This window comes from Mercenaria mercenaria, chromosome 3 (assembly GCF_021730395.1).
Source record: "Mercenaria mercenaria strain notata chromosome 3, MADL_Memer_1, whole genome shotgun sequence".
NCBI lineage: Eukaryota > Metazoa > Mollusca > Bivalvia > Venerida > Veneridae > Mercenaria > Mercenaria mercenaria.
In genome coordinates this window covers 388,300-532,417 of record NC_069363.1, presented here as the reverse complement: position 1 = coordinate 532,417, position 144,118 = coordinate 388,300, and the positions used below count along the sequence as shown (strand labels likewise).

General features: G+C 34.6%; 3 protein-coding genes and 2 long non-coding RNA genes across 8 annotated transcripts; 4 read left to right on the top strand and 1 right to left on the bottom strand.

Annotated features, from left to right (window-relative positions):
- The first annotated feature begins 25,975 nt into the window (after positions 1-25,975).
- LOC123545275 (uncharacterized) lies at positions 25,976-34,153 on the top strand. The gene is made up of 6 exons (XR_006685301.2): positions 25,976-26,075; positions 27,111-27,269; positions 27,532-27,638; positions 28,024-28,090; positions 29,636-30,596; positions 34,075-34,153. It is a non-coding gene; the product is annotated as an uncharacterized LOC123545275 (long non-coding RNA).
- Positions 34,154-77,488: 43,335 nt separating this feature from the next.
- Positions 77,489-122,973, top strand: LOC123545575 (uncharacterized). The gene is made up of 7 exons (XR_008370058.1): positions 77,489-77,792; positions 79,078-79,160; positions 106,868-106,994; positions 108,889-108,985; positions 113,265-113,354; positions 114,242-114,410; positions 122,672-122,973. It is a non-coding gene; the product is annotated as an uncharacterized LOC123545575 (long non-coding RNA).
- LOC123525052 (putative nuclease HARBI1) lies at positions 87,438-89,889 on the top strand. Its single transcript, XM_045303747.2, has 4 exons — positions 87,438-87,648; positions 87,953-88,064; positions 88,256-88,352; positions 88,773-89,889. Exons 1-4 carry the CDS (start codon positions 87,484-87,486, stop codon positions 89,050-89,052), a joined length of 654 nt encoding a protein of 217 aa, XP_045159682.1. The 5' UTR covers positions 87,438-87,483; the 3' UTR covers positions 89,053-89,889.
- LOC123525042 (uncharacterized) lies at positions 91,228-105,657 on the bottom strand. 2 transcript variants are annotated; one of them, XM_045303725.2, is made up of 7 exons: positions 105,451-105,657; positions 103,318-103,388; positions 101,085-101,231; positions 100,293-100,413; positions 96,728-96,801; positions 92,186-95,607; positions 91,228-92,040 (listed from the first exon to the last, which is right to left on the bottom strand). In XM_045303725.2, the coding sequence occupies exons 1-6, from the start codon at positions 105,621-105,623 to the stop codon at positions 95,390-95,392; spliced, it is 804 nt and encodes a 267-aa protein (XP_045159660.2). In that variant the 5' UTR covers positions 105,624-105,657; the 3' UTR covers positions 91,228-92,040; positions 92,186-95,389. The 2 variants fall into 2 exon arrangements, with proteins under 2 accessions (XP_045159660.2, XP_045159670.2); XM_045303735.2 differs by lacking the exons at positions 91,228-92,040; positions 105,451-105,657 and adding an exon at positions 103,888-103,931 and having other exon boundaries at positions 94,312-95,607.
- Positions 122,974-125,453: 2,480 nt separating the features above from the next.
- On the top strand, positions 125,454-135,548 carry LOC123525057 (uncharacterized). Of its 3 annotated transcripts, XM_053537744.1 has the most exons (10): positions 125,457-125,909; positions 128,052-128,272; positions 128,894-128,984; positions 129,742-129,813; positions 130,491-130,553; positions 132,192-132,248; positions 132,991-133,071; positions 133,877-133,942; positions 134,630-134,711; positions 135,281-135,521. In XM_053537744.1, exons 2-10 carry the CDS (start codon positions 128,166-128,168, stop codon positions 135,352-135,354), a joined length of 693 nt encoding a protein of 230 aa, XP_053393719.1. In that variant the 5' UTR covers positions 125,457-125,909; positions 128,052-128,165; the 3' UTR covers positions 135,355-135,521. The 3 variants fall into 3 exon arrangements, with proteins under 3 accessions (XP_053393720.1, XP_053393719.1, XP_053393721.1); XM_053537745.1 differs by lacking the exon at positions 133,877-133,942 and having other exon boundaries at positions 125,454-125,909; positions 135,281-135,540; XM_053537746.1 differs by lacking the exons at positions 132,192-132,248; positions 132,991-133,071 and having other exon boundaries at positions 125,777-125,909; positions 135,281-135,548.
- The last annotated feature ends 8,570 nt before the right edge of the window (positions 135,549-144,118 follow it).

Here is a 144,118-nt window from a genome sequence, read left to right as displayed (position 1 = left end):
AAGCGTCAAAAAGGTCAGTTTAATTTTGTAATCTTAATATAAAAAAAAAATAAATTCAGAATAGCCGTTAAATAGTTCATTCATTCATTCATTCATTCGATTGATCATTTTTTTTCACAACTCATCATTTAACTATTATTTCATTCATTCTTTCATCCAATAGTCTACAAGGATGTCAGTCACTAAAATTTGATGTTGCAAGTGTTTGAAATAAAAAAGATATCGTGCAAAAATCATTTGATGAATACCTTTGGGGTTAAACGAGATTAAAGTTGCAAGGACAAAAGCAACTCCTGATAGAAGTTTATTTCGTAGAAGCTAGGTAGCTGAATAAAGCGACACGCACATTCATTCATTCGATCAAAACTGGAATCTCGGAAAAGCATTAATGAAGATTACAATCTTTATATCTAGAAAATAGGTACCGGTAATCTGAAAAAATAACGCTTTTTTCTAGATGGCACTTTTGAAAAAAATTACAACATCTCTTGCCTCTGTCTAGAGAGAAAATGTTTTCTGCGAAAATATCAGTGTCAGTATGAAGAAATTAATACTATTACTGATTATTTGATCTCTACAGACTTTGTAAGTCTATGTAAGCGGTTGTGATGCGTATTATTTTTTTTCAAGTATTATATCAAAAAAGGTAGGTAATAATAAAAATTCATATTATGTAGAATTTGATTATTAATCTGAAAGTTCTAAGAATATTTCCGATTGACTGGTATTTATTCATTTCTCTGTCTTACTGCATTTTGCAGCTGTAAAATTTTCAAATATGACCACAAACGTATTTTTTTCAGCAGGGCGCAAGATGATGTACTTAACAGTTTTTCTAAGTAGCGTTTCTATATACAACAAAAATACGGCAAAAATTGGTTGTGTTAAAATTATCTCTCCGATGATATATAATTTGTCAAGTTTAATTAGACATCATATTGGAGGCAAACGATTTTGAACGCAAAACACTGACGTCGAGTTTCACCCAAAATTTTGCGTAAAGACGCCTGTATTTATTGAAACTGCCCAATTGTTTTTTTAACAATTTTGAAAAAGCGTACATGATTTCATTCACTATCGATTCCAAAAATAAAAAAGGAGAAAAATGGAGGGGGGATCACCATTTAAGAATTCGATCTATTTACCATTGCGCTTCCCCTACCCCAGTAAAAATAATGATACCTTTAGTGTTTTCGTGAAATTTGGGCCATGATCTTTACTGTTCGATATTAACTCAGTATATGCAACTCTATTAACATGTCCATTACGATATCTTATTACTGTTAATTCTAAGGCTGGGTAATAGTTTGTACTGATTCCTCCGTCTGTCATAAGATTTCTGACATGGGTGCAAAATTGATCAAAGCTAAATCCCCGAGAGAAAGAAAAAAGACGATATAAAGACAGAAGAAAGAAAGTGATATGTATATTACAATGCAAAAAGCATTAAACCATAATTATATATAAAAAGTACCTATCACTTATAGTAAGTGGGTTAACCTATTTTTATGACCCAGCTTGAAACAACACTGACCGGATATTTCTTATCCCCAGGCAATATTGTAATACACAATGAAATTTAAAGGGTGATTAAACATTTGAATCAATTAAATTATTTTATTTTTAATGTAACTATATGCAATCTTGGGGCTAAAATAAAATTAAGAAATAACGCAATTTTTAAACGAATACTTAAAAAAGGCACTGGCCTCCAGATCGTTCGACAAGAACAAAAAAATATATAATTGAGCCGTGCCATGAGAAAACCTACATAGTGTGGGTTTTCGACTAACATGGATCGAGACCAACCTGCACATCCGCACAGTCTGCTTAGGATCCATGCTGTTCGCTAACAGTTTCTCTAATTCCAATAGGCTTTGAAAGCGAACAGCATGGATCCTGATGCGCAGGTTGGTCTCGATCCATGCTGGTCGCAAACCCATTACGTTGGTTTTCTCATGGCACGGCATTATATTTTTTTAAGATATATGGAAATTAATAGTGTATATGCTACGTATACTGACAGATTATAATGTTGCGGAAACACATGAGAATTAGATGTTTTAACTAATTTTTACGATAAAATTTGTATATTTAACGCGCATTAAACACTAAACCCTTCATTGCTGGTAACGACAGCGGAAAACTTTTTTAATGCCGCTGCGGTCAGGGTTCGATTCCCGGCGCGACCATCTTTTTTCTATATATGACATTTTAAAATAGTTTATATAGAAACGAAAATTCCTATTTTAAGTTTCATAATGTGACAACTTCAGCTTATCCTTGATGAACTGATAATTCTGCTTTTCAATCGAACCTCCTTTCAATATTTTACTCCGTAGATGTCATTTGTAGAATTTTATCGTAAAGTATATCCTGTGCATTTAAGGAGTATTGATTAAGGAATATTAAAGCCGGTTTGCCTAGGGTATATATATTTCGAAAAAAAAACTGTGAGAACAATAAACATCTCGCGGGAAGTTCTATCTTTACATGTCTACCGTTTTTTTCTGTTACTCTAGTCAGGCCTGTTCACGTGCACGAATAGACATGCGCTCGTGCAAAACCAATCATTCTGAAAACAAAGTGGTCATTTGTTAGGAATGAAATCGAGTATGTCTGTAAATTCGATCTTCAAACATTCAGTCAAACTAGTACCATTTCTTTCATTTTACCACAGATTAGACATGTATACACTGTTACATAATTATTATCGAATATTCGGCAACTCTAATATGAAATAATGTAAATTATATTGACACTCTGATATTATTTATTATATCTTAGTTAGGTTAATCCATGAGATTTGGATATTTTTAATCCAGATTTACAGTTAGTTTTCTATTTTGATAATTTAATACAGGATTGCTGAATTAAAAACCGAGATGTATTTACATTTATTTGAGCATAAAGTGATGAGACGTTTATGATGAATATTTTACTTGTCTAAGAATATTATACTGACCGCGAAATTGGAAATTCTGGAAACTCTTCAGATTGTTTAACTAAATATTAAAACGTTTAGAGGCAAATATATCGTTCAGAACTTGTTCAGTCACAAAGTTTAAAGAGATGTTTGAAAAATTAAATTAAAAAAGCTTAACAACGCGACTGTTATGTCACTCTGATATATTTTATAAAAACTGTACAAAAGATTTATTGTGCATTTTGAATAAGTTCTAACACGGAGGATTGCGCAATGGCGGACAGGTTAAGGGACACTAATTTAGCATAGTTTACGTTAACGCTAGCGTTGGTTTAAATTATACCGTGGCTGTATTTTTGATATTTTGGTAGGAATAAAATGGGGAGGTGTTATTTAGATCCCATTACCGCACTTTAATTATGTGCTTTTGAAGTTTTGTGACAGGTAAAATCTCTCTTGAAGAAAGTCTCTCCTGTACTTATGTTATTACTGTATGTCAGTTTGAAGACAATGAGGTGAGGATTGGCCGGACAACACTCCCGGACAACGTGTGACGGCACTATGAACACCATACATTTTATATTAAATATAATTTGGGAGAAAGATTTTAACGTATTATAACCATAAAATACAAATAAATCACTGTAGATAACTTGTATGAAATATCAACAGGCACATTTAATGATATCTAATTTCTTTTCGCGACGAAATGTGTATGGTGCGTTCTGCCACTTAAATGATGTCGTCTTCCCTGCCCACATGTCATTTTATTCGTCATAATTTTCACATCATTTAATAGATATAATTATCAGTATCTATGAATTGCAAGAGTCCATTTTTATAACTTTTAATGCGTGCATTTTTTTTTATTCCAGGTGTCATGACACAAGAGTTGTTTACTGGAATCAGAAAACGGGACGACTATTTATTTTCACGATAGAGAATATACTTATGTGTGAAGTTTCACTACTAGTTTGATCAACAGATGCAGACAGACAACCCGGATGAGCCATTCGTTCTCAGTGACATTCGCAACAACAGATAAAAGCTTGTACTTATTGAGATCAGAAAACTGAATATTTCCATGGGGTTCATCATTTGTAACTTGCTTACATATCGTGTTCCAGCATAGAACCAACATGCGTCTTTTAAAGCGCTCGTTTTGTATACATCTTCAGACATTAGAAGGGATGTACTGCTCTTCTTAGCAGACGGCAAATCGAAAAACCTATAACGGTAATCAACATTCATGGGAATAACGAAAACATGTAAAGACAGTAGTAAATGAAGTGATACTCAACTGGTTTGTTGAGTCAAAGGCGCAGAAATAAATGTGCGAATTGCTAGTTTTTCAATTAGAAATGAACATAATTGAGCCGTGCCATGAGATAACCAACATAGTGGGTTTGCGACCAGCATGGATTCAGACCAGCCTGCGCATCCGCGCAGTCTGGTCAGGATCCATGTTGTTTGCTTTCAAAGTCAATTGCAATTACAGAAACTTTTAGCGAACAGCATGGATCCTGATCAGATTGCGCGAATGCAAACCCACTATGTTGGTTTTCTCATGGCGCGGCATGGACAAGAAATAAAAATGATTCATAATCGTTTGCAAAACTGATTTAAAAAGCACTTAAGTTGAATAAAATGTTAATTTAATCTGACATGTCTCCAATGATTATAACAATATGAATTTTTTCTCATACCCTGTCTTTGTCTTGCTTGTTTCTAACATACCGTATTCTGCTGTAGGTATGACTGACATTCATTTTGTCACCTTTAGTGTGTGCCCATATACGAAATCAGTTCACATAAAAGAAAAATACGGGATTTGTATACTACACATAGTGCATATACGGGAAAAGTCTGGTAAATGTATCTTTTAGAAATACTGGTCCGTGAATTCCCCGAATACGAAAACCAAATTCAGTGAAAATGTGACACAGATATGGAATCTGTATATTCTGCATATCTTGCATCAATGAGGAAAAAACTGACCCGTATATCAAAAGCTACAGGTTCGTATATCCCCGTATATCAGATGCAAATCATTCCGTATATGACACAAATACGGGATCCGTATATTGCGTATACCATGCATATACGGGACTAGGCCGTAGCCCATATAGTACAAAATGCTGTTTCGTATATTCCCCGTATATGATACAAGTACGGGATCCGTATATTGCGTATACCATGCATATACGGGACTAGTCCGTAGCCCGTATATCAAAAAGTACAGTTTCGTATATGCCCCGTATATGACAAAAGTACGGGATCCGTATACTTAGTATATCATGCGTATACGGAAAAAATCCAAAGCCCGTATATTAGAAAATACAAGTCCGTATATGCCCCGTATATTAGATGCAATCACAGACAGTATATGACAAAAATACGGGATCCGTGTACTACGTATATTCGGAATATACAGGCTCGTATACGTGTTCCGTATATTCTAAAATACGGAAAGTATACAGGAAAAAAGTCTCAAGACCCTTCGAATACATGAAAATGAAACTTATGTTAAAGCAGGACACGAATAAACACCATTTCTAGGGATTTTTTTTAAAGTTCGTATATTGCCTATATACGGGAAATATACATTTATGTATATTCGGCGTATACGGGATCCCGTATATGCATGACAAATATACGGACTTCCCGTATACTAAATGTTCCGAATACGGGATCGTATATTAGCTCCGTATATTTGTAATATACATCCCGTATACTCCCGTATTTTCGAAATATACGGGACCGTACACTCCCATATATTGACCCTTTTTTTCGCAGTGACAGTTGTCACAAGCCAACAAGGAAATCAAACACTACTCTAAACCAGGTAGGTTAGTGTTTTCTTGTGAGTTTGTTTAGAACCACGGATAAATTGGCGTATAGCCATTAGGAAGCATTTGTGCCATATTTTTGTGAGAATTTGGGGCGCAGTCAATATTTCCCTTGTTCCTACGGGTCTGTATAATAATCCTGTACCAAATAACACTCATCGAAGGGAGACAAAACTACTCTAGGGCTTAGCGCCCATTACGCACATTTTTAACAGAAACATTTCGAGCTAAAACGCATCAAAATTGCGTTAATTTGAGTTTAAAATTTGCCACCTGAAAGAGGGAGTATACCCTTCCAGAACCATTCCATTAAGGCTAAGTCCGTGTTACTGTATGCTAAGTATATTGTTCAATTACCACATTTTATTGAATTTATTTTTGGAGTGAAGCGGTAGCGGAATGCCGCAATATTAAAGTGCTACAAAATATGATGTGACCAATAAGTACCTGTTTATAAAGGTCACGTACGCTGTGTCATGTCAGTATACATGTACCTCAGGAAGTTGTTTCCATCAAAACTATTTCATAAGACATATATATATTTCAAATGTTGAAAAATCAGTCCTGACTGGATAGCAAATGTTGTCTGTTTATGCTGATAGCGAGTCTGTGCGTCTAGTTTTTAATATATCTTAGCCCTCGCTGTTAAGTTTAGATAATAAATCTACCTACGAATAGTTAAATGAAATAATTAGATCTAGCAATATTATTACCCATGTCATTTGATCTGTAGTTTTTCAAGAATGACGCTACATTGTTTCACTTTTATTTTCGTAGGCCCAAGATGTATGGTAACCTATTTTGTGACGTACTTGAATTCTCTTGGAGACGGAGATATCTACAGAAGACCTTTAACAAGCAATATGGGAACCAGCCTGTTGATGTCAATACACTTGGCAAATTTATGAAGGAAATCGCTAAAACGGGTGAATTAAAAGGTAACTACTAAAATCACAGCAGCTAGCAAACTTGTGCGACTAGTCTATATGAATCCAGGATCGATAAACAGGAAATTATGAGTCGGACTTGTCATAGGTCCACGACAGCAGTAAGATAGTACAAACAGACTTCTAATAGAATTCGTAAAATGGTATGTAGCGTTCTTGATCCAAATAAAACTGAAAATGACGTCAGTTGGTCTAATTGCCCAAAACTGGACAAGGAATAGAACATTACCCAAAATAAATGCAATAGTACGCCACATCGCGCTCGGGTGTGATTAATTTTAGTGGCTGTACATTTAACTTTTAATGTTCAGCGTAAAGACTTTTCTGAAAAGGTCTATGACTCAAACTTAACAAGTACTGGATTTAACATTTTAAAACAGATCCATATAAATTAGATTGGCATTAGTTACTACAGAAAAATTGATGTTTTATTCTCTTCAAACAAAGAACATTTTCATTTCAGCTTGTTGATATTTGATTAAAACTGAACAGTGCGGTAAGTAATTGTGCGGGTATCAGATACCCAATCTGTTAGTTACCGCACTCCACTGTGTTGAAAAATGGCTCTTCCCCTTCACTTAACCATAATGGAATGGAATGCCCTTGGTGTATACGATTTGCTTGCACCAATTTTGTTAAGAAAAAACACCGAGCTATGATACAAGTAATATCATAGACTGAAACGTACCTCAAACGTATCCATGTCAAATGTTAAATTGTAAACTTGTCAAAACATGGGCGTCGCCATATTGAAATCGCACCTGCAACTTGTGACGTCAATTCTCGAGTTCGTCGTAATGTACATGAAGACATATTTCTGTTTCTTCAAGTAATAACAAAACAATGACACATACGGTTGATGAGTAAATTACTTGTTAATTCTTACGTTACACAACTTTCAGTATAAATCTTACTACTAATACATATGAAACATCATAAAGATTCTTCTTTCGACATAAATACATTGCACAAGTCAGAAAAAAAATTAACATGACAGATCTAAACTAGATAATAGTTGGTCGAAAAGTAACTACAAAAGTTTGCAGAATGCAAAATTTACTAAATAAAATACTAATTCAGAAGTTATAGAAATAAATCTAACTTCTTACCTCGATCTAGCAAATTTTAATTTCTACTAAGAAAAGAGTAATATAGTGTCATCAGCCGGTAATGTCCTTTGCGCTAAGCATATTAATTTTTATGGTGATGTCCCCGCCAAATATTGAATTTTGCACTGGAATCACGACATAACCATGAACTCGGACTACTTTAGCGGAAGATTGTATAGGACAATTTAATGCCCGTTATATTGGTTTTGGAGATAGAAACACAAATTGTTGAAGTTTAAAAATTATTAACTTCTTTATTACTGAACAGATCTTAATTAAAATTACATGGAAATCTAAGTTATCAAATACAGAAAAAAAACATGGGAGGTATTTTATGCGTAAAATCTGACATTTCCCTCAATAACTCAAAAATTTACAAAAGATGATGCAATACCAGTCTTTAAACTTGTCTACATATACTTAACGTCCGTATGTCACTTTATGACAGAAACAGATTTATAGTCTGTGATATAGGTCGTTGGAGCGGACCTATGGTCTGGAGGTTAAATCACTAGCCTTTAGGTCCAGGGGTCTATGTTTGATCCCCTGTTACTCTCTATAATTACTTAAGACCTAAGGATGAGACTTTAATATCCCGAGGTATTGTGTTTCTGTGTTTTACAACGGGCACAAATATTTGGGGATGCCTCAAATCTTCGAATGAGAAAAGTTTATACAGTCATATTTGAGGGTGGTCTTTGCACTATGAATAGATGTTTCCTTTCATATGGTCTTTATTGACTGAAACTGGGATAGACTAATCAAATGGTTTTGAACTTGTAAGCTGCACATACTTATATCCTCAAGTCCTTCTGTTTCTGTACTCCGGCTATACAAAGAAATTAAAGGCGTACATTTTTAGACACTCTTTGGTCTGAAAGAATGATTTTAAAAGCATAAATATCTGATTATCCTGCAATTATGACATCTTCAAACATGTCACGAAGTGGGCAAGTTATTGACGCTGTTGATGATTTCAGCTGTACAGTATGTGTAAAAATGTATGATGTTTGGATGCTTATCAAGATACAGGCCTTAATATTCTTGTGAAAATACGTTACACTGCATTTTTTCTGCCAGCGGAATGTTATATCAAAATCACAGAAACTAATTTGCGCTTAAAAGTTCAGTTAATTAAAAAAAATGTTATTATACCAATGACCATACAAAAAACTTGTTACATTATGTAAATAGCCATAAATAAAGTTAAAGAAACAAAAACATTTATAACTTTATCATTTGTGGGTTAGCTTGTCAAAATTTGTTATGGTCCAGTGAATTTGCTGTTATTTTTAGCTTACCTGAGGGCGAGCTTTGAGGATCGTTTATTGTCGATCGTCCGTCCGTCAATCCGTCCACTCTTTCGGACGCATTAGAAAATGCAATGCAACTTAAACATAACACAGTGCACATCGAATCCTAGGTCACATGGATAAATAATAAGAAATCCTTGTATACACTCAAGAGGCTACAAATGTTACACAATGTCATTATAATTTCAAATTTAGTATAAAAATATATTTAAAATGATCATTGCACAATGTCTCCACTATTCAACAACAAATGTCTTTATTTCCCCGAAACAAAGCGAGAAGTTCAACTGTAGACTAAAAGCTTTTGCGAAGTGTGCTATGCTAACGAAGAAAAAGAACGCAACAAATAACCTTCATACACAGGAGTATTTCCCAGGGGAAAACATAATTCAACAGATATTCATAATTCATGCAAAGATATATTTATTAACAGTACATCTAGATATGTTTTAATGAAAGCTTTTGTGTAACAGTTGGTAATTTTAATGTCGTATTAGAGCAAGAAAACTAGACTTCTGTGGTCCTAATAATGTAGTGTTTTGGAACTGCATGGTAACTTGAGCTTAGCAGACGTATTGTTGTTGCATTACCTTTGTCCTAATTTCGAACAATCAGCTATGGTATGTAGGTTATAATGTATTATTGCCATGTTATTGGTGTACTGGAGACGAAACTGATTCCATCATCTTAAAAACACTTTTGATAACAGAGGCCTTATTAATATCTTTTTAGGGTTGCGTTTCATTTTATTCCACAACTAAATTTGCTAATGTATTAACTTTTCTTTCATTTTCTATGTTTATTTTTTTGTGCTTTAAAGAATGGCTGGTGGAAATATTGATGCACTGCCCACCAAAAATAAGACTTGAGTTGCACAATTTTATTTGGCTTACATATAATTACGTGTTATCAGGCAATCACAATGTACCTTTTTTCCTTATTTCTAAATATATTTTCAAATCAATTCATCATACCCTCCTTTATAAATTTTTTACGAGCTTCTGGAAATGAAATTGCTAAATGTACCAAAAGGACATAGAAGTAAAGATGAAGATGCTTTGAAACAAAATCACCATGAGACCTAAGAGGATGAATTATTCCATCTTTTTTATGATTAAATTGCCTTTCAAACCTTGACAATGACTTTTTTTTTATTTTGCACATAGGATACCTATCAATACATAGTTGTATAGTCTTGCAACTGAAAAAAAAAAAAAAAAAAAAAAAAAAAAAAAAAAAAAAAAAAACCATTAGATATATTACTTGTTACTTGTCTTTACAAAAAGTGTTGCTTTACAGTTCCTGAAAAGCTGTTAAACATGCAAGTAAATGGGGGAAATAACCTTTGTATACTTATTTTTGGTAGGCGGTGTACTTTCTTCAAGAAAATAACATGTATGAGACTCAAAGCCTAAGCTCCTCGTGTTTTGAGAATAACTTCCGGGCTTCTTCAGAGGTGCGTTTACAAAGACTGACTGTTGCAAGTTGCGTTTGTAGAAAATATTTGTTCACCGGAAATGACATTTTAAACTGTTAAACAGCTTCAGCAATATTTCTAGCTTATCCTTAGATCCTTTTAACTCTTTTTTAAAAGATGGTTAATAACATTTTGAGATAATAATTGGTTTGGTCGAACGTTTAACAGATGATCATTTACATTTATTTATATGGTGGATTTCCTCTGGAGGTATTTTTCAGATGCCAAATATATTTAAGGATATGTATAAATTTAATAAACCTACTTTCCGTAAGAAGTCATACAAATTTTAGAGCTAGTGTATTTGTCACATATTAGCATTGTGAAATCATACTTAGTCAAAACTCAAAAGAAATGCAGGTTTGTAAGAATATTCTTACTTCCCTTACCTATCGTGGTTGCGTAACAAGGATAGATTGAAAATAAGTGACAAAGCTGCATTTGCCTTTTGGTTTAAATCGTTAAAACATCCAAATATCTATCGAATGCTAAATTGTAAAATAAGAAATATATTGAAGATAAATGTGGTAGTTCACCTTTTTAACACTGTTTACAGAAGGGGACAATTTAAATATTTTCATTTAAAATAATTGAAAATAGATTTCTAATTGGGATATAACTCAGAGTCTATGAAAGTGGTCCCACTGTTCCTTAAATAAAAAAATCGCTAATGCTGTTCAGATGTGATTGACCACCTGTAACTAGAGAAAATAAAAGAAAATACAAAATGCAATATTTTCCTTTTTTAATTGTATTCGACATTTTTACTCGCAAATTTTCAAGTTATGATATTCAGTTGTGTTAGAATCTGCGATAAACAACGGTTGACGCGCGGACCGGAAAGACAGCATTATGAAGTCCATTTTGACATCAAATGGGTGACATGACGTCCGGTTTATTACTACTTGGATAAATGAAGCCCAGAAAATTTTAGCATGAAATTTCAATGACCATGTAAGAATAAAAATAAAGAAGGCCATCGAGTCGTTTTTCACCTGATTTATCACAGTTCAGAGCTCAGATGCGCAAGAATTGAACCAAAATGATTTTGATATATCTAATTAAAATGCGATATTTTTAAGAGCGTGTTTTATATAAAGACATGGGTGTGATATTTTAAGTGAAATGTTTCTATAAATCTAACAAAGCTGTTTTACTCTTTGTAACGGCATGATTTGTGTATCATTCTTTATATTTTTGCAAACTAACGTAGATAGACGCAAGTGAACAGTACTAAGTCGCGATTTATTTCTTATGTTAACCAAACTATATTTATATCTGACAAATGAATGTTTTAGATTGAAAGAAAATTGACATTAAAACATAATTTATTCACACAAAGCATGAAAAAATCTAACAGAGTTGTTATTGACCTATCATCCTAAATGTCTATGGCCATAGTGTAAAATAAAAATCAGCTAAATATATTCGTGTTTTAAATGTTAAGGGGTGTGTATTTCGAACGCATCAATGTAGTACATACCAAAATGGAAACTGCTAATTTGCTATTTATATCATATAAGCACATTTGTTATTTGTCTTTCTTTAACATTGTTTACATTTATTCAGTTTTGCATTACTTTAACTGTTTTATAGATAAACTTTTCAACTTACAGCATATATTTATACTAGCATGCATCATCATGAAAGTGTCTTATGACTAAAGTCTAGCGTAAACACAAAAGAATGAAGACGCGACGTCTGTAAGCAATCGTACATCCAAACGTTCTGATATTTGTAGCCCCGTTTTGGAAAGCCAATTAACTTCTGTAAAACAATTTATTTCATTTCATTTCATCAAATGCAATCGTTTAAGAGTACTAAGTTGTGTAAAAAAGCTTATGTTCATCTTACCATGCTTACACTCCCTTTCATTAAGAAATAGACTGTGGTTTAGTGGTTCACATTTGGGTATGAAACATATAGACGTGTTAAGCTTACACGAGGCGGTAGCCTTCACACGCGCTTTAAATAAAAATCATGTATTTCATACCAAAATATAAATTTGTAAACCACGTTAGTGATGTGTATCTTATAACTACTACTTGAAATATTCAGTCTAATTTTACATATTTTGGGAGTTATACTTCTCTGGAACCCTACAGTAAATGTATTAATGCGGTGTCACAATGCAGTTTTCCCCATTGGTCACATCCGGTAACGTACACATTTACCATACCGCAGTTGTTCTACCTTTACGTAAAATCAAAGTAATAGTACATAGGTTTATCGTTTATGATGCAGAAGCAATTTTAACATATACTAATGAGGTAACCTGTCCAAATTGTAATGTACTTTGTTGACTTAGAAACATATGTAAAAGTACATTTATAAATATTTTGTCTACAGTCATACGACATACTAGCACAGTGTATCATCTCACTGGTAAAATGCAGTTTGATATTAATATGTTAGATCAAAGTCGCCACACTATAAGGCAATCATACATTTTTTTCTCATTAATTTATATAATAGACTAATGTATCTCTGACAGGTAAAAACAACCCAAAAATGAAATTTAGTAAGGAAATTGTTTCAAACATGCGCAAATGTTCAGTTTTATTCATCAGTTAAAAAGTATATTCGGATGAGAACCCCCCACCCCCCCCCCCACCCCCCACCCCGCCACACACACACACACAACCTACCTTCTTTCCGGATATTTTACCCTATCGGGATCAACTTGCATTAGTTCGTGTCAAAACATTATCTCACATGCCACTTTTAAACATGAAATTCTAAACAAATGTTTAAAATGACTACAATAAACAGTAAAATATGAGCTAGATACTTAAATATATTAAGTTCTTTATTGAGCCGCTTTTAAATGGGTTGCAAAATTGAGGCATTGATGTGAATAAAAGTATTTGATATTGCATGTTTCAGTTAGCTGTGATTTTGAAATTTTACTAACAATATACTTTTCTAAATGAGTTGAAATATGTGCATGTAGTCATTTAAAAGGTATTTGAAAAAGTCTAAGTATGAGGCTAGGGGATTTGGTACGTGCATGTTGTCATACAGTTTACAGCTGTATGCAACATCGCGGTACAAATACAGTCTCTCTGACCTATCCCTACAAATATTTTTTAAGGGAATATTTCTCCTTTCAGTTTTATATACGTTTCTTGCTTTTTAACAATTAGAAAGGGTCTGCTTTTCTTAGTATTTTATATGGTATCCCTTAGCCTATCTCTATTGCGAAATAGTTATGAAATTAACCACTCTACATTGTTCTTCATTATGTTATATCAAGTAATATATCGCTGCAAAAGTATAGAAAAGTATTTAATTCAAATTAAGATTTACGTATGAATTGATTATTACATAAATACGAGGTTTAGTTCGTATCCACAAGAAAGAAATATACAACATTTAGAATGAGCAAAATATGAGGCATCTCTCCCGTATGTGTGGACAAGTTTAAAATGACCCGAAAAGGCATTTATAGTCGGAAGAATTCTAAAGCGATATAATTTAATTATGAACATGTTTCCTCTTTTCTATAACACAATGTTTTAAAAAATTTGTCATTGTTTGAAAACAGGATGTAAAGTTTAAGAAATGTGATACGTCGTTTTAGATAACTTATCCCTGTTCATGCAAATTATTCCAAAAGTAACCTTTCTTTGATAATTCTTAAAATAATGTTACTTTGAGAAGCTCTACATAGCCCAATTGTTTTGTCAGCAGATTATTAGAAATTTCGAAAAGGGCGATACAATTTTAAACGTTGCTGAACATGATCAAATTATTTTTACGAATTCAATAGTTCTAAAGATGACGTCATGAAACAGTTTGCCCAGGCTGTCATGGTTGACTGATTCGAGTGTTCCATATCCAGAATTTATCTTCAGGTATTGTTCTTTAAGAAATGTATTATCTTAAGTCTCTACTAAAATGTGCAAGGTTCGGCCATATTTTAGAATTTATAAGCCGGGCTAGTAGTCAACAACTCGTGTTGTACTAATAACAAGACAGCTCGACTTCAATTTTCTCAAGGGGCGGAACTACTGGCAAATAACCGATCGTAGCATAGTCTGCATTTGGTTCCCGTCATCTGCATGATCAGTAAATGCCGAAGGGCCACTTCAGTGAAAAAATTTAGTGTGAACCTGGGTCCACAAAGAAAGCAGAAATGGTCTGTTTTGCTATTGTCAGGGAGTCACAGGATTCCCCGAAAGTGTGTCTTAATCGCTAATTTTTCAGAAAAAAATGGTACATTTTACCTCTTACCGGGTGAAAGGTTTGGTTTTCTTTTTATTTTCGTACTGGGGAGAACTGGTATGTCCCTAGATTAGGTGCAGTAAACCCCCTCCCCGCCCTACTCCGGAAGTAAATGTGAGGACAGGAAGTGGAAGGAAAGAAACTGGTGAAATTTCTTCATCGCAGATCGACTGTACTGTAATCTGTCCGTTCTCACAGTTACTGATAATGCGGACGCCGGTGTAACGTTGTAAAGTGACCCCCATAGAATAATGACCCCTTTTCTATAAAATACCGACACCCCTTATAAAATAATGACCCCCTTCCCCCCCCCCCCCCCCCCAACCAATATTATCTGTAAAATATTGACCCCCATCTAATTGTTACTAACATACTGTATAATATATCAATGCAAATCACAGTTGCTAATTATTTCTGCGCTCCGACGAAGCTGCAGGGGAGCCTGTAGATAGGTGATCTTCGCCGGTTGTCCGTCCGTCTGTCTGTCCTGTCCTGCCCCCTAACTCCTCCTATACCGTTTAAATCTTGAAACTTGGCTTAGGGAAAGTGTATTTTACTCTTTTATTAGTCATCTTAAATGATTCTTCTCATGTTTCTTGATAGACGGAGGTACTCCTTTAGAAAAAGAGCGCTAACGAAAGTAAAAACATTCAGAAATATAATTATGTTATTGTTATTATATTTATACTATTCATGAATCCCACAAGGTCGCTGCTTCATCGACTTCCGATAATATACAGGATCCATATAAATAACCATGCCCAAGTAAAGAAGAGACCTATTCTGCTGTATCAGCACATCAAGTTCCTGTTTATCTTAACGCTTTGAGGAGGCGCTACAAACTTCACAACATTACAGTAACACGAACACTTCATTATTATTGACGATCCACGAGCTCTGTTATTACTTTGAGCACTAAAGACTTAGTGTGTTGAAAGATAAAAAAACTTAGATTATAACTGGGATTGGTATTTTGAAGAATACAATGTTGTTGTTCCTCAATGTGCTTTTGGAGTCATAATGAGTCATGATATTATTTGGACCGGGAGTCATAATATTATGACCCCCCCCCCCCCCCCCACCTCCCCGTCTTGATATGACATCCGATCATAATTTTATGAGCCCAGTCATAATATTACGGTTATGTTATTAACCTGTTAACTGCATAATTGATTTACCTAGTTTAGACCCCAACATAACCCTGTTTCAAACGTGACCTAGATAATTAGAGCCCTGCTATGAGAAAACCAACACAGTGGGTTTAAATCCAGGTTGGAGCCCGATCAGCCTGCACAGAACTTTGACAAACGCACTCACGCACAGACCGATGCCATTACCACATTTTTTTCCGATGCCTATCGGCGGCGAATAATTCTATTGAAAGTGTACCTTAAGCGAGCTCCGGTGAGGGTTTTTATTCGGGGTCATTATTCTAAAGGGGGTCATAATTCTATACGAGGGTCATTTTTCTACGTGTTGGGAGTCATAATATTACGACCCGCCGGTCATAATATTATGACCGGGGAGTCACTATTCTATATAATGACCGGGGGTCATTATTTTATGGAGGTTAGTTTACAACGTTACACCGGCATCCAGATTCTAACTGTGCTACGGCCGATTATAAGCCCGTACATCAATTGTTTCCAAAAAAAATGAAGAGGAGAGCTATCTTGTTACTATTAATAGTGAAAAACATCTCGAAGTGAGAGACCAAATGCATATGGCCCATCCTGGTAATATTACACATATGACACATAAACAAGACAACTGTTTGCTGACAGAGGCACGATGTGGAGAGCAAAATGAATTTGTAGCAGATCTTAACTGTTCAACTGGCTTGTTTTAAATCTTATTCAACTAGCAGAAAGATACTGACACTTCCAATTTAACAATGTTACAATGGCATCGGTCTTGCGTTGTAAACTATGTACTAGTATGGGAAACAAAATGAACTTCATATTTTGATTATTTTATTATTGTTTGTTTATATAACTTTAGTTTTAAAATGTAAGCATCTCAGAACAACCTGCAAGTCGCTACATGGAAACACACATCGATTCGTAAATTAACTGGGAATCTCCCTACTTTGAAATACGACACACACACACGAAAATCACTACTTCTAGGGACAAACAGTGAGTTATTTTAACAAAAAACATCTCCGCTCTTTTAATGCGTTCGGTTGGATTTTGAGTTTCATTTTATATGCCAAGGCTTTAACTCTTACCCAAGCATTTCAGGTTTAAGCTGACCTGAATAAAAACTAAGGGGCTATATAAGTAGGTGAATATAGCTTAATATGCTATAGACCGAGAGTCCTAACTGGTGCACATTTTGGATGACATTAGTTAAGTTATATATGTAACGTTCTTTTGCTTTTTAACGCTGACGAGGACCGTCGTGTTTCTATTCTGATGTACTTAAGGTCGTTTTGGGGTCTTTAGATGTCGTACCACAGTTTATTGTTTCTGAAGATGTAGTTATATAACTAGTCTTTTACCTTATCACATGTCTGATGTCGCGGGGTGTAATAAAGTCATAAAGCAGTGTAAAAAATTTGACGTCGGCGTCATTTACAAAATAGAAGACGTTTGTCAAATTGGCTTATTTATAAGAAAATAAAAGAATTTTCAATGTTTCGACGGGAAAACCTAACATGTGATAAAAGGAATGTTACATTTATGACCTTCCACATTGAATATATGAAACTCGTTGAATAAAACTGATAAAATGCTCGACAGAGCCTTGCATTTTACTTTTTTCAATTAACTCGTTTAATAAAATCAATATGAAAAGACAGTAATATCCTCTATAAAGATCAGATTAATGATTAATTACACACACGAAAATGACAACAGGCAGAACATAAATGATTAATTACACACACAATAATGACTACAGGCAGAACACATATTACAAAAACTACTTTCACTTCTACACGCATGACATTCACTACATGAAATCATGACTTTCAGTAATGAAAACAGTAATTTATTTTCTTCCAATTTTTGATGGAAGTTTAGCAAATTACATGGCTAAACACGCAGTTAATATGTCAATGTTCTTGATGCTGTATATAAAATTATGTATGTAAATTAATGTGTTGCGATATGTAACATGTTTAATTGTAAAGTGCCTTTGAACGTATGTTGTATATATCACACGTTTCCTGTGCAAGAGAGCGAACGCAACGACGTAGCAATTCGGCAAGTCCGTATAGGCGCGACAGAAATCGGTTTTCACCGTCAGCTAAAAATAGTTCACACGTGACAAGTGGCGATATTAGGTTTTCCCCTAGAGCTAAAAATAACCCTCACGTGGGCGAAGCGCGGGGGAGTGAGATCCGGAGTTAGGACGTTGAGGGGAAGGTCACACTTCGATGTGCATACATGAACTTAAATGGTTAATGTACCAGGAGAACAAACAAACTTCAGTCTGATTTTAGTATAGACGTATTTGATAGTAATGATATAATTATGTTTACGGAGACATGGACTGATTCTTTTTCAAATTTACATGTAGACGGATTCGAACATTATGTTTTAAATAGGGAAAATATAAAACCTACAGCTAATAGCAAATCAGGCGGAATTATCATATATGTCAGAAATAAATATGTATGTGATGATTGTCTGGTTTTTCAATCGCAATATTAATAAGTCTGAAGGTCCTGATTTGTTGGTTAATGAATTCTTTGTTGCGGGTAAAGATACATTATTACCCATTTTACATAAGTAATTTAATAAGGTTTTTCAGATTGATCATTTTTCGTCGCGCTGGTCAGAAGGTTATGTCATCCCATTACACAAATAAGGAAGCTTAAATAATGTAGAAAATTATCGTGGAATTACACTTCTAAGTTGTTTAGGTAAGCTTTTTATATGTGTTATAAATAATTGGTTAAAATGCTGGGCCGAAAGTTATCACGTTTATATTGAAGCACAAGCAGGTTTTAGATCAAACATGAGCACTGTTGATAATGATTTTGTATTAAATGGTCTTATTTCGCATGTTTTTAAACCAAGGTAGGATGTTATTTACTTTGTTCGTTGACTACACTAAAGCATTTGATTATGTTGTACGTGATATTTTATGGTATAAGTTAATAAAACTTGGTCTTCGAGGAAATATTTTAGATACTGTTAAATCGATGTATGGGTCAGTAAAATTAAGGGTGAAGTATTATAATCAATTAAGTGAAGAATATACATGTACACTTGGAGTAAGACAAGGGGAATGTTTATCTCCTTTTTTATTTTCTATGTTCATAAATGACTTAGAAGACATGTTTATACATAGCAATTTAGATGGAATAGATGTTAACATGTTCAAATTATTTATGTTATTATATGCAGATGATATTGTTATTTTTGCTCATACAGCTGAGGAATTACAACAAAGTATGCATTTATTGTATAATTATTGTAGTAGATGGAAGCTTAAAGCTAATGTTACAAAAACCAAGGTTATGATATTTAAAAAGGGCGGCTCCATTCCTAGAAATACTGTGTTTTATTATTATGGTCAAGTAGTTGAAATAGTAAATAAATTTAGTTATTTGGGTATTGTATTTACGACTGGGGGATCTCTAAGTACAGCAAAGGATACATTATCAAGTCAAGCTCTTAAAGCAATGTTTAAATATTGAATTATTGCGCTGAGGTTACGTGTTTTGCCAATAGTACATCAACTGAAAAAGTTCATATGCAGTTTTGTAAGAAGCTACTGGGAGTGAAGAAAACAACACAGAATGATTTTATTCATGGTGAATTTGGGCGGACTTCATACAAAGTAATCCAACTATTTCAAGCTATTAAGTATTGGTTAAAAATTTTACAGACCAAACATGAAAAGTATGTGTACATTTTTTACCAGCTCCTAAAAAACGACATGGTAATGTATCCAAACAAAGTTAATTGGTGTACGTTATTAAAAGATTTATGTTGACTTGGAGTAGTAGACGCTTGGATATATCAAGGGGTAGGTAACGATAAACCTTTTCTTTCTTTAGTAAAGCAAAGGTTAAATGACCAATTGGTCCAAAGTTGGAATGAACGATTGAACAATTCTAGTAGAGCTTTATTTTATAGAAACATCGCGTCTTTCAAATTTCAACCATATCTAGAATGTTTAAATGTTAGTAAATTGTGCCAAGCTCTTGCTCGTTTAAGAGTATCATCTCATAGGTTAATGATTGAATCTGGTAGACACGGGTGGTAAACGCGCAATCCAATTCCCGCTGGGAAAACGCTTCAAATGGGTTGCGCAACGTCCGGTGCTGGTGTTGCGCGTAAAAATAGACGAATTGAGGTATGTGAAGTTATGATTTTGCTTAGTATGAGACAAGAATAAATTTTCTCGAAGAAAGCAAAATACTATTCGACACAAATATGATAATACATCATATGTGTAAAATATCTGGTTTGCAATTTATGATTCGGCTCTATTATCACAAAATCTCAGGCAACACGAAGCTTGAAAAAAGTATGAAATCAACAAAAATGGAAGTTTCTGACCTCATATGCCTAATCTGAGAACATCAGATGCTTTTAATGATAACTCAACTGTTATAAAGTAACGAATATCAAAATTATGTGCTTCAAATCCTGCTTATGGGGACATAATTGACAAAAAATCATCGGGAATGGGGTTGCGCACCGGGAATGGTGTTGCTCGTATGCATCATAATGTATATAATGTATACGCGCAACTCCATTCCCGGGGTGCAACCCCATTCCCGATTATTTTTTTGCCAATGTTTCCCCCAAAGCAACATTTCATTCAAGTGTATGTAATATTCATGACAGTTTTACACGTGTTTGATCATTAGAAGCATCACATTTCCAGAAAGAAGGCATAAGAGTTAGAAAATTTGCATTTTTCATGATTCCATGCATTTTCGACAGTTCGAGCCAGCAGAGTTTTCGTGATAACAGACTTAAATTAATAAGTTGGTATTTAACGCATATGATCTTTATTCATTTTTGCGTTGAATAGCATTTTGCTTTTTTCGGAAACACTCGTAAATCTGTCATTATTTACAAAAACAAAAACCCACCTACCTTGATTTTGTATATATTGATGCGCAACACCAGCACCGGAAGTCGCGCAACCCATTTTAGCGTATTCCCAGTGGGAATTGGATTGCGCGTTTACCACCCATGGTAGATGGACTAAGCCGCAAAGTACACCAATTAATGATAGAAAATGTCAAATCTGTAATAAATTAGAAGACGAATACCATCTTATAGTTGAATGTACATTATATAACGATATAAGAAGAAAATATATACCCAAATGATACTTTGTAAGGCCAAATATGTTCAAATTCGTAGAACTTATATCAACTGAAAATAAAGATCTTTTGAAGAAATTAGGTATGTTTGTCTTTAATGCATTTAGAATAAGAAATACGACATAGTGTAACATTTAGTATAACGATTATTTCTTAAACTTTTTATATTTACTGTTTATATTAGCAATGTAATAATAAGTATGTTTTCTGTTATCTGTTTAGACCTTATGTTTCGATTAGTTGTCGTATAAGGTCAGTCAGAGATCTTTAATAAATTGTTAAAAGTCTTACATTACTATATTATAGTAAAGTACATTATTATAACGGTTTGAACTATGTATTTGGACCTTTCGTTTCGTTTTGCAAATCATACATCAACTGATGAAAAGGGTTGTTAATATACAATGATAATGATAATAGTAATACATTATAATTTTAATTTCGTATATTGTCAATACCTGTCAATATTTTATAGTATAGTAAAAGTAGGGTTTTGTATGGTCGTTTTCATTGTATTGTCTAGATATAACTATTTAGGTATGAAATTTGGTTGAAATATATAATTATGTTAAAATGTTACAAATAATAGTAATGTTAAGGACCTTCTCCTGTCTTTAGTAAAGTTAAGTGATTTATATTAGCATGATATTATTCTGCTGTATTCACACTCTCTGCATTTGTTAATTTGTTTATGGATTGGCGTCCTAACCTACCAAGGACATAACGTAGTATATCGTTGAATACCATGTCCAGTAACAAACCATAACTTTTTAAAACTAAATTATTGAAAATCAATAAAGATTATTTTTTCTCAGGAACTCACATCATATCCGGTCATTGTTTGAGACAACAACTTATCATGAATTAGGTCCCACGTTTAGTTAGTGGTAACATTTTATTTTGCCTGGTTTGTGGGATTATTGTATTTGGACGTAATATCAACAGTTGAATACATTACAATTTATATGATATGAATCATAAAACAAATATAGTTACATATTACAAAAACTGAATATAAGTACTATTTCATCATTACTATACTAAATGGAATCTTGATGAAACCAACTTACAAAACAAAACTGTAATAGGATAGTTTACATTTCACTACACAGTTGACAAATAATATTACTAACTTCGACAGGATATCACGATGTTCAAACGTTATTTCAACACTTTAATACGATAACGCCTTTATATGAATTTCAGGACTCACATTCACTTTGCTTCGTATTTGCTGTATCAGAAGTTCCAGTTAGAATTATTATCCTTTGCTGCAGGTTTATCTTCTGTTACGTCAGAGTGTAAGAATTCCTTGTTATAATAAATACAAGTAACAGAAAGACAAACCAGCAACTAACAATAACAAAATTTTACTCATGAAGCTAAGTGAAAATACAAATATAATTGAAAATGAAAAAGAGCCGTAAATCTAATCTTATAATTATGTAAAAATATGCCAATCCTGTCAATGTCAAATTTAAATCAAGTCAGAATAAATACCACAAAGTTTCACAAAGTTCAAAAGTAATATATAAAATTTATAATTCCTCTCTTCAAAGGTAACATTTTAAATCCAGATTTTTCGGCGACGCCGTCTAAATTCGTTTTCGTTACCTATGCCACGTGACTTCAGTTTGCAAATCAAACTACTTGATAACGCATTATAGATAATTTATCAAAATGGAAGATTTATGCAACACTCTGCCTGATTGGACGAGAGTGTCAATTTCTTTTACTCTGTTGACTGTGCTACGCTGAGTGAAATGTAGACAAAGCGTTTATCCTAAACGACGCTGTTTCACAGTTTTAAAGCTAACTTTGGCTCAGTATATTTAGCAAGAATATTGATATATCTCAAAATGATAAGCAAGTTTAATAAATATGATAAAAACCTGTTCAAATACCAACATATATCAAATTAAAGAAAGAGCTGAAAACGGTCTGTCTATCACATGAAAAAGGGTGTGATAAGAGTCTTTTATGTAGAGAAGTGTTTTTTAAAAGATTTTCCTTGTTACAATTGCCGTCTATATATGAAAAGGTTTCTTGCTTTTGTGACTTATTCAGATTGCATATTGAAATGGGTACTTGTTTGCTTTGATATATTTGTTATAAATTATTTAACTGATTTATTATATATGAATAATTTTCTTTAGTATGGTATGCAAATATTGAACTGAGTTGAAATCTGTTTTATTATATATATGCTATATAATGACTGATTCTCATTACACTGAAATGTAGGTACGCTACATACAGTTTTTCTATGTGATATGACTACGGTTAAACTTTGCTTATGAAACAGAAATATTGAAATAATTATAATTGTTTGTTTTGCTTGACCATCATTTTTTTTAATAGATGTGACGTCATTGTCCAAAGATTCATGAATAGCGAATATGCTTTTGTTAAAGCGGGATCGGTTGGCCTATTTTAGAAATAAATAAAAAATAATAAATAAAAAAATCCTTTAATTGATTTTTTCTCATGTATTCTAATCAAACTTAATTTGTAGCATCTTTATTAGGCCCGCAGCCAACTTTGTTCAGCTGGGACATTTAACCCCTTTTATGGGCTGCTAGAGCTAAAACTAGAAATGCCTTTATACAGCGTCTCATGAACAGCTTGGTGGATCTTTGTCATACTTGGTCTGAAGCATCATTATAAGGTCCTCTTCCAAATTTATTTATATAGGAACTTGGGCCCTATTAGGGACCACTATAGCTAAAAGTAGATATGCCTTTCTTCGCATTAACCACTAAAATGTAATGGATTTTTATCAAACTCGATGTGTAACAATATCGTAAGGTCTCCTGCTATTTTGTTACAAATGGGGATAGGGACCAATTTAGCTAAAAAAATAAACACGTTTAATGACCTCTTCTCATGAATCGCTTCATGAATCTTCATCAAACTACCGCTGTAATTATTCGTCTTAGGATAAACGAAACAAAATTGCAACCCTACGAAACATTTGTGAAAAATTAAAAGAGAACCATTTAAATTGTTAAAGTGCGGTGTTTAGTTTTGCAATTTGAAAAATGTTAGATGAAAAATTCATAAACTTCTTTCCTTATTACAATTCGCCGACCATCATTTTTAAAGATATTTCTCGTTTTTATATAAATCCTTCAAATAATCCTTCAAAATATTAAATTTCAAAACCAGTAATAATTTTGTTTTTAAGAAATACAGGGAAGTTTCACCAACATCAACAGTCTGGCTTCTTAGGTTCTTAAGTTCTGTTTAAATCTAAAACATTTGACTACATATTATATCATGGAAGATTCCAGAATTTTCATGCAACACTGTGAAGAAAAAGAACATTCTGGAAAATGAAGAACAATATTTTTCTAAAAAGAACTGACATACACCGTTTATCAATGATTATTACAGAACACAATACCTGTAGGACATTCTGGAATAAAGTAGAATTTTATAGTAAAAACAGAACGATATCTTAAAGCAAGGTCAGTAAACAATGTTTTGTCACGGGGAAAAGACATTTACATAAAACCTCCCCACCTTAAGCAAAATCATTTTTGATAAAACTTTGTTTAAATTTTACAACATATAACACAAATGAAACATACAGTGGCGCCCGCGTGTTGGTTCCCGTGCACCCGATTAAACCCTTGCGTGGCACCATTCATACACGTTTCACGTTACACGCTTCGTTAATCGTGCAGCCAATCAAATTAGTTTTAAACCGTGTAAGCGTGCGAAAGCGGGGGACGAGTTTTTTGCATTATACGCATGCGCAGCGTGTAGAATGGCGTCTCCATTCTAGTAAAGCGCATGCGCAGCTCGCGTCGTCTGCATGATGCCTGTGTATGATCACAAGTTGAAATTTTTAACTTTTGTTGCTTCCATTTCAAAGTTTAAATGGAATCAAAACATATTTACTAATTGGTCTTCATTGACTACCGATTAAAGCTTTGTCTTTAAGAACAAATATAAAAGTTTTTTATGTCATATCGTTTCGTTCTAAACAAGTGTTAAAGTACATTTTTAATTCCATTCCAGTGGACTTCTCTATTATTTCAAATACACGCTGCTTTACATACTTAAGTCATTAAATGAAAAGGTGAAATTAGTTTAAGCAGTATTTTTATACAAGTATGCATAACATGATACAACAGTTCTAAAAATAAAATGAGGATTAGGAAACAAAGTTAGTGTAACTTAATGTGTCCTTCTGCTATAGTTACTATACATGTTAAACTACTTGTTATTGACAGAGTGAACATACAAGCGCACAACAAAAATGAAATCAAAAGAAACATACCGTATGAACAGATAATAGAAAAAAGTATAAGGTGAAATTATCCATATATTTCCAAATGCGTCGGTGATGATCTTATACAATTTTAATGGATTTTGCTGCTTTTTTTTTATCCACTGTTATAAGGATGAGTTTATACCAAGTTATCATAATTATTCTTGTATGAAATGTTTTAAATAACTTTTGAAGATGAATGGGCCCGTCTTATCAAGATACTTACGAGAATAGTTCTCGTATCTTTCTTGTAAGTCTCTCGCAACGTTCTCGTAAGTCTGACAGGTGTCTTATGAAAATTATCGTAGCTACGATATCGTAAGTTTCTACATAAAATCCTCGTAAAGCTACGAGAGGGTCAGGGGTCTCGTAAATATTTACGATATCGTAAATAAAATGGCGGCATCCGTGTGAACAACCACGACGAAACTTTCTGTCGAAAATACTGCAGATTGTTCAGGAGTAAAACTTGATTTTCCGTGTACATGTTGCACAACAATGGATGAACTACGTCATTGATCATACAAAAGCATGCGCTTTGAGTCAGTGAGACACGAAGCGGAAGCGAGTGTAAAGGAAATATTGAGCACATAAATCCTGTTTATCTTCGCTGTTTCCTGTGTTGACAGATCAATTGGAGGGACATGCTGGTAATAATTATTGTAGAAATATTCGGTTATTTAGGTATAATTTTATTAGTGTCGATATTGCAGACATTCATCATCAACGGTTATTTGGGGTCGATTCGTACCATATTAACTTCGTATCAGTGTTTTTTATAATAAAAGAAACTGAATGTGCATGAGACTTGATTTTAATATAAAAATAAATCAACAAGGCATCAGTGATCTATATTCGATACGGACAAATGCCTGCAATCGAAGGGTATGTTTGACAACTGTAACAGTCTCAGGAAAAATGTGCAGCCTCAACCGGGTTTCAAACCTCGGACCTTCTGCTTACCATGCCCGAGCTCTACCAATTGAGCTACCGAGGCCACCCGATACGAGAACCGCTACACACCTTCCCTCTTATTGCGAGACATTAGCACTCCTGGCCAATGTCTGCCGCAGACTGTTAACCGAATTCAGATTCTAACCCCAGCCAAACTGCTTTGCCCTGCATGGGCTCGAAGGGTGAGCATCCTGGACGAGCCCCCACATGTAAAGCCTCAGGATAAATGTGCAGCCTGGACGGGGATTCAAACCTCGGACTTTCGGCTTACCGTGCCAACGCTCTACCAATTGAGCTGCCGAGGCCACCCGATACGAGAACCGCTACACCACTAATATGACCTATCTTTATTGAACATATGTTTACTGGATAATAAAGTCAAGGAATTCTCTTGCCCTCCAATAAATTAACTGAATGCCGCCTAGCCTGCATGATAGTCATCAGGTAACCCAATGCCTAGTCGAGAAACCTATCTTTATTGAACATATGTTTACTGGATAACAAAGTCAAGGAATTCTCTTGCCCTCCAATAAATTAACTGAATGCCGCCTAGCCTGCATGATAGTCATCAGGTAACCCAATGCCTAGTCGAGAGTCCTCTAGGGGTTTTGTATCTGGCTTGAAGTCTTGCTTTGACATATCTGTGATATTACATATGTCATGCAATGTAAGTTACAAATGAAACATTCTTATCACACAAGCTTGGTATCACAGTTTATTATATGTTGCAGAATGCCAGAAGAAATTACAGACAACAATAATGCTCAGTGCAGTAACCAGACCTGAAAAAAGACACTGCTCAAGGCAAACTTTTGGGACATAGTGCTGCATACATGGGCTTATGCACAAACTGAGATTTTGCAAGTCAACTGTCAAAGTCATAAAGAGAGGTAATAAAAGGAATGGAATCCATAATACCTTTTAAACTGTTAAGCAGATATTTAAACCTATGACAAATAAAAAAATAGGAAATAGCAAGAAATTGATATTTTTTTTATGTTTATGATAAAAAAGATTGGCTGCCAAATTATAACCAAAGTCATTATAACCCTTCAAAGGTAGTTTGTTGCATTAATTTTAACCAACTCTTTCTGTTTTCTTAATATTGTATTATAAATAAAGTTCTAAACAGTGACATTTTTTTTGTAAGAGATTGTGGACAATTGTTGAACAGAGTTGAAGTCCTGGAATCTCGGTCAACTGCAGATAGCAGCATGGCGTAAAGCAGACGTCTTGTTTCCTAGTCCAATTTTAGTCAGGTATTCTTGGTTGTATGTGACAAAAAAAGCCATTGAGTTTATTTCTTTCTTCCTCTTGAATTCATACAGTCATATAGAACCATGAAAATGTCATTTAAGTTTATAAAATGTTCAAAATGAAGTATTATAAAATTCCTTCATTCTAAAGATATATGTCTTTGTCTGAATTATAGTAGCAAATATATATGTTCATTCTTATCTTAGAGTGATAGAGATAAATGTATTGCACATTATAAATAATTTAATAATTCTTCATATTAAAGCAGATTTTTTTGTTTGTTTCTGAAAAAAAAACAGTTGACAGACCATATTACTAATATTACATTTTGTCATAACTAGCTTTAATAAACCAGGATAAGTTTGAACATTAGCTTTACTTTTTCAGGTATGAAACTGCAGTCAACACAGGTTTTAGAGGTCTGCAAGTACAGAGTTTTAAATTGTGAAACAAAGTAAGTTATTTTTGTCTTTTCTAAGACCTGTAGGGCATATTTAAGACTTATACATGCTATACATATTCACTTTTACTTCTCAGAATTCATCATATAATATGACATACCAGATAACACACAGTACTGTTTGTCAATATAGTGTACACCTTTTATTTGCTTGAAAATATTTTGACTTTTCACAACTGATGTGGTATATGTTGCCCTTTGTTGCTGTGCATTTGAAACCCACACTAGGGGTATAGCACTCTTTCATGCAGGAAAGTTATCCAGCTAATTTACATACTGTTGGTTGTTAAAACAAGTGCCTGCTCTATCTTGTCTGAAATAATACATGGGGTCTTCTGTCACCATTAAAAGCTTGAAAGTCATACTAAAAAATAGTTTTGTCCCTTTTAAGTTCCTTACATTTTGATGTTAACAAGAAAGCAGTAACAGTACACACCACAATGAACTGAAAATATGCTTATATAGCTTGATGAACTAAATAAGATTTTAGCTGGAATTTCTACAATTTAAAAATTAATCAATCTTGTTTAATACTGTGCCAGGAGTTTTACATATCAGCAGGTCTCTCAGTGCTTTCAAAGGTCAGTCACACATGTCTTCTTCATCATTAGTTGATCTCACAGACAGGTCACATAGAGCTCTCTAGCTTTTATTTTGTCAGAATTATGCCTCTTTTTTAAACTAGAAATTTTGGTAACAGTTTTGCCTGTGTCTCAAAAACTACTAGGCCTTCATAAATTATTTTGCTGTCATAACTCTAGCTTTAGTCTTGTCGAAATTGTGCCTCTTTTAATTTAGAAAATTTTATTAAAGATTAATTCATGTCAGCTGGTTTGTCATAAACAACTTCCCATATGATGATAACATTTTCAGCTTTAGAATAGTAAAGTACACATAAAGTTTGTTTAAAACATGGATGTATATGGGACAGCCCTGATTATAAGGGTTTGGATAGTAATATTTTAAAATCAAGAGTTATCTCCCTTTGTTAGTTTTATTGTGTTTTGTGTGCATTCATGTGCATTGACCCTAGGTCAAAATTTTCCCTCTGAAATGCTTTAATTTCATTGGATTAGTCTTTCATAAGATACCTGGTCATTGTCTGTATAGTCATGTAACTGAATACTAGGAATATAAACTAGCTATTTTTATTTAGGGACCCTGAGACTGTCAAAAATAAATGTTTAACATTAGGTATATGGGGATTTTCTCCAACAATTTAGGGGTCCAGCCCAAAATCTAGGGGCCATGGGCTACAGGGCCCCTGCTAATTTATATCCTTGAATACACGATTGTATTGAGCTTTTTATTTTAAAACAGATGAATTAATATTGGATTAAATACAAGTTTTTTATTTCACTCACTACAGTTTGTAATTATCAACTCAATGGTCTCATAAAGTGCTTAGTAATGATTTTATCTTTTATGCTATTGACTCATTCTGTTTAGACAGTTAATATTTTGTTTCATAAATGGCAGTCTTTCTTATATCACTGTCTCATTCTCTATTTGCACTATAAACCATTTAATCATTTACAGACCTCTAACCAGATCACAGAGTGTGTGTGTGTGTTATGCTGTGCTGAGATATTGCTGTGACATATGGTGGATTAAGGTCCACAACCTGATATGCATAACTTGTATTTGTAACCTTTAATTAATTACATACCAATGTACATTTGAGTTTACACACTTCCTGAAGTATATGTATTTTAGCTGTAATATGCCACTACACACACATGTATATGTTTGAGCCTGAGATGAACTGTACGGTATTTTGTGTAACAACTTTGTGTCTTACATGATTGTAAGTACTTATAGTAAGTATTGTTCATATGTATTTTCAGGATGCGTTATACTAAATACTTTGGAGATACTAATATTAAAATAGTAAAACTACAATTGGTTAATTGCTTGTTGACCTTAACAAAGGAATGAAAAGAACCCATCCCCATAAACACAGTTAGTTTTTACAGCCAATCGTTATGGCATCCTATAGAAACTAACAGAGTGGCATATACATATTATATATTACTGTAGGTTGAAATTATTGTTTTGCCCATACCAAAGTTTTAGATATGAGTAGATCATCAGTTTTTTTTTCTTCATATTTTTTTTTCACAATACAGTGTTTAAACTAGAATTGCAGACAGAGCAAATTGTAAACAATTCTTACATTTAACTAAACTTCTTTCAGAAAATTGCACTAAAGTAACACAGTGATTATGACTGAATGATAATAATAGGATATTTGTTTTCATCTAGAGAAATTAAAATGATGGTTGGAACAATCATTGGTCAGTTAGTTGAAGTAGTTGAGGGTGGTTCTTTACATTATTTGATGGAAAAACATGTATATATGTTTTGATTTTTTTTCAGGTATTATAAGAGTTGACAACTGTACAAGACATCCTATTGAAGATAGTTCTGAGTGAGCAACAGCCCAAGACACCTTGTTAATGCTGCCCTGTTATCTACTGAGTTTCTACATACAAGTCAAGTAACTACTTGCTAAACTGAATTCATTTGAAGCTTTTTCAGCTTGACTGTATGAAGTATATGGTGAGCAGTCCTACTTGCCCCGGCATCAGCATCCATGTCAGTCTACACCTGTTAGTACAAGGCGGATTTTCTTCAAACTTAAAACCACATCATATGACACAAGGGACAAAACTCTGGCACCAGTTTTCCATGAATTATTCCCCTTTTGTACTAAATATTTCAGTTTAATTTTCAGTGCACTTGTCATTCTATTAATTATTAATTGATTAAAACTTAAAATACATCGCAGTTGTTCCACGTCATGTCCCACGTCATAATGACACAAGGTCCCAAAAAAATAGACACATTTTTAATGAATTATGCCAAATTGTACTTACTTAAAGTATGAATCTGGGTCATGTTGAGTCAAAAACAAGGTCACTCGGTCGAATCAAAGGAAAGCTTGTAAACACTAGAGGTCACAGTTGACTCAGTCTTTATGAATTTTGGTCAGAATGTTTATCTTGAGCAACCTTAGGCCAACTTGTTACTTAAATGTTAGGTAAAAGTTTTATTTTGATGAACATTCACTCTACCTCTGTTATTATTAAATGGTTTTAATTCAAACTTAAAATAGTTGTTTGGCACCATCACCCACATCACATGACACAAGGTCCACAACTGGCACCAGTATTTCATGAATGGTGCCACCATTTTAGCTCACCTGAACTTTGTTCAGGTTGAGCTGTTAGTGTAGGTGGATGGTTCGTTGTACATCGTCCGATTTTCTGTGTTAGTAATTTCATTTAAACATCTTCTTCGCTGAAACTACCGGTCAGAATTACACAAAACTTGGTCAGATTCTTCTTGATTTTTAAGGGCCATCAAAAGCTAAAGGAAGAAAAACTTTTAAATGACTTCTTCTTATGAACTGCTTGATGGATCTTCATTAAATTTGGTTTGTAGCATTAATTAAAGGTCCTCACCAAAGTTTGTTCAAAGTGAGGGCACTTGGGTCCCCTTTTAGGGGCAGCTAGAGGCTGAGCTAAAAATAGAAATACCTTTAACCTACACTTGTCATGAACAGCTGAATGTATCTTCTTCAAAGTCGGTATATCCAGAGCTAAAAATAAAAAAGAAGTAGATAACTCCTTGTCTTGAAGCTAGTTCAGATGTGATCAGTACAAACCCTAGTTGTGCATTGTGCATGTTAGGGTCTTACCCTTATCCTGTTAAATTTCTATAATGAATTAGTCACAGTACCATTAACTGTAAAAAGGGGTACTTATGAAAAATAAACTTACTGAATGGTAAACAGTGCAGATCATGATCAGACTGCATGGATGTGCAGGTTAATCATGATTTACACTGGTCGCAAAGACAGAATCAGTCGTGTCCAGCATGATAAGAGTTAACATATATTCTGCTGAGTTATGGAACTTTGTTTTAGTTAGCTCACCAGAGCACAAAGTGCTCAAGGTGAGCTATTGTGACCAGTCATTGTCCGGCGTTTGGCGTGCATCAACATTTGCCTTGTGAACACTCTAGATGCCACATTTGTGACCCAATCTTTATGATTCTTGGTCAGAATGTTAGTCTCGATGAGCTCTAGGTCAGGTTTGAAACTGGGTCATGCGGGTCAAAAACTAGGTCAGTTGGCCAGATCAAAGGAAAAGCTTGTGAACACTCTAGAGGCCACAGTTATTACCCGATATTTATGCAACTTAGCCAGAATGTTGTTTGCCTTGATGATTTCTAGGTCAAGTTTGAAGCTGGGTCATGTGGGGTCAAAAGTTAGATCACCCAGACAAATCAAAGGAAATACTTGTGAACACTTTAGAGGCCACAGAATGTTTGTCTTGATTACGTCTAGGTAAAGTTTGAAACTGGGTTATGTGGGGTCATGGTTTCCGAAAGATAACTCATGAAAGGCTTGACCGATTTTAATAATTTTTGGTACACAAGTGTAACATTAGAAAATACATGTCAAGTTTGAAATTAGGGTCAGTAGGTCGAAGGTCAATGTCGTATTAACCCTGAACAGTTAAACGGTTTCCGGATGATAACTTGAGAACGCTTGCACCTAGGATCATTAATTTTGGTATACAGGTGTAACATCATAAAATGAAGGTTAAGTTTGACTTTGATGTCTGTAGGACAAAGATCAAGGTCACAGTGACTCGGAACAGTTAAATGGTTTCCGGATGATAACTTGAGAACACGTTTGGGCCTAGAATCATGAATTTTGATACACAGGTGTAACATCATGAAATACATGTCTAGTTCTACTTTGAGTTCAGTAGGTCAAAGGTAAAGGTCACAGTAACTCGGAACATTTAAATGCTTTCCGAATGATAACTTGAGAATGCTTGGGTCTAGATAAAAAAATTTTGGTACACAGGTGTAACATCATGAAATACAGGTCAAGTTCTACTTTGAGGTCAGTAGGTCATAGGTCAAGGTCACAGTGACTCGGAACATTTAAACGGTTTCCGGATAACAACATGAGAACGCTTGGGTCTAAGATCATAAATTTTGGTACACATGTGTAACATGATTAAATACAGGTCAAGTTTGACTTTGACGCTAGTAGGTCAAAGGTCAAGGTCACAATAACGCAAACAGTTAAACGGTTTCCAGATGATAACTTGAGAACACTTGGGTCTAGGTTAATGAAAATTATAGGGAGATTGGTTATGACCAGCAGATGACCCCTACTGATGTTGAGGTCAGTAGGTCACAGGTCAAGGTCACAGTGACCCGGAACATTTAAACGGTTTTCAGACAATAACTTCAGAAGGCTTGGGACTAGGATCACGAAACCGAATAGGGTGGTTGGTCATTACCAGCAGATGATTTGTATTGATTTTGAGTTCCAAAGGTCAGAGTGACCCGGAACATTTAAACCTTTTCCAGACAATAACTTGAGAACGCTTGGGCCGAGGATCATGAAACTTCATAGGGAGGTTGATCATGACCAGCAAATTTCCTCTATTGATTTTGAGGTCAGTAGGTCAAAGGTCAAGCATGTTCACTGTCGACATTGGCTTAGTTCTGTGACAAGGACATATTGTGGGGGTATAATTCGTCACTCCTGTGACAACTCTAGTTTTCATTAAAATTGATCTATAGCATCATTGTAAGGTCATCTCTCAAATTTGTTCAAATGAGGGCACATGATCTGTTTTATGCTTTTATACTGATCACAAATATTATTATTCATGATTCTGTGTGTAATAAATACATTCACTGTCATATGCTGAAGGTCTTGGACCTTCTTAATTCATCCGTTACATTAGCTGGTGTACTCAATTGCTCTTACAGTTACCATACATGGTATGATTAGGCTTAAGAAGTAGATGAACCAAAATGTTTTGGGGATTAGTAGGTCAAGGTCATACAGATCAGATGAACAACCCATCATGGGGGCATACCCGTTCTTTGAACAGCTCTTATGAATATGTGTATCTTGACTGATTTTTTTTTTTTATTTTTAGGTATCCATCAAAGATTGGCCATGGTGTTTACAGACTTTTGAAAATTTATTATAAAGTTCTAAATGGAAATACAATCTGAAAAGCACAAACAACTTCTTGTATTTTTAAGCTACCACTTAACTATAGTGTTAATTGATTGATTACAGACATAAATGTATGCCGTGAAGTTCAGTTTAAATTACTAAATATAAACGCTGTAACAGGAGGATTGGTCAATAGCTGAAAGGTCAAGCTCTAAGGCCATTATTCATAAGCCAAATGCTTTTGTGTCTCTGAATCTCGTATAGGGAGAAGATGTCAAAATGTCATATTTATGCCCAACTTTGAAGAATATGTGGTGAATTGTTTCGCTCATTGTTGGTCTTTTGGCATCGTTTTAATAGGAATGGTCTCTGTCCTGACGTTCGTTCATAACATTTCTGTCGCTAACTATATATCCTAAACCCCTCCAAGGATTTTCATGAAACTTGGGTCAAATGATCACCTCATTAAAACAATGTGCAGAACTTATGAGTCAACCGTGTCTGCTCTGTATCTCCTTAACCCCTTGAAGGACTTTCATGAAACTTAGGTCAAATGATCATCTCATCAAGAAAAAATGCAGACCTCGCGAGTCAGCCATGTTGACTCAATGTCAAAGGTTTGAGCTCTGTATCTCCCAAACCCCTTGAATTATTTTCATGAAAATTAGGTCAATTGATCACCACATCAATTTTAAGAACATATGAGTCAGCCATGTTGGCTCAAGGTCAAGGTCACAACTCAAGGTCAAAGGTTTGAGCCTTCATTTTGGGTCTGCGCTGTATCTTCTAAACCACTTGAAGAATTTTCAAATTCATAGATGTTTTCATATAATTAACAACGTCAGTGCTTCCACCCATTACCATCAGCCCTTTCACTATCTATAACAGCGGCGGCGGACAGCTGTCTTTCAGATTGACTTGTCTGATCAATAACTAGATAATAATTGTGCCTAGAGTAGTCAAACTTCATGGGACTATTACCTGTAAACAGCAGATGACCCTTACTGTTGGATCAGTGGAATAACTTTCATAGTAATTTTGAGACTGTAAACAGTTTCCGACCAATATTTCAAGAGTACGTTGGCCTACTGACGCTAAGCTTTATACAATTGTCTGTGGTAAGTAGACTTCTATTGTCACAAGGACGTTGAGACTGAAAACTTTGTTGTATAATTGAAGAGTGCTGTAGCTGACCGATTTAGAACTACAATATGATTTCATGTCGTCATCAAATGATCATTATGGGTCAGTTTTTTGAAGGTCATGTTGACCTCTAGACTGAAAATGTTCTCCGGCCGATATCTGAAGAACCCTTTAGCCTACAGCCTTTAAACGTCCTAGGGAGATTGAATGTAAATGACCTATACTTTTTACGTGTCAGTATGTCGGAGGTCAGGGTCATTGACCCTTATACTGAAAAGTTTCTGCTTAATAACTATAGAACACTTGCTCCTACTCTAACTTCACAGGGGGCCTCCGTGGCCGAGGGGTTAAGGTCGCTGACTTCAAATCACTTACCCCTAACCGACGTGGGTTCGAGCCTCACTCGGGGTGTTGAATTCTTCATGTAAGGAAGCTATCCAGCTGGCTTACGGAAGGTCGGTGCCCGCTTATAATGAAATAATGCACAGAGGGTCACCTGGGGCCTTCATTCACCATCAAAGCTGGAAAAATCGCCCTATGACCTATAACTGTCGGTGTGAATTTAACAACAAAAAAACTTCACAGACTTATTTTCTATTTTTAACATATTTTTTTATGACACTTGAGGTTTTTGCTGTTGATAAGTCAAAGTCAAAGTGAAAAAGATGCTCATTCATATGATTTACATACCAAGCCGGGGGTTGAACCTGTATTGAAGTATGGGAAGTTTTTTGTTATCACTAGGTTAGGAAAGAAACAGCCATAAGTGTCATTTCGTCATGATCTGTACGAAACAAGACCGGAATGTTTATTTTCGTAAAATCGCGACCAAGTCTGAAATTTGGATCAAAAACTAGATCAAATCGCAAAATTACACGTTTACAACTAACGTCACATTTTCTACTTTATGTTTTTGTTTTGATGAATTCAAGTTACAAACTGTTCATCTGCGAGCAAAATATACGTCACTAGTTGAAATCATAGAAACTATCACACTGTTTCTGTACACCTGTCCTGTCAACTTCCAAGTATTTCGACAGAGTAAGATACATATGTCTGTCAGTTAGAAAAATTCTGAATAGTACATTCAATAATTAATCACAGGTGCCCGTCCGGGCATTCTTTTAAGAACGAGTATACACTTTAATAAATACTGACCTCCCGTAAGCCATACTGACAACATCCTCACGTGATGTTTCGAACCCACAGCGAGGCGTGATTCGAAGTCAGCGGCCTTTACCACTCGAAGACACCATTCATTAATCTTACCAAGCAACTGGTGCAACGCAATGCATGGAAACATGGTACCGTACATTGTCTTGTGTATATTTCTACACATTCATAGTTATTTTAAGCATATATGAGCCGCGCCATGAGAAAACCAACATAGTGGCTTTGCGACCAGCATGCATCCGCGCAGTCTGGTCAGGATCCATGCTGTTCGCTAACAGTTTCTCTAATTCCAATAGGCTTTGAAAGCGAACAGCATGGATCCTGACTAGACTGCGCGTACTTGAAAATCTTGCAAATTGGGCCGTGATAGATCGGATCTTTTTCAGTGATGTATCCTCTGTAGTTTATAGGGCATTTAACAGGGCCAAAATCATTTCAGGTTATGTAAAAAAAAATCGTACTGTTTTTAAGTTTGTACGTCAGATCCATTGCCTGTCCTATGGTTTTCCCAAATGTCCGAAAATTGCCTCAAGTTATGTTCAGGGTATGTTCCTGACCTCCTATACACATCAATAGTTTCTTTATTTCTTACACAATCCTTCAAATTAAAAAAATTCGTCTGCGTGACACTTATCAATATCCAGAATACTATACTCAGACCGTAACAAGGAACCATACTTTTATACATTCTTTCATATATAAACATATATAAATTTTATATAAAGTCTTCATTGATACATGCATAGGTCTCAGTTCAGCAGTCAGTTTTAAATGTCTTGTTTTGTATCATTTTCACATAACAGTTCTGTCTGAAATAAACATTATTTCTTGGAAATGAAAGTTCATTTTCACAAAAGGCGCTTTTCCGGATTTAGACCGTTGAAAAATTGAGATTTAGTTAGGGAATACACGTATGTAAAGGAAGTATAAGACGGGTGGTAGTAATGATGGCTCCAAGATTTTGAGTGAGAGTAGTGAGTTTTCTAGACAGATCTGGAGGTATCATTCCCGTGAAAAATTAAGAAAGAAATTTGGTGATGATTTTAAATTTTCATAATACATGGCCGTTTTCCAAATTCACAATACAAACATTAGCATTTTCCTCTAGCTCGGAGTAAACCGAAAATAACGTAATTGGTGACATATCTTTATTTCAACATTAACTTGTTGTATTTTAAAAGAGGATTTTATATCGAGATTCCTCTTTTTCAGCCAAAACCTTAAAAAAAAGCGCGCTTTTTTTCCAAATTCTGTTTGTCTCTCTTCGTAATTTTTTAGCGAAGAAAAAATCAACACGCTTTTCTTCACACATTTAACCTCATCACCTAAAAATTTACGTGTTTTTTTCCCAATTTACAACATACTTTCTTCGTAAATTTTTCAACGGAAATAAAAATCAACACAGAAAATGACATGTCATGATACATTTATTTCATATATATATAATACATATAATACATAACAAAAATGTTATTTGGAAACTTTCAAATATGATAAAGTTCGTAAATTTAAGAAACAAAAACATACTTAAGTTTTAGCGCTAAGATATTATTAATTAAGACAAGTTCGTAAATTTACGAATGGAATAAGTCGTAAAAATTTCATACAAACTAATACATCAATTGATTTTAAAAGCCTTCAAAAGAACACTGCGAAAAAAGGGTCAATATACGGGAGTGTACGGTCCCGTATATTTCGAAAATACGGGAGTATACGGGGTGTATATTATAAATATACGGACCTAGTATACAATCCCGTATTCGGAACATCTAGTATACGGGAAGTCCGTATATTTGTCATGCATATACGGGATCCCGTATACGCCGAATATACATACATGTATATTTCCCGTATATATTAAATATACGAGTTTTCAAAAAAAAAATCAATTAGAAATGGTGTTTATTAGTGTTCTGCTTTAACATAGATTTTATTTCCATGTATTCGAAGGGTCTTTGAAATTTATCCCGTATACTTGTCGTATTTTAGAATATACGGAACACGTATACGAGCCTGTATATTCCGGATATACGTAGTATACGGAGCCCGTATTTTTGACATATACGGACTGCAACTGCATCTAATATACGGGACATATACGGACCTGTATTTTCTAATATACGGGCATCGGATTTTTTCCGTATACGCATGATATACTAAGTATACGGATCCCGTACTTTTGACATATACGGGGCATATACGGAACTGTATTTTTTGATATACGGGCTACGGACTTGTCCCTTATATGCAAGGTATACGTAATATTACGGATCCCGTACATGTGGCATATACGAAATTTATTTGCATCTGATATAAGGAGATATACGGAAACTGTATTTTGTTGATTAACGGGCAGGGTTTTTCCCGTATATGCAAGATATACGTAGGATACAGATCCCGTATTTATGTCACATACAGACTGAATTTGTTTTTTCGTATGCGGGAAATACACGGAACAGTATTGTTGAAATATACGTTGGCCAGATTTTTCCCGTATATGCACTATCCCGTATTTTTATTTTATTAGAACTAATCTGGTATATGGGGCACACACTGAAAGATGACATAGAATGAAGGTTAAACAAACCTTTAGCAGAATACGGTATGTTAGGAAAAATCAAGACAAAGACAGGGTATGAGAAAAAACATTATCATCAATGGAGACAAGTCAGATTAAATTAACATTATATATAACATAAATACTTTAAAAAAAAAAAAAAAAAAAAAACAGTTGTTTTTTTTCTCGTACGATTATGCGTTATTTTTATTTTTTGTCCAAATGAAATAAGCAGAAAATGTAATTCTTGCATACCAGACGGGGATTTCCGGTATTTTTACCGGTGCTGGAAAAATCCATCCGGGGTGTAAGATGACTCTCGTGCTTTAAATGACGTATTACGAACTACATATATGGAGATGATTCATGTAGTTATATTTTCTTTCAAAAAACGAAATAAAAATCTTGACAGTTCCTCTTGGTTCCTGATAATATATTTCTCGATTCAAAGGACGTTATTTTATCAAAAATTCATAACGTTACGCTGCAACTGATAAAACAAAATCGGAACTAAACATTGTTATTTGTCTATGAAACGTCATGACATCTTTCCTGTTTACGGACGTTGCTTTCCCGCGCTTTGTTTAATTACGCTGCTATAAGAAATAGTTCTATAAAGAAGCCATTCGACTGATTTTATTATTATTATTATTATTATTATTTCATGTCGGTATGCAAGAAAAAGATTCTGTCACTGGTTATAGGTGCAGATGGGAATATCCGGCTCTCGGCTAAACAGTTACCCTCGAAGCCGGAAATTCTCATCTGCACCTACAACCAGTGAAAGAATCTTAGAGCAATCAATAACATTATGCATTTTTAGATGTTCGTTTCTAATTGAAAAAAGTCACCGTTAACGCAACAAATCAGTATAGTAACACTTCTTTATTACTGTTTATAATTGTTTCGTTATTCCAGTGAATGTTGATTCCCAGTATAGGCTTTTCGATTTGCCGTCTGCTAAAAGAGCAGTACATCCTTTCTAATGTCTGAAGATGTATTCCAATTTAGCGCTTTGAAAAGATGCATGATGCATTCTGTGTTGGAATTCAATATGTAAGCAGGTTACAAATGATGCACCTCATGGAAATCTTCAGTTTCATGATCTCAATAAATGTAAGCTTTTGTCTGTTGAGGTACGAATGTCACTGAGTACGATGGCTCATCCGGGCTGTCTGTCAGCATCTACTGACCAAACTTCTCACATAAGCGTATTCTCTATCTTGAAAACAAATCGTCGTCCAGTTGGAGTTAATTGAAAAATCTCTTGTGTCAACCTGAAATAGAATTTGCACGCATTAAAGGTTATATAAATGGACTCTTGTAGTTAACAGATATAGAGAATGGTATATTTTAACGTTATAAATGATGTGAAAAATATGAAAAATGAAATGACGTGTGGGCAGGGATGACATCATTTAAGTGCTCATTTCGCGCAAAGAAACTAGATATACAGTCAATTTATTTAAAGTGTTTCATTTGCGTTTAATAGTTATATTACGTTAAAATCTATCTCCAACATTATATTTTATATATAATGCATGGTGTTCATAGTGCCGACACACGCAGCCACCTCATTTTGAAGAATTGTCTTCAAACTGACAACGTCACGACAAAAGTAGGGAAGAGATTCTACAAAAGCATATTAAGTGCAGCGATGTGATCTAAATAACACTTTCCCATTGTATTTCTACTAAAATGTAAAAAATACATCCACTATTTAAACGAAAGCTAGCTTAAACACAAACATTCGTAGCCATTTATTGTAGCAAAAAAATAGAGTCACATAACCTGTTCGTCGTTATTATGCTATATTCTATGTGTTCTATAACCTGTCCGCCATTACGCGATTCATTTTATTTCAAACATTTCTTAAAAACGTGGTAAATTAGCAAATTCTGTACGATATATTTGCCACTATTTTTTTTTATTAAATGATCTGGAGAGTTTTCAAGAATTTCCAGTCTTGCGCTCAGTATAATATTCTCACTAAGATTTTATTTTAGACAAGTAAAATGATTCACCAAAAACGTCTTATCTCTTCATGTTAAAATGCTTTTATTCAGCAGTCCTGTATTCAAGTATGAAATAGAAAACAAGTATAATTGTTAGACACATGTATCCAATCTTACAGATTAACCTAAATGAAATATTAAAAGATATCAATCAATATAATTTACATTATTTCGTATAAGTGTTACCGAATACTAGTATTCGATACTATCAGATCATAAAGGCTATCTTTCAAATTGAAGTTTGGTCATATTACGAACAACAGAATAGGAATTTTTGTTTCTCAACTATTTAAAAATACCATATCAAGAGAAAATAAAAGATGACAGCGTCAGGAATCGAACCCGGACTGCCGCGGCAATAAAGAAGTTTTCTGCTGTCGTTACCATTAACGCTGAGGAGGGTTTGATGTTCAATGCGCGTTAAATTTACAAACGCTTTTCAATTTTCATCATAAAAAGTAGTTAAAACAATTAATTCTCATTTTCTGTAACATATAGTCTGTCAGAAATTAAGAAATATAGCATTAATTTCCAGAGATTTAAAAAAATGTCGAACTTTGCCTTTAATGCCTGTATTTGGTATTCTTTTAATTTTTAGTTTGAAAATTGCGTTATCATTTTTTCCCTCCAATTAACATAAAATAATCTAACTGTGCCAAATATTTAATCACACTTTAAATTTCATTGTGTATTACAACATTGCCTAGGGATAAGCATTACCCGACTAGTGTTGTTTCAAGGTGGGTCATAAAATATGTTAATACACTTATATGTATTTTTATGGTTTTTACGTTGTATTTATGCATCACCTTATTCTGTCTTTGTATCGTCTTTTTTCTCGGGGATTTAGTTTTTATGATTTTTACAGTTATTTCACTTGACAAATTTTATATCATTGGAGAGAAAATTTTAACACAAGCTAGAAAATAAAAGATTTTTTGCTGTATTTTTGTTGTATATAAAAACGCTGCTTAGAAAACTTTTAAAGTACGTCATTTTGCACTCCGCTAAAAAAATACGTTTGTGGTCATGGCTGCAAAATAGGTAATAACAGAAAACTGAAAATATACCAATCTTTCGGAAAAACATATGTAAATTATGAAAATTTCGTAATAGTCCGTTGAAAATCGGTAGGTGGTGTACATTTGAAATAAAAGACTTAGCTACGCAATTACTTATATTGTGTACATATATATAATAATATGAGCGGGGCCATGGGAAAACCAACATAGTGCGTTTGCTGCCAGCCTGGATCCAGACCAGCCCGCGCATTCAGGATCTTTGTTGTTCGCCTTCAAACCTTATTGCAATTAGAGAAACTGTTAGCGAACAACATGGATCCTGACCAGCCTGCGCATTCGGATTCATGCAGGTCGCAAAGCCGCTATGTTGGTTTTCTCATGGCGCGGCTCATATGTTTAATATCATGTTTCATATATTTACAAAAATGTAAACTTAAGTGTCAGATGTATAATATCTAACGATTTCTAAATATTTCATGATATGTTTTAAGATCGAAATTACAGACATACTCGATTTTTTCTAACAAATGACTTTTTTGTTTTCAGAATGGTTGAATATGCACGCGCGCAGGTCTATCTGTGCACGTGAACAGGTCTGGTTAGAGTAAAAACACGTTTACATGCACAAATCGACCTTCCGGCGAGATTTTTAATGTTCTTACAGTTGTTTCAAAATATATAAACCCTAGGCAAACAAAAGATCTAGAGTAGGTGTGTATTTTTTCCATATTGAAAGATAATAAAACTTTCAAAAATTCTGAAATTTTATTATAACCAACCTTTTTTGATATGATACTATGAAACAATAATATGCATCACAACCGCTTAGATTTTAGTCTAGAAAAGCATTATTTTGTCAGTTAGATTACCCATTTTCTAAAGATGAAAGATCATTAATACTAACTTCATGAATGCTTTCATGAGATTCCAGTTTTGATCGAATGAATGAATGTACGTGCCGCCTAATTCGTAAAGAAGTTAGCCGTGGCTACTTTGCTTCTGCGAAATATATTTTTTTCTTTACAACTTTTTTTCTCGTTTAACCACAATGGTATTTATGAACTATTTTTGCACGATATTTTCTTTTATTTCAAACACTTGCAACATTAGCTTTTGGTGACTGGAATTTTTGTCTACTAATGAATGAAAGAATGAATGAAATAATTGTTGAATTAATTGTGCTTGAATGACTGAATGAATGAAAGATTTCACGAATGAATGAAACTACTTAACGGCTATTCTGAATTTCCTTTTTCATCTTATAATTATATAATTTAATAATTTAGTAAAATGACAATTTTTACTGACGCTAGCAATTAAAAGAGTATTTCGTTTGAAGTGTATTATTTCGTCTACATAATTGTACATTAAATATTTTCCTTTAAATCGCAGCAACTCGTATTCCCGATTGATTAAAAAAAACAACAACAGAGAACAGGAGAATTACAAGGCTAACTCCATTTCCATACAACCTTTCGACTATTTATTAAGTCTTCATCAGGAAGTCAACAAATATGATTATGAAATAAACAACGTCATGAATTTAAGTATTTCATGATCTGCCTTGTTACAAAAAGAATTCATATTGAGAAAAAACCCTGTCTAATTCAGTTAATCAAAAATTAAATCAAATAAATACTTACCCGAACCTTCGTCTTCCTCTGCAGAATAACGCTATTGACAAGACATTTTTGCAATATACAGATTAGTGCGTGCGGTCACTTCTACCAGATGTTATCGCCTCGGGCTATAGATGAATGCGCGCTGATTGGCCGATTCCATTAAACGGCAGAGGGTTAAATTAGGCCATGCCGATATTCCCATAAAATTAATTAATATGCATACAATTAGTATCAATTGATGTTGCAGTAAAACTGTGCCGCAGAACCTATATATACAATTTATTTACGAAGAGATCGATGAATGAGTGCAAACTTATATAGCATTTTGATGAAGTCTATGTTAGACGATTGTATTTATTTTCTTAATATGTCCGTAAGTATTCACCTGGCACTCATTAATCTTTGCAAATATTTTCGGGCGTTTTCATTAATTTACCTAATATCTGTATCCTGAAAATAACCATATTTTACAGCTAACCAATGTCACGGTGGGTTTGATTTCCAGGCACGTTACCACGGGTATCATTTTTTAAAAATATAATATAATGTTAACGATACCTGTTTTATTTTTACATAAATTTATGTATCATGTTTTTTTTAAAAAAATAGTGTTTTCTCTTGTAGTATTTATATTCTAGTACGCTTATGACGGGTAACATGCCTTTTTCATCTAAAATACTGTAAACAAATTATTCTACTTTGTTACAACGAGTGAATATGATAACTTTTAGTAAATAGACCATAAATATCACGATACGTTTGATCAAATAAGTGGTATTGGTAAGTTTGCATATAAAATTTGGGGGAAAAGGTATGGTCAGAGGTAGGATTCGAACCCACGACCCTGATATTGGCAGCAACACCGCTTGTCCACTCAGTTACCTGCACGTGCAACAGTATATCAATTAAGAGTTATATATGTAATATTTATATTGCTATTTGTGATCGAACACTGAAAATCAATTTACGGAAATATACGAAATATTCATGAGTGCCAGGTCACTACCAACGGAAACTACAAACACGAGAAATAACTTGAAACAGTGTATACTACGGTAGCATAGAGGGGACATGTTCGCACTTGTTAGCTATCACGTTCGCTTGTGTTAGCTAACACGTTCGCACGTGGTAGCTAACACGTGCGCACGTGATAAATAAAATGTTTCCTATGTCCCCGCTATGCAACCGTAGTATACATAGAAGCATCCGCGGAATTATTTTTAAAATACGAACACTTATTTCACTTAATTGTTCATAAGTAACAGCTAAAATTAAACAAAGAAGTATAAAATACATTTTATAGCTCTCTGAATTGAACTAAACTAAATGACTGCGGTTAATTATGTGCTTTCTTAATAATCAAAATGCCATGTTATCTACACGTTGGTTTAAGGGTCCGACCTAGCTGAATGGGGCCTCAGTGGCCGAGTGGTTTAGATCGCTGACTTCAAACAACTTGCCCCTCACCGATATGGGTCTGAGCCTCATTCGGGGTGTTGAATTCTCCATGTGAGGAAGCCATCAAGCTGGCTTACGGAAGGTCGGTGGGGCTACCCAGGTGCCAGCTCGTGATAAAATATTGCACGGAGGAATCAATTTCATAAGTAAAGTATCAACACACGTCTTTGGTGTTATAGTCTACGTAAGGTCTTATATTATTACTGAATAAAACAGGGATGGATTAGTTGATTATTTTTTTCTATACTAGTAATTATTTGCATTGTGCAGCAGAAAGAGTAATTGATGCATGCATTTAATTTTTACAACGGCGATGATACACGAATGTGTTTATCACTACAAATAAATAAGGATGAATTAATTTTTTTCTCAATCGGATATTTAGATTGAATGTAATTCGGAAACGCGCAAGAAGAAATGATGGATTTATTCATGTCTTAGATTTTATACCTGTTTTTAGCCCGCGAATGTTTTTATCAGTTCGTGAGATATTAGTGCTATACATCTATTCATTCATTCATTCATTCATTCAAAAACATGCAAAACGTTTGGCCTTTGAAATTGCCGGATAATATAATCACTAGATATATTGATTGCATGGCTTATCATTCATAAAGATTTTTCATTAGTATCGACGAATAAAGAAATTGATAGTTTAATCAATCCTAATTGCTTGTATTGATAAAGAAGAAGAAGAAATACATGCAAGATACAAGAAAGGATGAATTATTTGAGGTCTTTGATTTTATATTTGCGATGGTCCGCGAATGTTTATTTTTCAATTTTGGACGCACAAGAACAAAAATGAATTATTCCATGCCTTGATTTTCCATTTGAATGAGTTTACTACAAGAAATCCATCTTCTTCTATCAATATTAAAGGGCCTTGACACCAGATTTTAGCTAATATGATCTTTCTTTAAAAATGAAAATTGGCCATATTATGAACATTAGACCAAGCTATTCTTTGCACACTTTTTTATTAAAAGAATGTTAAACAAAGCAAAATATATTTATGAGTTGGGAATCGAACCCGGATTGCCTAGGCAATATAAAGCCGCTAAACATCTTCACCAGCACACCACGGAGGAATTTGTACGACCCGTTTAAATAAAGCTTTATAATTAACGCAGTTTACCTTCGGTACCCCGTGACAAACGTTTTCAGTCTAATAAAGATTATGAATGAAAAGTTTAGTGAATATCGGGACTGGATTCTTTGTCTGTATACACTGAATGTAGAAATTATGAAAACACGAAGGAATATATATTGTACATTGTAGAAAGTTCGAAACATGGAAGGAAGGATGAATTAATCAATAGAGAGTTTGAGATTTCAACCTTCGCCTTCCCCTTCAACGTCTCTTGCGAGGTTAACGTATGAAGTTGAAGTTCGATTAAAATTTCTTGAGATTTCAAACATTAGAATGAACCTTACTTCTTTTAATCCGCCCATTCAATTTATCCGTAATTATGATCGTTTTTTTCGTGCATTTGATACCAGTTGTCCGAAAGGGCAGGAATTTTACAAGATGTTTTAAAAAAGAAAAAATGAAAATTAAATAAAAAAAACATTTCAATTAATATAATCATCGCATGGATATTAGAGCGATTACCAACCCCCCCCCCCCCCCCCCCCCCTCCCAAAAAAAAAAAAAAAAACCGATAAAACAATGTGAACAATGTAAAAACTCGTTAGTGTTGCTCCAAACATTTAGGTTTTATATAAAATTATGTCAGTATAGTCAGTATACAATGCACGATTGTAAATCATACATGAGAGGAAATAAAAATGATTATTACATACCTAAAATTATTTTCCATTGGGTTTCAATGGACCGCGATCGTGCAATATTTTTCCATATCATGACGTTGAACGCTTTCATATCGGACTAGTCCAAATCCGTGACTCTAGTTACCTCCCCTGACGGTCTGTCCATTGCGGATCTCGTTTCTTTAGATTTTTGTTGCTATTGTGTGTTTGTTTAATTTGTAATTTATGCAACATTTTGTTTACTTTTACACTTTGATTAATTTGACCTATTAGATACTGGCACGTAGTAATTTATCAGACTGAAACGAAATGAAAGTTATAATTACGTCATGAGTTGGACTAATATAGGACGTGGAATGTTTTCTTAACGTTGTGATGGAAAGAATCGCGTGACGTCCATGGCGTCCACGCGCACGTTGCGACAACAAGTTGACGTCATTTTCGCGGAAAATATTAATGCGCGTCAGTTTGATTTGTTTACTGCGTTTTCGGAGAATATTTTTCCGTATTTTTTCCTGTCTTTCCTGACAGAACGATAATTTATATATAAATTAATCATTTGATAGTGGATATGTAATAAAAAGGTTATCAACTTTGTATGTGGATAGATGCACTCGTTCTTTCGCGGACAATATTGCGCTCCTAAAGTTGCGCAATATTACCGCTGCAGAACTCGTGCATATATCCACATACAAAGTTAATAACCTATAATGATCATATCAACGTGATAATGACACTGTGTATGACTCTGTTTAATGCCAAACTCTCAGACAGCACAATATGATTTTAATATACTACTTTATAAGTAAAGCATCTGCGGATCCAGGAATTTTGGTTAGAGGGACACCAACATTAAAGGGGGTCACCCATTTCAGGGGGGGGGGGGGGGGGGGGGGGGGGGGGGGGTAGGGGAGGGTCACGCCCGACTTTCTTTGTAAAATGTAAGAATCAAAGGGGGAATTAATCCACAATGTCCCTCTGCCAGGCTTTGATCTGAAATTGTCTGATACTTCAGAAGAATTTTCCGTCTTACTAGTACCATTTTATGTTTATAATTAAAACGCAATTGTCGTATTAAGTGTCCGACAGAAACAGATTGATTTTATTTGGATGTGAAAATAAAATGTTCCACCAAATGATAATCGCGTTTAATTATTTATTTTTCAAGTAAAATGACTGTCATGCCATGTGCCTCCATCCAGATTTCAGTCTTTGATGCCGAGTATGTGGACAGAGTAGATGTAAAAAGAACGAAGTTTCGACTTTCGTGATATCACATCTTCGGACGTTCAAAACTTCACTTCATACGACAAAAAGGCCCATCTAGTATAATCGATACCGCCTGGGGACACAAATATGCCGTAGAAGTTAAAGTTTGAACAAAATCTCAAAGTTTCTCAAACTCAGTTGATAACTTCATACTTCCAGGTTCAATTCAATGTATTTAGTTAAAATCATTAGCCATACAAAACTTCATTATTCTTATACCTTTTGATAGTGTTTCGCATCAAATTTAGTCTAATTATATATATGGATAATCAAATAACTTAATAAGCAGAAATCCTGAAACTAAGCTTTTTATTTCGAATAGTAATAAAGAGAAGTTTTAGGCTTACGTGATATTACATGGAAAACTTTTGTAGCAACGTGTGATATAAATAAAATACACGCATATCAGTGACGTTTTACCCAAAATATATATGAGAGACGTTGAAGGGGAAGGCGAAGTTTGAAATCTCAAACTCTCTAATGTCGTTGATTTTCATACGGCAAAGTAAAAGTTCGAAAACATGCAAAACGTTTGACCTTTGAAATGGCCGGAGAATATAATTTTCACTACACATAGTGATTGCATCCCGTATTTTTTTAAATATATAAACTATTTAAATCCCGTATTTCCGGCATATACGGGACATATACGGAGTTGTATACCAAGCATATACGGGACATATACGTCCCGTATTTTCGAAATATACAAATTATTTAAATCCCGTATTTCCGGCATATACAGAAAATATACGGAATTGTATACGAAGAATATACGGGAAATTTAATCCCTGTATTTTCGAAATATACAAACTATACATATCCCGTATATCCAGAATATACGGGAAATATACGGAGTTGTATACAAAGAATATACGGGAAATATAAGTCCCGTATTTTCAAAATATACAAATTATTAAAATCCCGTATTTCTGGCATATACGGGAATAATACGGAGTTGTATACCAAGCATATACGGGACATATACGTCCCGTATTTTCGAAATATACAAATTATTTAAATCCCGTATTTCCGGCATATACGGGAAATATACGGAGTTGTATACGAAGAATATACGGGAAATTTAATCCCTGTATTTTCGAAATATACAAACTATACATATCCCGTATATCCAGAGTATACGGGAAATATACGGGGTTGTATATGAAACATATACGGGAAATATACGTCCCGTATTTTCGTAATATACGGATTTATATATTCCCGTACACCAGACATATACGGGAATATACGGTGTTGTGTACGATCAGAATAACCCTTTTTAGAATTTCCCGTATTTCAATAATATACGGGGTATCGTATACTAAGAATTCCGTTTTTTATAGTATACGGAATCCGTTTTTTATAGTATACGGCTTTAAAATACAGCCCCGTACACGCCCGTATTTTGTTTTCCCGTATTTTTTCCCCCTATAGGGTTTTATAGGGGGATCCCGTACATCCCGTAATTTTTTTTTTCGAGGGAAGTGTTCGTAAATTTACGAAGTTTGCCAAAAAGCGATTTATTGGGAAATTTTCAAAATAAAAAAGTTCGAAAAATTTAGAAAACCATTTTTAATGGATTTCCCAAAAAAAGTAAAAACATATTTAAGTTTAGCGCAAGATATTTTTAAATTTAAAAGCATGTTCGAAAATTTACGAATGAATAATTTTGAAAAAAATTTCATAAAAACTAATACTTAACTGGATTTTAAAAGCTTCAAAAGGTAGTTTTAAATTTACGAAGTTTCCCAAGGTTGGCAAAAAAAGGGTAACAAAAAAAAAATGGCCCCAACAGCTTTGAATGTACGTATAAAAAAGGAAGGCATTGAAAAAAATACAAATGGAAGAAATGTAAATGACATAATTTTTTAATTTTAGTAAAAGATCCTTCTAAATTTGGGAAGTAGCTTAAAGAATCAATTTTCTTTTTTTTTGCAAACCTGAACCTTCCACTTCGAAATTTACAAACCAAATGAAAACTGTGAAAAATTTACAAATGGAAGAAATGTAAATCTGACATAACATTTTTTTTATGTACAAGTAACAGCTTCGAAAAATTTTACGAAGTAGCTGGAAATGACAAAATTTCTATTTCCCCAATTTGAGAATTTTTAAAAAAGTTCCACTTCGTAAAATTTACGAACAAAGGAAAATTTGAAAAAATTTAAAAGAAAAAAAATGTAAAGAAAAATTTCTTAATTTGTAAAAGTAACGTTCGTAATTTAATAGTTGCTGAAGTATTAAATTTTTTTTTGCAAATACTGAGAAACTTAAAAGTTCCACTTTGAAAATTTCCCAAAGGAGATGAAAATTGTGAAAAATTTACAAAGCAAAAATTTGTAATCTGACATAATTCAAATTTTTACAAGTAGCTAAAAAAGGACTTATTTTTACTTTTAAAAAAATTTGAGAAAATATATTTTTACAAAAAAGATAAAAGGTAAAAAAATTAACAAATTTTGTAAGAAAGTAAAACTAACAAAGCAAAAAAATGTTACTTGTCCATAAAATTCATATACAAGAGAAAATGTGAAAATTAACAAAAGGGGAAAAAATGCATTTGGCCCCCAAATTCGTAAAATTTTTGAACAAGTAATAATTGGTTTTAAATTTTGAAGTACTTAAATGACATTAAAATTGTCCATTATTCATAACTCTGAAGAACTTAAATGTCAACTTCTAACTTTCAAATTTTTAAAAAATGTAAATTTTCAAACAATTTAAAATAACAACTAAAAATTTTCAAAGTAGCTTAAACTGATTACAATTAAAAAAAAAATGGCTTTGTGTATTTGGTTATGAATTTTAAATTTACGAAAGTTACAATGTACAAACTTAATATTTCAATTATAAAAAATTTACCCGAAACAAAATTAAGTTTTTAAACCAATCAATGGTAGACAAAAAACAAGTATATCAAAATTTTTCGTTCTTCCACGACAAAAAGTTCATTATTGACAACCCTATTAAAGTACAAAAAAGTAAAGGTATGAAAAAAAGAAATTTTAAAGAAAGGGATATACAATCACTTGATGTTAGGATAGTCTTTATTTGGTTTAATTGATGCAGAATTAAGAAAAATGTCTCAAAATTTATATTTGAATTGATGTTCCTTTGTTAACATTTTTAGCTTCAATGTTCAGAAAAAATGGGGGATATTCTACTGGTCACAGTGTTGGCGTGACCTATGTTTTTCTGTCATATCTGTGTTACTGTTGCTTATAATTATCTTACTGTAACTTCACATAAACATTGTCTAGTATACAAACAAATTATGTGTAGAGGCTGAGTCCAATATACTCAAGGTAAAGGTCACTGTGGTGTTATACTTTGGTTGAGGTTAACGTTTTTCGGCATACTTTGTTTTTATGTCATAGCTTTGTTACTATTGCTTATATCTAAATGTAACTATACGTAAACATTGTCCAGCATAGAAACAAAATTTGTACAGGGGCTGGGCCTATTAACAGGTCAAGGTCACCAAGGTGTTATACTTTATTTTTTTTTAAGATTAAAGTTTTTCAGCAACCTTTGTTTTTCTGGCATATCTTTGTTACTATTGCTTAACCTTACTGTTAGTACACATAAATATTGTTCAGCATACATGGGTTCCAGAGTGATGCCCCCTGAAAGGGCCAGAATTAGCTTTTTCGACCGTGTCTGCACAATAGCAGCTTCATTTATGATTTAAGTTTAATCAAACTTGCACAAAACTTTTGTCAACATAATATTTCGGTTCCTTTCTTGAACAGGCCAGATCCCTTAATGGGTTCCAGAGTTATGGCCCCTGAAAGGGCCAAAATTTGCTATTTTGACCTTGTCTGCACAATAGCAGCTTCATTTATGATTTGATTTTAACCAGACCTGCACACAACTTGTATCAACACAAGATCCTGCTTCTTTTCTTCAACAGGCCAGATTCCATCATGGGTTCCAGAGTTATGGCCCCTTAAATGTCCAAAATTGGCTATTTTGGCTTTTGCAGCCATATAGAGACTTCAGTTATGGTTTTATTTGATACAAACTTCCAAAATGTCTTCAACAACAATAAATCTTGGATTCCATGACAAATCAGATCCAGTCATAGGTTCCAGAGTTATTTTATATCTGATTACCTCCCCTGATTGTAATCAAAATGGATTTATTTCAGTAAGAACTTACTGGACTTATTGAAATTTCATTTTGTTTTATTTTGGCTGAGACAACCCGGGGTCACAATAACTATGGTTTGGATTTTATGCCCAAATTCCCAAAACCCTTTTTAAATTTAAAATTAAAATGGGTATACCCCCAAACTAATGAAATACGATCTAAAATTTTTTCATTTATGTCAACGTTTTTTGGCAGATTTTTTTTCCCCTTTTAACGGGGAATTATCTGAACCCGGAAAAATTGGTTTTTAAAAAGAAAACGGGGGGTTTTCTATATGGGCCTTTTTTTTCTGGATCATGTAAAATTTTTTTCAAAGCTTTTTCAAAAAAAAGGAAAAATCCCCCTACCCTGTTTTTTTTTTCCTTTTTCCCTTCGGGGAATTCTCACAAGTATTTCTCATTTGTTTTTCTCAAAAAGGTACATGAGAGCCACCCTGCATGACCACTTTCATAGATGGGGGCCATCCCCTGCATTCCCAAATTTTTGGAGATGACCCCATCCCTGCATGACTCACTTTAAAAGGGGCCCTATTTAAGAAAAATCCAGGGAAAGACTCTTTTCAAACAAACTACTAGAGAATGAGACATCCATGGGCCCAATTTTCATAGTTGATCCATCCAGGTTTCTCACCGCATTCATCGAAAATTTAAAAACTGAGTCATCCAGGGATGCCCCTTCAAACCCCAACAATTTGACTAAAGGCCCATCCCGGATGACCCATTTCCGGGTCGACTTTCACAAAAAACCCCAATCAAAAGGGCGAAAAAACCTGTACCCCTTTTGTTGAATGGTATTTTTATCTCACTTTATGATATTTGAAACTTTCAACGCCACCAATTGACCCCTTCCTTATTTTTACAATATATTGTATAAAAATTTTGAAATTTTACCCCAATTTTTGATTTTTAAAAAATCCTTCAAATTTTGGCCAAAGGGTAAACACCCCAAAAATTTGATTTCCCCCCCTTTGACAGCAAAAAGGAGTAAATTTGGCCCTAAATCTCAATCAGTTTTCCCTCCCTTTAAAGGGATTTTCCCTGTTTAAATCTCTCAGCAAAATCATGGGCCACAGGGTTTTTAATTGTGCGTTGGCGTGTCCCTTTTAATTTTAAATTTAATCTCAAAAAAAAACTTAAAATAATCCCTAGAGGTTTTAAAAGGGTTTTGCCCTTTAATATTGAATTTTTTAAAACCCAAAGTTGAAAAAAAAATAAAATGCGGGGCCCCCCGAGCTTTTTAATAAATTTCTTTTAAAAGATTTTTAATAAACCCAAGGGGGAAAACCCTAAATTAAATACAAAGTATTTTTTTTATCCTTTTTAAAATTTTTTCCCACAGGAAAACCCCTAAAAATTTTCTTCAAATTTTTAACCAAAAACCCAAAAATACTTTTTCCCCAAACCCCTCCCCAAAGAAATAAAATGACTCAACGTCATGTCGTCCCTTTACTACATTTGTGTATTTCGAACTTGGTTTTACATACATTTTTTCTATTTTCAGACGGGGAAGCGGGTTCTTATTAAAAAGAAATTTTTCCAATGAAATAAATATAAATATATTTCAACTCTTTTTGAGTTTTTTTTCTTTAAAAATTCCCTTTTTTCCATCGCATCCAAAGTTTGGAATCCCAGTTTTAAAAACATTTGCAAAATTTGTTTATTTTCTTTTGAATAAACTTAAATCAAAACAGGCAACTATAAAGTTTTTTTAATTTTTAAACACAATTCAATCAAAAACTTAATTAAAATCAAATGGCCCTTTAAAAAACCTTCGAATATTTAAAGGGGCCGAAAAAAAAAAGAACCGCGTATCCATCAAATCCCCTGTTACTTTTTGAATTTTTTCCCCAATTCAAAAAAATTTAAATGCAAAACAAAAATTATAGATCATGTGAAAACGTTTTTAAATCCTTTTTTTTTTTTCCCATATTTTTTTTACGTAATTCCGGCCGAAAAAATTTCACGGGAAAAACAAAGTGTTCATCTCAAATGCGGGGAAAAGATTGCGTTAGAAATGAATCCAACGAGACAACCCAAACAAGCATTTTTTTTAGAAATTACAACAACCTGCCCGGGTCCTTTTTAATAAAATATTCTTTTTCCCATGCCATGAAAATTTTACTCTTAAAGACATTTTAAAAAAAGCACCTTGAATTCCCGACGTTTTATTTTTTTAAACCGTTTACCCCCCTTGGTTTTCTTGGCATCATTTTAATTTGGGGGGCTGTATAGTATTACCACAGTTTTTTTAAATTTCATCCTTAAAACTGGCCCTTTGAAAAAGACCAAAGGCCACTTTTTCCCCAAAAAAAAATAAAAAAAATTTTTAATTTCCTTTTTGGGAAAGAGAAAAAAGTTAAAAATGTACCAAGAATCAGCGAATCATTTAACCCCTTTATTTTTTTAAATTCACCTTTCCCTTTTTAAAAGCACATAAGCACCGAATATAATCTTTGGGCCAAAACCTTTGGGCCGGGCTTTTAGGCCCCCATAAAAAACCCTGCGGAGTAGTTTTTTTTTGCATAGAAACAAAACGGGGCCAGCATTTTCTGCAAATTTCTCCTTTTTCCTTTTTCAATTTAAAACCCAAAAAAAAGGGGACCTCCGCTTCCCCCAAAGTACTTTAGCGTAAAAATTTTAAATAAATGTTTCTTTTCATCCCAACCCCAAAAAAACCGGCCTTTAATTTTTGTGTTGTTTTTTTTTCACGAGAAAAAATATTTTACTACCCTTCCCCGTTTGACGCACTGCCCAACTTAAAAAAAAATATACTAATTATAAAACCCCCTTTATTACTCATAGGCTGTCACCAGCGGTGGGTTTACTCTTAAAGACAAGTTTTGTGGCCAAAAAAAATTTAAAAACTGTGGGTGATTTAAAATAATTTTAAAAAAATTTAATAACACAAATTTCCTCATATTTTTTTGTTTTCCCCCCTATTATTTTAAATTTTTTCTATTAAAGGGCCTTTACTATTTTGTAAGAAATTGTGGACCGACCCTTTGCTTATTTTTTTGGGCTGTACTTTTACATTTTTTCTGTTTCAATTTTTTATTAAAAGGGAAATAGTGATAAGCAATAAATTTTATTAAAAGCCGGGTTTTCCCGGCCCTTTATTTACTTTATGACGGGGGTAACCCAACCGTTTTTTTTTTCCCCAAAATAGTGCCCATTTCTTCTTCAACGAATTTTTTTTGGTCATTTTTTTAGGGTATTTTTATTTTTCTCTAGTTGTTTTTTTTGGGAAATAAAAGTTTCCCTTTAATCTTTCCCGCCATTTTGTTCTGGGCATTGTTCGGGGTTCCTCCCTTTCCCAATTTTGGGGGTAAAATTTTGAATCGGAACATGCCCTTCAGACGACCCTATCGGGGGCCCAAAACCACAAAAAAAACAAGAAAAACAAGCGCCCAAGGACCCCCATTATGCATTTAAAAGCAGCCCTCCCCCTTGCCGCATCATAAAACACGTGCAACTTTCCCCCCCCAAAATAGGGTTTTTCCCGAAAAAATTGTGTAGATCTTAATTTAACAAGGGGGAGTGGGGTTATTGTTGATAAAAATATTTTCCGGGATTAAACAAAAACAATTTGGAAGTATTTTTTTCCTAAAGGGCCTAACTTTTAAAAAAAAATACATGTATGCCAAAAAACCCGCCGGACCGACTGGGGGGGCCGGGGGGGGGGGAAAATATCTCGATTTCGTAAAAAGGGAAAGGGGAAAATTGTGGGGTGCTTTAAAAGGGAAAAACCCTTTTTAAAACTTTTTTCAAAAAACACTTTTTCACGGGTTCCGCCCATGTTTAACGGAGAAGTATAGTTGCAAACAGGGCAATTTCTGCGGGTTTAATACCCTTTTTTTTAAAATTTCCCCCTGGGGACAAATTTTATTCGCGCAGATTGACATCGGGTTTCTGCGTCTTTTTTCTAAAAAACATCTTCTTGTAAAATAAAAAAAGATCAATCAAAAATCAAAAAATTTTTTCGGGTACAGTTCCCCAAGGGTCGCTTTTTCCCCTTTTTTTCCTTTTTAAATTTCAGCGTCGTTTCATTTTTTTAACACCCGGGAATTTTTTAAGAATCGCGTTAACTTGTGCGATTGTTTTGTTTTTGGGAAATTTCTTTTATATTTTGGAACCCAAAAACCCCGCAATGTTTTAAAATTTTCTAATTTCGGGGACGAATATATACAGGGATAAACACCCTTGAAATTTTGCACAACGTTCGTACCCCATCCGTACTCCGAAGGGTTTTAAACCTGTAACCAAAAACCCCGAACGAAATTTTTTATTTTTTTTAAAACTGTGCCCTGTTTACCAATGTTAAAGTTAATAAAACTTTTTTGGGAATATCATTTTTGGTAATAAGGGAAAATTAAAAAATGGGTTTAAAAAATCTTCATTATGTTTTTTAGTAATATTTTTTATTTCGGGGCCCGGGGTTGTGGTTTTAATACATGTTTCCCCGGTTTTCCAAAAACAATAGAATGTAATTAAAAATGTACCGAATCGTAATTTTCACAAAATAAACCCAAAAGTGGGGAAAAAAAACCCCGGGTTTTTACATCAAGGAGGGGGAGCAAAATTTAAAAATTGACTTTTTAAACCCAAAAAGGGCCCAGGAACAAAAAAGGGAAAAATTCAAAAAAAAAATTTCCCAATCCAAAAAAGGGACTGCATTCAAAAAACGCTTAAATCCCCCCCCTTTGGCACCCTTTATCGTAAAAACGACCTAACCCAAAAACGAGGTCAATGTTAAACGAGGTCGGGTGATTTTTGAAGAGACGAATGGTACGGGGTTCATCTGTATTAGTCCCTTTCCTTTTTGGGTAAGGGGGATTGTGCTAAAAACGAAAGGGTTCCCTTTTGGTTTAAACCAAAGGCCCTCCCTTTAAAGCAACCAAGGCCCCAAAATGGGGGCCGGGTAAAGGTAAACTGATGGTCGGGGTGATGTCTGAAGATGGGGAATTTCCCACAGGTTCCCTTGTATGGGTATCAATTTTTTCTTTTTGCGGTATTGGTGCTAGACAAACGGTCCCTTTTTGGTTTAAACCAAAGGGAGAGGCCCAAAAAAAAGAAAACCAAGCCCAAAAAAGGGGGCCCAAGGCCCGGTCAAACTGGGGTCAGGTGATGTCCTGAAGTGGGGAAGGTCACTTTCATCTGCATTAGTAACGCTCTTTCCCAATTAAGGGGTATTGATGCAGCAAACGGTCCCATTTGGTTCCTCGTAGGGGACGGGGGGGAGGGGGAAACAACCGAACAGAAGAAGGGACGGACAGGACAATCACAATTGCCTCCCGCATCAGTAATCCCGGGGGCATAAAAACCCTTTCCCCGGAAAAGGTGTCAAAATACACCAAATATCAGAGGTACCACCCCTTTTTTACCACAAAAAAGTTTCCGGTTTTTTCCCAGGGCCCCCCAAAAATAAAAAAAAAAATAAGCCATTTATAGTATTACAACAAAAAGGGGAAAGTTATTCTTTTTTTTATCGTAATGAACAAAAAAGGGATCTCCCCAAAAAAACAAGAGAAAGGCAATAAACACAAACAAAGTCATATAAACCCTTTTGGCCCCAAAAGTGGACCTTTCCCCTTAAATGATTCCCCCAAAAACGTGCGCTCTGCACTCGTTTGGGAAAGGGTAAATATTTTTCCCAATTTTCTTTAAAATCCTTTAAGCGGGGTTTTCAAAAGTTAAAGGACACGAAACAAACTGATTCCCCTTTGAACCCTGTAAACCTTTGAAGTGAGACACCAAAAAATATGCGCTCTGCACATCGCCCCGGGGTGGGGTAAACCATTTGTGCCAATTTTTTTTTAAACCCCTTCAAGCATTTAAAAGAGTTAAGCGGAAAAGGGAAACCAATTTTTTATGCTTCCCCTTTTGGGGGTAGAGAATTCGATTTGCCCAGGCCCGGGTTTAAAATTTTTAATCAAGTTTTGTTTTTGCAATTGGGTTTTCTTAAAAACTATTAAAACCCCTAGCACTTTCGGGACATCAAAACGGTCTTCGGTATAAATTACAGGGGTCAATTTTATCTTAATTTAAAATTCAGTTTCCAAAATTTTTTCTAAATATTTCTAAACCCTGAGTGTCTGAATATTTATAAAAAAAAAAGTTTTTCGTACTAAATTTGTCCCCATTTACAGCAAGTATTCACAAACGACCAAAAAAGGGGATTCCCCAGACAAACGAACAAGAGTTTTTTACGGGAGTGCCCAAATTTAAACCCCCCCAAAATATGGCCTTGTCACTTTTGTTTTCTTTTTAAACCCCTTTTTAATTCACATTTTTTCAGCCCTTTTAAACGGGGCATTTTAACCTAACCGGGGTTCCCCTGTTTTCGTACCATATCCCCCTTTTTTCCCCGAAAGAAACTGCCAACTTTCCCACATAAACGAGGGGGAAAGGACAAAGGGTTTAAAAACACCAGCAATTTTCGTTTTTTTAAAACCCGCCCAAACGGAGAACATACACCCCGCCCAGGATCGAACTCCGGTGATTTTTTGTTTTTTTTGGGAAGGGCGGGAACCCCGGATAAAGGGGGGAAAAAATGCGATTTTTTTTTCCCTCAGTTTGGGGAAATTTTTTTATATTTAAATTTTACTAACTTCTTTTAGAATGCTTTTTCCCTTTTAATTGCATAAAAATTTCATAAAACCAAATTTTTTAAATTTTTAAATCATGTGGAATGTCAACGTAACAAATTTTTTCCTTCTGCAACCCTTCAAAAGGGCAAACTTAATTTGGCCCTTTTTGGGGAATTTTTTTGGATGAAAATTGGGGGAAAAAAGATTGCATTTTTAATTTGGGGAAAGCCCTTTTTAGGGGTACTTTTTTAAAAAAGGGAAAAAAAAATGCTGAACCACGCCCCGGCCGGCGTCCCGTAACCGACGCTCAAACCTCCCCCCGGAGCTAAGCGGGCGGCCTTTGCCCACAGAACAAACCCAATATCAAAGCTAAACTTGCTTGACCTTTGACCTACGCCCTTTAAAAATCAATAGGGGTCATCTCGGTCATGACCCAACCCCATAGGGAGTTTTCAAAACCCGGCCCAAGCTTTTCTCTTTTTCGGGGGAAAAGGGTTTAAAAATGCCCTTTCCCCGGTTTAAACCCAAAATAATTACGGGGTCATGCCCAAACCCCTCCCTTTTAAAAATTTCGTGTTCCTAGCCCAAGCGTTTTGAAGGGGGGGGGGGGAAAACCTTTTAAAGTTTTCCTGGTCACTGACCTTGCCTTTTAAAATTGCTGCCCTAAAAAATCATTGGGGTCCCTGCGGGTTCAAAACCAAAAACCCCCCCTGGAAAATAAATTTTTTTTCCAAATTTTATCCTAGCCCCCAAAAACTTCTAAAAGTTTGTCCCCCCCCCCGGCCAACCCCCGGGTTTAACTTTTCGTTTATTGTGCCCTTTGGGACCTTTGCCCTTCAAACTCCAAATCAATAAATGCCCGTTTTTAAAAAATTTGTTTTTTTAAAAACCCCAGGTAAAAAATTTTAAGACCCTAAACACCCAACCCGTTCTCAAGTTATCATCGGGGAAACCGTTTAAAAAAACCTTTTCCGAGCCTGTGACCGACCTTTGCCCCTAAGCCCCCCAAACCCTTTTTTGCCCCTGTATTTTTAAAAAAAAATTTTAAAACCCTAACCAAAAAAAAAAAAAAAAATTTTGATCTTTGGGCCCCCAAAGCTTTCTCAAGTTACTTTCCGGAAATTTTTAACTGAGGCAAATCGAAACATTTTTGAAAAAAACCCAAACCCTTGCCCTTTTAACACTATCTATACACCGGGCGGAAAAATACTCGTACAAATAATTTCACTCGGGCTGCGCCCTCGAAAGTTATAAACGCCCGCGTAAAACCCGCCCAATGCAAAAATTTAGGGTTAAAACACTCTTTTGCTGAAAAATTATTTTTTTAAAAAATTACATCTAAAAAAAAAAAATCCCGAAATTTTTTTATTGCACTTTTATAATAAAATACACATTCAGAATGCTTTTTTTTTTCCCGAAAAACGCGTCCCCGATTATATTCAAAGTCTTAAATAGCCCATTATATACCCAAATTCCCGGGTAATCCACGAAAATTAAACGTGGGGAAAAAAAAGTCTGCCCTTTTAAAAAATTATCCTGTTCCGGTTTTGGATTTATATTAATAAGATAATAAAATTTAAATTTAATTATCTTTATTCCTGTTCACCCAAAAATTTTTCCCAACATTCAACCCTCAGGGGGAAACAAGTAACATTAATTCAAAAAAACCCCTTTTTTGAAAACAATTAAAAAAATTGAAAAAAAACTATTGAAAGCAAGAAAAAATTCTTTAAAAAAACCTTTTAAAAACGTAGCCCCATTTTTGAAGCTTATGTAAAAAACAAGTTAATTCCATATATTGCGCAGTTTATAACAAAAAATGTTTTTTTTCGGGTTATTTCTTTTTGGGTTTTAAATAGAAAGACCTTGTGTTTCGTTTAACGCAACACTTTAAGATCATTATGAGAAAAGGGTAAAAATCTGAAATGAAATATGGGGACAACCCCCTTTTTTACATTTGTACACTAGTAAAAAAAATATGATATTTGACCCTTTTTTAAAAAATTTTTGAATTTTTTAAAAAGGTGACTAAAATTTCACCCAACCCCCTAGAAACCCATAAAATAGATAACACACTGCAGTACATGTAAATATTAAGATCGGAGCCTGAAATGACACTTGGAAATTTTTCCCTCCGTGTATGGGTAAATTTATTTTAAAACCGGACGAAAAATCGACAGTCGACGTTTTTTGGACGGTCATTTTTCACGAAAATATCGCTAGGCCCCAAAAAAAGCTTTTCAAGGGCCCGGAAAATAAACATCCCCTTATTTTAGATTTGGCCATTTTTTGAAACCCGTGACGCACTACCACTCTCAAAGCAAACGTAAGCAGATAAACGGGGGATTTTTAAAAATAAATTCGGGAAAAAAATCAAGTTTCTTTTTTTTTAAAAACCCCTTGCGTTTTTGTCCCAAAAGAAGTAAAAAAAAACCCAAATTAACAGAAAATCGTTTCCTTTAATAAAAATGGTAAATAAATTCTTCTTTTACCCTTTTTTGGGTTTTTTCAAAACGTTTGTTGGCGTTTAAATTGAAAGCAAATCAAATCGATTTAGACCAAAATTTGATATACACGGACAGTGTCCGACTCATTATCAACATCGTACGAAAATTTAAAATCTTTTTTTGTAGTTTTTCTTTTTAAATTTACTTTCGTTTTTTAAAAACTTTTTTTTCCCTAATTTCCCAACTTTATAAAACAAAGCGTCTGTAAGACAGTTTTTGCTCGACTATTCGAAATTTGCCCCCAGAACGGGAAAAATGTTCCCCAAATTTTAAAATATCTATAATTTTTAAATCCAGTATCTCCCTTAGTTTGATACCCGGGGGCATCCCAAAACTTTAACCAAAATTTTTAAGTTAAAAGGGGGGACAAAACCGATTTTTCCCTTTGGCGTTTAATGTTTTTTCTTTCCGAAAGACAAAATGTTGGGAAATTCAAAAATTTTCCCGCCCAATGTAGGGGGTTTTGGGTTTTTTTTAAAAAAAAAAAATTTAAAGTTGTCTGTTTTTTTTTTAACCCCCCCAAGGGGGAAAATTTTTAGTTTAAATTTTTAACCTTTGTCGGCCAGCTAAAAAAAAAAAAAAAAAAAAAATCATGCTTTTGGGATTTAAAAAATTTAATGTATTTATTTTAACCTTTAACCCCTTTTTCATTCAGCAATTGAGCTTCTTTCCCTTTTTCCATTTTTAAAGGGAAGGGGAAGCTTTTTTTTTTTGGGGTTCAGGGTAAACTTTGGTATTTAATTTCAACAATGAAACAAAAAAAATTTTGATTTTTTTTTGTTTGTTCAAAAAAAAGTTTTTGAGTACGAAATTTTAATTCAAAAAATTTTTTTTTAATTTGTAAAAACCCGGGCCCAATTTAATTCTTATTGTGAACACGCGCAATAGGTTTTCCCCGAGACTTATCACGGGAGACAGAAAGCATTTAAAAAACTTTTTTTACACTAGGGAAATCGAAAAAACTAACTCGAATGACTGGAGTACCGGTGTTTAATCTATACCCGACAGCTGCCGCAGTGGGGGTTTTTTAATTAGTTAAACCCTTGGGACCGGGGGCAAAAAGTCGATCCTGCCCCTTGTCCCCTTTAAATTTTTTCAGTGTAAACCCAAAAACAGAAAAAAGTAGAAACCCAAGAATCTATATTTTTTTCCTTTTTTGTATGTCCCTTTTCTTTTAAAAATGGGTTTTTACAAATTTTAGCATTTTTCTTAAACGTTTCCAAACAAACTATTCACGGCGATCAACGCATGTTCGACTCACGAGCAAATTTCCGTTTTTCTCAAGGGCAAAATCCCACAGAACAGATTTGAACTACTTTTTTTTAAAATTTTAAAAAAGGGGATATGTTTTTTTCACAGGTCGTAGGGTTTTTAAAACTATAAACTGCATCGTCATTAAGTCAAACTTTTACTTTTAAAACCACGCATGGCCCCCCCAAAATTTTTAAAAGTTCATTTGATCGTCGGGGTAAGTTTTGTCGGGAAAATACTAGATTTGCCTTTTAAAATTTGCCGTTTCCCCCAATTTCACTAAGGGTCAAAGGCCCCGTTGGAAAACCCACCAAAAAACGAAAACGTGGGAAAAACTCAGGCACATAAAACTGTACTTTCTTTGGGGGGGAAAACTAAAGGGTTAAAATTTTACCATGGTTCTTTGGGCCATAATGACCGCGTGGGTTGGGGGCGTGTAGGGTGAAATTGAGTTTTAAAAACGGGAATTTTTTCAACTTTTAGTAAAAATGGTTTTAGAAATTTTAACCGAATGAAAAAAAATCAAGGAAATTTTGGTTTTTTTTTTAAACCCTGACGGGGACTACCAGTAGCTTTCCCGGAATTTTTAAAACTTTTATGACCTTTTTTCCCTTTTTTTATTTCTTTTTTGGTATTTTTTTAATTTATTTATGCTAAAAGTTTTTAATTTACCAGACGGGCAATGACGACTTTGGTTTTCCTTAATTTCCCCCCGAAAAAAAGCCCGTTTTGGCTGAAATCGGAAACGCAAAAGCAATTTTTAAAGGGGTTTAAACCCAAAGTATATTTTTTCCTCAGTCCCCCGAAACAAAAATACGTCAGCACCCGTGCTTTTAAAGACATTTGTCATGTGTGTTAAAACACGAGAAACTAGGGGAATCGAGCTGGGTTTGATTAACAAAAATTTCTTTTTGTTTTTAATAAAAGGGGGGGTTTTTTTCAGTCCTTCTTTCCGGGAAAAAAAATTCAAGAATTTTACGAGTAAGGGCTTTTTCACTGGGTTTTTAAAAAAGCTAAAAAAGTTTTAAAACATCCTTTTACTATAGCATTTTAAACTTATTTCAAAAAAATAAAAACTAAAAAAAAAAAAACAATGAAAAGGGTTAAAATTATAAAAATCTTGTTTTTTAAATTTGGGGGGTGCGACATTTAGGGGGTTGTTTTACCCGCGGGGCTGTAACGGGGGACAAAAAAACGAAATTTTTTTTTTTAAAAAAGGGAATTGGGTGAATAAATATTTTAAAATTTAAAAATTATTGGGTTTTATTTTTGGGTTTAAAATTTGTTTTTATTTTTCAAAAATTGGGTTTCTTTTGGCGTCCCTTTTTATTCCTACATAAAAAAATATTTCCCCTATTCCAAAACGGCCCCCTTTAGGAATATTTTTTGGAAATTTAAAATGATCGACCATTAGATGGGCAAATGGGGTGGACAAGGGAAAAACAAAAACAGGGGGCAAAAAAGGAGAATATTCAGACTGTTTAAAACGACATGGCTTGGGTTTTTCCCTCAATAACCTTTATTTTTTTTGTTACAAACCTTTTTAAAACAGAAAATTTTCCCCCTGAAATTTTTTTCCCTACGGAAAAAAGGGGGTAAGAAAAAAAAAAACCTTTAAAGATAAAAAATTTTTTTCCCCAAAATTTTTAAATTCCCAACCTACCCCGGGCCTCATCAATCCTTGGCCACTGGCTATTTTCCGACGCCACAAGAAATTTAACATGTGAGAAGGGAAAATGGTTTGGCCCTCCCCGGGAATTTGTTTTCTTTTTTTGTCTTGAATTCCCAAAATGTATCAATTTCTGGGCCGAGTTACGGGGGTTTTTGGGGTTTTTGGGAAATAAAAAAACTTTAAAAAATAAGGTTTAGAATATTTTCCCATTGTATTCAAGAAATTTTGCAGGGTAATTTGGGAACTAAAGGTTTTTTCCACCTTTTCCGTAACAAGAGTTTTTCCCCTTTTTTTTTTTTATTTAATCTGAAGAAAGCCGAGGAATTTTAAATTTTAACCGCAAGTCCGGGGGGCCAAAGGGGGGGATGAGGGGGTGAGGAAAAAAAAAGCCCCCCCGGCCCCCCCCCCTCCCGTCCCCAAGGAGTTAAAAACCCAATTTTCTTCTGCCCTTTCGGTTTTTCATAAAGGGCTGGTCCGATCCAAAAAAAAATGCAACTTATTTTGCTTTATTTTTTCCATTTTTTAAAAAATTTTTAAAAATCACAACAGCGATTCATTTTATTTTAATTTTGTTTTTCCCTTAACATAGGGGCCCCGATAAATTACTGTTTGTAGCCCACAGTACTGTAGGGAATTTTGTTAAATTTAAAAACAATCAGGTTTGAAAAAAAAAAAAAAAAATGATAAAGCCCCATCAACACTATAAAATTTGTAACGTGAATAGTAATTCTTTTTGGGGAAATGCAAACATTGCCATTGCTTGATAAAATTTAAAAAGGCAGTCTGAAGAATCTAAAAAACCCCCGCCACTATTACAGATAGTGAAAGGTAAACCTTTGGCCCCTTTACTGTGACCTTGACCTTGAAGACTGGCGACCCATAAATTTTCACATCGTCCGGGTGGGGGGATTTATTTTAATTTCCAAATTTCTGAAAATCCTAAAAAAGGGGGTTTTGGAGATACAAGCTAAAAACCCTTGGGCCTTGAGTTGGGCCTTGGGGCCCCCATGAGTTCTTGATGAGGTAAATTTGACCCAAGTTTAATGAAATCCTTCAAAAGGGTTTTTGGGGAAAACAGAAAGAACACAAAAAGGAAGGTTCCAAAAACCTTTTACCCAAGGGTTGGGACCCTTGAAAACCTTTACCGGCCAAAAGGCGACTCATCAAATTTTGCACAAACGTCTTGATGAGTGATCCTTTGAAAACAAGTTTTTATGAAAATCCTTCAAAAAGGGGGTTTTGGAGATCAAAGACGGAAAACCCAAAAAGGGAAAGGGTTTAAACCTTTTACCCCTTTATTTTTGACCCTTTACCTTTTAGCCCGGGCATGGCTTACCCTTTAAATTCTGGGACATCGTCTTGATGAGGTTATAATTTAAAACCCCTTTTCATAAATTTTCCCCTTTAAAAAAAGGGTTTTTAAGGGGATACTGGGGGGGCGGGGCCACGAAAAATGGTACCTTTAAAAACCCTTTGACTTTAAAAAAGGGTTTTTTGGGAAAAACCCGGGGGCATTGAAACCGCATGGCCCGACTTTATGGGGTTTTTGCACACTTTTTGATGAAAGGGGATAGTGATTTTAAGTTTCTTTATTAACCCTTTAAAAGGGGGGGAGGAAACCCGAGCGGACCAAAAGAAATGGAAAGGGTCAAACCAAAAAAAATTTTCCCCTTTGATTTTTTTTTGGGGTTTTGAAAAAACCCTTGACCTTAGCCGAAAAATGGGTGACTCTGGGTTCTAACCAAAAATTTTTCCCTTTATGAGGTGATCAATTTTTGACCCAAGTTTCATGAAAAACCTCCCAAGGGGGGTTTAAAGGGGAGAAATTTTCAAGGCGGCGGACACCCCCAAAAAATTTAAAAAAAAAAACCAACGCAAACCAAAAAATTCCTAAAAAAAAAACCCCCCCCCAAAAATTGGACGGGGGAAATTTAAATTTCTGGACCCGGGGTAAGGAGTTTTTTTTTAAAAGGGAGGAGTTTCCGAGAGTGGAAAATTCTGCATATACTATGCTGAATACATCTCAAAACTCGTTTGGGCGAAAAAATTTTAGAAAATATCAATTTCTACCCATTTTGCCACTTTTTCCTTTAAAAAAAAAATTATCAAACGGCACGGTCACAATTACATATTCCGATATTTTAAATGACTTTCCAAAGTAGGGGAGACATTTTTAAAAATCTTTTTTCCCTTTTTGTATGTTATAATTTTTTTTAAAAAGTGTGTCGGGAAACTAAAAAATGTGAAAATAAATTTGTTTGTTTTATTTAGGGCCACGGGAAAGAAAAACCATACATGCGGCATTTTCCCCCCCCGAAAAAAAACGCCGGGGCCCGATTTTTTTTTATATTCAGTTTTAAAATATCGAAAAAAATCGTACAAACAGGGCCATAATAAATTCATTTTCAATAAAAAAGTTTTTTTAAAACAATATTAAAAATGATGAAGGGTTTTCATTTGAGCTTTTTTTAAAAGATAACGGGCGCTTTCTTTTGGGGTTTTTTAAAGTTTACGCAGGGAAAATTTAAAAAACCCAAATTTTTTTTTAGGGGCACCCCCCTTTTCAAAAATAAATATTTTAAAATTATGGGGACTTTTCTCCAACAATTTGGGGGGGGGGGGGGGGGGGGGGGGGGGGGTGGGGGCCCCTCCAAAATCTAGAGGCTGTGGGTACTTGACCCTTTTCAAAATTTTATTCCCCGTGCAGAGGACCAAAAACGTTGACCAGAGGGATTTTTGGGGAGGGAAGATACAAAAAAAAGCTATTCTAGCAAAAAATATTTTTGTTCGAGAAAAATGCACGAGTTCTAAAAACGAGCGCAGGGTTTCTCGATGCAAACCAAAATTTCCTTTTTTTTTACATAAAGTTTTCAAAAATTAGTGTGGGAAAACGGGTCTGGGCCGGGGGTTTTACCCTTCTGTCCCAAATGTTTTTTTGTACTTTAATTTTCCGTAAAAAATAGTTATTTTATTAAAACTGGCCCCAAAAACCCCTTGGCATACGGGTTTGGACAACCTTCAATACCCTTTTAAAAACGGGGGCAACGAATTTTCCACCCCCCTTTCCGCAAACCCGGAAATTTCGATAAAACAAAAACCTAGGGTTTTGACTTTTCCAAATTTCCCCTGCAACTTAAAAAGTAGATCAAAAATTTTTAAAACTCAAGACTAATGCCAATTCCCCCTTTTATTAAAAAAATTTTCAAAAGGGTTTGGAAAAATTGGGTAATATACCAGAAAAGGTTTTTATTGAAACTATTGGTTTTTTTAATTTCCCCTTTGGGGTTATTAACCATACTTAGTTTTATTTGCAAAAATTTCAATTTAAATTTTTATGCTTCTATACCATGTAAGGGGTCATAACATCATCTGAAAAGCGGGAAACATCTGGGTTTTCTCTTTTAAATAAAGCATTTTGGGGCTTTTTTAAAAAAGGGGAAACTTCAAAACATATTTTAGTTTTATCCTAACGAGCAATTTCTCAAGGTAGTTTTGTTTAATCTTAGGGATTTTTAAAAAAGGGCTGAATTTTTGATTGAAAAAAAGTTTCCATTGAACCAAAGGTTAAGAAGTTTAAACAATTGAAACCCTTCAAAAAAAAAGGCTTTAAAAAAAAAACAGCTAAAAAATGCTCCCGCCCGATCCCCCGAAATTTTTTTACTTGGGGGGGCAAAACCCGTCCCAGAACCGGGAAAGAATTGGGTTTACCCCCCCCCCGAAAGGTGCAAAGCGAGGTTATTGGGGGAAGGGGAGCCCTTGCCCTGTTAGGGGGTGGGGTTTGGGTTTTCGGGGTATGAAATGGGTCCCCCTGGGGGCATTTATTGGTGGGGGTATCCCCCAAACTCCCCTGGGAAAACTTTGAAATACAGGAAAAGAAATGAAAGGCCCCCCCCCGGTGCAATTTTTGGGCCCCCCCCTTTTATTTTGAAAGGGAATGGGGGGGTTACTGCCCCCTCTTTTAGCTGGAAAGGTCAGGGGGGTTCCCCCCCTGGACAATTTTTAAAACGGTGTGAAATGGTTGGGCCCCTGGGGATGTTTCTGGGTCTAAATTGTGAGAAAAAATTATTTTTTTTCCTTTTTCCAAAAAATTGTCCTTTTATTAGTAATATAAATATAGGTCCCTTCTCACCCAAATTTTGGTTGAGGGGGGGGGGGGGGGGGGGGGAGGGATTGGAATTCCCCGGGGTTTTGCTGCTAAAAAATCAAAGCTGCTAGGGGCCCTTTTCTAAATTTCATTTTTGCTAGGCGGCCCCTTAAATGGGTTTTATTTTTTGCCCCACAATTTTTTCTTGCCCTCCCCAAAATATACCCAACCAAAAATATTTCCCGAAAATTTTTTAGTTTTTTTTTTTTTTTTTTTTTGAAAAAATCTCCCCCAACCTGGGAATTTTTCCCCTGTCTTTGGGTTTTGGGTTTTTATCTTTTCCCCCCCAAAACAAAAAACACAAAAAACGTGAAAACCCCCGTTAGACGACCCTTTTCATTAGATTAAAGCAACTGTTTAAAAAAAAAAACTATCTAGAAAAAAAAAACTAATTTCAAGCCCCAAAAGATTTTCCTTTATTTCTCGGAACCTCATAATAACCCATTGTTGATGTTTTAAAAAAAAAAACCAAAAACTCCTTTTGCCTTTTGTCCATCTATTGAAAATTTCCCTCCGGCCCTTTTTTTTGCCAATGCAAAAAAAAAAAAAAAAAAAAATCCCGCAACCAAAAAAAGCAAAGCATTTTAAAAAAAAAGTGGGGCGGGCACTTTTTAAAACAAAAAAAAGTGAATTTACGTCAAAATATTTTTTCTCTCGGGTTTGGGTTTGTTAGGTTTAGGGTTAGGGTTTAGTATTTTCCGAAAAATCCCAAAGGAAGGGGGAGGGTTAGGGTTTACAAAGCCAAAAAATCATTTTTTTGGAAATTTTTGCTTGATTGAAAAAAAAAAAAAAAATGTTTGTCAACTACTGGGAACACGGGGGAAAGGGGGGGGGGGGGGGGGGGGGGGGGGGGGGGAAAAGTTTTTATCCATGACACAAAAAAAAAAATTAAAAAACCCCGAAAGGGATGGATAACAGTACAAAATTTTTGAAATTTTTAGGGTCAAAGGGGTTTGGGTTTTTAGGAAAATGGCGCAACATATGGGTGTTAAAACCCAAACAAAAAATCAAAGCGCACGGGAATTTTTATTTTCTTTGGGGGGTAAAAAAAATTTATCAGAAATGCAAAATTTGTTTTCCAAAATGGGGGAAAAACGGAAAGACTTGTTTTTTATTTTTAAAAAAAAAAAACAAACCTAACCATTTTTATTTTTTTAAAAAGTTTTTTAAATCAAACCCGCCCCAATTAATTTTTTAAAACCATTTTTTACCCCCCCCCTTGCCCCCCCCCCCTAGCTGCCCCCCGGAAAAAACCCCCCCCCGGATTTTTCCAAAGAAGGAAAAAAATAGCAATACAACAACATATCCCAACTTTTAAATAATTTTATTTATCCTTTTGTTTTATTTCCCCGTCATACTTTGGGGCTTTTTTTTTTTTCTTTTCTTTTTTAATTTTTTTAAAAATTTTTATAATTGGGTTTTTTTTCGGAAAATAGGTTAAATTTTTTTTTAATATAATTTTCAAAAGGGGGGGAAAGGGCCGTTTCCTAATGTTTGGGAGAACTTGTGGCCCACCCGTTGCCCCCAAAAAATTTCAATTTAAATTTTTAATACCCATATGTTTCAGGTTTTAAAAATTTTTTTATAACAAAAAATTTTTTTAAAAAAAAAAAAATAAATTTTTTCTTAAATTTATTTATCCGTGTAAATGTTTAACTTTTTTATTATAGCAGGGATATTAATGCGGAAAACCCAGAAGGGGGGTTCAAAGTTAAAAAAAAAAAACTGACAAAAACAAAAACGAGCAGGTGCTTTTTTTTCCCCCAAAATTTTTGAATGTGAAAAAAAAAGATCATACCCATTCTAGGAAAAACCTTGCCCGCTTGGTTTTTTGTTTTAAAAAAAAAAGTAGAAACCCCCGTTGATAAAACCTCACAAAAATCCAAGATTTAAAAAGAATACGGAAAATTTTTTTTAAACTTTTTCCCACAGCTCTAAAGTGTTTTATAAAAATAAAGAATAAAACCCGGAAAAATGTGCCAATTTTTTCTTTGGGGTCCGGGACATACAATGGGAATATTGTAAAATTGAATTAATAACGAACTTGGGTAAAAACGGGACTGAGATCCGGGGGGCTGTTCCCCTAAACCCCCTTATAGGAAATTTCCCCCGAGTTTTTTTTTGAAAAAACGGGTTTTTTTCTCCTAGTTAAAAAGGGAACTAAAACCCGTTTTTTTTTTATTCCCCCCAAAATCTATCTTTAAATTTGAAATTTAAAAAACGCATATTTTTCCCCCCAAAAGGCCCCGGGGAATGGACTTTTTAACAATATCCCCATTCCCCAAATTTAGGCAAAATTTTTTTTAAAATTTTAAATTTCCCAAAGGGATTTTGTTTTTATCTTTTAATTTTTTATTTCCCCATGGAAAAAGGGGGGTCAGTTATCAAGGGCAAATTTTGGGGTTAAAAGGCCTTTTGGGCCAAAACCCTCACCGGTTTTTCCCTTTTTTCCCCCAAAACATCAAAATATTTTTCGGGTTTTTCTTTTTTGGGGCCCAAATGTGAAATAACCCGGGATCCAAAACTGAAAAAAATAATATTTGAGAAGGATGGCCTGCCTTTTTATTTGCAAGAAACAAGCTTCTTTGGGGGTTTAAAGAAAACCCACTATTTTAAAAGTCTTTTTTGGGCCATAAAAATTTAAAAACAAAATTAAATGTTAAAAAAAAAAAAAAAAAATTGGGATGCTTTGAAATTGCCCTTGGGAAAAGGAATTGGGTTTAAACCCTCTGGAAATTTTTTTTTAAAATCCAAAAACAAACAGGGCAATGTTTAAAAAATTTTGAGACAGGGAATTCAAAACAATTTAATAAATGGGGGTTTTTCCCCCCCCTTCCCCGGGAAAATTAATTTTAATATAAAACCCCGGGGGTTTTTTAAAAAGGGAAAAAAGCTTTTACCAAAAATTTCTAAAGTAATTGAGACCCGGTTCCTTGAACCCCCCATTTTAGTGCATTTTTATTTTTTGTTGAAAGCGAAAAAAAACCACGAATTCCGATTATAAGAAATTGAACCAAGGATTTTCCCCTCTTCCCTTTTAAAAACAAACCCCTTTTTAAAAATTTATGTATTTTTTAAAAATGAAATCTTTAAAAAAACCCCCCAAACCGGGGATGGGAATTTAAAAAGTGACATTACAATTTTGTACCCCTGCTACTATTAAAAACAAACCCCAGTTATTATAATGGTAATTTTTTTGCCAAATTTAATTCCAGATAAAAAAACCAGTACCAAAAATAAAAACCTGACCGGAAAATTTCCCTCTATTCAAAGAGGGCCGTCAGGGCCAAATAAACGCTCCCCTTCTCTTTAGTAAACTACACAAAAACATTATTAAAAAATCTGCGAAATTTTTTTTTAAAAAAATTTTTAACCTAAGGACAAACCCCTTTCGTGATGTGGCTATTCTTCGGGAAAAAAAACAACTATCAAATGAATAAAATTTCAAAAACAATTTGGGCAAAACAAAAAAAAAATAAAGGGGATCTTTTCTGGGGTTTACCCGCGGGGTTCCCGCAAATTTTGCCCTTTTTTTTGTGCAAAAAAGCAGGACCCCCAAAAGGTGCTAGATAGGGTTTTTTCCCCTAAAGGAAAACCGAATTTTATTTTAGGGGTAATTTTTTCTAAAAATTCTATAAAAAGTTTTGGGGGCAAAAAGAAAATTTAAAAAAAATAATTCCCCTAAAATTTTAAATTCCCCCCAAAAACTGAAATAACATAACCCCCAAAAAAGAAAAAATTTTCCCGCCATAACTCCGATATAAAAGGGGCCCAAAAGCTGGTTTAAAAAAAATGAGATCCTATATAAATTTTTTAAAAAAATTGTCTTTAAAAGTTTTGAACCCCCCCCAAAATAGTCTCCAACTGGGGTTTACAAAGGGTAAAAACACATTTTTTTTCCCCCAATTTAGGGGGTGTAAATTTCCAAATAAATGGTGCAAAAAAAGGGTTTTTTTTGAAAAAGGGAATTGAAAACTTATTATTTTTAAAAATTTTTGTGCAATTTATTTAAAATTAACCCAAAAAAAGTGGGCTCTATCGCGTTCACCACCTGATACAAAAGCGATCCGTCCGAAAGTGGTTTCCCACCGCCTTTACAGAATGGCCATACCTGTGGGGAAAGAAAGGGAAATTTCTGGGAAAAAGACTTTGGGGCTTAAAATAACAAATGTCCTGAAAGCATGTTTTAAAAAGAGTGCCCTCGGGCCTTTTTATAATGAATGATAAAATATATCAAAGTTTTTTTTACGGCAATGTATATTTAAGTGTCAAAATTTCAGAACAAATAAAATTAAAGTTTCTTTTTAAAAAAAATTAAAAAAAAAAAACCCCTTCGCGTCAAATTTTTAATTAATTTACCCCGACAAAAACATGATTATCCCGAGGAGAAATATTTCCCAAATGGGCACGGGTTTTTTTACGCAATACAAAAAGTATGATCTAATTGGGTTTACAAAAAAATTTACAGGGTTTGTACAAGTTGGGCATTTTTTATTAAATATTCCCATAAATTGGGGACACCTTTGCTTGCTCCTTCTTTTAACATTTGTTTTTTTTCCCCAAAACGTTTTTAAAGTTTTTTCAAAACCAAACCAACTGGCCTATGGGAAAACAAAAAAACATGTAGGGAAGTCAGTTATCATTCTTGGAATAGGTCTGCATTGTGTTTATAGACCTGTGAGAAGATTTGAAACCTCGCTCGCTACGCTCGCTCGGTTCACAAATCCCTCACAGGTCTATAAACACAATGCAGACCGATTTCTCGAACACTAACTATGACTTATCCTGAAATAAACTCCCGCAATATTTCACTTTTGTAACTAACACTTTACGAGGTTGCTTTCCCAAGACCGATAGAAATATATGTTTGTTCGGAGCAAACTATACTGTATTAGTATTAGATCTACCCTCTCACCGATAGCTAGTGACAGCTACGTCTATTTACTACCTGCGTTTGATGCAAACGCCCATTCGGTGAGCTTTTCTGAAATTGGCAGGATGATATGGATCTTACAAAAAAGCGGGATTAATGCCAAAAAAAAAGCACTGCTACGGATTAGATGGAACAAAATTTAGGCTCTTAATGTGATCTATTTTATGTCATGAAAATCACGAAAATATTTGTGGAGGACATTTACTTAGTAAATCTACTATTGTTACGATAGTAGATCTATATAATATTAACAAATTTGATAATAATAAATTATCAGTTAGAAACTTAGAATCTAGATACTTACAACTTATGTAGAGTCTATAAGGCGCCTCGAAAAGATGTTTCTGCTCTGTCGTCATAACACGTGCGATGACGTAGATAAAAATGACGTCATCCGGCCCAGCGTCTTCACCGCCGCCATTTGTGATATAATACAGCTAAGCCTAAGGTAAATTCACCTTTATATTTATGTAAAATCTAAATGTTTTGTGTATTTACACTGTTGTTTAGGCCTAAGAAATTATTTGAATCGATACCGAGCATCTTTGAGTTGATCTTTCGTCTGTTCTAGTTGTAGGCCTACCATTTTGATTAAATATCACTGGTGCAGTGCACAGGTGCCAGACACATAACCAAATATTTTACTTAATAGACCTATATATGTATATAATAGTGGCAGACACATAACCAAATATTTTACTTAATAGACCTATATATGTATATAATAGCACAGACACATGGGGTCTTGAACCCCAAACCCCTCCAGCCCATGCAATGTTAAACTTATATGAACTTATTTGAAAATATATATAATCTCCCACTTATAAAGAAGGAAAAAATCGCTGCTTGCGCATGACACTCTATCTCATGTTGGTGAATATTTGTGCCGAGTAATTTCAAAATCCCTTTAAGGATTGCTGAGTTAGACTGGACAGGAATAAAACCCTTTTGGCTTTTGATTTCCTAGTGTTACCTTGACCTTGCAGCTTAGAGGGCTCGGGTGTTGCACACAACACATTGTCTCATCCAGGGGAATATGTGCAAACTGATATTTGAATCCTGTGTTGCATGACAAAGTTATAGACCGGACAGGAAAAGATGCCATTGACATTTGATCTTAAAGTGTGACCTTGACCTTTAAGCTAGGGTTCTATATATTTTATCTAATATTAAAATCCTTGATGGATGACAGAGTTCTGGATCGGACAGGAAAAAAAACCTACTAACTTTTGACCTCCAGTTATGACCTTGACCTATGAGTTAGGGGTCTGCCGGTTTTGTGTATGACACATCGTCTCGTCATGGGGAACATTTGTTCCAAAAAATATTAAAATCCTTTAATGAAAGACAGGAGTTATGGACCGGACACGAAACAGACCCGGTTCATGCTTTGTAAACATTTCACTGCCAAGTGTGACCTTGGTCTTTGAGCTGGGGTCTGAAAGTTGTGCATGACATATCGTCTTATTATGAGATACATTTGTGCCAAGTAATATTGAAATCCCTTCAAGGATGGCATAGTTATGGACCAGACAGGGAAAAAGCCCTGTTTACCTTTAACCTCCAATTGTGACCTTGACCTTTAAGCCAGGGACCTTGACCTTTGAGCTACAGACCTGGGTCTTGCGCGCGACACGTCGTCTTACTGTGGTACACATAATCATTCATGCCAAGTTATTTGAAAATCCATCCATGGATGACAAAGACATGGACCGGACACGCCCATCAATGCACTATCCTTTAACGTCTAAGCATGACCTTGACCTTTGAGCTACGGTACTGGGTCTTGCGCGCAACACGTCGTCTTACTGAGTCTGTGGTACACATTCATGCCAAGTTATTTGAAAATCCATCCATGGATGACAAAGACATGGACCGTACACGCCCATCAATGAACTATCCTTTAACGTCTAAGTGTGACCTTGACCTTTGAGCTACGGACCTGGGTCTTGCGCGCGACACGTCGTCTTACTGTGGTACACATTCATGCCAAGTTATTTGAAAATCCATCCATCGATGACAAAGATATGGACCGGACACGAAAAATGCGGACAGACTGACAGACCTACAGACTGATAGACGGTTCAAAAACTATATGCCTCCCTTCGGGGGCATAAAAACTCTGGCCTTATGTTATCAGTTCAAAGGTAGTAAAGCTTTTGGCTCATTCAGTGTTTAGTCATGTTTGACACTTTGTTAATATTTTGAATTAAATAGTGTGTCATAAAATTTTAATGGTAGTCTTTCTTGATATCACTGCTTTTTTCTTAAATATTGCCTATAACAATTAATCTTTACAGACTCTAATAGACAATAATATGTGTCTTGCGTGCTGTGCTGTGCTGCTGTGCTTAAATATGTATGAGTAATGCACTGGTAAGCTAATTACATTTTTAACCTACCTGTAGTGTATTAATTGTGCGACTATACGTAAGTTACACACTACCTCAAGTATGCAGTATATGCTAGGCCTCACCAATGTTTTGAGCCTGAAATGTTATTATATGCTTAATGTGAACTGTACAGTATTTTGTGTAACAACTATACAGGGCTCCAAGTAAGATGCGTATTAGCGTAAATTACGCTTTGAAATAATGCATATACGCATGTCTGCTGAATTTTTAGCGTATAAAAACGTACATGAAATAACAGAAACGCATGCAATGACTTTTTACTAGCGTAAACAAAATCTGAATCGTCTGGATGCTTTACATAACAGAGCACGATCGGCATTCATTCTGCCACATTGAACGTACACAGGCATTGAATGGTACTCTATAAACCTAGGTTAAACTATATTATACACTCAGTTCGTGCGTAAAACAAATTGTTGGGAATTAATATTGATGGTAAGGTAGTGTATTTTAAAGCAGTGTCGATTTAAAATATCAACTTCCAGTGCGGAATAAACAAAAATGTCTCTTTCTAAGAATGCATGTATAAGTGAACAAACAGATTCTTTTGGGGTCCATGTAAACAAAAGCGGAAACTAATATTTCCTGTCCATTTCTTGGCCTTAGAATAATACTGCTCTTCATTCAAAAAGGTGGTCAATCACATTTAAACAACATTTAATGACATTTTTTACTTTTTGTATATTCTGGTAGAGAATTATTTAAGGAACAAAAAGACCGATTACATAGAGTTAGATTCCTATTTGAAATGTATATTTTATTATTTTTATAAAATTTTGTAATTACTCCCCTTTAATATGAAAGTATATATAAAGCTGGGTATTTCTTTTTATTTCGATACAATGTCTAGTTTTACATTTGCATTTGATAGACATATCAACTATTGAACAATCTGAACTAAAATGCAAGTTTAAAAGCTGTGTGCAGCTTCTGAATTCATTTATTTCCAATCTATCTTGGTTGCGCAACCAAGATAGGCAAAGGGAGGTAATAATAATTTTTCAAACTTGCGTTTCTAATGAATTCCATCTAAATACATAATTTTTAATGCAAATATTTTACAAATATATTACAATATGTCTAATATTTATACATTTCCTTAGGCAAAGTATGTTTATCAAATTTATACTTATGATAAAATAACTCTATCTTGGTTGGGCAACCAGGATAGGAAAATGAAATTTTAAAAATACCTCCAGTGAAAATCTAATTTGTAATAAGTGTTAAGTGAACATAAATGAGTGTAAATGATCAGATACTAACGTTTCAAACAAATCCGTTACATGGCCAAAATCTGATTATCCACCTTTAAACTCGTAGGCGCTGCAACCGAAAACGTGATGGATGCCGCCATTTTTATTCGACGTAACCGCACGAAGTTCATCAATATATGGTATGTTTTGTATTAAAATAGCTTAGAATATCACGTTTCACGACTTGAATTACAGAAAATTTAAATCCTGAACTCCTGAAAATGAATGTTGCCTCTCGTCGGGCTTATGATCCAAAACAATGATTGTAAAAAAAAAAACGTTAATATAATTCATCAATCATGATAAAGATATAATTTTCTTTTCATTTTTTTCCATAGCTTTGAAGTAAATGAAATTAAGAGATTCATACATCTCCAAAAAGGGAAATTTGTAAATATCACAGTCAATTATTCTTACGTACAGCACCTATGTAAGAATACTTGACTGTGATATTTACAAATATTGAGCGATTTCAATTCAACGCCGATTTTTCTAGTTAATTATCATTATAATACATCAAAATGATATATTTATGTTTGAAATATATTATAAATATTCATAATCTACGAAGATTTGATCATTCCTATCAGGATTTGGGTAGATTTGGGTATTAGTGCCACCGATTGATAACTTCAACTTGCGCGTTAAATATTTTACACGGAACCAGTCGAGTAATACCCAACACAACTAAAAATAAACACTAGAATTCCACAAACTGTTCATGTTTAAGCTACTTTCGGATTGATTGCTTGTAAGTTCGCTGTCATTTTGATTTAAAACATTTTAGCATCTTCCTGGTCGGCAATTTGGTTGCGTGAAAATATGTACCGAAGCAATTTTCTGTACGTTTCAGATCATTATATTTATATGTGAAAAACATACATATGTAGTGAACGGGAACCCTGTTAGATCTTTAAATGCCCTTTTAATAGCTGCAAGGAACACTTTCATTATCCTCATCCTTTTTTTTTATTTTGATAATTGAAATTCTGCTCTTGAAAAGAAAAATCGTGCTCACAAGATAGAATAAGTCAGGAGTGTAACACTTTGTAACAAATCAGTTAAATGCCACCTTTAACAGGTTAATTCATACCTGGTATATTTAGTTATTTCGTGCTCTTAAAATCTCTTAAGACTGTACCATTTGTACAGTAATACATATCAACAATTCAGATAATAATAGTACTTACAGGTTTTATAATATTTCTATCAGCAATTAGAAAATTTCCCATTTTTTCCCCAAAATAAGAATTATTTCAACCTTACTGACATTTAATTGAATTAAAAAAAATCATTATCATTTCCTATTCCAATAAATGGTACTGCAAAACCAATATCAAACTGGAATTTACTTGTGACATTCAAAATTAGACCATGGTAAAACAATAAAAAAAAATAGTGTTACACTCCTGACATAACTTATAATCATGTTTGAAGAGCACAAGTGTAAAAAAACAGGAACTTATGTCACTGATGATATTTTCTGGGCAAGCACTTCTGAAAAAGACAGCAAGTAGTATTCATAAATGTACGATGAGTTAAGCAGATACTGCTAAATGCTAGTTAAGACATAAAAGTATTCAAGACATCAAGTTCTTTTATGATTACTGACGTCATTTCCTTTCCCTAACCTTTCAAATGATGTAGAGCTTTTAAAGTGTTACACTCCTGACAAACCAGCTTAATTTCATTGATACTTTACAAAAAGTTTAACACTAGTAGGTACACTATTTAGCTGCTATTGAACATTTAAATATAGATCTATTAAAATATAGGCCCAAGAAGTCTTGATATATTTTGCCTCATTATTTTTTACTTTACCCAAATCTAAAATTTCAGTTCAAAGAGTTGAAAACTCACAGAACATTTGAGTCTGAAATTGACATATATTGAAGGAAAGCAGGCAGAAATAAGTAACACACTAGACTTGTATAGTGTCTGCCTTTCGTCATTCATTGAGTATAAATCATCATATTTGAATTCCTTATTTTAATACTTTATATTTATTTATTCTATTGCATTTCTTACATTTTCAGTATCTAAAAGAATGAAATGAAAGTGCTCCTGCAATGCTCATATAGATGGAAATTTCAAATTGGCTGCCTCTGTATACATATAGGTAACTGATTGCTTTGTAGATGCTTAAGGCCTCACCAAATTAAAAAGTTGTTCATCGGATTTGCCACTTGTATATTTCCAGAAACACCAAAAAAAAATTGGCTTGCGCTCGCCCCATGGAAAAAAAATCCAGCTAAGATTTGTTGGTGTGCTTTAACTAAGTACTCTATACGGACATAACTGTGTACAAATGCTTATAAATAAATTCCAGTCCCAGATTGATATAAAATAGTCACTTAAATCACAATAAATACATTTCGTCTATAATATGTCATGATATACATGTATGCAACCAGTTACGCCATTTTATTCGGATTTATTTCATTGAAAATTGGATGAAAACTCTCACTAACTTATTTCATAACATCAGTCTACATTATTAGTCCCCTACTGGTTGAAAACCAGTTTCGGGGACTATAGGATTGCGCTTTTCCGTCATTCTGTCCGTCCGACCGTCCGTCAGCAATTTCATGTCTGGTCCATTATTAAACTCTGTCATCCATGAAGGGATTGTAATATTACTTGACATAAATGTTGAGACGACATGTCATGCGCAAAACTCAGACCCCTAGCTCAAAGGACAAGGTCACAATTGGAGGTCAAAGGGGGCTTTTTTCCTGTCTGGTCCATAACTCTCCCATCTATAAAGGGATTTTAATATTACTTGGCACAAATGTTCATCATAATAAGATGATGTGTCATGCACAACTTTCAGACCCCTAGCTCAAAGGTCAAGGTCACACTTGGCATGGGGACTGTTGCTCCCGGTGAAGACTTTAATAGTAAATAATTATTTTAAGCTTCAAGTCAAAAGCTTTTATTTAAGCAAAGATAATTAACTTTATCAAAAGTTTCGAAAACTGGAAAAGTACTGGAGCTAAAAATGCTACATTTTCATAAAAGTAAATACATATATTCAAGTCACATATCTCTTTCATGATTATGGGTTTAGGTTATGCAGTGTTGTATATTACATATTTTCTATCAGCATTTTCAAACGCATACATTACTTGATTACACTGTTACTGTACTGCATGCCAATGTTATTAACTTATTACCTTTTTTCACGAGTTCGCTTTGTTGTGTGCCTTCAGGTCAAAACGTACCCAACCCAAAATGTACCCATGTTTTGTCAATCCCTGTGAATTATTTATAATGTGAAAGGGCTGTACATTCTATTTCAAGGTTTTTATTAATCGAGAGAAAAAAACAAGAAGACAAATATATTTCTTCACTCTTAAAATTCACTCCCTGCTGATTTTCTCAAAAAAAAATCTTTTTTTTTTCTCTTGCCGCCTGATTTTTTTTCAGACAAAAATCCTATGAACAACTTTTTTTTTAATTTGGTGTGGCCTAAAACATTAATTTTGTACTTTTTGTGATATTGTAAAATTTAATAGACTTTGTTTAGCTGCAACATCTACTGTCAGAAAAAAACAAAAACAATCCAGATTATTATTATTGTAGAATAACATTAATTCAGCCAGTTAAAATGTCATTTATAAGGGGCTGACCATTTGATATCAGGGAGGTTGGTGCTTTCTTGGATTTGTTTTTAATTCTGAGTAGCTTTGCTTGAAAAAAGTATTCTGGCTTCAACATAATGAAAACAAGTCAGGACTTTCAAAGCCCGGAAGAAACAATTGTGGCTCCAGGTCAGATTAAAAAAAAAAAATATGGAGTCATGTGATGACAAAAACTGGGTCACTAGGTCAAACATGTTTACAAACTTTACACTGTTATGGTGTGTTAGTACAGTGTTTTCTCTTGTAAAGCTTATGAATTTGTGAAAAAGAATTATGCATATTCTGTTGTGTATAAAAATATTTTTGAAATTGTGAATTCAGAAACATTTTTAACTTATTTCTGGAATATCCTGGCCCCGGTTTCACAAAAAAACTTAAGTCTGTTGTAATGACTTAAACTCAATAGTGTACTCATCTTTTGACTTAAGTTGAGTAATTATTTGAGATGCGTTTCACGAACATTTTATCGACTCATGTAAGTACTCAAACCTTGAGTTGAGTCTGTTAATTTGAGACAGCTCTATGGCTTCCTCAAATTGTTGTTATCTACTCAAATATGGCCGACTTTGTAAGACGCCTCGAGAGATTGCGCCGTAGACAGCGAGTAGAAAGGGTTATACCCGATCGTATAAACCCTCTTGAGGATTTATCACGCTCCGAGATTAGGCAACGCTACAGATTCCATCCGGAATCTATTGTTTTTCTATTGGGAATGATTTTCAACGCGTTGGAGAGCCCGACTTTTCGTTCGTCTCCCCTTCCGCCCATGATATCTCTCCTGGTTACGCTCCAGTTTTTTGCCAGTGGAGCCCATTATCTTGTTATTGGAGACATTCACGGTGTTCTCAAGTCTTCGGTGTCTCGGCTGTTCGGAGAACCACAGCAGCAATTTGTTCACTAAGAGACAGATACATCAAATTCCCGAGGAAAGACGCTGCAAGAGCAATCCACAAAGAATTTTACAACATAGCAAGTAAGTATCGGACGAAGCGATATGATTGGTTTCCAATGTAAACAGTTACCACTTATTGACCCAAAGGTATAGTAAATACCCGAAAGTCTTAAATCGGATCAATACGTAACTTTCAAATTGTTGATAAAATTGTATTTATTTGAAAGTTACACACATAGATCTATCATGACAAAGTAATTTTACCGATTTATATTAACTTATGTATGGAAAAATAATGCCACATCTATTCTTAAATATTACTGTGATAGGCCCTTTTTCAAGAAATTGTACGAGTCCCATATTATCCTGGATATAAAGAACCAAATAAAAAAGTTTTTGTGCAATCCTCGAGGATATTTTTCTCAAGAAGATGTAAATAAATCCCTGAATTCATTATTTTTGATTTTGTGGCGTTTTTTTCTTGCATAAACTATATAGGATAGATGTGGTCATGAGGGGTGTAACCAGCCAACCCTACCCGTATTATACCTGAACATTGTTGTACAACCTCAACAAAACAATAAATATTGCTTTCATTTATACAGTATACATGATATAAACCCCTTGAATGTGCATGTAAATTAACACCGAATTTTCTCGAGCTGGCTACAGTTGTATCAAATGCTGGTGTACTACTCAGAGATATTGTATGCTGTTACACACATGGAAGTAAGTGTGGGTACCATGGACGAGGCACAAGACTGTTAATATACATCTATAATTCATCATCTCCACTCTTTCCTTATTCTAAACACTTACCTTTAAGATGTAATACAAGGTAGTATTCTTCTCTTTTATGTAAAATGCCAAGAAGAAATGCATAGCATTACAAGAGTGAATGCTAAGTTAATTCTGTTTTATGCCACTTTAAATGTATTTGTCTGGATCTGCACTGGATAAATACCCGCTGTTGTATGATGTCAATTCTCTGTGTTACAATGGTGATCATTGTAATTGATCATAAAATACATTTCACATAACTAACTAGAGACAGGTAAGAGGTATTTAAGTCAATATATCATGTGTTGAAGGTTATTTTTGAAGGTGAATGGGTAGGGTAGAGATTTCTCTGAAAAGTCTTCAGGAGTGTTCTTAAAGTTTAATTGTACAAATTCAATATTAGGTTTATATAAAATATCAAACCATAGCTAATATGGATTCAGATGAGAGGGAATTCAATGTTATTTTTTATATATTAGCTTATATTATATAGATACATATCATCTAAATGGGCATGGCCTTTTTAACCCTTACATAATAGTTTAAACATTCAAACCCTTGTATCACACACCAAATGTCAAAACTTCAGCTGTTATGTATTCAGGTTTATAAAAATATCATAACCATAACTATTATGGATTCAGATTGGAGGAAATTCAATGTTTCTTTTTATGTATTAGCTATTATTATATCATTGGGTGTGACCTTTTTGACCCTAATAACATTCAAACCCTTGTATCACACACCAAATGTCAAAACTGAATCTGCTATGTATTCAGCTAATATTTCCTAAGTTTCTAATACATATAAACCTGTCATTATAACTTGTCCCACACAGAAACTTATCCATTTCTGACTTAAAGGGCATTAATTTGAAAAATAAAGGGAAAGCCAAACCTTCCATCACTTGCTAAATATCAAGACTTAGTGTGTTATATAAGTTAGTTATAGAATTATATTAATATCAAACAATAAGCATTATAGATCACACAAGAAGAAATTCATTGTTTCTTTTTATTAGCCTATATCACATGTACATGTCATTTACATGTCGGACTGAGACGCTTACTCGGTTAAAAGGACCTGAAGCAATTACTAGTAGAAACCGGTTTCAATTTTGCACAACCGTTTATCGCATGGGCTTGATCTTTGAAAGACGGCCACGAAGAGTTCAGTTGTGTAAAGTATCATCTAAATACATTCAGTGGTTTCAAAGATGTTGTTAAATGAAAACTAACAGATAGGAGGATACATGCACTAACTGGAATACTATGAACAATTATTGTATATTTTGTAGAAGGTCACACAAGGGTGTAATGTGAATGAAATTATTTTGAAATCAACCAAAACGTTTTACACAATAATGTAAGTACCTACTCCTCGTGATAGACATCTTTTCTAAGGAACCAGTAATAGCTAGATCAATCTTGTTACAATGATACAGGACTATTATTATCATTATTATACCAGATTTATATAGCGCCCTTTTCATGATCAATTTCACGTTCAAAGGCGCTTTACATAGTTCAAATGCAGCCACACAGGGCGCATAATTCATCCTCTAGTACAGACACAGAGCGATCTGACCAGAGGGACAGAGTGAGACAAAACCCCCATGACAGAGATATCAGAAATCAGATACAGGCTTGTCCGGCTAACTTAGCCTAGCTCATTTCGAATAGACAGCCTGGTTGTTTAACGTGCCCAGTGTATAGCCCTGATACACGCAAGGATTGCCTGGGTTCCTGGCCAGTACACCTTTAGTTGGGTGGGAATCACTGAAAAGCGTTTCTGAAAATTCCCGAGTAGCTGTCGGGGATCGAACCCAGACCTCAGGATTGTAAGGCCAGTGTGCAAACCACTGAGCTATCCGCCCACCCACTACATAATTATGTGAATTTATTTAACAAGAGCGTCATGATGACCCTGAATCGCTCACCTGAATTATATGAGCCACATGTTTAAAATGGCAAACTTAAGCTAAAATATTAGAAAGTAGGTCAGTAGGTCATATTCATTGTCACTGAAAGTCAGTTTAAAGGTCAGTGTGCAAAACTGTACACGTTATCCAAATTTTAAGGCTGTATCTTAAAAAACAAGAAAGTAGGTCAGTAGGTCAAGGTCATAGTCAAGTGAACTCTAATCACTTGGGGTCATCAGGTAATTATAATTAAGCAGTCTAGAAAATATGATCTGATAATTTTTTAAGTATTTATTCCTATATAACTCATATAACAAGTGACACCCAGGGCTGGGCCTTTTTTCCCCCCAGGGGCATAATTTGAACAATCTTGTTAGAGGTCCACTACATAGTGTTACATACCAAATATCAAAGGCCTAGGCCTTGAACTTTCAAACAAGAAGATTTTTAAAAATGTTTCCTATATAAGTCTATGTAAAACTTGGGACCCCCAGGACAGGGCCTCTTTTTACCCCAGGAGCATAATTTGAACAATTTCAGTAGAGAACCACTGGGTAATGCCACTTACCAAATATCAAAAGCCTAGGCCTTGCAGTTTCAGACGAGAAGATTTTTAAAGATTTTTCCTATACATGTCTATATAAAACTTAAGACCCCCGGGGCAGGGCCTCTTTTCAACCCAGGGTACTTATTTGAACAATTTTAACAGAGGACCATTAGATGATGTCATATCCAGGCTCTATGCATTGAGGTTTTGGACAAGAAGATTTTTAAAGCTTTTCCATGCGGTTGCCATGGCAACCAAAGTTCTGCACGGAATTCAATTCTTTGAACAAATTTGAAAGGGGGCAACCAAGGATCATTCCTGTGATGTTTGGTGTAATTCTGCCCAGTGGTTTTCAAGAAGAATATTTTTTTAGAAAATGTTGACGGACACACGACACATGACGGACACTGAGCGGTCACAAAAGCTCACCATGAGCCTTTGGCTCGGGTGAGCTAAAAATCTGATAAACTGGATGTTGTTTGTAAACTTCTCTGGTGGTACTCTCAGCATTTTTTGCTCAAATGAGTTAACAAGAGCTATCAAAGGAGTCAGAGCGCTCGACTATTTAGATGTTCGACAGTGAAAATGGGCCCATCTTAGGAAACTATAGGTATCTCTGGAACATTAGATGATTCCAAAGTTGGATGAATACAATGGACAAAAGCGAGAGTCTATGTTTAAAACAGTAAGTAATAAGCAATATAAAGCGTGTCAGAACACTTTATATGTATAATTCTAAGCAAAAGGGGGCATAATTTATAGAATATTGGTGCAAGAGTTATGTTCCTAGTGTCATATAATGTGGAATAACTACTTCAAAGTTTGAATCAAATCCAATTAGTAATAATTAACATTGGTGAAAATGCATCAGAATTCACCCTAAATTCCAAATAAAAAGGGTATAATTCATGCAAAATTTGTTCCAGAGTTATGTACCTTGTGTTATAAAATGTAGTTGATGATTTGGAACAACTGTGTCAAGTTTGCATCATATCCATTTAGTAATGACTTAGAATGAGTGGAAGTGCTTCATAACTTCAACCTGTTACTCTAAGTAAAAGGGGGACAATTCATGAAAGAACAGCGCAAGAGTCATATGCATTGTGTCAGTTGATGCGAGTTATTATGCTGAACATTTACTTTAAGTTTTAATCAAACTCATTTAGGATTATTTGAGATAAAGTGAAAGTGCATCAAAGTAAAAATGGTGGGGGACAATTCACGAAATGTTGGTGTGAGAGTGACTGTCCTTGTGCCATATGATGTGTTTTTTATTAGGAATAACAATTCTTAGTATGAAAGAAGTACATAAAGAAATCAAAGAGATGAAGATAAAATGCAAGAAAACTTTAACCAATTTGTGGATGTGAAGGACACCGATGATGAAATGAGTAGGGCAACTCTACATACTTCAATAGCAGAGCTAAAAACAAGAGAATCAAATGGTTTAAGGTCATTTACTTGAGAACAGCTTGATCATATTTAATGAATATCCTGCTTAAAATGCTATACCCATGTATTTCTTTGATTTGACCATGTGACCTGTATTACCAACCAAAATGACCCATGTATGAACTCACCCAAGCTTACATAAAGACAAACATTCAAGTTAATTTCATGAAGATGCTCCAACAACTGGAGCCCCTAGGGCATACACAAGGTTGCTCTTTGATATGACTAGGTGATCTTTTTTTGACCAGCCATGAACCATAATCAAATCTGAAATAAATTTCATCCAATCATTGTGATGAAATTTCATTAAGTTCCCTTGTAAAATTCAGTCCCTACTGTATACAAAAGGGTTTTCTCTGCTTTGATATAATGACCTTGTAACCAATATTCGATCTTGACATAGATTATATCAAAGCAACTATTCTTACTAAATGTTATAAATATTCTGAGCAAAATGCAATCCCTATGGCATGCAAAGGTTTTCTTTCATTTAACTGGGTGACCTTGTTTTGTATCCTACATAACTCCTGCTTGAACTTGACACTGATTTCATTAAGAGAAACATTATGATGAGATTTCATTCAGATTCAGTGAAATACTGTGAAATCATTAATATTCGTGGGGGACTAATTTTCGTGGATTTCGTGGTTGATTCAATCCATGAAATTTAATCCCAACGAACAAATAAAATTCCCATTCATTTTATGTTCAAAAATTGAAAACCACGAATTCATATCCCCACGAAATTGCCATTTTGACCAAAACCACGAAATTTCATGCCCACGAAATTTAATGATTTTACAGTATGCAGTCCTACTTGGATAAACCATGTTTTTTTTTATTTGACCTAGTTTTATGCCCCAGAGGAACCATTTTCATACCCGACATAGATTTCATCAAGGCAATCATTCAGACTAACTTTAATATACATTAAATGAAAAATACAGCCTCTCTTGAAAAAGCAAGATAAAAGTTGATAGACAGACAACAGAAAGACGCCTGACATTGAGCAGTCACAATTACTCAAATGAGCATTGCTCATTTGAGTTAATAAGATCTCTGCCATTACTTTGATCAACATATAAAGGCAGGCATCAGTTAGAGATATACATGTAGTTCAATTGTGATTATGTCATAAAACTTCAAACTGAAATGTTACATTATTTTAACTGATAGTAAAATGGGATTACAATAGCAAATACAAAAATGTGGGTGAAAAATGAACATGTTAACATATTATTTCTCTCACCATTTTCAGGGTTTCCAAAGGTTATTGGCATCATTGATGGTACACAAATTAAGATAAAGGGTCCAAAAGAAAATGAAACTGACTTTGTGAACCGCAAAGGTTATCATTCAATTAATGTACAGGTAGGTAGATAAATGGAGATACATGTCCAATGTACATTTGTAATATGTTTACATTTCTATAATTTCCTCTGATGAGACAAAAATAAACCGCAACAAATATTTCTAAACATTCATTGAATTCATTTCTAATTTGTATAAAAGTTTGCCCCCATTAACACTTTCTAACATTCTACGTCCTTTCCCCATACCAGTTCTACAGTACAGACAAACAATCTTCTTAACAACATGAGGCTGATGGAATGTTCTCTGTTATCTGTGAATGTCCAAACCATTATCTGTTCCATGTGACATTTATCAATTTCAGATGGTTTGTGATGCTAGATTCAGAATTACTAACGTGGTGGCAAAGTGGCCTGGAAGTGTTCACGACAGCCGTATTTTTAGGGAATCTGAACTGTGCAGGAAATTTGAGAATGGTAAGACAAAGATTTAAATGATTATTCATCTGAAATGAACTGTAAAAGATTGAAAAATATTGAACGTGCATGGTGCATTTACCAATGCCTAGTATAAACATATATGATATTTAACTTTCACTTTCCTCTATATTTTTTTTGCAACTGTAATATATTTTTTTAAATTTTTTTATCAAAAACAATCATTTAAGGGGAGATAAACGGGCTTCTACTTGGCGACTCAGGGTATCCATGTCGACCATACCTGATGACGCCTTACCTAAACACACAAACAGCCGCTCAAGAGAGGTAAGTTGAGCATGTATATCATCTCATTCTATTTCGTTGATGTTTTAAAAAAAATAAAGTACAATTCTTTTTTATTTCACAAAACATTTAAACTAATTTTATTTTGTGATCTGACTGTATATTTCCACTGAACAAAACTGTAGGAAGAACAGTATATAGATCTTGATGCATTTATGATGTAGTACTTGTGTCAGCTGACCTGTTTTAGCTGATCAGATGTGAGAATGAATTAGTGGCAGTTTCAAAGAAACACTTTTTTTGTATCCTGTGATTCCTACACCTGTCACTACTTCATTTTCAACATCACTCATGAACTTTACTGAAATAATTCATAATTTAATAATTCAATAACTTAAGGTTGTTTATTTGAACATTATTGTGGAAAATTTTTGTTATAATTTCTGCATGTTTCTTTTCCAGATACAATATAGCATTAACAAAAACAAGAGTGCTTATTGAACAGACTTTTGGTGTGTTGAAAAGAAGGTTCCCTTGCCTATCATATGGCCTGAGAACCGAAACTACGAGTGCGCCTCAAGTTACTGTGGCTTGTGTTGTGTTACATAACTTTGGGATGGATAGAGGAGATATTTTAGAAAGAATGGTAGACGAGCCTTTTGAGCCGCCCGAAGCTGAAGTAGACATAAACCAGGCTGGGGCCCGTTGTAGGGATGTATTTGCAGCAACACATTTTGCTTAATGCCTAAAAACTCATTTGCTTCCAGTAACATGCTCAAAAAAAGTTAGGTAGGTAGGTAGGAATTTTTTATTTTAATTTTTTTTATTAAGGGAGACTTTTCTGATATTATTTTTGTGTCAAAAATGAATACAAATAAGGTTATGCATTTTGAGCATAAGTAGTTGAATTTTAACATCACTGACCATGTTTAAAGCTTAAAAAGAGCAGTTTTGCATCTTTTTTTCGAAAATTTGAAAAAATTATTCTCCAAGGCCAAAAAACATTTAGGGTCGGGCCAAAAGATTTGTGTAGGTTGGGATACTGGAAACAAACACTTTTTTATGCCTTATAACAAAACACATCACATATCTATCAAATTTTATTTAATGTTAAGGTAATTATGCATGTTGTCTGTGCTGCAATTTTTAACAGTGGCATGCAGGTTTAGGTCTTCATGCTAGAAGGAATTTGACATTTATGTTGGTGTCCCTATGTACATGCCAAAACAAGGCCTTTAGTTAACGATAGATGTCCAGTGTCCTTTTTGAGTATATCTGATAAACTGCAGTATTGTTATTTAATACACATTTTAATTTAGATGCACCAACATTATTGAAAGTCTTTTAACCCGATTTGACAGATAACAAGAGCAAGATAACAAGAGCACCGCCATGCGGGTGCTGATGCTCATCTGATTTTCTTGTATATTATAAAATAGAAATATTGTCCTACCCATGGTTTTCAAAGTCCAAAAAGGGTCATACTTCTTACAAAAAGCAGGATGGAGCTATGTGTCTTACTGTAAAGGGTCAAAAAGCAGGATGGAGCTATGTTTCTTGCTGTAAAGGGTCAGCTTATGATGGTAAACAACTGTTGCAATTTTCAAGGAAATAGCTTTGATAGTTTAGGAGAAATGTTTACCTAAACATAAAACTTAACCAAGAAACCTGATATTTTCTAAGTCCAAAAGGGGCCATAATTCTTGCAAAAAGGGAGAGGGAGTTATGTTTCTTGCTGTACATGGTCAACTACTGATAGTGAACAAGTGTTGAAAGTTTCAAAGCAATAGCTATGATAGTTTAGGGGAAAAGCTGACCTAAACATATAACTTAACTAAGCAACGCAGAGGTCGATCAGGTGATGACAATAACTCATCTTTTTTTTTCAAACAAAAATCAGATAAGCTAAAAATGATGTTAAAACGTAGCTGCTTACTGAGTTTGATAAAACTCCATCAAGTAGTCATAACAGTAAGCTGACATTTGAACTGTTAGTTTGCGTAACCCCACAAATTGCTCAAATTTGAACTCTGTCAGAAAAAACGTTGCAATGATGCCACTAAGTTTGATGAAAATCCTGAAGCAGTCTATGAAAATGAGTCATCCAAGGGTATTTCTATACTAAATTAAACTGCTCAATGAAACTGCCAAAGCATCAACATCATAATCATTTCTATAAAGGACATTAAAATAATAATGCTACAAGACATGGTTAGATGAACGCCCACCAAGCCATTCATGAAAAGTCATCATTTTAATTTACCAGTCATTTTTTCCTCTACCTGCCCATAAAATGATTAAGTCAAACCTTATTGAGAGAGTACCTTACTTTAAAGCTAAGTTCAAAATTTGGTGTAATTCTGGCTAGTCAGATGAGATGTTATGTAAATGTTGAGCAACAGATGGCAGACTATTCACCTACACTGGTAGCACACTAGGAACCTTCAGTTCATGTGAGCTAAATGTGAAGACATTTCAACAAAAAGAATTAAGAAATAATACATCTTATTGAGTGATTTATCGCTGAATTTATCATTGTTTGGAGTTCAGATGCGAAGGAGTTATATCACGAGGGCGCAGCCAAAGTGATATAATAATACGCACCTGACGACAAACAATGATGTTATTCAAGAGCAAATGACTAAATGAGATATATTATTTCGATTCTAACACGTTACCAAGAATTTTAAAGTATATCCTTGACAACATTCATTAAATATTTGCACGTTTTCAATTGGTTTCTTTTCCAGCACTCCCCTATGACTTTTGATGCTATACCGTAATAATTGTGATGTCAGAAAAATGAATTGTTGTGTAACAATTCACTGCTTTCAGCCTTCTTTGTTTAATAGGAAAATGAATCGGATCGTGTTAGAATTGCAGATAAAACACACCCTCTAAAGAAAAAATATAGAGATTCAAATCATTAATGTTCTTTAATGACCACATTGTATTTAATTTCATAACAGTAACAGTATTATCAAAAACGTTAAAGTTTAGTAAACATTTATAAACTTTGTAAAGTGTGGGAAACAGCTATAACCTCATAGTCTGGCAGTATGAACATGTAATACACATTAAATGAGTAACAGTTCGAACATGTAGTATACAGCAAATGTGGCTTGTTCTTCACAAATATACATTATCACAGTTGGATGAATCACAATTTGACTAAATCACAAATATTTAAACAAGAGGGCTACGAAGGCCTTGTATCGCTCACCTGACCTATTGACCTAAAGATCAAGATTAACATTCTGACCACGTTTCATTAAGATATGGTCATAAATGTGGCCTCTACAGTGTTAACTAGATTTTTCTTTGATTTGACCTGGTGACCTAGTTTTTAATCCTACTTGACCCATATTCAACCCAGATCTTAAGATCATCAAGATTACCATTCTGACCAAGTTTCATGAAGATACAGTCATAAATGTGGCCTCTATCGTGTTAAAAAACGTTTCCTTTGATTTGACCTGGTGACCTAGTTTTTAACCCAAGATGACCTAATTTCAAAATTATCCAAGATTTTATTGAGGGTAACATTCTGACCAAGTTTCATTAAGATAAGGCCAAAATTTTGACCTCTAGAATTTTTAACAAACTTTTTCTTTGATTTGACCTGGTGACCTAGTTTTTGACCCAAGATAAGCCAATATCAACTTTTCCAAGATTTTATTTAGGGTAACATTCTGAACAAGTTTCATTAAGATTGGGCCAAAATTGTGACCTCTAGAGTGTTAACAAGCTTTTCCTTTGATTTGATCTGGTGACCTAGTTTTTGACCCCAGATGACCCAATATTTAACTTGTCCAAGATTTTATTGAGGGTAACATTCTGAACAAGTTTCATTAAGATTGGGCCAAAATTGTGACCTCTAGAGCGTTAACAGTCAAATTGTTGATGATGACGGACGACGGACATAGGGTGATCACAAAAGCTCACCTTTGAGCACTTCGTGCTCATGTGAGCTAATAAAATACTGGACAAACAGTCAAAAATCATGTCTTAAGGTTGCATAAAAAGTAAACGTTGCCAAATGGTGCAACAAATTTAGAGAAATCATATTTTTACATGTTATTGTCATAAACTAATTTTACATGACATTTATTTTTTAAAAGATATTTGTCGGAAATTCTGTAAGTGAAACTTCCAATCGAGAAAGTAAAAAAAAGCTTTTTTACTTAATATATTAACAGCTATTAGATTATTTTGCAAAGTGCTTCCCATTTAAGTTGCAGAAGCACTATTTTTCTTAAGTTTCATGAAATGGTGTTAGTGAATAAGAAGTTATAATTGCAATAATTCATGCAAAAGTCTTTGACAAAACATTTTAAACATTATTTTGATATTCTTTTCTCTGTTAAAACATTCTTACCTAGAATGATGTCATATTAATGTGTGTTGACTCAAAGTTTCTTTTGTTACCAAGAAGGAATGCTTTTAAATTTTATCTACTGTTTTAGATTAATGCTTATTAAAATCAAAATGACTTATAGCAACACCATGTTTTAATACTACTTATTCAATTGAGCGGTGATACATCGTACAAATAATTTCACTTGGGGCTCTGCCCTTGGGAAGTTATTACACATGACATATAACCGCCTATTGTATTTAGTGTTAAAACAATATTTTGCTATAATTATTTGTTGTATACTTTGGTTTTATAAATAAAAAAAAATTATACTGTCTTAGTTTGTTAACTTATGAATATGGCGAGATGTTTATATGTCTTATTTGTCTGTTGGCTTTTATGTGACAATAAGGTTCTTTTTCCAATTATCAGTTTCTACTAACCAAACAACTGACAGATTTGTTAAAGATATAAACAGTAGTTTTTAGTAGACCAAATTACATACTATGCAGATTGAAATTTAAAAGAAATGAATTTTGTTACAAATACATACATGTAGTTAAGATAGAAGTAATCAAAGGCCTGAATGGCCTGAGTCGGCTAATGATTGATGTACTGACAGTATAGTCTACCAGTTTCAGTTTGTTTTTAGTTTTTTTTTCTTAAAATTTCATAACACAGCTCGATATTTACCCAAAATATTATATCCGGATACGATTACACTTTTCTCCAGTTTGAACAATATATTTTACAAATTGTGATGATACGAAGACATTTAGCAGCAATTGGCAGTATCTGACATTGAAGTTTACGGTTAAATTACCTCTTATTTAAATCTTTTCATAAAAAAGTTGTTTCATTTCGCCAAACATAGACGATCTACTTTCGATTTCAAAAACTACAAGAAAATACAATTTAATGTTTCGCCGATTTGTTTATTTCTCGAAAAATAAGAATTAAAATCATTTTTAATATCTGTAGTAACTAAACAAACCAGTAAGAGCTTCTTCTTCCGATAATTTATCCGTTTACTGACTGCAAAATTCATGTGTGTGTGTAGAAACCCACGCAAAGTTTATAGAAATCATACGATGCGTGTATACGTTCAATGTGGGAGAATTAAGGCTGATCGGGATCGGCTATGTTACCTAACGCATCCAGATGATTCAGATTTTGTTTTTAAAAAAGCACTGTGTGCATTTCTGTAATTTTATATACGTTTAGAAATTATTAGACATGCGTATTTGCATTATTTCTATACGTAATTTACGCTAATACGCATCTTATCTGGAGCCCTGTGGAACTATTTTTTGTCTTTCGCTGGATGTTACGCAAGTTTTGTAAGCCTGCGCAATTCATAAAATGCACATTTATGCTTAATGAGTTACATTCGAGTATTGCACAATTACAAGTCATAAATATGACAGATTACATCGTATATTGGTCATAGCAAAGGGAATTCACGCAACTTAATTTCATTCTTGCAGTGAACTGTTTGAAGTTTGAGAAATCTAATGGAACTACATCGCTTCACTGTGTAATTTGGTCCATTTAGACTTAGAGAATCGCTGGATAGCAAGGACTCGTCAAAACGATTACATCGTTTAGCCGACTCAAAAATAGAAAATAAAATGCACAAATATATGATAGTTACTCTGTTTGTTATTGTTTTTAAATATATGAGTACACAATCTAATGGTGTGACGCACAGTAGAAACTGAACCACCCTAAAAATCATAAAACAACAATAATACAACAATATGACAACGAATGCTGGAGCTAAACATAAAATATTTTTCTGAATAAGGACTGCCAGAGTTCATCACAGCTTGACTATTCAACAACCTTGTCAATATGATAAAAATATCTATAATATAATATAAGAAGAGGGCCATGATGGCCATAGACTCTAGAGATCATCAAGACAAACATTCTGACAAAGTTTCATAAAGATGGGTCACAACTGTGGCCTCTAGAGTGATAACAAGCTTTTCCTTTGACTTGACCGGGTGACCTAGTTTTTGACCCCACATGACCTAGAGCTATCCTACTCGCTCAATCCAGAGGTCGTAATGATCATGACTTCTCATAAGACACCAGTGGTGGTTTTTTTAGGAATTGCACTCGAGAGTGGTTCCAATAAGCTTAAAGCTTTCATCACAATCAAGCTAAAATAAATTAAACTAGGTTTTTTTTTCGTCTCCCCCTATGTATACCTTAAGCTCTGGCGGCCATTTTATGCAGCAAAGTGGGACGTGTCGGCAATATGCTCAACTAGGCTTGGTACTGATCACTCCTGTGAATTTTTGTCAAAATCCAGCCAGCAGTTTAAATGTGAAAGCCGTTTTTTTTTGTTTTTAGCTCTGGTGGCCATTTTGTGCAGAAAAGCGGAACATAACGGAGATATGCACAACCAGGCATGGTAGTGATCATTCCTATGAAGTTTCGTTGAAATCTGGCCAGCAGTTTGACCTGTGAAAGCTGGACAAGCTTAATGCAAACAGACAGACAGATGGAAGGACAGACGGCAAAGGCAAAAACAATTAGATTCTAACACTGGCTTTTGGTGCTAAAAGAATATTCAGATCTCTGATAAGTGTTTACAAAGTTAATTGGCAAGCCTCATAACTGCATAAACATTTACCCAAGAGCAGAATATTCCAATCGGCACATAAAACCAGTGAAGTATCTTACATTATAATTCTGTACAGGCATATAAATTTCATTCTGTGTATTCATCCAGCTGCTTTAGAAAAATTCTTTTCTGAAGTAGAAACAATTCGTGTTCTTGAGCCTTTCTTTGTTCCAGAAGATCAATTTCTTTGCATATTCGTTTCTTCTCCAGTGCATATAAATCGTCTTCCTTGTCATCTTGTTTTCTTTTTCCTGTTTTATTTTTTTTTGTATTACTAAAATATAGGAAATGTTTTCGTCCAGTTTCTGTAAACAAATAAAAATAGGTGTCAATTAAACAGCACCTTAATCTAAATCAAACAATGAACCTCGTTACCGCCTAAACAGTTACCCTCGAGGCCGGAAATTCCCATCTGCACCTATAACCAGTGAAAGAATCTTATATTCCTGCAAAGTTTAATGTAATTCTGCCCAGTGGTTTTATAGAAGAAGATTTTTTTTTATAAAATGTTAACGGACAAACAACACACGATGAACGGGGGACACTGAGCAGTCACAAAAGATCACCATAAGCCTTCGGCTCAGTTGAGCTCAAAATTGGACCACATTGAGTTTTGGTTGCTTGTTACAACACTTCCTTTCAATGAGCTCTATCATTGTATAGTTAGAACTTGGTATCTTCAATAATTTTTCAGTTATCCTCTGGACAAAGTGCAACAGACAGACAAACAGAGAATGTTGCAACTAAATACTTCCTGCCATTTTGTAGCATAAAAATTGCCAAAATTTACATTAATTAATTAAGACCTGTCTGTTGACAGACACTCAGATATTTAAATAATTGATTGAAGTATAGGGTAAAGAGACGTGTTTCTCAAAAATCGGGTATCTTCAGCAATGTCACCTTTAAAATATTGGTTTTGGAAGAAACATGGCAGCTGAAACCTTTGACTCCTAAGTGTGACCTTGACGCCAGCCATCCAAAACAGGTGCTCTGCACGTCGTCTTGATGTGGTGAAAATTTGTGCCCAGTTTGTTCGAAATCCTTCAAGGGGTTCAAGAGTTACATAGCGGACACGAAATTGCTAACGGACTGATGGACGGACACCGGGGGTATAACATAATATGTCCCTTTGGGCTGAAAAAACATGGACTTGTACAAATTTTTTTATCAATATCCAAGTCCAAAAGGGGTTATAATTCAGCCAAAATAGTTGACAGAGTTATGAACTCTTGCTTAAAAGTGGACATGGTGATGGTACACAAGTCTTGAAAATTTCAAAGCTTTATCTCAAAAGACATTGTCAAAATGCGGACTTGCACGAAAAACTTAACCAAGGTGTGATGCCGTCGCCGTGGTGAGTAAGATAGCTCTACTTATTCTTCGAATAGAAGAGTTGAAAATGAGTTAATCTGTTACCATTACCATTCTCTGAGGTTTCTGTACAAGCATCACCTGTGCAATCAATGATGGGTGCTGTCACCGCAGTAGTGTTATTACTGAAACAAGCAAATTTAATGAATTGGTATCCCCCGCCGAATTGGTTTATGTTGAGGAATGGCAAAGTATTATCTCCAGCATAAAGTTAATGATGTTACAATCACTTCACATGTTGACAATAGATGTTCATGGAAAATGATGAAAGAAGTTGAATGAAATTCTGTCAATTGGTTTGTTTGTTATATGTACAAATATGTGGACTTTTTAACAATTAAAAGGCAATAACTATGAAGTTACAAAAGAGATCCTGACGAAATTAAATGTGCACTACCATATTATGGTGATATAAATTCAATACAAGTTTCATAGTTCTAGGTGAAATATGTCACAATTTAGGAAGCAGAAATAGACATATTCATAGTACCTAATATAGTTAATACTAGAAACTTCTAAGTAAAACTCTGGTGTTACTTAAGCAATCTGATTGAAACTTGACAGGCCATTTTTTCCCATAATGGTGTACCTGTTTATGAAGTTTTATCTTAATATTCCAAAACACTTCCTAGATATGGCTCCGGACTGACTGAAAGACCATGCCGAAACAATATCTTTTGGCCTTCGGCAGGGGATAATAAGCACATAAATAAACATCAATACTTTAACCTGGATAGCTTCTTCATAGGTCTAAGATTCTAGCAAAACTTGAATCCAGTGCCAACAATCACAACTAATGTGCGACAACATTACCAATAATTTTTGGATTTTTTTAGTAAATTATTTACAAAATATAGTGTAGTGTATAAGAGTTTGGTTATAATCTCCATCTATATGAGTAAGCTTTTACAGCGAATTGGTATAGTGTCTGCTTCAGGTATGAAATATTCCAGGTTCGATAACCAGTCAGAGATGAAAAATTATTATCCTGTAACAATAGCGCCATCATAAATAATTCACAAGTAGATATGGAACTTCACACAGAAGGTCAAACTCCACAAATCTGAGGAAGAATTTTCAGCCTCTTACAACAGTGTAGTGAAATAAAATATACAAATGTATATGAGCAGCCTGGAACTGAAATACCATGTCACATGACTTGGGAGTGCCACATATTGCTGTTTATCCTGTCACTTGCAGTATTTTCGACCCGATATCAGGGTGCCGTATATCTATCTTGATATACCGTCAGTTGATCATGTGACCAGTGATATACGGTCAGTTGATCATGTGACCTTATGGTCGATATTGTTGTCATAAGAAATTTTGCAACGAAACCATCATCATTGTGTTGGAAATGTCCGAACTAAGAAAATGAGTGGTCAAATAATGAGTTTTTATTCAAAAACGAAGAAGTTATTGCGATTTTGCCGGTAATCACGTCATTATATAAGTGACGTCATTACGAATATGACGTCATTAAAGCAGTTGTGGAACACTTATTTTTGTAAAATAAATTGCCAAATATCGGATAATGAAGTAATGACAAGATAAATAGAATAATAGGTTAGTGCCTAAGATGGAGAAAGTTTATCTGGCTCGGCTCCGGACGTTATCAGGTTCGCCTTCGGCTCACCCGATAACCTCCTCCACCTCGCCAGATAAACTTTCTCATCTACGGCACTCACCTATTATTCTCTATATAATGACCCATAACTATTGGAGTATATTTTCAAAGCAATAGTAATGAGTTATTTATGTGACAGGAAAGGCCGTACCGGCGACAGTAACCATCAGAACAAATCAACACCCTTTACAATATTTACAAATTTATTTACAAAAGATGATTATTAACAATGAATAGATATGAAAAGAAAAAAAAAACTGATTATCAGAAAGAAAAAAAAAAGTTCAGTATCTCTAGATACAAAAGTTCTTATACTTCCATTCTAATCTGACGTGACACAGGTCTTTAATGTAATTGTGAACTTTAAGTAGCACAAACAAAACAGATTTCTAAATTCAGTCCCTTTAAACCGTGAATACGTTGATTCCGTGTTGGCTCCCTATGGTGGTAGGTGATTGCATCCCTGAGCTGACTTCAGAGGATAACAAAAATCATCGTCTTTGCGGTTTACGGCACAACCATGGGACGAAAGCTCTGCGCTGGGAATATCACATCCAGGCGAGTGAAGACAAGTGAACCTCGGGCATTGTACTTCCGGGTTATGACATCACCAGGAAAATCGTCTGGCGGAAGAAGCTAAAATATATAACATATGGTAAGCACCATAGCAAAACAAAAAGTCAGGGCATAAAACTGCTCCTTTGGGTACACCATACCTCCGTAGGCTCCCATAAATAATACGTGCTACTTATACAAAATATATGTGCTACTAAGTTCAAACGTCACATGATTAAAATACGTCACTTATTACTTCCATTATTACCAAAATTAATTACTTACTTAAAAGACTAAAGTTAAAGTATGAAAAAGATATGAAAAGTATATGATGAAACATTATAGTAATGGAAATGATAAACTGCAGCTATTATTTACAACTACAAATTAACAAAATTCAATGTAAATCAAACGTTATATGATAGTTGGCATCCATATAATATCTAATGCCATACACTACAACGGACATTTATTAGATGTGCTATAGACTGGCACACAATTACAAATTACAATAATATATACATGGTACTAGACTTGCCATATAGATTTATACATAACAATACAATGCAGTAATGGCGTTCCATAATAACGAAATGTTTGACATAAGTTTTTGAAACAAAGTACTTTATAAATATCACGATACAAATTTCAGTATAAATCTAACATCTTATATAAACGAAACGTTTAGACTCCTCTTTCGAAATAATTTACAAAAGTCTGAAAAATTTAATAAATCATCCTGACATACCGAAACTAGCTAAAATCATATGCCGAAAAGTAAATGTTACAGAATTCTGTAGAATGAACAAAAATTTACCAAATAAAAATCGTAATGCAAAAATCATACAAAAATCTAACAAATAAATTTCTTACCTCGATCGAGCATAAATTTCTAGCAAGAAAATAATTCAGACATAGATTCGTCTATAAAGTCGTAAGGTGGTGTGCGCAAGGCATATCTAGTCCAGTCTATTTAAAGGGTAATGTCCCGCCAAATACTAAATTTCATGGGATTCACGGCTAAGCCGTGGACTCTTACTATTTCTATTTTCACGGGATTCACGATATAGCCGGGGAATCTAACTACTTTGGCGCGAATTTAAATTAACAATTTGAGGCCCATTATAGTGGTTTTGGGGATAAAAACATAAATTACTGAAGTTTATAAAATATCAACTTTCTTATTACTGAACAGAATTTAATGAAATTTACATGGAAATTTAAGTTATGAAATACAGAAAAACATGAGAGGTATTCCATGCGTGAAATCTGACATTTACCTCAATAACTCAAAAATTTACAAAAAGATGATGCAATACCTGCATTTACACTACAGATAAAATAAGGCCCGTATGTCAATTTGTGACAATTTAATCTCTGACAATTACCATTAAATTTAAATGCATTTAGCATGAGGTATTTCAGTTGCATTACCTGTCAATTACGTTATCACCTTCAAACACTTCCTGAAATGTTATACATGTTGTTTCCTTGTTTGCAGCAGTCACATGTTTACTTTGTGGAAGCAGCTGTGAAACTTGATTTGTTGAAGAGGCTGAATGATATACATGTGTAAATTATGATTCAGGTTAAATTGAAAATGTGTCACGAATAACATAATGTAAAGACATACTTGTTGGTATGTAATTAATCAATTTTATGTTGTTACCTACTTTTTATACATGCATCTATGTAGTCAAAAGCATACAAGACCATAAATGCTGATATTTAGTTAACTAATGTCAATGATAGAGAAGTTTGTACAGCAAGACAGACACCTGAACCAAGTGTATAGAAAAACTACCTTGGCATTAACATACATCCTACTTAAAAAGAGAACCATTGTCGATGTTTCAATGAAATATTCTGTCTTAATTTACATAATCACTTCAAAACTCCCATGCAGAAAATACTCATTAAATGTATTTACTAAGTATATACATTAATTGTCCAAATAAAGATACACCTTAAGTCTTACAATCAAATGCCATGCAGTTATCACTTGATTTATTAAGACATTCTAGTTTTTGCAACGAGAGTATGCATTTATACCGAGTTTAGCTGTATGTGTATACAGATTGTATATTTCAAATATAATGACATTGCACAGTTCTGTTAATAAACACAAACCTGTTAATCTTACTTTTAAAAATACTACAAGTAGTGATTGTTCATATTCCCAATATAAGTGTTAAGACTGAAAACTACATACAAATATTAACTCACGTATAAGGGAGTCTACACCACCCTCCAGCCCAGTCATTTGAGACTTGTTGTTCATCAGTAAGTGGTTTATAACAAGCTCTTCTGTTGGGCTTAGGCTAATTGCTGGACCACCCCCAGTCTTTTTGTTATTGTCATACTTTTCTTTTGCTACAAATGAAGATTGAAATAATAATTAGGTATATTATTAGCATATTTTAATGTAAGTTAACTTGACTTAAAATTAAAGGTGAAAGGTTCCATCCAATGCTAATACATGAACAATATTTCGGCCAATGCAATCCTTAAGTAAAAACATCTTTGGTTCCATTGGTTCACTGCATTTTTTAATTGCAATAACTTTTATGGACTTTTAGCTTCATTTGTATTACTATTATCATTGTTCAATATTCCTTCATCCAAAACAACAATAATAAATTGCAACACCCATAATGCAACAACTAAGAATACATGTTTACCAGTGTCATGTATAACTAACATTATGTGCCCTGATATGAAACAAGAGCTGTCCGTAAGACAGCGCGCTCCACTATTCGGGGATTTGACAGTAAAATGAATACATTGTATATGTCTGAATAAGAGACCTCTTCTATAAAAGGAAGATACACCAAGTGGCATAATTCCATCAAATACACAAATTAGAGTTATTAGGATTGTTACAACAAATGCAGATGATGATGGTAAAGATATATTTTGAGTTTCAAGTCATTATCTTATATAGTACCAAAGTTATGTCTAGAAAATGAAGTTTGTTAAAAAAAATAAGTGTAAAAGGGGCATAATTTGGTCAAAAATACAAATCAGAGTTATGGGGATTGTTACCACACATGCAGATGATGGAGATAAAGATACATCTTAAGTTTCAAGTCTTTATCCTATATTGCATTAAAGTAAAATCCAGAAAGCAAAGATTGCAAAAAAAATATAAGTACAAGAAGGGCATAATTCTGTACGACAGTAAAACAAACTTTAACCAAGAAGGGTCACGACGCCGCCGCCCCCAACGCCTGGGCGAGTAGTATAGCCCCCCTATTCTCCGAATAGTGGAGCTAAAAAATCATTATATTGTTATCTTAATTTAATTCTCATAGTATTTACAGGTAAAGTCTTCAAAAATAGTAAATTACAAATATGAAAGTAAATTTGACAATAAGAACTTGAAGTTCTCTCAAGTTTTCTCAATGGTTTATACAACAAGAGGGCCAAGATGGCCCTAGGTTGCTCACCCGAGAAACACACCATAACAGTGTAAACATGTTTGACCTAGTGATGTAATGGAAACAAATATTCTGACCAATTTTCATTAAGACTGGACCAAAAATGTGGTCTCTTAAGTGTAAACAAGTACTTTCTTCAATATGACCTAGTGACCTAGTTTTTGAGCCAAGATGACCTAATTCGAACTTGACCTAGATTTGATTTAGGCAATAATTCTGACCATATTTCATCAACCTCAATTGAAAATACAACCTGTATCGCATACAAAATGTTTTTGACCCAAGATGACCCATATTCAATCTTGACCTAGATTTCATTAAGGCAATCATTCTGACTCAAAATTCATGAAGATCAATTGAAAAATACAGCTATCACATACACAAGGTTTTTCCTTGATTTGACCTAGTGACCTAGTTTTTGATCCCACATGACGCATTTTCAAACTGCCTAGATTTTATCATTCTGACAAAATTTCATGAAGATAAGTTGAAAGATACAGCCTGTATCGCATACACAAGGTTTTTCTTTGATTTGACCTAGTGACCTAGTTTTTGACCCCAGATGACCCATTTTCGAACTTGGCATAGATTTTATCAAGGTAATCATTATGATCAAAATTCATGAAGATCAACTGAAAAATACAGCCTCTACTGCATACACAAGGTTTTTCTTTGATTTGACCTAGGACCTAGTTTTTGACCCAGAAGACCCACTTTCGAACTTGGCCTACATTTCATCAAGGTTATCATTCTGACAAAATTTCATGAAGATCAATTGAGAAATACAGCCTGTATCGCATACACAAGCTAAATGTTGACAGACAGACGCCGGACATCGAGTGATCACAAAAACTCATCCTGAGCATTGCTCAGGTGAGCTAAAAACATAATCAGCACAACTGTTGTGTGAATTATGAAAATAATCAGTATGATGGTCTTGAGGATAAGGAAAATTATCAATAAGACTGTCATGCCGATAGTCTCGACGGCCAAAATTTTTATGAATTTAATTAGCTTACCTCTGCTTTTGACATTTCCAAACATTTTCTTCATCTCTAGTGGTGTACGTAGACATGATGCTTGCCCAGATCTGTGAAATAAGATTGGTGTGAATAAAAAGCAATAGAAAATTGTAAGCTGAAGTATGTAACTCAGTGAGTCACTTAAAGGTGCTAAATAAAGACAAATAAAACAAGGAGCTGCATTCAATAAACGCTTGATGCCCCCGGTGGCATCCTTGTCGATTCAAAGCAACCTAAGTTCATAATGAGGTCAAGGTAAAACTGAGGTCAGGTGATGTTTAAGATGAGGAATGGTCACAGGCTACATCTGTACTACATGCCTGTGAAAATATTTGAAATTTTCTCACTTCGCAGTGAGAAGATATATTCCATATTCACTCAAAACAAACAAATATCCTCAATGTATCGAAAGGGCGCGCGGAGGGATTCAATTCCTCATTAATCTATCGTTGAAATTATCAAATAATATCAATTACAAATTTTCTGGTGATTTAAACCTTTTGTATGTACTGTACACTTTCAACGTTTACCGTGTGTTTACACACTATATAAAACCAATAACTTTACATGACTGTGTACTGTGATTTAACATCCATTACTTTGGTCCTTCAAGTTTTGACGTTTAGATTGTCCGTCACAAATATAAAACAATATGAATGTTGTGTAGCGGTTCTCGTATCGGTTGGCCTCGGTTTCTCAATTGGTACAGCGTTGGCACGGTAAGCCAAAGGTCCGAGGTTCGAGTCCTGGTCGAAGCTGCACATTTTTTCTGCGACTGTTACATTTGGGGGCTCGTCCGGGATGCTCACCCTTGGAGCCCATGTGGGCGAAGCAGTTTGGCTTGGGTGTGCATCTGAATTCGGTTAACAGTCTGCGGCAGACACTGGCCAGGATTGCAATGTCTCGCAATAAGAGGGAAGGTGTGTAGCGGTTCTCGTATCGGGTGGCCTCGGTAGCTCAATTGGTAGAGCGTTGCCACGGTAAGCCAAAGGCCCGAGGTTCGAGTCCTGGTCGAGGCTGCACATTTTCCTGCGACAGTTACAGTTGAATTAATTTTAATAATCCTAGTCTATCCTCAAAGGGTTGTCTAGGAATACGGTCAGAACTTCCATAATCCTAGAATGAGAGGCTAGGATTACGGTAACGTAATCTTAGCCACTGCCTCCAGATTTTACCATTTTACTCATTCAAAAAAAAATATGATGAATACTCATAGGCCAAATAAATTATCTAGAGCCCTGGCACAGTCTGGTCAGGATACATGCTGTTCGCTTTCCAAGTCTTTTGCAATTAGAAAATTCTTTGGCAAACAGCATGAATCCTGCTGGTAGTAAAAGCACTATGTTGGTTTTCCCATGGCACGGCTCATATACTGCTTTTTAGTTAAAAATAATGAGAAAAATATGACAGCAATATTTAGAAAGATTTCATCACCTGTCTCTTTGTAAACACCAGTCTCAGTATTCTTGCAATATGTGCGAGCGATAAAACCAATTATTTTACAAGAATATATTGTGATTTATCCTCCATTATTTTGGTCCTTAGACAGTTAGAAGCTTTGACGGTTACACGAATTATATAATCTCAGTATGTATATCATATACGTCTAGTACAGCTCCCATTTAGTCAAACCCCTCAAGAGACAAAGAAGTTCCAACAAACGGAAACTATGTGCTATGTAATCACACGATAAAACATTTCCTCGCTGAACATTATGTTTTGATGCTTTTTCACATGTTTATCGGTTGAAAAATCGTTAATCATATATGCAGTATCGAATATGACTATAGGTAGTACACTGAGCGTACAATACACTGACTAGAGGTTAGGGTTAGATTTAACATAGGTATATGATACTGTACTACCACCAATAACATCAGTACTACATCTAGAGCTAACCTTGAAAAATGTACACGGGAAATTACGTCACCATCCATAATATCTAATCCAGAGACGATTGAAGCTGTTCCCGTCGTCCCGGAACTATTTCGATCGATATGATCTCAAGCAGGATTCATCTAGTTGTTTCGTGAAAATTTTAAAATTTGCAAATATATATCTTATACATCTTTTACAGAAATAGCTAGCTTGAATTTTCAGTAAAGAATTGTGTCTACTCTGTATACTCACGCATTCAACTGGTCGGCGATGTCTTGCCAGGCCCTTTCTTTCTCTTTCGCCCCTTGAGAGGCACCTCTAAACTTTCCAAAAATAATGTCCGATTTACATAATATCAACTCAACTGCGAGCGATCGCTCTCCTTCGCCCCAGTTGGCAGATCGTTTTTGTACGACTTTATCCATCGGGCAGCCGATAACGATGTATGACAGCGATTCGCGGATTTTATAAGTTTTCTTCCTTCTATCGCGCGAGTTCGGAAAAGTTACCGTAATTGTAGCTTATATCAATACGAATATTAAAATATTTGAGTCGAAAGTTTGCACTCAACTGAGCAATAACTTAAGATTTTTTGTGAAACGCTCTCAAACATAATCACTCAGCTGAGTCGTTTATCAGACTTAAGTTATAAGTTGAGTTAAAATATGAGTAAAAACTTAAGATTTTTTGTGAAACCGGGGCCAGAATTTAGTTCTTAATCTTTAGAGAGTATTTCAGTAAAAGTTCAGTAAAATCATTTTCTGAAACTTTTTGAATTAATTTCTGAATCTTTCAGATACAGTTCAGTACAACCTTATAGAAATGTTCAGAACAGAAACACACTGTTCAGAAAGATTTAGACTGCTAAAAATGGGTCAGGCAGGGTTCAGTCTGTTCAGACATGTTTCAAAAATATTCAGACAAATAAAGTCATGAGGAAAGTTTTCTTCTGATTTATAAAAAAAAAACAAACACTTGATGATAACAATTCTTTCTCTTAATTTTTAAAAGTCAGCAAAATGCAAGATTGAGCATAACATTTCTTTAACAAGCTTATTACTAATTTAAGTTTTGAATTCCAAAAAAAAATCTTTGGGTTACTATGAAAAAAATATTCTGACCCTCAAGTTCTGAAAAAATATTCGGACTTTCAAAGAAAGGGGAAAAAAAGATCTTTTTCTCCAATTAAAAAAAATCATGCGAGGCCCCTCACACTATCCCCCTCCTCCTCACTCGCCCTTGAAACAAGTGGGCAAGTGAAATTGCATTTACAAATTGGATAGACAGGATTTTCTTCATAGGAGTTAGTGCATTTAAGCTGGATATTCAGTTACTTCAGGCCAGTTAAGTAAGGTAGATCACACTGCTTTGTACTTGATATTTTTATTACTTAAACTGTAGATAATGGCACAATTTACATACAGGTATCAGTTTGTTTAGAGTTTTTGTATTTTGACACTTTACTTTTTTGAAAAGGTCAGAGTAATTTATGATATAAATGTTCATGGTGAAGTTGCTGTGAAAGCCAAAGGCACTTTTTAATTATTTATATAATTTCACATTTTCTTGGCAGTCAGATTGTTTTGACACTATTGCACAAACGTATGATCATTTTAGATGTTCCTTTATTTAATGAAAGATAATAAGACTGGCTTCCATCATTTTTCAGATGTTGTACAACTACAGGACTCTCAGTCTCACTCAAGTTGATGGGTCAGTTGCACGAATGGTAACTGTAATTCACACTGGTCACGGGAAAAAGTGCCGCTGTGTGGGAATCAATTGTAGTTTCTCCGGTTTGTATTTCGTATGTTTTTACAGCAATGTAGCGAGTTTGAAAAATTCTGCGGGCAAAGTAGAACACTTAATTCATATCTTACATAGACAGGAACTGTTTTTGCCAGAAAGTTCGGCTGTGTTGCACAGTGTAAGAATTTGTGCAGGGCGAATGGTGCTGCCATGGAGTTGGAGATTTATGTACATAATTTTGCACTTAATGTCTATAAGTTCTGTAAGATTTAGGTATGACTATACATGACACATCTAAGTAGGAGAACAGTCTATTCTTATATTTAAATAACAATAAAAACCAGTAAGAGGAACAACAGGTCAAAGGCAACAGTTAAATATGAATGATTTTAATTTCTTATATTTGCCACAATTACTAGGCTGCTAAAAACTGGCAAGATTGACAGCTACAGGATTTTTTATAACCACAGTGTAATGATATGAAAACTATCAGTATTACAGGGGCGTCAAATTCAAGTGTCCGTATTGCCCAGGTTGTCCCAAAGCTTGTACGGACAAGTGAAATTTGACAAGAATTTACTATATAACTATCATACGGACAAGTAAAAAATAGCAAATGACAAAAACGGACAAGCAAGTAAAAATCAGATTTCCGCCCCTGTATTAGTGTTCAGTTTTAAAATGAAACAACTGTCCTACATCAAAAACTGTTTCAGACATAAAAAAGTCATGAGGTTTTTGTAAACAAATATAATGATTGGATAATGATTGAATAATCTTTAAAAAAAATTGAAATGTATGCACTATAATTATGTCCTTGATGTACCACCCCCAAATATTTTCAAAGTCCATTGAGATATTGCTTTGATATTTTGCATACTTGTTTACCATCATGACACAAGTCTGTAAAAAGGAGGAGGCAACTCTATCAAGCATTTTGACTGAATTATGGCCCCTTTTCGACTTAGAATAAATGTTAAAGTTTGCGTACCACCCCAAATATTTTCAAAGTCCATTGAGATATTGCTTTGATATTTTGCATACTTGTTAACCATCCTGACCCCAGTCTGTAAAAAGGAGAAGGCAACTCTATCAAGCATTTTGACTGAATTATGGCCCCTTTTGGACTTGGAATTAATGTTAAAGTTTGCGTACCACCCCAAATATTTTCAGAGTCCATTGAGATATTGCTTTGATATTTTGCATACTTGTTAACCATCATGACCCCAGTCTGTAAAAAGGAGGAGGCAACTCTATCAAGCATTTTGACTGAATTATGGCCCCTTTTCGACTTAGAATAAATGTTAAAGTTTGCGTACCACCCCAAATATTTTCAAAGTCCATTGAGATATTGCTTTGATATTTTGCATACTTGTTTACCATCATGACCCCAGTCTGTAAAAAGGAGGAGGCAACTCTATCAAGCATTTTGACTGAATTATGGCCCCTTTTCGACTTGGAATAAATGTTAAAGTTTGCGTACCACCCCAAATATTTTCAAAGTCCATTGAGATATTGCTTTGATATTTTGCATACTTGTTTACCATCATGACCTTAGTCTGTAAAAAGGAGGAGGCAACTCTATCAAGCATTTTGACTGAATTTTGGCCCCTTTTGGACTTAGAATAAATGTTAAAGTTTGCGTACCACCCCAAATATTTTCAAAGTCCATTGAGATATTGCTTTGATATTTTGCATACTTGTTTACCATCATGACCTTAGTCTGTAAAAAGGAGGAGGCAACTCTATCAAGCATTTTGACTGAATTATGGCCCCTTTTAGACTTAGAATATGCTTATTGTAATGTTATAGTTTTACTCATAGCTTATATTATACTATCAAGCACTGAGAATAGTCGAGCGCGCTCTCCACTGACAGCTCTTGTTTATTACTGTTGTTGTACTTCTATTTTTAATATTATTTGTTGGCTTGTGTTTTCAGGAAAAGATGTTACAGCCAGTGTATGAAGACTGAACTTTTGATAGATCACAGGTGCTCTCGCAAAGACTGATGGCCTGGCAGCATAAACTATTCTATGGTAAATAGGGCCTGACATTTGTGTTATGTTTTCAGCTTTTTATACGCCCGTCTCTGGAAGAGCGGGGCGTATTATGTGAACACCCGTGGATTTTGAAATAACTTGGCATAAATGTTCACCATAATGAGATGATGTGTCATGTGCAAGATTCAGACCCCTAGCTCCAAGGACAGTGTCACAATTAGAGGTCAACAGTTAACACGGTCTGTTTCGTGTCCAGTTCAGGGATATAAACTAGCTATTTTTAGCTCGACTATACGAAGTATGGAGAGCTATCCTACTCGACCCGGCGTCGGCATCCTTCCGCGTCCGCACTTTGGTTAAAGTTTTGATGCACTTTCTCTTTATCCTTGTTATTATTTGATGGATTTACTTCAAAGTTAACATAGTTGTTCCTCATCATCAACCACAGAATATGGCACAAGGGTCATATTACTCTTGCACCAGTATATCATGAATTATCCCCCCTTTTTACTTAGAATTTCAGGTTAAAGTTTTTGTGCATTTTCACTTTATCTCAGTTATTACTGAATGAATTTGATTCAAACTTAAAATAGTTGTTCAACATCATCAGTCACATCATATTACACAATGGCCATAACTCTTGCACCATTATTTCATGAATTATCCCTCTTTTTTACTTATAATTTTAGGTTAAAGTTTTGATGCACTTTCACTCTAACTCTTGTTATTACTGAATGGATTTGATTCAAACTTAAAATAGTTGTTCCACCTTCTCACCCACATCATATGACACAAGGTTCATAACTCTAGCACCAATTTTTCATGAATTATGCCACTTTTACTAAGATTTAAAGGTTAATTTCGATGCATTTTCACTATATCTCAAGTCATTACAAAATGGATTTGATTTAACATGACACAAGGTGCATCACTGTTGCACCAATATTTCATGAATTACGCCTCCTTTTTGCTAAGAATTATACTTAATATTTAATGTTTTGATACACTTGATCCTAAGTATCTCTCTTATTACTTAATTCTTTTGACACAGACTCAAGCTATTATCCAATATTTCATCCACGTTGGAGTCATTAAACACTCCAGTGACAGCTCCAGCTTCAACTAATGTGCCCAGTTTCACTATCCAGCAGCGAAATAGTAGAGTGCGCTGTCTCCTGTGACAGCTCTTGTTATTTAGGGCAGACTGTCAAAAATAATTGTTTAACGTTATGTATATGAGCATTTTCTTCAACAATTTAGGGGCCCAGCCCAAAATCAAGGGGCCATGGGCTACTTGGCTCCTGCTAATTTATATCCCTGCAGTCTATAACTCTGCCAACCATGAAGGGATTTTGAAATAACTTGGCATAAATGTTTACCATAATGAGACAATGTGTCATGCACAAGACCCAGACCCATTGCTCCAAGGTCAAGGTCACAGAAGTCAAAGGTCAACAGGGTCTGTTTTGTGTCCGGTCCATAACTCTGCCATTCATCAAGGGATTTTAAAATAACTTGGCTTAAATGATCCTCTTAATGAGCCATGTCAGTGTCAGTCCCCTAGTTCTAAGGTCAAGGTCACAATTATAGGTTAAAGGTTAACATTGTCTGTTTCTTGTCCAGTCCATAACTCTGCTATTGATGAAGGGATTTTGAAATTACTTGGCTTAAATGTTCCCAATTTATGAGATGACGTGCCATGTAGAAGACCCAGACCCCTAGCTCCAAGGTCAATGTTACACTTAGAAGTCAAATGTGTATTTTGACTTGTCCAATGAACAGCCTATAAAACATGTACGTTACTTGACACAACAACTGACAGTTTACAGTTTGAATTCTGGAAAAGGGCAGCATAAAGGGGCCACACTTACAAACAGTTCAGCGCCTTTGAAAAATCAATAATATCAAAGAACTGTTACCTATCTTTGTTTCAATGCATTTGCAATAATCACCCATTGCTGAAATTTCACATCATAAACTTGATGGAATATAGTTTTATTTTTATTTCTTTACAAATAGTGTTCATTTTTTATAAGGTAACAACTTTTAGCTCATCTGTCACTAGTGACAAGGTAAACTTTTGTGATCGCCCTTCGTCTGTCATCGTTGTCCATCCACAATTTCTTTTGAACATGATAGAGACCACATTTTGCAATTGATTTTAATTAAACTCGTACCTAATTTGTGTGAGTATAACATCTTGGTTCCTTTGTTTTGAAAACTGGCCAGATCCCATCATTGGTTCCAAAGTTATGACCCCTTAGAAAAGGGCCAAAATTGCTATTTTTGCTTTTGCAGCCATATAGTCACTTCATATATGTTTTGATTTGATACAAACTTGCAAAATATTTTTCACATCAATATATCTTAGATTCCATGATGAATCTGTAAGGTCCAATCATAGGTTCCAGACTAACAGCCCCTGAAGGGACCAAAATTTGTAATTTTACCTTATGAACTCGATAGAAGTGACATTTTACATTCAATTTTAACCACACTTATATACAACTTGTCAAAATAAGATCTCAATTCTTTAAAAAAAAAACGACTGGATTCCACCATTGGTTCTTGAGTTAATGCCTCTAAAATTTTGGCCCTTCTAGCCATATAAAGATTTTTGATACGCCCGCCTAGCTCAGAAGGTAATGCATTGGTCTACAGATCGTGGGGTCATAAGTTCGTTCCTCAGGCGGGGCATATTTTCTCTGCAGCAATTTGATAGAAGACATTGTGTCTAAGATCGTTCGTCCTCCACCTCTGATTTATGTGGGGAAGTTGGCAGTTACTTGCGGAGAACTGGTTTGTACTGGTACAGAATCTAGAAAAACTGGTTAGGTTAACTGCTCGTCGTTGCAAGACTGAAATACTGTTGAAAAAATGGCGTTAAACCCAAAACAAACTTGCACAAAATGTTTATCTTGATGATCTCTAGGCCAGGTTAAAAACCGTGTCATATGGGTTCAAAAACTAAGTCACCCAGTCAAATCAAAAGAAAAGCTTGTTAACAAATTCAATCTTGAGACCACATTTATGAGCTCTCTTCATGAAACATGGTCACAATCATTTTAATCTTGATGATTTCTAGGTCAGGTTCGAAACTGGGTCATGTGGGTTAAAAAATTAAGTCAAATCAAAGGAAAAGCTTGGCCATATTTATGACCATATCTTCATGAAACTTGGAAAGAATGTTTATCTTGATGATCCCTAGGCCAAGTTTGAAACTGGGTAATATGGGATCTAAAACTAGGTCACCACTCAAAGGAAAATCTTGTTAACACTGTAGATGCAACATTTATGACCTTATCTTCATGAAACTTGGTCAGAATGTTTATCTTGAATATTCCAAGGCCAAGATGTGGATTAAAAACTAAGTCACTTATTCAAATCAAAGGAAAAGCTTGTTTATACTTTAGAGTCCACATTAAGACCTATATTCATTAAACTTGTTCAAAATGTTTATCTTGATGATCCCTAAGCCAGTTTCGGGTCATGTGGGGGTCAAAACTAGGTCACCTGCACATTCAAAGGAAAGACTTATTAACACTGTAGAGGCAGCATTTACGACCCTATATTCATGAAACTTGGTCAGAATGTTTATCTTGATGATCCCTAAGCCAGGCAATTGTTTGAAACAGGGTCATTTGGGGTAAAAAACTAGGTCACACACTCGGATCAAAGGAACACTTGTTATTACATTTATTACCCTGTTGTCATGAAAGTTGATCAGAATGTTTATCTTGATCCTTTATGTCAAGTTCAAACCTGGGTCATGTGGGGTCAAAAACTAGTTCAAGTGCTCAAATCACAAGTTTATTCAAATCATGACCCCTGGGGTCACATAGGTAAAGTACCAGGTAGTAGTAAACTTAAAATCTTCTACAACCACAGGGCACAGACCTTACATATATTGCATTTAGCATATTTAACAGGTGAACAATACAGGGTCATCATGACCTCTTGTTGAGAATATTTTAAGTATGGTATCCATCGTATGGGACAGCACAGCAGAAGATGTAATGGCCAGGTAGATTAATTGTAAAGATGTTGTTCCTTTATCAAATATTTCTGTGTTTTGAAGATACACTCCTAAACCTTAATTAATAAGCATTTATCTGTTTGTTAACATTATCAGTGTGATAAGAAATAACTTAAACCATTTTATTTCACTGTATTTTAGCGGAATTAAGTGAAAACTTAACAGTTTCATGATTGTGTATTGAAGGATGTTTAGGTCACTACTTGGCTGTTTTCAATGAAAATTTTGTTAAACAATGATATGGAACAATGCCTGTAAATTATTTTTTTATTTCAATAGGTTATAAGGGTAATGTCTTTAAACAGAAGCATGCTGTTGTGGAGTGAAAGTGCACAAACCATTGATAACCCTTTGGAGAATCAGTACCAGGTAATGAGCAAACCAAAACAATAGTCTAAATGTTTCAGTGAAAAAACAATATACCGGTAATGAGTTATAGTGCAGGCTGTCAGTCTGAATTCAGGGTTAAAACTATCTGGCTAGTAAAAAGGCCTTGCCTTATTTTCTATTTGCAAATTACATTCCACAATTGTCAATCTTTTTAGCTGGACTATTCAAAGAATAGGTAGAGCTGTTGGACTTACCCATGCGTAAGCCAGTATCTCGGTACCCATCAAGGGAATGGATTGAAATTCACACACGTTCACTGTGATGATCTGACATGCAGTGCACAGGTTCCATAACTCTATTTTGTATTTTTCAAAATATTATGCCCCTATTCCAACTTTGCAGTTTCTTGGGTTTTTGTATGTAAAGTTAAAACTAGTCTCTTAGTACCCACTAGTTGGAATCATGGATTGAAACTTAACACAAATTTCCATTGTTATAAGCTGATATGCATTGCACAGGTTCCATAACCCTGTTTTGCAATTTTACAAAATTTTGCCTCTTTTTTTCGTTTTCAATATTCAATTGACAAGATTGTTGAACACTAATAGTCGAGTGTTGCTGTCCTCTGACAGCTTTTGTTAAGCGGTTAGGTCTTTTCTTTGCTGTGATATGAATGCATTGTCGGCTTGTTGATATATATTTTATAAGTGGCTGTGCTGTCCTTAAACTTGGACACTATGTTAATGGACATAATATCTTGGCAAATTTCATTTTCAATTAAATATATGCGCTTTTCACCATACAAATAATATAACTATGTTGTTTAAATGGAAATTTTAAATGGAATTTCAAAATTGTACACTGATTAAATATTTAGGTATATATACAGTATGATAATACGATTTTTTATGATTTTATATTTTTAGATGTCTTTTCAAATGTTTGCCATTCTGAAGTTTTTTTTGACTGAGCAGTGTCAAACAGTCTTCGGATCCTAGAGAATCAGTTCCTCCAAATGAACAAATCACAACAGTCATAAAAATTATGGGCAGAGATATTTCATGGAAGAGAGATAACATGACAATACAAAAATAGGTACAGTATATAAAGGATAGGATGGCAACCATTTTCTATACACAACCTTTTCATAGTTCATAATGGGCTTCTTTTGTTATACCCTGCCGAAGGCGGAAGTATATAGTTTTGGCTTTGGCAGACCATCTTTTCAGCCGTCCTTCCATAGTCATTTCTCGTAGTATAAAATGTGGTAGTACTGTTGACTGCTATAAAGAAATATGTTCCTGCAAGTTTCAGTTGCATTATTTGAGGAAGCCAAGATTTATAGCCCTTTGTACTTGTATCTACATGTATATATAGAACAGTCCATACTAAAGTTTAGGTCAATTTTACAACTAGGTCATCAGCTGTTAAGCACAAGGCCACTAACTCAAATCATATAAAAAAAAACTATTTATCCATGAACCATTGAAGATACCAAATTTTCTACATGAACAATATAAAACCTTGTCAGAATGTTTGTCTTTATCAATTGTTCAAGCAATAGAAAAATCTTGTATATAGGCTAGAGGACATTTACTTGGTCTGTAGATGAAATATAGCTATAGATGTTAGTCTTAATGGTCACTTAGTCAAGTCAAAGAAAAACCTTGTTAGCACTCCAAATACCATACCTGATCCATAGGAAACCTGGTCAGAAAGTTTGCTTTTAATAAGAAATCAAGATTATTTTAGAAACTTGGCAATCCATAATAATAAAAAAATGCATCTCTGGATAAGATCGTAGGACAAACCTGTTTTCAATCCACTGGCCACATTTTCTGAGTGATCTACATGAAATTTTGTCAGAATGTTTTTCTTTATATGATGAAACTTTGTCAAATGGGGATCCTATAATAAGTTACAGGAACAGTTGTCTGATATACCTGAAATCTTGTTGGAATGTTGGTCAAAATGAATTAAATGGTAGTTGCAAAACTTTGTCACCTAGGCATAAAATCTAGGTCATTTGGTCAGATAATAGAAAATCTTTACCAATCACATTTTGGAATGAATTTTCATTAAACTTTTATTGTCCATCAAGTTTTTCACCAATTTACTTCATCTACACGACATGCAGAGCGCGCAACCCATGACCAAGGTCAAGGTCACACTTTGGGGCAAATAGCTTAAACTCGTGTGCACCACATATCTAAACTGTAAGATTTTTAGCTCACCTTAGCACAAAGTGCTTAAGGTGAACTATAGTGATATCCCTGTGTCATCGTCATCAACAATTTGCCTGTATGCACTTTATTGGTTACAGTTTCAATCACATCTTAATGAAACTTGGTCAGTCTGTTACCCTTAATAAAATCTCAGACAAGGTTGTTACTGGGTCATGTGGGCCAAAAATTAGGTCACACGGTCAATAGATAGTAAACCCTTGTTCTAACACTCAATGGCACATTTTGTACCAAACCTTTATGAAACTTTGGTCAGGATGTTTGTCTCTATAAAATCTAGACAAATTACCTGATTTCAAATACTAGGTCATTAGGGCAAATCATACAAAAATCTTGTAAACACTCTAGAGGCCACATCCTGATTTTCTTAAACCTAAGAATATTTGATTTTGTCAAATCTAGACCAAGTCTCAAATTAGATTACAAAAGGTTTAAAAGTAGGACAGTAGCAGAAATCATAGAAAAACTTTGTTAACACTATAGGCAACATCTTCTGAATGAGACAAAGTGGCATGCGCAAAAACCTGGGCACTTAGCTGAAAGGTCAAAGTCACACTTAGAAGTCAAAGGCCAAAAGGGCTTTTTTCCCTGTCCAGTCTGTAACTCAAAAATTCTTTAAGGGTTTTTAATATTACTTGGCACAAATGTTTACCACCATAAGACGGAGTGTGCAAGAACCAGGTCCCTAGGTCAAAGGTCAAGGTCACATATAGAGGCCAGTGGTCAGATACAAGAATGACTTTGTATAGCGCATTTCTTTTTCATGCACGGAGGAATTTTAATGTAACTTAGCTCAATGTTCACCACTATGAGACGGATTGTCATGCGCAAGAACCAGGTCCCTAGGTCTAACATCAAGCTCACACTTGGAGGTCAGATGTCAAATTGAAGAATGACTTTGTCCAGAGCATTTCTTCTTCATGCCTTGAGGGATTTTGATTAACTTAGCACAAATGTTCACCACCATGAGCACCCTTGTATGCTCACCTGAGCAATGCTAAGGTGAGTTATTGTGATCACTCAGTGTCTGTCTGTCTGTATGTCTGTCAACATTGAGCTTGTGAATGCTGTAGAGGCTGTATTTTTATGCCCCCGATTACCACAGTAAGACGACGTGTCGCGCGCAAGACCCCGGTCCGTATGTCAAAGGTCCTAAACTCTAACATCGGCCATAACTATTCATTCAAAGTGCCATCGGGGGCATGTGTCATCCTATGGAGACAGCTCTTGTTTGTTACTATACTATATACATAGACACAATCTTTTGCGCACCAACTCTCCTCATCCCCTTGACACAATTTAATGAAACTTCACACAAGTGATCAGTAACAACAGTAGTTGTGCATGGGGCATGTTAGGTTCTTTCAGAAAAAAAAATTGCAGAGTTACGGGACTTTGTTTTTTGTTACTATACTATATACATAGACACAATCTTGTGCGTACCATCTCTCCTGATCCCCTTTACACGGTTTAATGAAACTTCACACAAGTGATCAGTAACAACAGTAGTTCTAGAGGTCACACAATAAAATCTTAGACCACTTCGATATTGGGTCATCTGGGGTCAAAAACTAGGTCACCAGGTCAAATCAAAGGAAAAGCTTGTTAACACTCTAGAGGTCACAATTTTGGCCCAATCTTAATGAAACTTTGTCAGAATATTACTCTCTATGAAATCTTGGCCAAGTTCAATATTGGGTCATGTGAGGTCAAAAACTAGGTCACCTGGTCAAATCAAAGGAAAAGCTTTTTTATCACTGTAGAGGCCACATTTATGACTATATCTTCATGAATTTTGGTCAGAATGTTAATCTTAATGGCCTCAAGGTCCAGGCTGAATCTGGGTCATGTAGGATCAAAAACTAGGTCACCAGGTCAAATCAAAGGAAAAGCTAGTTATCACTGTAGAGGCCACATTTATGACCATATCTTAATGAAACTTGGTCAGAATGTTGATCTTGATGATCTATAGGTCAATTTCAAATCTTGGTCAGGTGGGGTCAAAAACTAGGTTACAAGATCAAATCAAAGGAAAAGCTTGTTAACACTGTAGAGGCCACATTTATGACTGTATCTTCATGAAACTTGGTCAGAATGTTAATTTTGATGATCTTTAGGTCAGGTTCGAATCTGGGTCATGTGGGGTCAGAAACTAGGGCACTGGGTCAAATCAAAGGAAAAGCTAGTTAACACTTTAGAGATCACATTTATGACCATATCTTTATGAAACTTAGTCAGAATGTTAATCTTGATGATCTTTAGGTCAATAGGTCAGGTGAGCGATACAGGGCCTTCATGGCCCTCTTGTTTAGCTCACCAGAGCCAAAGGCTCAGGGTGAGCTATTCTGATCACTCCGTCGTCCGTAAAATTTCTACTTTAAACGACATCTCCTCATAAACCGCTAGGCCAATTTCATCCAAACTACACAGGAATGTTTCTTGGGTGAAGCTCTACAAAAGGTGTTCAAAGAATTGAATTCCATGCAGAACTCTGGTTGCCATGGCAACCGAAAGGAAAAATTTTAAAAATCTTCTTCTCAAAAACCAGAAGCCCTAGAGCTTAAATATTTGGTGTGAAGCATTGCCTAGAGGACCTCTACCAAATTTGTTCAAATCATGACCCCGGGGTCAAAATTGACCCCGCCCCAGGGGTCACTTGATCTTACATAGGAAAATCTTAAAAAATCTTCTTCTCAAAAACCAGAAGCCCTAGAGCTTAGATATTTAACATGTAGCATTGCCTAGTGGACCTCTACTAAATTTTTGCAAATCATGACCTCAGGGTCAAAATTTACCCCGCCCTAGAGGTCACTTGATTTTACATAGATTTCTATAGGAAAATCTTCAAAAAAATTTAAAAAATAAACCAGATCTAGAAGGCCTAAAGCTTAGATATTTGACATGTAGCATTGCCTAGAGGACCTCTACAAAATTTGTTCAAATCATGACCCCCGGGGTCAAAATTGACCCCGCCCCATAGGGTTACTTAATTGTACATAGAAAAATCTTCAAAATTTTCTAAAAATAAACCAGAAGGCCTAGAGCTTAGATATTTGACATGTAGCATTACCTACTAGACCTCTACAAAATTTGTTCAAATCATGACACCCGGGGTCAATTTTGACCCCGCCCCAAGGGTCACTTTATTTTACATTGGAAAATCTTCAGAAAATTTCTAAAAATAAACCAGAAGGTCTAGAGCTTAGATATTTAATTTGTAGCATTGTCTAGTGGACCTCTACAAAATTTGTTCAAATCATGACCTCCGGGGTCAAATTGACCCCGCCCCATAGGGTTACTTAATTGTACATAGAAAAACCTTCAAAATTTTCTAAAAATAAACCAGAAGGCCTAGAGCTTAGATATTTGACATGTAGCATTACCTAGTGGACCTCTACAAAATTTGTTCAAATCATGACCCCAGGGGTCACTTTATTTTACATAGAAAAATCTTCAAAAAATTTCAAAACAAGAGCTGTCTCCATAGGATGACACATGCCCCCGATGGCACTTTAAATGAATAGTTATGGCAGATGTTCGAGTTTAGGACCTTTGACCTACGGAGCTGGGTCTTGCGCGCGACACGTCGTCTTACTGTGTCACACATTTATGCTTAGTTATTTTAAAATCCATGCATGAATGACAAAGATATGGACCGGACACCCATCAATGCACTATCATGAAAAAAGACTTTAATCTAATGGACCTGACTTTGAGTACGACCTGGTTTGCCCATCATGTTTACTGTGTACACATTCATGCCAAGTTATTGAAAAATCATCATCGATGACAAAGATTGGACCGACCGCCATCAATGCACTATCCTAAGTTAAGTGTGACCTTGACCTTTGAGATACGGACCTGGGTCTTGCACGCGACACGTCGTCTTACTGTGGTACACATTCATGCCAAGTTATTTGAAAATCCATCCATCGATGACAAAGATATGGACCGGACACGCCCATCAATGCACTATCCCTTAATGTCTAAGTGTGACCTTGACCTTTGAGGTACGGACCTGGGTCTTGCGCGCGACACGTCGTCTTACTGTGGTTCACATTCATGCCAAGTTATTTGAAAATCCATCCATCGATGACAAAGATATGGACCGGACACGCCCATCAATGCAATAACCTTTAATGTCTAAGTGTGACCTTGACTTTTGAGCTACGGACCTGGGTCTTGCGCGCGACACGTCGTCTTACTGTGGTACACATTCATGCCAAGTTATTTGAAAATCCATCCATCGATGACAAAGATATGGACCGGACACGAAAAATGCGGACAGACCGACAGACAGACGGTTCAAAAACTATATGCCTCCCTTCGGGGGCATAAAAATAAACCAGAAGGCCTAGATCTTAGATATTTGACATGTTGCATAGCCTAGTGGACCTCTACAAAATTTGTTCAAATCTTGACCCCACAGGGTTAAATTTACCCAGGCCTAAGGGTTACTTGATTTACATAGGGAAAACTTTGCTAAAAATAAACCAGAATGCCTAGATCTTAGATATTTGATATGTTACATTGCCTAGTAGACTTCTACAAACTTCAAATCATGACCCCTGGGGTAAAATTGGCCCCGTCCCAAGGGTTACTTGATTGTACATCGGAAAATCTTCGAAAAATTTTCTAAATCAGTTTGACATTTGAAACATGTAGCTCATATTACTCAGGTGAGCGATCTAGGGTCATCATGACCCTCTTGTAGGTGTATTTTGACCTATCTCTACCTGGTAAAGAGTTTAGTATGGACTTATATTAGAAATATTTTTTCTTGTTTGTATATAGGATTAACTTCCCATTGTTGTTACTATAAATAACTTACAAGTTTTTAGCTGAGGTGAGCTTTTGTGATCGCCCAGTGTCTGTCATCGTCAACAATTTGACTGTTAACACTCTAGAGGTCACAATTTTGGCCCAATCTTAATGAAACTTAGTCAGAATGTTACCCTTAATAAAATGTTGGATGAGTTTGATATTGGGTCATCTTGGGTCAAAATCTAGGTCACCAGGTCAGATCAAAGGTAAAGCTTATTAAGAATCTTTAAGTCACATTTATGATAATATCTCTATGAAACTTGGTCAGAATGTTCATCTTGATGACTTTTAAGTCAAGTTAAAATCTAGGTCAAGTGAAAACAGAAACTAGGCCACCAGGTCAAATCAAAGGAAAAGCCAGTTAACATTCTATAAGCCACATTTATGGCCTTATCTTAATGAAACTTGGTCAGAATGTTAATCTTGATGATCTTTAGGTCAGATTTAATTTTGTGCAAGGTGAGGTCAAAAACTAGGTCACTAGCTCAATTCAAAGGAAAAGCTAGTTAACACTCGATAAGTCACATTTATGACCATATCTTAATGAAACTTGGTCAGAATGTTAATCTTGATGATCTTTAGTTCAAGTTTAAATCTGGGTCAGATGGGGTAAAAAACTAGGTCATCTGATCAAATCGAAGGTAAAGCTTGTTAACACTGTAGAAGCCACATTAATGACAATATCTTGATAACTTTATCAGAATGTTTATCTTGAAGGTCTTTAGGTCAAGTTTCAATCTGGGTCAGGTAGGGTCAAAAACTTGGTGACCAGATCAAATCAAATGTAAAGATTGTTAACACTCGAGAGACCTGAATTTAAGTTTGAAACTCATGGATGTCTTGATGACCTCTAAGTCAGGTTCGAATCTGGGTCATGTGGGGTCAAAAACTAGATCAACAGGTCAAATCAAAGGTAAAGCTTGTCAACAATCTAGAGGTCAAATTTATGACTGTATCTTCATGAAACTTGGTCAGACTGTTAATCTTGATGATCTTTAGGCCTAGTTGGAATCTTGGTCATGTGGGGCCAAAAACTAGGTCACTAGGTCAAATTAAAGGGAAAACTAGTTAACACACTAGAGGCCACATTTATGACCATATCTTAATGAAACTTGGTCAAAATGTTAATCCTGATGATCTTTAGGTCAATAGATCAGGTGAGTTATACATGATTTTCATGGCCCTCTTGTTTTATAATTTGCCAATAAAAATCAATATGAAAATGCAGGTGCTAGTGTAAAGAAATTGCTATGACAGGAGTATGTTGTGACATTTTGACACTTTTGTTTATATTTATGGATGTTACTTAACAATAAACATCTGTAGGTTTTTGTATATGCAAATTTTAATCCAAGCGTTTGATACAACATATTGTATATATATATATATATATATACAATATTGTTTATACATCACTGACAGATATCGTATATATTCATAATGTTGCACTGCAGTAGAGAAAATTAGGTGCTTTCCAGGAGACTTTGTATTGCATGGATAACTTCATTCACTGGTTATCTTGAGAACCATTTGGACTTGAGGCTTCATAGTTTATTAGATGTTAAGTCTCCAAATAATTTCTGGGTCATGAATTCAAAGGTCAATGTCAGTTAGGGTCAAATCCATTTTAAAGCAATATCTTAAAATCTGTTTGAACTACACACTTCAAATTTCATAGGTTGATTGGTCTCCTTTAGAAGATTACCTTTATGAATTTTGGGCCACTGGGTCAAAGATCAAGGTCACTTAGCATCGTATTCTTTATAGATCAATATCGGCAAATCTAATTTACCCAGTCTCCTTGAGAAGATGACCCTTAATTATTTCCAGGTCATGGGGTCAAAGGTCAAGGTCACTTAGGGTGAAAACCATTTTAATTCAACACCCGCAGGTCTGTTTGACTTACATACTTCCAGTTTTATAGGATGGTTAGTCTCCTTTAATAGAAGACACCTATTAAACTTGAACCTGGGTCAAAGTTCAAGGTCATTTAATATCTAAGGCTATCAGTGGGGATATGTGTTTTTCAAACAGCTCTTGATGTATTTCAGTCTACTTTACAGCTTGTCTTGCATACTTTTAATTAATATACCTGTCAACATGCCCAACACACATTTATGAGGAGTATATTACAGTTCAATTAATACTGTGATTTGACACTAAGAGCTCATAACTGTATTTTTGCTTCTGTATCTAAATTTTTGCAAACAGATAACACCTTCTATGAATGATTTTATATCATAAGATTTACTAATATAAATCATTACATTTTTCTTTTCAAAAATACAGGTGTTGCAATGGATTCGGAGGTGAAATCATGAGGAGTTGTTGTGATGGCAGAAGAATGAGTGATCATTTAGCATTTTGCACAAGGGTGTACGAGTGGTCCAGTTAAACAGAGATTACAAACAATTAAAACTATAATTTGATATTATATCTACTTGTGATTGATGAAAGTAATTCAAAGTATCATTTGGACAGATCTGATGAGTTAACAAATATTTGAAAGTATACGAGGAACATTTTACACACCTTCAATATTAGTATGTTGTATAGTAAATATAATAAACAATTAAAGTTGAAAAACTGAACTGGTTTTCACTTGATATACAAAGAGGTAGATTAGCATGTTTAGATTTGCCACTGAACATGTGTTTCCATTTCATCAATACTTCCTGTGGTTAAAGTATTCTGATCAAATCTATTTATTTCCGGTTAAGCTAATGTTTCTGCAACTTCAAAAAAGATTTGTTGTGTAACAATGAAATTAATGAGTAGATATTAATATATAAAAAATGTAGGCTAAAGCACGACATATAAGATACCCAAATAGCATCAACTATGATTATTTCTTGGACTTGCTTCCTGATCAACACCCCTTGTCTCCAAATTATAATAACACTTTGATACCAATTTGAATGATTTTCTTTAACTCATCGTAATCGAAGTAACAGGTGATTTTCAGATTCAATATTTACAAATTCATATGAAACCTAGGGATCATCCGACTGTGCTTTAATTGAGACATACATGTATGGCTCGACATATAAGACATCAATTCATAACAGGCATTATTTGAGTCCTTCAGTGATGTCACTCTTGAAAGTGAGTCATCCATGGATGTCAGCCTTTTGAGTCATCCGTGGATGGCTCGTTTACAGAAGTGAGTCATCCGTGGATGTCAACCTTGTTAGTGAGTCATCCGTGGATGACACGGCTACATAGTCATCCATGGATGGCTCGCTTACAGAAGTAAGTCATCCATGGATGTCTCAGTATGACGGAAATGAGTCATGCAGGCATGCCTCATCTCTGAAAGCGAGTCGTGAAAGTGAGTCATGCAGGCATGACTCGTATTTGAAAGTGAGACATGCAGGCATGGCTCATATATGAATTTATTTATGGTAAAAAGAAACAAATACAAAGGTATGTGTATTTTCCTTTGTTTGACAAGCGTGGATAAAATATATACATGACGTCACAGAAAAAAAAACATATTTGAAAACGCCCGTTTTTCTTATTTAAAAACCATATTCTGACTTCAGATAATTCCCTGTTATTTACAATATTTATTTTTTAATTACTTCCCTTTTACATTACTATATATACGGTAGCTTATTTTTAGTAACTTTTTTATTATTGGCCGTAGGGAAAACACGAGACTAGTTTTCTGTGGTTGGTATGGATGGTACCTCCAATATTTTTTTCTTTTTGGTTAAATTTCTTCCCTTTGTTGTTTCTGTCCTTAGATATTTTTTCTGAGGACTTTCTTGTCCTCAAGTGCAATGATAACAGGTGAGCGATATAGGGCCATCATGGCCCTCTTGTTTTTAGTTTCCTTTTGGAGCACACTACTTGTACAGTTTGTGCTGCATTTTTTTTTCAAACCACTGAAGTGTTCGTCATAATTAGGCACAGGGCACGCTTTAAAATTTTGTCAGTCGGACGGCCAACAGGAAAATAGCTGTCTTGCTTTCATTTAGTCTGTTCACAAACAGCAGTGTACACCCAAACAGTATACACCCTAACAAAACCATAGGCACTTCTTATTTACATAGAGGATATTGCATATGTGTCTTTATCAAACAAGTTGAATATAATAATAAAATGCGAGGCTCTGCCGAGCATTTTATCAATTTTATTCATCAGGTTTAATATTTTAATTCAATGTGAAAAGTCACAAATGTAATATTCTTTTTAGCTCACCTGTCACGTAGTGATCTCGGTTTTTCCCTTAGGCCAATAATAATAAAGTTACTTAATAAGCTATTCAGAGTAACATAAAAGGGAAGTAACTGAAACAAAATATAAGTCATATGACTTATCAACCTTGAAATGAGCCATCCAAATGCGCTCTCCACTTTTGTGTGGTACAACATGGATTGTACCTCCAATTTTTAGATTTTGACATATACAGTACCTTGTAAGAATTTTTTATTTCTTTTTGGTTAAATTTTGCCCTTCGTTGTTCCTGTCCTTTGGTATAGATATTTTTTCTGAGGCCTTAGATTTATTTTTAATTTCTTCCCTTTATTGTTCCTGTCCTTCATCAGTCAAAATTTTGCTCGATGTAATCCTTCGGGCATAAAACTACTGGCCTGATTTGAAAATAATTTTATTTGAAGTAGCTTTAAGAAAAGTTCAACTATTTTTTCTCATATTTCTTTTGATTGATTTTTTTATTATAATTTTTGATCTACCTGTCCTTAAGTGCAATGATAACAGGTGCGTGATATAGGGCCATTTTGGCCCTCTTGTTATCAAATGCTAGCCTTTCCTGTTTCTACCACCTTTTACAAGTTAATTTGACCAACGTGACATGTACTATAAAATTAATGTCATCGATGTCGAAGCTTTATTACACTCATGTATTATCATTTTTATTTAATGGCTTTATTACACTACCGTGACGTCAAACATGTGATAAATGAAATAAAAGCCCTTCTATGGACAGTTATTCCAGTTTCAGGCATGCAGCTGTATCCATGCACACTTTCAGGGGTATACTAGTCATCTTTATTGTCTGTTCTAGTTCTTCTTTGCTATCAAGATATTTCTTGCTTGATATATTTTAGCTGACTGTTGTAAAGTGCACATCAACAACATTAAACCAACAACTGAAGAAAGAATGGTTAGGCCACTTAACAGGGAGCATGTAGAAAAGCTAAGAGAAGGCTTCCTTGTGAATGGCAAGCACTTCAAAATCCTGGCAGCCATCTTCATCTCTGGCAGCATGGACAAAGCTGAGGTTCCTGGCGGAGTGACCCTGGAAGTTCTTGGAGGGAACCATTCCAGAGAAGCATTGGCATCACTGTACAGCAGTTGTCTTGTAGACCCATTAGTTCTCGTGACAGTGTACAAGAACAGTCTGAGTACAACAGAATGTTTAAGTGATGCATATCAACAAAATAAAGAGGATGAATTGTCATTGTCAATGAATTTTATTGACAAATGCATAATTCTACGAAAGATAAAGAAAAGAAATAAGCAGTGGTCACCAGAAGCTAGTGCAATATTTGGATATAAGGTAGGGTTTTATGATTTACTTAATAATTTGTAAAAAGGGTGTTTTTTTATGTATATTCCCCTGTATACTTGTGGCATATCAGTCTGTCCATCCTTATGTATGTACATACGTACACAAAAACTGGTACTTCAGTGTGAGCAATGTAAGGTCAAACATCATATTTTGGGCATAATTGCTTTAAATATATGGATTTTTTAAGCTCACAAACATTACTCATTGACACAGTACCTTCACATTGATAAATAGATATATGACCTTTACATTCAAGGTGACCTCCAAGGTCAAAAACTCTTCCTCTTTAGCTCATCTGAGCACTTTTTTATAAGGGTTAGCTATTGTGATCGGTCAATGTCAGACTCTGTTATATGTGGATGCATTTGTCAGTACATCCGTGTGTGTATTTGTCAACCATCTCTGGACATTTTCTCCTAAACCACGGATTGATTTTGATAAAACTTCACAGGAATAATCCTTCGGGAGTCCTCTTTCAAAGGTGTTTGAATGGTTCAGGTCCATTGCACAACTAGGTCTGGGGAGCTAAAAATAGATGTTTTAGCTGAGAAATTCACAAATCTTTTGGCTGAAACCATAAGCACTAGTTAGACTTTTGATATTTGGTGTATAGAATTGCCTATTGGTCCTGTACCAAGATTTTTCAAATTATACTCCTGGGGTGAAAGTTTAACAAAGACTTACAATAAAAAATCTTTTTTGAGTCTGAAACCACAAAGAATAGGCCTTTGATATTTGGTATGTTGCATTGCCTAGTGGTCCTCTATTAAGATAGTTGAAATTATGTCAAAGGTCAAGGTCGCTGTGACCTTTAGCACTAGAGAAGCTAATAACTCCACAGTGCTTAGGAATATGTCATGATTGAATTTCTTTTAATATTCAGCTGTGCTTTAAAACTGTCTTTAAATTTCTTTTAATTGTTTAATATCAATTTTCTGATTCACATGTCAGATTTGTAGTTGAATTGAGAGTTAATTAGTCCCTTTGACTTTTATCCAATTCTCAATACATATATGTCCGTGTTCCCGAGTAAACCTTCTATATTTAAAAAAAATCATGAGAAAATTGTTATCGCAAGAATCAGTTTTTCCTATTTCATTGAAATGATCAAAGATTTTTCCACACACCGTAAGGCAAACTCTATATCAAATTTTCAAAAATACATCATCTAAAAATGCATCATTTTTTAGGACTGAATAAATCAATTTACATGTTAAACCTTGAAATGAAAAGCTGGGTCTCAACATATCTATTTAACTTTTTTTTTATGCCCCCGAAGGGAGGCATATAGTTTTTGAACCGTCTGTCAGTCTGTTGGTCTGTCGGTCTGTCAGTCTGTCCGCAATTTTCGTGTCCGGTCCATATCTTTGTCATTGATGGATGGATTTTCAAATAACTTGGCATGAATGTGTACCACAGTAAGACGATGTGTCGCGCGAAAGACCCAGGTCCGTAGCTCAAAGGTCAAGGTCACACTTAGACGTTAAAGGTCATTTTTCATGATAGTTGGGCGTGTCCGGTCCATATCTTTGTCATCCATGGATGGATTTTCAAATAACTTGGCATGAATGTGTACCACAGTAAGACGACGTGTCGCGCGCAAGACCCAGGTCCGTAGCTCAAAGGTCAAGGTCACACTTAGACGTTAAATGTCATTTTTCATGATAGTGCATTCGTGTCCGGTCCATATCTTTGTCATCCATGGATGGATTTTCAAATAACTTGGCATGAATGTGTACCACAGTAAGACGATGTGTCTCGCGCAAGACCCAGGTCCGTAGCTCAAAGGTCAAGGTCACACTTAGACGTTAAAGGTCATATTTCAACATAGTGCATTGATGGGCGTGTCCGGTCCATATCTTTGTCATTCATGCATGGATTTTAAAAATATTGGGCATGGATGTGTACCACAGTTAGACGACGTGTCGTGCGCAAGACCCAGCTCCGTAGGTCAAAGGTCCTAAACTCTAACATCGGCCATAACTATTCATTCAAAGTGCCATCGGGGGCATGTGTCATCCTATGGAGACAGCTCTTGTTTATACATGTGTTTATATATGTATATTTTTGTGTTATATTTACTTCCAGAATGGAGGTTTTTAGTGTTTAGAATGCTAATTAATATTTCAGTCAAATGCTGAGGCAAGAGCTAAACTAAGGACTATGGCTGCCGTGGCTGACCTCGATGAGGTAATGTGGGCATGAATAGAGGCACTTGCCAGCCAGTGGACAGACAAGAAGCCGATGAAGCAGACTGCCTTCACAAACTTCGTTACCTTGGATGACAACAATAAGGGGAGGTTGCTGACGGTATGGGAGGAATTAAGAGTCAAAAGTTATCAGAAAGAGCTGTAAGTTATGGTTTGTTCTTTAGAAATGTTTTGAATGATTGTTTGGTTAGGAACTCTTTTAAACTAAACGAAGCTCCAAGTAGTTTTGACGGAAGATTATGACACTTTAAATCCAGCATGATTTAGATTGGGAATTTATCAGTTAACCTTATAACATGGGTTATTGCTGGTTGAAATCCACCATGACATTGTATCAGTTATTAATTCCCTATCCCGATGGTGTCTGGTCCAAGGTTACCATATGGAGGATGCTAATGGAAAAAGGTGCCTTATAGGTTTCATTTCCAGGCCCTACCTGGAGACACAACAACCCATGATGTGTCTCTGTTTTAAAATGCAACTTCATGTCACCTACATCTTGACAGGGACTGTCCTACCAAAGGACATCAGTAGCATTACAAAGAAAGAGTGTAAACGAACCAGAAGTAGTGGCAAATTATTTTTTTTGTAATGTAGACATTCTATCATACATTTAGATCTGATAACATAGTTTTGTGAAATTGTAAAAAGAGATAGTTGTTTCATTTTCAGGTTTATTTCTTTCATAGACCATTTGGTAACTATATGTACCAGATGAAAGTCAAATAATTTGGGTATATGTACATTAAATTATGATTGCAGGAACAGACTCACGGCAAGAAAGATGAAAGCTGCAGTAACACCAAACACACAAGATGAGAAAACGGGCAATACTGACAATGAGAATGATGATGTAAATACATAGCTTTTATTGTTGATGATAATTTTTCACAGTCTATCAGTGTATGAGAAACTGAATTATGTAAACAGGAAAAGCGGGTCATGAACATTTCTCTGTACATGTTTATCATATAACAGAGACACTACAAAGACTGCATTTAGTGTTTACTAAGTCTGTCATAATCAAACATTCCTTAGTTACTTTCATTATTATTACTTTTCCTATGACATTGGGAGCCAATTTTTATTTTCTTACAATGTTGTTCGAACATGCTTTCATGTACCAGTACTGGTTATTCCCAGGAAGCAGAATTTTAAAGATTTACTGATAAAAAACATAGAATTAAGCTAAAGTAGTATTTATAAACGAACATGCTTTCACAAATGTAATACACCTCGATAGCCTAGTGGTAGAGCGTCCGCTTTGAGTGCGGGAGGTCGTGGGTTCGATCCCCTGCCATGTCATATCAAAGATGTGAAAAATGGTACCAGTAACTCCCATGCTTGGCGCTCAGCATTAAATTGGAAACTGGCCTCTTCTCATACCCTCGTGGCGATAGATTCCATCATAAATTAACAAATTATGTCAGATTTACATTTCTTCACATTTGTAAGTTTTCCACAATTTTCATCTTGTTCGTAAATTCTTCAAAAAAAACCATTAAATCCTTAAGGCTTTTCAGCATCAGCATTAAAAGATCTATATATACTTCTACATTCTGTAAAATTGTTACTGCTGGTTTTGATAAATTAATTTCTTTTATTTCTAGTGCAATACAGCTACAAATGGTTCAGATGAACGTACGCACAGCTTAACTCAAGAGGAGTTTGACAGATTGAAGGTTTGGTTCTACGTTTTTGATGGAATTTGAATAATTAGAATTTTCCAGCTTAAAGCTACTTGGCTACAGATTCCATTGCAAAAATCTTTGTATCATCAAATTAAGTAATCCACAAAAAGAATGGTTTACTTTTTGCAGCATGTAATTTCAAACAACTGTTCAAATTTGTTTTGCAATTTGATTGATTATCTCTTATATTAAATGATAACAATTTGGGACAAATTAAAAATAGTTCATAGCACTGACATCTGTAGCAGCTTTAAATGATTTATGTTATTTTAGGGGCAGCATTACCTTAGTGCTTTGCATTTGCTATACAGTATGACTCAAACATACATGGTGCACTCATGGTGCAATATTATATTTACATGTATATAATCACGAGAATGAAAGCTATAAGATCCAGTCTAGTTTTGTAAAAATGTAAGGGTACACTACAAAACCTATATGTAAAAGAAGCACACAAATGTCATACATATAGGTATATAGTCACCCTTGTGAACCAAGGGGTGACAAATGGTCATCCCAGAGTGTCTAAGAGTCTGTGGGGAAGGGAATTCAGTTGTCTGTAAAGCTGTCCCTGATGGAGGGTCATAAGATTCTTTGTGTCAATATAGGTATCTATGGAATGTTACTCATTGTCATAGACATTAATGTAACTATTTGTTTCTATGTAGGAAGAGAACAAGAATAAAGATATCATGGTGAGAAAGTTGCAAGAAGAAAATCAGCAATTAAAGGTAACAAATGTGTAGATATTGTAGTTTATTAGTCTTACATGCTGGTCTAATAAATCTGGCTAGTCTAAATAGTTATCATATAGGCCATGCGAGGAAATGAAGTTTTAAAGAACCATTAGTCTACTTTACTAAGTTTTTGAAGTATCCCGCTGTATTTAATAATGCTTGTCCGGAACATGACTTGAAGTTGTACAAGGCTTTTGATTGAAAAATCACAGTATGAAAGAAGCCACCGATAGAAAATGCAATATCAAAGAAGTACAACTCTACATGGCCTACTTTTTATTAGCTCGAGTATACGAAGTATAAGAAGAGCTATCCTACTCGCCCCGGCGTCAGCGTCTTTCCGCATCCCAACCTTGGTTAAAGTTTTGGTGCACTTTCTCTTTTTTCAGCTTATCTCTGTAATTACTTGATGGATTTGATTCAAACTTAAAATACTTATTCCTTATCATTATCCACATCATCTGATGTATAGGCCATAACTCTGGCACCAATATTTTATGAATTATCCCCCCTTTGCACTTAGATTTTAAGGTTAAAGTTTTGATGCACTTTCACTCTATCTCTGTTATTACTGAATGGATTTGAATCAAACTTAAAATAGTTGTTCAGTATCATCATCCACATCATATGACACAAGATGCATAACACTGGCACAATTTTTCATGAATATTCCCCTTTTTACTTAGAATTTCAGGTTAAAGTTTTATGCACTTTCACTCTATCTCTGTTATTACTATGTGGATCTGATTCGAACTTAAACAACTGTTCAACATCATTACCCTTATCATATGACACAAGTTGCATAACTCTGGGACCAATCTTTCATGAATTATTTCCACTTTCTACATAGAATTTTAGGTTAAAGTTTTGGTGCACTTTTACTCTACATCTGTTATAACTAAATGGATTTGATTCAGACTAAATTAGTTGTTCAACATCATCACCCACACCATATGGTGCAAAGTGCAAGGTGCATAACTCTGGCACCAATTTTTCATTAATTGCTCCCTCTTTGTACTTAGAATTTTAGGTTAAAGTTTTAATGCACTTTCACTCTGTCTCTGTTATTACTGAATGGATTTGATTCAAACTTAAAATAGTTGTTCAACAACATCACCCACACAAGGTGCATAACTCTGGCACCAATATTTAATGAATTATGTCCCTTTTTGCTTAGGATATACTTATATAGTGTTTTGATACATTTTATTTTTTCCTGTCTTATTACTTTAAGTTGACATTTTTGACATAGACTGAGGCTATTGTGTAATATCTTCATCCACAATTGGAGTCATTAAACACTCCAGTGACAGCTCTAGTTTCCTCAGATGTGCCCAGTTTCACTATCCACCATCGAAATAGTCGAACGCGCTGTCTCCTGTGACAGCTCTTGTATTATTTCCCTTTACTCAATGTTTTGTTCTGGGGCATAACTAAAATATCACAATTATTTATTCAAACTGCATGCGAAGTCAGCAAGTTCATTTTAAGAACCATAACGTTGAATGCCAATTTATTTAATTATCTCCCTTTACCGGGGTCTTGTTGATTTTGTCCACATTCTGACAACCGTAAGTACTTATGGTTTTACTGATTCCTTGTTTTTAATGATTTACAATATTTCTTTTGCAGATTGACAATGAGGATCACCTTAAAACAATAGAAAAACTAAGAGATGAAGTAAAAAAGGTATGTAAAACGTTAATCTTTTGATGATAAGCATTTTGTTTCCACATTATTTTTGCATGCAACAGTCTCATTGAAAGTATACCTGTAGAAAGTGAAACAAGGTAACGGCACAAAGAACATGGTTTGCTTGTCCTTTCATACAGATACAAGAATTTTAGCATGATCTAAAACCAGTATATCATGCTTGCATGAGATGTTGAAAAAGCAATTAATTAGGATTGCACAGCAAATATTTTAGCACATTTGTTACATTTAATCTAAATGATCGCGTTAGAATGGAAATAGATCTTTTTTTATAGTTGTACCAGTCAGTTTACAAATAATGCATTGTAATTTATCACTTGGGCCTTTGTGATTACTTTACTGTAAAACCTGCTTTAGCAGACATCTTTATTAATCAGTCAACATATCTAAAGTAGTTGCCTCATTTCCCAAAACGCATTGTATAAATTACCTACATTATAAAGCCACCTTTTTCCACTGGGTTGGCTGCTTAATACTGGTTTAACTGTACTACACATCTGACATGATATTACTTAGTATTTCACTCAAAAGTAAAATCCATTTTCGATTTGGAAGATGATATTGTCTAATTTGACAACTATATATGAGTTTGATGAATTCAAAGAGATTATTTGCAGAATGTATGATTGATGATTGTATTGTGAAAGAAAGACTTAATTGTTATTATAATCAATTCATGACATTTGTCACATGTTCAACATGTACAATTACTTTTCAGTATGCAGTAATGGCCGCTAATCATAAGGCTCACTCTGGTGAGAACGAAAGTCAGCAGAAAAAATCCAGTAGGACTGCTAAGGTAAATTATTTTTAAATTTGTTTGCTTATGAATCAAGCCTTCCCATGCAAAAATGTGTCTTCTCAATGTGAAAAAGAATATTAATAAAGTGACAAATTGGCAAATCACTAAACATTTTGAATTGGAATTGTAGGTCTAAACTTTCCAGAGAATGAGTTTAATTGTAGTTTTCTGAAATTATAATCACAAGTGGCAGAACATAGGTTTCTGCATGATATAACTAAATAAAATCATGGTAATTCATCAAATTTATTCAACAACTTATTAAATTACTATGAAGTAATTTGTAAAATACAAGGAATTTCAGGGAGGTAACAAGTTTCAGATCTGTAGGAAGAAAATTTCCTGTACACAATGATAAAATATAGATTTTGCAGAAAAAATTTAATTGTTTTAAGAATATTTGAAAAGGATTAAAGAACTATGCAAACAAAGATGACGTAATAAGGTAAAAATCTTTATTAGTCCCCTACTGGTTCCGGGAACTAGAGGAAAGCACTTGTCCGCCCATCATTCTGTCCGGCTGGCCGTCCGCAATTTTGTGTCCAGTCCATAACTCGGTCATCCATGAAGGGATTTTAATATTACTTGGAACAAATGTTTCCAATTATAAGACGACGTGTCATGCGCAAAACTCGGTCCCCTACCTTAAAGGTCAAGGTCACAATTTAAGGTCAAAGGTCAGTAGGGGTTTCTTGTCTATGATGAGTAGATGTGTTCTGGAGAGATGCAGGTTCAAGGTCACACATAGATGTTAAAGGTCAAAATTGACATTAAACTCTTACTTGTATGTTTTCCTTTGCAGCGACCACTTGCGAATGAAAGGGAGCCCTTGGTGGATGAAAGTGAGCAACCAAGCAAGAAAGTAAAGGTAATAGATGTAATAATTTACATTGATCAAGTTTTTGCATGTAATTCATGCTCTTGTGTATTAGACTTTCAGAATTTCAGTGTAAATTAAAGTATGATCTGTGGTGAGACAAAAAGCTTCTGAGTGAGTAGTGAAAATATAATTTTCAGCAATCCCATAAAAATTACTTGTTTGATCAACAAATGAAATTCTTAAAGAGACTCGCTGGCCGTCATATTTAGGCAAAAGATTATTTTGCATGAAAATAAGTATTATGACACATTATTTATATCAGAAGGTAATATATATTGCATTTAAACATGTTTAAAAAATCAAGATCAAGAAAGAAAAGAAATTGAAGCCAGTGCTAGGATTTAAACCTTCGGAGACATAGAACATTAGCACAAAGTTATTGCCAGTAACTTAAACTTGATATTACGTGGGTAAATTTAGAATTATAAATGTATTGAACTCTTCAATCACTGAGGAAATATAATTATATCTATCTCAGTACAAACACAATAGAAATTTGATTGAGAAAAGACAAAAAATAGTGTTTTAATGCATTTAATGTGTCAAGTAATAATTTCAAAGCCCTCTTTACAAAAACAACAAATATTTTCATGTTTATCAAAATTTATTTCTGTTACCTTTTGACATTGTGCAAGTTCCAAAGATATAAATGAGGATATTTGTTTGTCTTTTCAGTTCTCTGTTGGTGAAAAAGTTTGGGCATTGTATAAGGATGGACATTCCTACAAGGCCAGGATTATAAGGATTAACAAAAATTGTAAGTATATTTAGTTATACATGTATTTATAGTGGCACTGACTTAATAAGTAACTGAGAGTATAATCTGTGATCAAGGGTTGACTACACTTACAATTACTATAACATCTCACTAACTCCCTTGCAATTGCTAGAGCGAAGAATTTTTAAGAAAGAAATCAATACAACTGAGTCATGATTCCCAACACTTTCACCTTCTATCATTAAAGGTCTTGAATACGTTTCAAGTTATTCTCTGGACAAGCATTTTATTGTTTTATACGAAAAAAGTAAGATAATTAAAAAAGAAACGTAATAGGCTGACCTACTTCACAATTGCAGCTATCATTGTGTGAAGTATCAAACATATACCACTAATACTTCCGAAGTTATGCTCAAGATACTTAGTATAAAAAGCAAGGTAATAGTAATTAAAACATTCCTCCCAGTATGCAGATACTTAGGACCTAATTTTATCATTCACCAACAATCAATTAACATTATATCATTATGTCAATAGCATTAAAAAGTTACTTTTTGCCAGCAATTGTTTGCAGTATATTAATAGTTGTTCAATATGTTCCATTGCAGCCTACAGAGTGAAGTATATTCAAGATGGAGTGGTCCATAATGTGGATGGTGAAGGACTCGTTACTTATGGTTGAATTACCTGAATTACCAGAAATTTTCATCTTATGAACACAATAGAGATGTTAGATCTTAATCAAACTTGCACTTGTATCAATCCTTACGAGAACCAGTCAAATTCCATATTACAAAATCCTATGAACTGATTTTATGTCAAATTAACTCCCTCTGTTTCAAATTAAAATAGGTATGTTCCAGTAACTAATGAAGATGCTGATTTGAAAACTATCAGGGGAGAATAGTTAACTATTACAAATAACCTCTCTTTATTTTTATGTTTTATATATATTGCATGCATGACCATCTTGTTTTTTAGCTCACCTGTCACAAAGTGACAAGGTGAGCTTTTGTGATCGCGCGGTGTCCGTCGTCCGTCCGTAAACTTTTGCTTGTGACCACTCTAGAGGTCACATTTTTCATGGGATCTTTATGAAAGTTGGTCAGAATGTTTATCTTGATGATATCTAGGTCAAGTTCGAAACTGGGTCACGTGCCGTCAAAAACTAGGTCAGTAGGTCTAAAAATAGAAAAACCTTGTGACCTCTCTAGAGGCCATATATTTCACAAGATCTTCATGAAAATTAATCAGAATGTTCACCTTGATGATATCTAGGTCAAGTTTGAAACTGGATCACGTGCCATCAAAAACTAGGTCAGTAGGTCTAAAAATAGAAAAACATTGTGACCTCTCTAGAGGCCATATATTTCATAAGATCTATATGAAAATTGGTCAGAACGTTTACCTTGATGATATCTAAGTCAAATTTGAAACTGGGTCACGTGCCTTCAAAAACTAGGTCAGTAGGTCAAATAATAGAAAAACATTGTGACCTCTCTAGAGGCCATATTTTTCATGGGATATGTATGAAAGTTGCTCAGAATGTTTATCTTGATGATATCTAAGTTAAATTTGAAACTGGGTCACGTGCCGTCAAAAACTAGGTCAGTAGGTCTAAAAATAGAAAAACCTTATGACCTCTCTAGAGGCGATATATTTCATGAGATCTTCATGAAAATTTGTCAGAATGTTAAGCTTAATGATATCTAGGTCAAGTTCGAAACTGGGTCACGTGCCTTCAAAAACTAGGTCAGTAGGTCAAATAATAGAAAAACCTTGTGACCTCTCTAGAGGCCATATTTTTCATGGGATCTGTATGAAAGTTGGTCTGAATGTTTATCTTGATGATATCTAGGTCAAGTTCGAAAGTGGGTAACGTGCCTGTAAAAGCTAGGTCAGTAGGTCAAATAATAGAAAAACCTTGTGACCTCTCTAAAGGCCATATTTTTCATGTGATCTGTATGAAAATTGGTCAGAATGTTCATCTTGATGATATCTAGGTCAAGTCGAAACTGGGTCAACTGTGGTCAAAAACTAGGTCAGTAGGTCTAAAAATAGAAAAACCTTGTGACCTCTCTAGAGGCCATACTTGTGAATGGATCTTCATGAAAATTGGTCAGAATGTTCACCTTGATGATATCTAGGTTAAGTTTGAAACTGGGTTATGTGCCTTAAAAACTAGGTCAGTAGGTCAAATAATAAAAAAAACCTTGTGACCTCTTTAGAGGCCATACTTTTCATGGGATCTGTATGAAAGTTGGTCTGAATGTTCATCTTGATGATATCTAGGTCAAGTTTGAAACTGGGTCACGTGCGATCAAAAACTAGGTCAGTAGGTCTAAAATTATGAAAATCTTTCGACCTCTCTAGAGGCCATATTTTTCAATGGATCTTCATGAAAATTGATCTGAATGTTCACCTTGATGATGTCTAGGTCAGTTTCGAAACCGGGTCACGTGCGGTCAAAAACTAGGCCAGTAGGTATAAAAATAGAAAAACTTTGTGACCTCTCTAGAGGAAATTTTTTCATGAGATCACCATCATGGTCCTCTTGTCTGTGCTAGCATCTTTTATACTTTGTAATACCATTTTGTAATTTCATCCAGTTTTGTGAGGCATAGTTTTATTTGATTTTTGAACTGGTTGTGACTTTGGGTAGATTGACGGGGGCAGTCTGTCGCGTCAATTACCTCCCTTTGTTTCAAATTAAAATACTAGGTTTATTTCAGTAAGTAATAAAGATGTTTTGAAATTTGATTTATACCCTGGGATAGACTCGGACAATCAGGGTACATAACTATGGACTAATTTTTGTCAGATTACCTCCCTTTTTTTCAAATTAAAATGGATATATCTCAGTAGCTAATGAAGATACTGATGTGGAAATTCATTAATGATGAAAGATGGGCTCAGACAATCAGGAAAGGTAGCTGTTGACAAATTACCTCCCTTTATTTTTATATTGCATATATTGCATGGCCCTCTTGTTTACTGACCTAGCTTCATAACTACTTTGTAATACCATTTTATGGTTTTATCCAGTTCATGAAATTCATCCATTTGATTTGGTTTTTAATATAAAGATGAACAGGATTTAAATTGTATGCATTTATCCTGTCATGTATTGTCATTTTATTGAAAATATGATATAATTGGTATCATGCTCTTGGTTTAATTATTGAACTGATCAGTTTAAGTCATGTGTGGCCCCTGAAAGTTTTAATATCCCCGCCGATGAAATTGGGAGAGGGGTATTGAAATGGCATTATTTGTCCGTCAGTCAGTCCGTCCGTCCGCAGCCATTTCTCAGTAAACTAGAAGGTAGAATTTCAGGAAGCTTAAATTAAACATGAACCAACATACTGCGATGATGCCCATCAAGGTTTTTATCGGATTGGTCAATTTCCCTTAGAGTTTTTGCCCTTGACTTAATGAAAAATCCACGTCTGCAGCCATTTCTCAGTAACAAGCTGGTAGAATTTCATAAAACTAAAAATAAATATAAAACATACCGATGATGCCTGTCTTTTTTTTCAATTGGTCAATTTTCCATAGAGTTATTGCCCTTTAATTGAATGTTTTAAAAATCTACAGATTTGTACATAACAAACCAACCCATTGGTAGAATTTCATTAAACTTCTTTCATTCTTTTCCATGAACATTTAGTATAAACATCTGAAGTTTTGTACCCACACCTGGCCACCACCTTACCTTGATCACATCCCCTCCCCCTGCCCCTACCATCCACCCTCAAATTATTTTTTTTTTATTATTTTATTTTCAAACGTTTCATGAATATTTATTAGCATGCAAAGTTGTACTGTTCGCCAACCTCACTCTCGGTCTTGCCCAGCACCCCGATAATGCATCAACATCCCCCACCCTTTTTTAAACTTTTGTGATCACCCTTCGTCCGTCTCAGACTGTTGTCCGTCCGTGTGTGCGTCCGTCAACAATTTCTTGTCTTCACGATAGTGGTTTCATTTACCGGTATGATTTTATTTTAACCAAACTTGCACCCAACTTGTATCACCATAAGATCTCGGTTCCTTTCTTGAACTGGCCAGATCCCGTTATGGGTTCCAGAGTTATGGCCCCTGAAAGGGCCAATATTAGCTATTTTGACCTTGTCTGCACAATAGCAGCTTCATTTATGATTTGATTTTTACCAAACTGGCACACAACTTGTATCACCATAAGATCTTGATTCCTTAGTTGAACCGGCCAGATCCCATAATGGGTTCCAGAGTTATGGCCCCTGAAAGGACCAGAATTAGCTATTTTGACCTTGTCTGCACAATAGCAGCTTCATTTATGATTTGAATTTAATCAAACTTGCACACAACTTGTATCACTATAAGATCTTGGTTCCTTTCTTGAACTGGCGAGATATGGGTTCCAGAGTTATGGCCCCTGAAAGGGCCAGAATTAGCTATTTTGACCTTGTCTGCACAATAGCAGCTTCATTTATGATTTGAATTTAATCAAACTTGCACAAAACTGGTGTCACCATAAGATCTTGATTCCTTAGTTGAACCGGCTAGAACCCATAATGGGTTCCAGAGTTATGGCCCCTGAAAGGGCCAAAATTAGCTATTTTGACCTTGTCTGCACAATAGCAGCTTCATTTATGATTTGAATTTAATCAAACTTGTATCACCACAAGATCTTGGTTCCTTTCTTGAACTGGCCAGATTTCATCATGGGTTCCAGAGTAATGGCCCCTTAAAGGTCCAAAATTGGCTATTTTGGCTTTTGCAGCCATGTAGAGACTTCATTTATGGTTCTATTTGATACAAACTTGTAAAATAACTTTAGCAACAAAAATTCTTGGATTCCATGACAAATCAGATCCAAGCGTAGGTTCAGAGTTATTTTATATCTGATTACCTCTCCTGATTGTAATCAAAATGGAATTATATCAGTAGGTACTTATAGGACTTATTTGAAATTTCATTATTGTCATTAGTTGGACTGAGCCAATTAGGGTAGATAACTATGGATTTATTTTATGTCAAATTACCTCCCTTTATTTCAAATTAAAATGGGTATATCTCCATAACTAATGAAGATACTGATCTGAAATTTCATTTATGTCAACAGATTTATTTGGCAGATCCTTCTTTTGTTCACTTACAATACTTTTCTTTTTAATTACTTCCCTTTTATGTTACTATAAATAGCTTATTTTTAGTAACTTTTTATATTATTAGCCATAGGGAAAAACTGAGACCACTTTTCTGTGATACAACATGGATGGTACCTGTATATTTACAAATCACTATTTTATTAATTTTTTTTATACATTAATAGAAAATAAGTGTTGTTTGTAAATGTATGAAGTTCATTTTATTTGTAAATTAAAAGTTTTTTTTTTAAATCTGAAATCATTAATCTATTCAGCACCTGAATAACTTCATATCACATTCTTGATATTTCGTTTCGCATCAAGATTGTGTAACTGACAGTTGCTGATAATTTTAATTAATAAGCAGATATTATTTGTCTACCAGTGTGATTGCTTTAAAACTTAATTCCTGACATAAAGGTATATGTTCTTATTTCATATAAGTAACCTCCCCTGACTTTATTCAATCAAAGCCTTGAAAGGTCTGATGGTTGCTGGTTTTTTGGTAGATTTATTTTCTGTTTTTTCATTGTTTCAATTCAAGTCACTGTGTTTTAGCTCTACTATTCTATGAATAGTTGACTCGCCCATGCGTCCGCAATGGCGTCCGCGTCCCGATTTGGTTAAGGTTTTATATGTAAGCTGGTATTTCAGTAACCACTTGTGGGAATGGATTGAAACTTCACACACTTACTCACTGTGATAAACTGACTTGCATTGCACAGGTTCCATAAGTCTATTTTGCTTTTTTACAAAATTATGCCCCATTTTTCGACTTAGAAATTTTTGGTTAAGATTTTTGGTATGTAAGCTGGTAACTCAGTAACCACTTGTGGGGAATGGATTGAAACTTCACACACTTATTCACTGTGATAAACTGACTTGCATTGCACAGGTTCCATAACTCTATTTTGCTTTTTTTACAAAATTATGCCCCTTTTTCGACTTAGAAATTTTTGGTTAAATTTTTGTAAGCTGGTAACTCAGTAACCACTTGTGGGAATGGATTGAAAATTCACACACTTATTTACTGTGATAAACTGACTTGCAGTGCACAGGTTCCATAACTCTATTTTGCTTTTTTACAAAATTATGCCCCTTTTTCGACTTAATTTTTGGTTAAGGTTTTGTTTGTAAGCTGGTATCTCAGTACTTACTAATGGGAATTGATTGAAACTTCACATACTTGTTCACTGTCATGATCTGACATGCACTAAGCAAGTCCCATAACTCTACTCTTTTTTTTCCAAAATTATGCCCCTTTTTCGACTTAGCAGTTTTTTGTTAAATCTTTGTATGTAATCTCAGTATCCACTAATGGAATGGATTGAAACTTCACACACTTGTTCACTGTCATGCTCTAACATGCACTGTGAAGGTCCCATAACTCTACTTTGCATTTTTACTGTAAAAGTTTCCCATTTAAGAAACTGTGTATTGTTTTTTTCATCTAGTTAGTAATTTTACGAAGTGGAACTTCTGAAGTTTCTCGGGTTTTTGAAAAAAAATAAAAATTTTAATCACTTCAAGCTACTCTGTAAATTTACGAAGCTGTTATTTGTACATAAATTAACAAATTATGTCAGATTTACATTTCTTCACATTTGTAAATTTTCCACAATTTTCATCTTGTTCGTAAATTTCCGAAGTGGAACTTTTGAAGTTTCTCATATATTTGCAAAATAGAAATTTTAGTCACTTCAAGCTACTGCGTAAATTTACATTTCTTTGCATTTTTAAATTTTTCACACTTTTTCATCTTGTTCGTAAATTTACGAAGTTAAACTTTAAAGTTTTTCAGATTTTTTCAAAAATAGAAATTTGAATCAGTAGAAGCTACTTCGTAAATTTACGAAGTTGTTACTTGTTCGTAAATTTATGAACTGTGTCAAATTTACATTCCTTATATCTTTCACTTTTTTGGCTTGTTTGTAAATTTACAAAGTCCAGCTGCTTAACTTTCTCAAATGTTTGCAAAAAAAAAAGAGAAATTTAATCAGTTTAAGCTACTTCGTAAATTTACGAACAGTGACAAATGCACATTTCTTTTTTATACAAAGCTGATTGTTTCATTTTTATTTGTTACCTTATTTCGTGCCAAGCCTTGGCAAACTTCGTAAATTTACGAACTATTTCTTTTGAACACTTTTAAAATCCAATTTATGTATTATTTTATATGAAATTTTTACGACTTATTCCATTCGTAAATTTACGAACATGTCTTAATTAATAATATCTTAGTGCTAAAACTTAAGTATGTTTTTATTTCTTATGAAATGCCATTTAACGGTTGTTTGTAAATTTACGAACTTTATTATATTTAAAAATTTCCAAATAACATCGCTTTTGGCAAACTTCGTAAATTTACGAACTACTTCTTTTGAAGACTTTTAAAATCCAATTTATGTATTAGTTTGTATGAAATTTTTACGACTTATTCCATTCGTAAATTTACGAACATGTCTTAATTAATAATATCTTAGTGCTAAAACTTAAGTATGTTTTTGTTTCTTATGAAATGCCATTAAACGGTTGTTCGTAAATTTACAAACTTTATTATATTTGAAAATTTCCAAATAACATTTTTATTATGTATTATATGTATTATATATGTATGAAATAAATGTATCATGACATGTCATTTTCTGTGTTGATTTTTACTTCCGTTGAAAAATTTACGAAGAAAGTATGTTGTAAATTGGGAAAAAAGCACGTAAATTTTTAGGTGATGAGGTTAAATGTGTGAAGAAAAGCGTGTTGATTTTTTCTTCGCTAAAAAATTTACGAAGAGAGACAAACAGAATTTGGAAAAAAAGTGCGCTTTTTTTAAGGTTTTGGCTGATAAAGAGGAATCTCGATATAAAATCCTCTTTTAAAATACAACAAGTTCATTTCAAAACGATACTCAGTAAGCTTTAGGGGTTTGAGCGTCGCCTGATCAATCCGCTCGCCTATTCTTCCGTTTTCATTGAATCGGGGATCCTCGGTAATGTACGTTATATCACGAATATTAACGGAGGTTCCTGAGGGTTATGTTTGTGTCGTCTGCTATTTTATTAAATCGGGGATCCACGGTAATGTACGTAATATCACAGATATTAACGTAGGTTCCATAGGCAATTCATCCGTGTGTTTGTCCATGCAGTCTTTGTGCACACATGTCATGTTTTTTTTGTTTGTTTTTTTTAATATGTCCAATCGTCGTGTCTGAATGAGAAATTGAATGAAAGAAAGAAATACATTGGATTTTTTAAAATCCCTTTGCACTTTTCACCGCCGAATTCCTTCAACCCTCAGAACAGTCTTTCTACTCCTACAATCTAATTTCCAGATTTTATTTCTACTCCCTAATTGTAAGATGGTAATTCTTACATATACTATTAGGCCTACTTCAAATTCAAATTATTTTGAATTATTTAATTCACTTCAGTTGTGGTAAAAAATATTTAGATATATTGTGGATATTGTATTTTGTATTTCTTTACACAATGCGTGAGTTATTGTTTGTGCAATTTTGTATTAGGCCTATTTCATCTTAAGTTAGGCTTACGGAATAAGAAAGAGAGTAACGAACCGACGCCGGGAATTGCTATGGCAAGAGTAAAATAAAGGCTATGACATTATTATAGTTTGTTTGATAAAAAGATAACTTAATGCCTTGTGGTTACACAATTATATACAAATGACTGTGATTAAGATGAAAATGTATTTCAGATTATACAACAACGCACAATCCAGACTCGCAAAAATCACGATTTTTCGAAATGTTTGTAAATTTCTTCTATGGTAGGATCAATCATTGTAAAATATATATACTTAAAATATTATTAGATCATTTAAAAAGGAAACATGCTTTATCATTTGCGCACAATAAACCAATTCTCGGACGATCAGAAAACACATCGAGGATCAATATAGGCTACACATCCGTACAATTACTTCCTACTAGTTAAAAAAAGTGACATGTTTATCCCAGGTGAGAACTACACCCTGTGCTTTGTTCATTTTACACAACGTCAGATCTTCTGAATATGATGTACGCATAAAAATTGCTTTTTTACCAGATCGAATTCAAACAGACGAAATATGATCACTTGAATATCATCTCAACTAACTAGTTTTCCGGTGCGAATATTTTTGTTTGTGTTTTGGAACACATTTATCTTAAACATTTATCTCTCCGCCGAAGAAAACTTTTATAAAATATGCTTATCAAATAATTTTTTTTTACATGTTTATATTTAGATTATGCCGGTTGTTTTATTACTAAGCAAGTGCCCGTTTTATTTACACGACGTTAAAAAAAATGTAGAC

What these genes read in the sequence shown, in the direction of transcription:
- LOC123525052 (XM_045303747.2), top strand. Translation starts at nt 87,484, where the DNA reads ATGTGGGTGAAAAATGAACATGTTAACATATTATTTCTCTCACCATTT. An exon ending in GTGCAGGAAATTTGAGAATG is followed by an intron (nt 88,065 to 88,255) that starts GTAAGACAAAGA and finishes CAATCATTTAAG; the next exon opens with GGGAGATAAACGGGCTTCTA. An exon ending in CAAACAGCCGCTCAAGAGAG is followed by an intron (nt 88,353 to 88,772) that starts GTAAGTTGAGCA and finishes TTTCTTTTCCAG; the next exon opens with ATACAATATAGCATTAACAA.
- LOC123525042 (XM_045303725.2), bottom strand. Translation starts at nt 105,623, where the DNA reads ATGGATAAAGTCGTACAAAAACGATCTGCCAACTGGGGCGAAGGAGAG. An exon ending in GGTGATAACGTAATTGACAG is followed by an intron (nt 96,802 to 100,292) that starts GTAATGCAACTG and finishes TGCTTGTTTCAG; the next exon opens with TAATAACACTACTGCGGTGA. An exon ending in TACAGAAACCTCAGAGAATG is followed by an intron (nt 95,608 to 96,727) that starts GTAATGGTAACA and finishes ATTTGTTTACAG; the next exon opens with AAACTGGACGAAAACATTTC.
- LOC123525057 (XM_053537744.1), top strand. Translation starts at nt 128,166, where the DNA reads ATGAAGCAGACTGCCTTCACAAACTTCGTTACCTTGGATGACAACAAT. An exon ending in CTGACAATGAGAATGATGAT is followed by an intron (nt 128,985 to 129,741) that starts GTAAATACATAG and finishes TTTTATTTCTAG; the next exon opens with TGCAATACAGCTACAAATGG. An exon ending in TAAGAGATGAAGTAAAAAAG is followed by an intron (nt 132,249 to 132,990) that starts GTATGTAAAACG and finishes ATTACTTTTCAG; the next exon opens with TATGCAGTAATGGCCGCTAA.